Source organism: Scleropages formosus, chromosome 19, assembly GCF_900964775.1.
Source record: "Scleropages formosus chromosome 19, fSclFor1.1, whole genome shotgun sequence".
In the NCBI taxonomy this organism is placed as follows: Eukaryota; Metazoa; Chordata; class Actinopteri; order Osteoglossiformes; family Osteoglossidae; genus Scleropages; species Scleropages formosus.
In genome coordinates, this window is record NC_041824.1 from 8,180,672 (window position 1) to 8,306,695 (window position 126,024).

Genomic DNA, 126,024 nt, shown 5'->3' on the forward strand with positions numbered 1-126,024 from the left:
ATGATGCCCGCTCTTGAGCGCAGGCTGGCCGGACATAAGAGGTCAGTCAAAGTGCTCGGGGCACGTTTCCACGTTCTGCTCGGAACTCGAGCGACGCTTCGCCCGGATCGCGCGGCCGAGTCTTCCGTCTTGCGCCGCTTCCCAAGTGCTGCTTTGTACTTGTCGCAATCTCCACTTCAAAGCCTGTTTTGTAAATGAGAGCAGATAAATATATCTGCGGCGTCGGGATCAAAGCCTGTTTATCCACAAAGAAGGAGTTTTCTTGTGATCTTTGGGGGATTATGGTTGGAGCTCATATCGCAAACCGTGCTAAGAAGAGAATAAAAAAAGAGAATAATGCACTTCCTTCTTGGAGATCTTACCTATTTAGAGGCATCCTGTGTGTTTAAACACATCTTAATTTCATCCAGCTGAAGAGCATCGTGCAGCCCTGTTTTTTCAGTTATGATGCATAATTAGTGTTATCATTTTAATAGGTTCTAATGCATCATTTATGTTATCATTTTAATAGGTTCTAATACATAATTAGTGGGTTTTTAAATTTGTTTTTTTTTTTTTTTTTTTTTAAATATCCGGCACGTTTATCTCTTCTGGGAAAAGGAAATATGCAAATTTTGGCAGAAATTTGGGATATCGGTGCATGTAGTTTGAAAATGAGAGAAGTAGGAGAGAATGTGCTAGGGATGGGAAACGTGGGAGATTTGCTGTCCCTCATTCCAAAGAGCTTGATAAACAAGAAGATTTCAATTTATTTTTTCCCCGCTGGATACTGGAGTCTCTCGCACGGTAATAAAGCACAGATGAGAACAGAAGAGGAACGTCGCAGGAGAAACTTAATCATTGTGTGCAGCTATTTGGTAACCATGGAAACAATGTCAACAGAGAAAGGTAAATTGTACCTCAGGCACAGAGTAACCCGCCTTGCCGAAAGGGGGCTGCGTTAACACACAGTATTGCCATTGGGGGGGGGTCACCATGTTGACCATGCAAAGCTGCGGTGACGTCCTCCGTCAATCATTCTGGCAACTTAGTTTAGGGTTACGGTTAGTGCTAGGTTTAAGTTTAGGGTTACGGGCCGGGTTAGGTTCAAGTTTAGGTTAGGGGTCGGGGTAGGGGTAGGGTTAGGGTTAAATTTAGGGTTAGGGGTCGCGTTAGGATCAGGCCAGAGTCAGGTGCAAGGCAGGGTCATGTGTGGATGGAATGTTAGTGCAGTACAAGGCGCTCACATCTTCTCGCAAACGTCCGTAAAATGGGAGGGCAGTTGGGAGCGTAGTGGTTGGCGGCGGCTTCTTTACCTCCAAAGGCTGCAGGTTCGAATCCCACCTCCTGCTGATGTACCCTGGATAAAGGTACTTGTCCTGAATTGATATGGTAAAGTGACCCATAGTAAGTGGGGCATTAATTGTATGTACCTTGTCGCTGTAAGTGTCCTCGGAGAAAAGTGTCACCCGAACGTGTGTCAACACTTCATGGGGGCTGAGGGCGCTGGTTAGTAAGTGGTGGTGAGATAAGAAGTGCTGCTCGTCAGAACTGAATTCACAAACATTCAGCAAGTATCGTCATTCACGGTGAAAATTACATGTACTGTATGGACTTTTTTTGTATTGTATATTATATGTAAATCTTTTCTCTTAGTATTGTGTATATTGTCGGTGGACTCTGTCCTGTTTACCGCACTGTCTGGTATTTGAACTCGTCTTGTTTGTAACACACACACACACACACACACACACATTTTCAGAACCGCTTGTCCCATACGGGGTCGCGGGGAACCGGAGCCAAACCCAGCAACACAGGGCGTAAGGCCAGAGGGGGAGGGGACACACCCAGGACGGGACACCAGTCCCTCGCAAGGCACCCCAAGCGGGACTCAAACCCCAGACCCACCGGAGAGCAGGACTGTGGTCCAACCCACTGCACCACGGGTCGTTTGTAACACAGTGCCACTATATGTTCAATGTGGCACAGAGGTCCGAAGGGAAACGAAATTTTGCCCCCCCCCCAACATATGTGCAACTCACTTATAGGTGGAACGACAGTGAAGTTGACTTTGACAAATGCAGCACAGGCTGGACGTGTTACGTGCCCGGGTTCGAGTCGGAGGGAAGGACCGATGCTGATTATGTGCCACTGTGACCTCCCGAAAAACCTTAAGTTGCACACAAAGGTGGAAATTACTGTGATCACTGGGATTTCAGAAGTAGATGGGATGTGAACCTCTAACCTTCAGTTCTGAATCGGGGGTGGGATTCGAACCTATGACATTCTGGTTCCGAGGCAGAAGAGTTGACCAGTACACCACCGGCTACTGTTACTGTGTATTTTGGAGGCCGTGTGTGTGCAGAGAGGGTGATGCCAGCGCGTCGTGTCGGGTACAGCCAAGCCACTGGGACTGGACATCCGGAACACACAGCCACGTTCTGACCCAACGGAGCGTAGCCGTACCGACCAATTTTCGGTGCACGTAAGCATTTCCGCCAGCTTCTGCTAATTAGAACACCACAAGTGAGTCAGCGGTGGCCGGAGGAGCTCCGAGCTTTTCCGTCCTTTGCGTGTAAGAGGACGAGAAGCAGCTGGAGGATCCGGTGTGTTCCTCCTCTTAGGAAACCAGAGAAAGCCATTTGTTTCAAAGCTCAAAACTTTCATAATGCTAATATTTAAATTAATAATAGAAGCAGGAAGCACCGAGAATACATGTTTGTTATGATGGGCATGATGTGGGTGCAGGTGAAGGTGAAGTGCCACAGGACAGTCCATGCTCCTTTGGAGGTGCCTGAGGATGGCAAGAAACAGCTCTGCCATCTAGTGGTGAAAACGGGTACAGCATGTGGTCTCAGGGGTGAACGCGCCGCAGCGCACAGTGTACAGACCGTCATTAAGAAATAATCACTGTCTTTCATTAAGTACCGTATAGAAGTCATCACTTATATTCATTAAAAATTCCATAGATATTAGGTGATGGACAGCCGAGAGGATTTAAAAAAAAACACACACTGGGTTTGTTAGAACACACAAATGTTTGATTTATGAATTTATTCTTAAGTGCTCTGCACTTTTTGTCACTTCTTACAACTTGTTTGTTCCAGAGTGAACAACATCTGCGTTGTTGGGTCCCGACATCTGATGGCAGTAAAGTGCACCCAAACACACACACACACACACACACACTCCAAGTGGAGAGAGAAGGCCACCGGGAGACGGTATTTCAAAAAAGCCATTTGTGTTTCATAAGACAGTTATTATTAGGCTGAGCTGTATCACACACACACACTCTCTGAAGCCGCTTGTCCCGAGCGGGGTCGCGGCAAGCCGGAGCCTAACCCGGCAACACAGGCCACAAGGCTGAAGGGGGAGGGGACACACCCAGGATGGGACTCCAGTCCATCACAAGGCGACACCTCAAGCAGGACTCGAACCCCAGACCCACCAGAGAGCAGGCACAGGCCACACCCCCTTTACACCCACACATATTTGATCGATTCAGCTTGCTTCCACGGTGTTTGTAGCAGGTGTCTGGTGTCGCTCAGTGTCTGTGATCAATAAGATGATGAAAATCACACATGTTTATGGGATGGATCAGTCGACCCCGCAGGAGTTTTCAGAGGTGATTCTGTCACTCATCTTTTAATTAATTTTACCAGCTTTATTCTCTTTTCTTCCTTTGGTTGTGACTGATGCCAACACAGTTTATTGGGGAAACAATAGGTCACGTATGCAAATATGGGTAGATCATGGTGAAGTTGATCATCTAACCCCTGTAAGTCACCTTGGATAAAGGTGTCATCTATATTAGTACAATAAAAATGCTGTCACTCATCTGTTTTTTTTGCCAAGGCAGCTTGCAACTATTTACCTGTTTATACCGCACTGCTATTTTTACTGTCAATTCAGGGTAAGTATGCTGCTCAAGGGTACTCATATCAGGAGATGGGACCTGAACCTGGCTCCTTCAAGCCCACAGGGGTTGGCTCCAACCACTGTGCCACCTGCTACCCAGGTTTTCATCTTAATGTAACTCAAATACAGCAAAATGTTAGAATACCTCTTACGGTATATTTTGTATTAATTAAAGCTTCAGTCAAGACTTTCACAGGACCTACTTATTGACTAAATAAAGGCGTGTCTGTTATTAGGCTTTTATTGATTCTCAAGGTAACGAAGCAGCCAGAGGCTGGTGTCACACTGCAGAGATCGGAGCTAGGAAAGCAGAGCAGTGGCCGAGGACAAGATCTCCCTAGAACCCGGGTCATTTGCGGGAGGCCAGAGCTGGGTTCACCGCAGATTGTCTCCATCGGTCCGATCGATGACGAGGACACTCTGCTGTGTCATTTTCTCTTTGTGTGCAAATCATTATGTAGATCCCGTCTGACCTATTCCAGGCGTCGAAAGGAGAAGACGAGTTCAGTTTGATCGAGCTGAACAAATCGGATTTTTAATTTGCCGGGTGCGTCAGGTGGAATGAATATGAAAGCAAGGTTTGCCGAGAAATAAAAATAAGCAGATTTTTTTTCCTAATACTTCAAAACGTAGGATGCTGAACCTTTTTTTGATGAAATGTAACAATATTTTTCTTTCTTTTTCAAAAATAGAGACAGCAAAATGCTCATTGCATGTAAATATAATCCTAGTCCTTAAAGGGAGATGCTTGCTGAATCCATCAGCTCCGAAAAGATTGCGATACATGCGGCTCCATAACATGCGCTCGACAAAAATAGCTTGTTACATTGCAACGTCCACGGCTGCCTTGGTCTTGTGCAGAGAAACGTGTGAGCTGCTGACAGTCGGTGGTCATGTTCTACGTTGTCCTCTGTACTTATTTTTTTTTAGCTATGAACTACCATCCGTTCATATTCTGCTGTACCGTGTGCACGGCTCTTCTTTATAAATAGATATTAAACAGAGCTTATGCCTTCATCCATCCATCTGTTTCTGAAGATTACAATCCCACCTGGGCTGCGCCACCCAGAACCAAGGTGTGTAAGGTGAGGCATGTCCCACACAGGGTGGCAGGCAGGAAAACCTTTAATTATATGTAAAAAAGGCAATTTCGTGTCATTCACTGTAGTATTCATAGAGTATTGTATGGAACAGCTGGTACTATAGTGGTTAGAGTTACTGCCTTTGGATCCGCAGGTTTGATCCCCACATCCATCCGTCGTACTCTTGAGCAAGGTACTTATCCTAACTTACTCCAGTAAAATTACCCAGCTGTATAAATAGGTAAATAATGGTAAGTTGCTGCAGAAAAAAGTATCAGGTAAATTGGATTTCAAACAATTTCGATGAAATGAGCACGAGATTATAGCACAGTTAGAGAGATGTAACTGAGAATAACATGACTTGATCCCTGATGTTTACATCTCCAGTCATTTCACAGCCAGTTAATCTGGGGCCACATTTCCCTTATCTTTTAAAAAAGAAGAAATAAATAAATGACTGATCGACTCAATATTTAGGACATGGTTTCATGTTCTCTCTCTCACGTGGATATAGATGTGTGCAGAGTCACTCTCTGTATGTCTTCAGATTAGCGGAGATCACATTCTGAGGGCTGATTTCCGTCCTGCTGCCGCTTTCCCTGAGAGCAGCTCTGCTCGGCTCAAATCCCATTCTAAGGTGAAATCAATTTCTTATTCTGGCAGCATGTCCTCCCCATCCCTGCCTTTGTGTGTCCTCCATCGTCCTCTCCTCCGTATTGTTCCAGGCCGTAATGCCAGTGCACAGCAGTGGGGTTTACAGCTCTCTTGGAGGGTGGGAGGAACAAGGAGCAGCTACTGTGTCAGTGTGACCAGCGCAGGATCTGAGGCTGTGAGAAACACACAGGTAAGTTACACACACACACATACAGTATATACAGATCATGTTACCATAGACATACCACATACCATAGTTCTTCTCCATTCTTTTCTCTGGGAAGCATACAGTGATTTTTTTTTTCTCCCCACAATGCCGACAAGCCCTTAAATTAAATAATTGGTGTTTCAGTTATAACCTGATATTTTCAATTAGGAATGGTAAAAAAAAATGTTTTAATATATTACACACACACCATCTGAAACCGCTTATCCCAAGCGGGGTTGTGGGGAGCCAGAGCCTAACCTGGCAACACAGGGCGCAAGGCTGGAGGGGACACACCCAGGACAGGACATCAATCCATCGCAAGGCACCCCATGCGAAACTCAAACCACAGACCCACCGGAGAGCAGGACCCCATCAAACCCACGACACCACCACACCCCCCTAATACACACACACACACACACATATTTTCAGAACCACTCATCCCATACGGGGTCGCGGGGAACCGGAGCCAACCCGGTAACACAGGGCGTAAGGCCGGAGGGGGAGGGGACACACCCAGGACGGGACGCCAGTCCGTCGCAAGGCACTCCAAGCGGGACTTGAACCCCAGACCCACCGGAGAGCAGGACTGTGGTCCAACCCACTGCGCCACCGCACCCCCGCACCCCTAATATATTACTATTATTCATACAGTATTATTATTATTATTATCATTATTCCAGCTATCCGTTTTCAGTAACTGCTTGTCCTGGTCAGGGCTGCAAGGGTCTGGAGCCTATCCCGGAATCTCTGTCCCGCAAGGCTGAGGGGGTACATCCTAGACGGGATGCCGATCCATTACAATATTATCATTATTGTTAATTTACTAATAAATGACTATACGGTTTGTAAGGGGTTATTTTTTCTTGTTTGAAAACGAGAAAAGTTTTTTTTTTCTGTATGTCAGCAATTAGGTTTGGAGTACAGCCATTGCCCACTTAACGAGGGTTGGATCCAAAGCTCTGCTGGTAACCACACTTGTCCACTAACCACGTGGGTTAAATGGCACTATCTTAGTTACACAGATAGGAAATGACAATATTTAGTTGTTTTAGTATAAGACTGTAGAAATACCAAATGACATATTTTAATCATAGTATTAAATCACGGTGTTTAATGGACTGATGAAGGACAGGAGTCGTCGCCCTGCGGAGGTTGGACTGGTGCTGATGCAGTTTTCACCGTCGCTTCAGTTTTCTGTTTTCTTGTGTGTTTCTTCCACTATTTTGTGTTTTTAACAGAACACTCTGTAGGTCCAATCCATGCCGCCTCGCACCTGCTCACCTCCGAACCGAGCATGCTCCCCCTGCCATATTTTAAAATAAAGCGTAATAATTTCTTACTTTTCCCCACGATGTAATATGATGAAAAACATACACAACAAAACACTTTAACATTAAAGATTAACAATGTAACGCAGGTATACATCTATTTCACAAATAATTTTACTATATTTTTTATTTCTCCCAATCAAATGTACAGCCAACTGGAATACCTTGCCTTCTTTTATTTAAAGCTTGGAATACAGTATAATGTTTGGTGTAATTATAATTTGTGTTTTAGGTCTTTTTTGACCCAGTCATTAATGAAAATTGATATTTATGTGCCATACACCTGTAAGCAAAGCACACGTGTGACAAAACCTGTGCAGAGGCCGATATTACTGGTAGGTCACACAGGATCCATGAAAGTGATGAGTTTTACTGAAAATGTACTTACGAGCACAGCCCCTAAAGTGAACATTTGTGAACACAGTCCAAAAATGCCGTGGTCATTAGTGTTCCATCCTTAACCGTGTGTGGTGTTAACGGGGCAAGGACTGCATGTGTGTTTCCGTTACGTGTCTGAACAGGAGACAAGCCTTGTTCCTGCTCACTTGTGCACTATTTTTAAGATTTCCTTAAAAAAGCACTATATGTATCTCCCAGAGGGCACGGCGGTGCAGCGGGTTTGGCCGGTCCCGCTCTCCGGTGGGTCTGGGGTTCGAGTCCCGCTTGGGGTGCCCTGCGACGGACTGGTATCCCATCCTGGGTGTGTCCCGTCCCCCTCCAGCCTTACGCCCTGTGTTGCCGGGATAGGCTCCGGCTCCCCGCGACCCCGCTCGGGACAAGCAGTTTCAGACTGCGTATATGTATCTCCTTATATTTTAACATATCGAACACAATCAATTTAATACCTTAAGAAAAGCTCAAATTTGTGTGTAATATTTGCTATTCATTTTAGTCCGGGCTCTTTTTGTGTAGCTCTCAGCTACACTTGCGATAAAGAACCCATTGTTTTGACATTACATCAAGAATTATAGGAAGGGAAACTGCATGGGGTGATTCAGCTACAACCAATACAAATAATAAATGACTGAATAAACAGAAAGCAGAGGCATTGCTGGTTTTAGGATGGGCAGTAACTGGAACTATATAATGGGAGAAAAACCTGCTTGACCAGACAGGGGTATCTGTTTGCCAGCGCTGATCCGGAACAAGGCGAGTGTTATACGGAAGAAACTTCTCTATTTGGAACCTAATTTTCTGAATGAACGAATACTACAAAATGCAGATACTTTTATGGACACTGAAAACAGCATCAAAAAAAAAAAAACCCGAAATAATTCTGATTAATTATGCTGAGCATCCTGTGGTCATGCTGGGAATGTCTGCAGTGCTTTTAATTCCCAAATGACTTTAATCTCATTTGTTTGATTCACTTGCCCTGCTACAACACAAACTAGAGAGAAACCTGAGTGCCTCTACCTCTCTTTACACTTTGGCTGCGCATCCCTCTGGATAATGCACATGTAATATTTTTAATGCACTGGGAAGGTAATATTGCCCATTCTCTGGACAGTGAACCTCTATAGGTTCTGTAATGGCAGAATGGATCAGGCCTAAAGTGGCCACCAGTTGCTGTTACTCGGCATCACAGTAATGCAGAACGAAAAGGAAAATTGGGTGACTGACTAAACAGTCTGTATCCAAAATGTGTTTTACATGTAATAATGCAAAACTACAGCAAAACAGACAAAATAAAATACCCTTATCCTCTGCCACCCTCTTCCTAAGTATTTTAGAGCTTTCTTCCTTACTGGAGTAAAATGTACTCTAATTCTGAGCATAGCTGCCCAATTTATTGATCATCCCAACACATTTCCCCTGAAAAGCACATGTAGATGATTCTTTTATCCAAAGCAACTTACAACGTTAAGGTATTTACACTTATTTACCCATTTAGCTGACACTTTTCTCCAATGCAACTTACATTGTTAAGGTTATAATTAAATTATTTAACCCATTTATAGAGCTGGGTAATTTTACAGGAGCAATTCAGGGTAAGTACTTTGCTCAGGGGTACTACAGCTGGAGGTGGGATTCAAACCTACAACCTTTGGGTCTAAATGCACTGGTGTTAACCGCTACACTAGCAGCTATCTGGTAAAATGGAACACTGGAGACAAACAGCTGAGGTTGTAGTCATGTTTCAAACTGCTCTTGAAACAGAGACACACATTGTGCCAAGTGGGGTCGCAGCAAACCGGAGCCTAACCTGGCAGTACAAGGGACACACCCAGGACTGGACGCCAGTCTGTCGCAAGGCGCCCCAAGCAGGGCTTGAACCCCAGACCCACCCGAGAGCAGGACCCTGAAAAACTGCGGTCCGCCTCATGACATGACTCATATTGGGGATTTGGACTGACTGTCACTGTTTCAGAAGGGGGGCAGTGGTGCAGTAGTGCAGTAGCGCAGTGGGTTGGACTGGTTTCTGCTCTCCAGTGGGTCTGGGGTTTGAGTCCTGCTTGGGGTGCCTTGCGATGGACTGGCATCCTGTCCTGGGTGTGTCCTCTCCCCCCCTCTGGCCTTATGCCTTGTGTTGCTGGGTAGGCTCTGCGACCCCACATGGGACGAGCAGTTCTGAAAATGTGTGTGTTTCAGTAGGGAGGGGGTGTGTTCTGCAATAGCCTGGCATCCTGCCCTGGGTGTGTCCCCTGCACTGCTGGGCTAGGCTCCAGCTTGCTGTGACCCTGCTTGGGGCAAGTGGCTTGTGTGTGTTTCACTGGGATTAACAGTCACCTGTCACTGCATTTGAGATCACATCATTTCCAACATCACCCCTTCCTGTATGGGGGCACTGCTTTATACTTTTCCCAGTAACACGTCCTGAGCTTTTACATCATTTACTCTAAGTTTTATTCTGCATGACATGACTTCCATGGGAGAACACAACTGTATATTTAAGAAGAGTGATGAAGAAGCTGCGATGATGATGCTGAACACGTGGCTCTATGAGTTGTGCTCGTCACTGTTAATTACATATGGTGTTTAAAGGGATATCTGATGGAGCAGAACTGGTTTAACGCTAAAATTGTCGTGGCAAGGTCCATATTTTGAGGGTCTGTCAGTGCAACATTTCTCAGCATCTCATCTGATCTCTTCCCGTTTGCAGCGCAAAAAGGCGCAATTATAAGGCAGTCGGCCTATCACGGCTCACTGCCCGTGACGTGTCCTCGACAGTTTGCTCAAACTTAAGAATTTGAAAATCCACAACGATACATGCCGAATTGTGTCTGTCACTGAAAAAAATGAGCGTCACATAACGAATTTCTCCGGAAAGTTGGCCAGAACCGCCGGACCAGCAGATGACGGGCGGCTCACTGACGCCCTTGTGGCCACTGCGCGGGGCTGCAGGTCGCGCGGCGTCGGCTGCGGCACGAATGACGTCACCTCGCAGCGGAGACGCCGAGTGCGAGAGCCAGCGCGATCGCCTGCGGAGACTGCCCGGTGTCACGGCTGCCGCACCGGGGACAAAAAAAAAAAGGGGATTTTTTTGTTTTGTCTTTTATTCGGGGGGGAAAGGGAGCGTTTATCGAGGAGTAACCCGCGGAGGTGCGGGCGGTCGAGTGCGAAGCGCCGGTGAAGAGCGCGGCCTCCGGTTCGTGGGCGGTTGGTTGAGTCGCTGAGGAGGGAAGATGGCGGACCCGGCGGAGTGCACCATCAAAGTGATGTGCCGCTTCAGGCCGCTGAACGAGGCCGAGGTGATGCGGGGGGACAAGTACATCCCCAAGTTCCAGGGGGAAGACAACGTGATCATTGCGGTGAGTCTGCCGCCGGTTCGCAGCCCTCCCTCGCCTCGGTTTTCTACACGCATCAGCGCCTGAGGCGAAGGCGAAGCCGAAGGCTGCGTCCGGCGGCGCCATACATCCATCCGCCGTCCGCCCTTCCGCGGCTACTAGACTAGTCCGTCCGCTCTGCTCGCGGCAACAACACCGGCGGCCCGAGAACCGCTCCGACCTGTACACGTACAGAAATAAAAGTGTCATTTATTTCATTCATTGTAATATAACTGGCGGGACACGAGGAGTAGTCCGGACTCGCACTTCGCTGGTTCGGTTACCTGGCTTGTCCAGTACGGAAAAGTTGCGGTACTGCTGCTGGTTGTATCACGCTCTGAATGAATAGAATAGGATGTCAGTGTCACTAATGGTGCTCTTTTCACGTGGGCTCTGATTTTATCTGAAAATGGCATTCGGGCGGCACTGTGGGGCACAGCGAATAGCGCTGCTGTCTCACAGCGCCCGGGAGGCGCGAGAGGACGTGGGTTCGATTCCTGCTTTGTCTGTGTGGAGTTCGCCTGTACTCCCCGTATCTGCGTGGGTTTCCTGTGGGTGCTCTGGTTTCCTCCCACACTCCAAAGATATGCTGTTCATGTTCACCCATTGTGTGTGAGTGAGTGAAAGGGAGAAAGTGTGTTTCACTGCTGTATGGATGAGTGACCCAGTGTAAGTAGTGTAACTAGCAGTGTAAGTGACCGCAGTGAATAAGGTGTGTGGGCTGATAACACTACGTAGAGTTCATCGGAGAAAAGCGTCTGCTAAATGAATAAATGTGCTGGGCTTCATCATAGAGCAGCCCATGAAAAAGTAGTCTGCCTCTTTGATCATACAGAGTGAAAATGCCATGGCTTTTTGTGGAAGAAGTGCCCACCATGGCACAGTCGTTTTTTTAATGTCTTACGGCAGCAACAAATTGAAGTAATTTCCTCTGAGTTCATCAGTCTCCTACATCACAGCAGAGGAATTTTGGCACATTGCTCCTTTCAAAACTGCTTCAGCGCATTGACATTTTACAGCATTCATTTATGCACAGATGGTCCTACCCCTCCGTCTGAATGGAGTTGCAGTCTGGACTTTGACTTAACATTTATTAATTTAGCTGATGCTTTTCTTACAATGTTAAGATACCTACAATTATTTACCAGTTGATACAGCTGGGTAGTTTTTACTGGAGCAAATTTAGAGTAAGTACCTTGTTCACAGAGTACTTATTCCATCTTCCTGAATAAGGTGTGTGAGCTGATAATACTACGTAGAGTTCATTGGAAGTCGCTTTGGAGAAAAGTGTCTGCTAAATAAATAAATGTAATGTAAATGTACTATAGCTGGAGGTGGGATCAAACCTCCGCCCTTTGAGTCACACCATTCTAACCACTATGCTACTAGCTGTCTCCTGCTGCCATTCTAGTGACAAGGACCCTTGACCGTTCTTGAGGTCAGATTTGATTCTTTTTCACTTGTTCATTCGTAGATTGACTAGTCTGCTGAGGATCACTGTCCTGCACGATCCACCTGCAGCCAAGGTTTTGGTGTTGGATAGATGGTCTCATTTCTCTCTAGAATATTCTTTGGTGGAAAAAGCTTTTGAGGAGTTCAGGTCCTCTGGCTACAGAAGAGCCCAGATTCATCAACTCCTCCCACCCATCCTTAACAGTTGTTATGGGGTTCTTGTGGTGGTCTACACTGTTTGGGTTTCACAAACATATTGTTGTGCATTATAGCCTGGCCTCCCCCTTTGCACTCATCTGTCCTGAGGACGGTGTTCCGGATGTTTTGCCCTTCAGGTACAATTTTGAGATCCTGAGCCGTGCTGCAGAGTTCTTGTTGGAGAGAATAGTTTTTTCCTTAAACTCCTTGCAAGCCAACATGCCCCATGTTGACAGAAGCCTGAAGTTCTCCGCAGCATTTGGATTCTTTGCCGTTACCCTAAGCATCATACCGTCTGATGAAAGTGGGGATTTTTTATGGGCTTTACTCTTGTGTAGATTGGCAGTTGTCTTGAATCTGCAGTTCATTTGTAAACATTACATCTCATTGTGGAACGATGGACTCAGTACAGTTTGGAAATGGCTTTATAACCTCCATCCAGGTCGATGAGCTGCAGGAACTACTTGTCTGAGATAATCACATTTATCTTTAGTCCTTGGCATGCTGTTTTCATACAGTCCTGAATTCTTCAGCCTTAACTGTCAAAGTTTCTGCCTTTGTATGCAGGTGGTAGCACTAGTCATGTGCATTTAATTAGCAGCATCTGGTTCTATACATCTTAAGTGATATGGAAGGCATAATGGCTCCAAAATCACAATCAGCTTCTGCATTTTTACTAATTTTTGGTTGGATAAATGACAAAATGGGTTGTCACATGATTTCTGTTAGGAATTGGTGGAGGAATAAAAACTAGGTTTAATTGTCTCATGTAAAACTGCAGAGTTGAAAGAGGGTATACTTTTTTCACATCACATTTACATTTTACATTTGTTCATTTAGCAGATGCTTTTGTCCAAAGCAACGTACATCTCAGCAAAAAGTATAATGTGTGTATTACATTGAGAGGAGGAGACATAGCTGCAGACATGAAAGTCTCAAGCAAACCTAGTTTGTTCCCTACCACTTGGTGCACCGAGGTTCATCGTTCGAGTTGGTGCATAAGACACAGGATAGACAAATCCTGATACCGTCCCGCCAATTTTTTATTTTTTTTATTTTTTATAAATATTATAAGATACACAAATGAGCAGTACAATACCACAGTAATGGCTGAATAAAGGTTGTATTTGGGAATGCTTCTGGAGTTACGATGCGAGAACAGTTGCACCATAGATGAGCTGGAGCGATCTTGGGCGAAGTGGATCTGGAAAAGGTGGGTTTTCAGACCCTTCTTGAAAACAGACAGAGTTTATGCAGTTCTGAGTGACAGGGGAAGGTCATTCCACCACAACGGACCCAGAACCGAGAACCTCAGAGCTTTGCCTTTCGTGCGCGGGACCACCAAGCGAGCAGAAGTAGATGAGCCCTGGCTGGGGTGTACCGGTTGATCAAGTCCTGTAAATAGCCAGGAGCAGTTCTGTTGATGCATTTGTACACGGTAACCAGGGTTTTGAATTTGATTCGGGCAGCTATAGGAAGCCAGTGCAGAGAGATGAGTTGAAGGGATACGTGGGAACGCTTTGGCAAATCAAACACAACTCGTGCAGCAGCATTCTGTAGAAGCTGCAGAGGTTTGATGACATTAGCAGGAAGGCCACACAGAAGAGAGTTGCAGTAGCCCAGATGGGAAGTAACCATGGCCTGGACAAGTAGTTGTGCGGAGTCAGTAGTGAGGTAGGAACGGATCCTATGAATATTATGCAGGATGTATCTGCAGGACCGGCTTGTGGTTTCGATATGTTGAGAGAATGACAGACTCACATCAATCATTATTCCCAGACTCTTAGTGAAGGAGCTAGGCGAAATGAGTGAGTTGTCCAATTTGATCGAGAGGTCGTGACAGGAGAACAGGCCAGCTGGGAGGTAAATAATCTCTGTTTTGGAGAGGTTGAGTTGGAGGTGGTGATCACACAGTATGAATAAATCCTTACTGATCATATATAATTTGTATGTCTGCTTCTAGTGATCTTAGAGGCAGTTTTGTATATTGCTTTAGTTTACATTTGAGACTGGAAAGGTTTTCTGGTTAGAAATAGTCAACAGAGGACATACCTTGCAAAGAAAGATTGTTTGGGAGCTGCGAGTATCCTGTTTTGTATATCATGTGTATGATATAATAAACATGACTTTTTTTCCCGCCAGTGATTTTTACACTGTGGCCTTTTTATGGGTAGTGCACAGTGCATATACACACAAATGGAACAAATCCCAAGGTGGTCCCTAGCTCATCTTGCTTTTCTAAAGGCATTTTAACTCCACGCATGGTTATTTCTAAAAGCAAAAAATTTCATTCCGCAGTCTCCAAGTTTGATTAGTGTTGTGAGGAGTTGTTTTCCATCTTGGTGTTTTTACTTTGCTGTATGTTTATTATAGTTCAAATGATGCTTTAAAATTCAGCTTTTGATTCGTCCAAAGGCAGGAAATGGCAATGATGATAATACTGACATGTTACATCCTAGAGGAAAATGAAAATTTCAATGTCATAATCATAATTGGAAAATAAGACAGGACATTTTTGTGTAGCATATAAATTCACATCTCAGTTTGTATGTCCATGTCTATCCTCTGTGCTGTGGTAACTGTAGTTTTGGTTTTGTAAAATTCCTGGCCATAAACTTGAACTTGAAACGTTATACTTAAGAAATGAGAGATGGTCCAGGATTTTAAACTGCAATTAAAATGTCATTAACTCTTAAAAACTCCTCCAAGAAGGAAGAGTTAAGGTGAATCAACATTAATAAAATTTGCATTGTTGCACTGCTGGAAATGGTTTCAAAACTTTTTAAAATAAGGTTTTGAAACATAATTTGTCCCTGATTAATAAGACTTTTTTCTTAATGAACCCAGGATGATATTTAGTGCTGATTGCATTAAGACCCAGTTAAAAATGTTGTTAGCAGATTAAACTCTAACATGCCTTAGTCATATGTCCATTCTTTGTACATTTATTGGACCATATTTACATTATTAAAGCTCGTTATTGAAAACCAGGGAGCTTTACCGCATTTTAAGCCTAGCAAGTCCTTTCTTAAGTCTTGTACCATTTTTTAGTTCTAGAAATGAAATTATTTAAAACATAGCTCATACTGGTCAATGTAGTAATTCTAGAATTGGCTGTAATAATTACAAATAGCCAAAATAAATTTAAATGTGAATTCACATGAAATATTTCTTTTCATATGTAAAGCTGAAGCTTCTGATACTGTTGTTCAGATAAAAGATGCAGTCATAATTTGCAAGTCATTAACTTGAAAGCCATTGATAGAAAGGAAATTTACTAAAGTTAACATACTTTTGACATTAATTCTTTCAGAGGACTTTTTTGGACAGGAAATTTTAGCTTTATTTTAAATGCATATCTTTTTAAAGACATATTGTCCATGTGTTTCAGGAGAGCAGCATTTATTTAAATGTTTGAATTTCAGAACATGGTGACTTGCAAAAATCCGTTCTTATTCTCATCACTCATCGGGCCTTCTGTATCTAACAGAAATATAAGTAGATTACCTAATTGATCCCAAATAAAATTGTACAGTTTGTGATTTATGTTGTAATGGTTAATGTTATAATGATTTCCATCAGACTAAATGCGGTGTGATGTTTTTATTAGCTCTGTGAAGATCTTGTGGCAGCCACAAGGCTGGTAAAATGCATCTTCTCCATAAAAGTATTTGTGCTTTTATTTATAGGACTTTTTAAAGATGCAATGAGTTTCCAGTAAATTGCAATTAAAGGCTCCATCCAGTTTTTCTTATCAGAAGATTTGTTTGGACCGATCATATGCCAGCCAGCAACAAGGAATGGAGTGCCAGAATTTTTTTTTTTTAAAGTGATCATCACTTGTGAAGTGTTTTATTTTTTTAATAGTGCTGATTCTAGAGAATTTTATTGTCTTGATTTTCCAACTAGTTTTTGTACTGAAAAATCAATTGGGCTTGATAATCTGAAGCTTTGATAAAACAGTATTGAAAAAGACTATAATTTGTTCTGTATTCTAGTTTTCTATATTAAAAAAAAAAAAAAATTCTATATGTTTTTTTTGTATTTGTAGCAATTCTTCAGGTAGTGGTTAGAAATGTAATTAATTACATATATCTGAAGACACCCAGTTCAGGCTTCATCCCCTGTTACTGCTGTTATATCCTTGACCAAGGTGCTTACCCTGAATTGCTCCTGTAAAATACCAATCTGTAACTAGCTAACCAACAATTTAATCTTAATAATAATGCAGTTTTTGTCCTGTTTTACTATATTGGTTTCCTATAACAGCCTAAGCTTTACTGCTTTTAATTTCTAATCTGCATGAAGCTCTTTTTGAGGATCCATATTTATTGGTGCCTGATACTGGAATGACCCATTTAACTTAAGCTTTTTTTAAAAAAAAAAATAGAGTAAGAATTTGTCACGTCGTTATATGCTCATAGAAACATATATACTTGTCTTAAAATGGGTTTTTGACATCATGTAAATTCATGTCACTTGTGTAGTATATTCAGATTCTTGGTATTTCTCAGATGTGCTGGGGTTTGTTATTTTTGAGTCGGCTGTAACCTGTTGAACGCATCTTTGTTCAGTCCTGCCTTTTAGCAGATTAGCACCGGGAGTCTTCTCCTCCAGGAGCTCAGGCAGGGTTGCCTAAAGCCTCATTTTCATCATGGACATGATCTCTTTCTTCATGACAACGGAAGTCTTGGTGCACAGGTTGCATCTGTTCTGCAGGCTCTGGTGCTAAATAGTTAAATAACAAGGCCTCCTTTAACCCCCTGGGGCTTCCACTTTTGCTCCATTAACTCAACTGTCTCCTGGCAACAGATTACACACACCAGTGTTCTTATACCAGCTCTGCCAGATGTATAGATGTAATCAGCTCACATGTCAGTTTGATCTCTTACAGGCAACAACATAGTTTTTGAAAGTTGAGTAAAAGGCTAATGATCGATAAATGCTTACTGTTCAGTCAGTGCACTCCCAATCACTTTAAATCATCTCTAGAACTCTTTGCACCACCTCATATACTTCAGTTTTTAACTATGCAGATATTGAAATGTTATTAGTGGCTGTAGTACTGTGGAGGGTAACTTTAGTCCCGTAAGAGTGAGTCTGGGATGTTCTCCAGTGGCATCTCAAAAGTAGCACACTGTGTTGGCACTAAATCTGTTGAGCTCCCTGATGGCTTCCTTCAGAAAGGCCTGAATGGTTGTATAGAGTCCTACGGTTCTTTTGTGCCCCTACAGAGCAATGCGCTGACTTCAACTTCCCTCGTCCTTTGTTCTCCAACAGCTGAAGCCAGGAGAACAAGAATTTCTCCTGTCCTACCTATAAAACACACAGAATTTTGGCCAAATCAGCAACTGTATGATTTGATTTTTTTTTTTTTTTTCCTGCTCTTCACACTTAGAAGAAAGAGGTCTTGTCCTTGTGGTTTTGCTGCAGAAAGTAATAGTGCTATCATTTGGCCGTTAACACTGCATGTAATATTTCAAAAATTTGCTGTTTAATAAAAAACTATGGAAACGGAGCTTCTGCCTGCCACCGACATATCTCACACAAAGAAGGCAAGGTTCTTCTGGCTGTGTGGCTGGTCAGGGTATGCACTTCATCTCTGGTGCATCACTGTGACTAATTGAGGACAGGATAAGAGTGAGAAGAAACAGATCACTGGATGAACAACCATCTGACTAAAATGGTATGGGGAGAGGGAATATGAGTCACTCCCCCCCCCCCCTTCTTTACATCATTGTTTCTGACATGTTTAAATCTACATTTGAACCACTGCCTAAGGGATGGAGTACTGGCTGCAGTCTTGGAAGAAATTAGAGTACTATTTGAGTATGAGATTGAGTTTGCGAAAGGTGTTCGACCATCTGTTACCACAGGGGCCAAAGTTTGGAAACCACCCTGTGAGGCACATTCCAGATTGATGATCCAGGAGCATCAGTGGGCGTTGTTACTGCTGACACAATGCTGAATAAGAATTTGGTGCAGTACAAAGATAGGCTTACATCTCAGTCGTCCTTGCTGGGCGTATTCTGGTAGAGATGCCTTCAAGTCATTGGAGTATAAAGCTCTGAATGAAGGAAAAGTCTGAGGAAAGATTAAAACTAGGGTCCTTTGCTAGCTATTTCATTGACATTAAACTTGCTTTTGACATTTTTCTGAAAAAAAAATTAACTTTTCTCTTGGCAAGTATTTTTTTTTTTTTTTTTTTTTGCTCTGCATCTACACAATGCCAGACTCCGAGTGGTTATGCAGGGAGCGTGCACTCTTTGTGAACAGATGCTCGTTCAGTATGCTGTTGGACGCACCGCTATAGGTGAGAAAGTTGGCACCCACTGGAAGAGCCTCATCACTTCTCGCTGCAGGCAGACTGCGACCACACATCCCCCCACATCATGCCTATTTATGTTTCATCGCAGAAGTTCCAGACGCTCGCGGACACAGTCGGCTAATTACCAGGCTTAAATATGGCTCTTCTGAGCTGCTGCTCCGCAGGAACCAGTTGGGAGCCCTAGGAAATGCATTATTATATTTTTGTTTTCTCATGCGGTCACGTAGGCTTGCCAGACTTCCGATTTTCTAACTTGGGGCTTTCTTGAAATACAAGGGAGAAGTGATGTGTTGCTGGAAGGGAGCACCTGTGTATACAGAAATTATTTTGCTTGAACAATGTTGAAGTATATGAGCTCTTTCAACAAATTCACATATGACATGTCTGATGTTTTAAATTGCTTGTAGGCTTTTAAAGGTTATCGCTATAACCAGGCCTTTTTTTGGTTTGTTATGGATTCAGTTCTCTACCTTTTTATGGAAAGCTTATTTTGAGATGACAGCTTTGAAAGGATTTGAGGGAATTAATGGATTTCACTGACAGCTATTACATAGTTTACAGTGGTTCTCTGTTCGAATAATAAAAGGTTGTGCTTTATCCCTGTTTTTGCATTTAAAGAAAGGCTCCGAATTGCTTGCTGCTTTGAGGAAAGCTTTTCGGGTCTGAATTTATGAAGACTGAGCTGGAGTACCGGCTGGTTTTCTTTGAGGCAAGGGCTTGTCAGGAGAGTACAGTGCAGGGATGGGACAACCCCTCTGTATTTATGCATAATAAGTGCTGTGAAGCCGTAACGCTAGCATGCCTCCCCATGCATTGTTGCATGCTTTGAACTGCTGGTTTTGTGCCTGAGCTCAAAACACATTAAAACTGGTAGCATTAGTGTGGGGTTGCTGTTACCATTATACAACACACAGGTTATCTCAGGTGCAGCAGCTGTGCAGGTGTGTTAAGTTTGAGGTGTATGCCAAAATACACTCTCCTGGCACTCGCCGCTGCACCTTTTGTGAAGTGGAACGAACCTCTGTGGTGATGGCACGAAATTGGTTTTTCAAGCCGTCATTTTGGATTTCATGTCCTTCTTAAGTTCTCGTCGTACATTGTCCTGTGGTGTTTGTTGTTGAGAAAACCATGATGAACAGGTTCCTGATGAGTTCAAGTTTGCCGCTGCTGTTGACGCAGTGTTGATACCGCTGTCAGCTGACTGGCAGTGATGAAGATATGAGACAGCAGAACATCTGCCTTCTCTGGAGCTCTCACTTAAGATTACAGTTCAATGGGCCGCCTCTCCAGTTGTATTATCTTTCGCGCTGCTCCCAGCCACACAGCTGGTTCACCATTGAATTGTCCTTCATCTTTCCTTGCATCTCTTTTGCTGCCTTGTAGATCTGGTAGGATTCTTGCACCGCTCTGACTAAAGTGTGATAAGCAGACATTCATTTGTGTTTCTTTTAATGTAGATCCATACATTTCCATGGTGTTTGAAGTGGATTTATTGCAGAGGTGTAATACAGGTGTCGGTCTTTTCCTGCCAACTAAAGGACACTCATCCTTGCTGTCTTGCGTAACCTTTTGATGGAGGGTGTGTCATGCTTTTCTTATTGTTCGGATGCAGAATTTCAGGTTGCCCAGCTTGGAGAGGGCTTCCTTTTTGCTCTGGTTGGGCAAAATGTTTACTTATTGGGAAGTTCCTGCAGCACAGATTACTTATATCAGGATGTAGGTCCTGTGGCATTTTGTTGGTGCAGTGTTTTAGTCAAAGGAATGGTTAAGGCTTTCTGATGCTGGTTCCACAGTCTCATCTGGCACCTGCTACATTACCTTTGAGAATCAAGCCCCTGCTGTGCCACTGCAAATGCGTTGTTGCAGCTCCTTGCATTGTGCGTTTCAGTACAGAAAATACTAGAATAAGGTACCTGATGCTGTCACAGTGGCGTGTTGATGCTTTCATCAACATATTCATTAATTTCCACAAACCTGGGCAAAATAAAAATGTTTTGCAGAGATTACAGGGTTTGAGACTGGATGCTCGTTGTGTGTGACAACAGCCCAAGGTATTTATGCACACATTCAGGCTCTTGCCAAGTATGTACCCAGGGGAAATTTAGCATTGCAAACAGGCCCTGATTCCTGTATCTGTGGAAGGTGGGATGAAACCAGAGCAAAATGCAGTTATGGGGAAAACACAAGAGATTCATTTGTTCATGTGACCTGCAAGACAACTGCAGTCTACATAGAGCTTGCAAGCTACCCTTTGCTGGCCACCAGTTACTGATTGATCTGCAAAATGAGCCATCGCTAAGGCCTCTTAATGACAAAGTAGGTAAATTCAGAATCTGTTGAACCATAGGGCCAATCATATGATTGGGTTATTGAACACACCTCACTCCCCCCATAAAATAAGACGTAGTACACATCAGTATGGCATAGCTGTATTTTAGAAACCGCAGAAGCATTGTGTAATACTTTTTTTTTCAATTTTTTTTTTTTAAAACCAGTCCTTCAGTCATGTAAATGTTGTTGTTCTTTGAATTGCTTGTGTTGTTAAAATTTCTTTGACAACCTCCTTGCAAAACTGATTATGTAGAGGTTTCAGATGATTTCAAAACTAATTTCCATTTTTGGTTTCCCAGTTATAAAGCTTATATAACTAAAACACAACAAGGACACCTACAAGATAAGCCTTTTGCATGTTTTATTTAGCCCTCATATTTGACTCTTGCAACTGTTCGTCTGATCCAATTACTGTGCTCACAGACACATTATGCCCTTGTTTACCTGTCGCTCCTCATTCTTGTCTCACCTAGGGCAAGCCCTACATGTTTGACCGAGTTTTCCAGTCCAGCACTACACAAGAGCAAGTGTACAATGCATGTGCACAGAAGATTGTCAAAGGTAAACTGTAACAGCCTACATGAATATTTTCATGTTGCTGCCTGTCTTCATGGGTGCAGTAGGAGACCACAATGCAATGTGTCATTGGAGGTGTAACTCAAACGTACTGTTCTGCAGAGGTGTATGGGTAGCAGGATTCAAACCATTACACATGAACTAACTTGTTCATGGGTAGGATTGATTTTCTTTACTAGGCTGTCCACCCTTTCTCAAAAGAAATAAAACAAATGAGGACAGACAAATGCACCATGTGTGATTGGTTCCATCTTTCCCATAGATGTTCTTGAGGGGTATAATGGCACAATATTTGCCTATGGACAAACATCCTCAGGGAAAACGCACACAATGGAGGTGAGGGATGCTGTGATTCTTATGTTACAAATTGCTCATTTTATGTCAATTATATATACAGAAACACAATATAGAAATATATATACAAAATGACACAATCTCAAATTTTCTGTAATTTTTGTACATGAATAAATTACAGATTTTATATATAAAGCTTGCCTTGCGGCCTGTGTTGCCAGGCTAGGCTCCGGCTCGCTGCAACCCCGCTCAGGACAAGCGGTTTCAGACTCTGTGTGTGATATATAAAGCTTGTGAGGCACTGAATTAATTGTGCAATGAAAGTGTAATAGTCAGATGTTTAATAATGTTTGTTAAATAATTTAGGGTAATCTCCACGACCCAGATGGAATGGGGATTATTCCAAGAATAGTGCAAGACATTTTTAACTACATTTACTCCATGGATGAGAACCTGGAGTTCCATATTAAGGTATGTAGTGTGTTATTATATGTCCTTACCTGGAATAACGATGTCTGCTAACACAGAACTTCCAGAAGCACTTTAGCTTGCAGTGTAGTGTCAGTTAAATAACATTCTGTTTACAAGCACAGTGAAGTGTCCTGAAGAATAATTCACACCTCTGTCAAAATGCTTTGCTTTAGGAATGTTGCTGAGATTAATTTGTTTTGCAGGTTTCATATTTTGAAATTTACTTGGACAAGATCAGGGACCTTTTGGATGGTGAGCTGAATCAAATGTACTTTGTGATCTCTGTTTTGCTTGTGTACAGAATTAGGTAGTTTATATTTTCTTGCATTTCTGATAAACTTTCATGATTTATTATCCTTTTTTAAGACCATGTTCTCCAGCAAGATAAGGTGTTTCTGACTGTTTTAATAGTAATGTCTTAGAATGCATAAACAAAAATGAATTAGTATGTGTGTACTCGTAATGAAAGCAAACTTAGTCTCAACAGTTACATGTTTTTTTTTTTTTTTCCCTCCCCTATTTTGATATTTTTCAGTGTCGAAGACTAACCTCTCAGTACATGAAGACAAAAATAGAGTCCCATATGTCAAGGTAAGGTGCCAATTTTTAATTAGAGAGACCCTTATTGCTTTTCTGTGTGAGTGGGAAGCATAGGAGGAATTAGCGGATACTTGAAAGAAGAGTGTTCTCTTATTAAAGTTGGCATCACATATTGTGCAGAAGCCTGCATACTTGTGAATATTTACGGTCATTGATTGTCTGCTCTAAATTTCTTTGCATTGCAAATTAGACAAACATGTTTTCTTATTTTCTGCCAATATCTTCACTGTTCTCAGGGATGCACTGAACGGTTCGTCTGTAGCCCAGAGGAGGTCATGGACACCATTGATGAAGGGAAATCTAATCGGCATGTTGCCGTAACTAGTAAGGAGCCCACGTTTCTTTTTGCCTTTCTCAGCATTGTATGCTTCATAGTGCATTTCTGAATAATGCAAAATAATTACATACTGCATACTGATGTATAGCTCATACACCATAATTCACATTTGAAAATGTACTGATAACAGTACTTCCATGCAGTCCCCCCGTCATGTTCAGCTGTGATGAAGTACTCGTTTTTTTGATGCTGTGGAAGTCCAGAATCAATATACAGTACTCAAAATGAACAGTTTTTAGTTTGTCTCTGGGGTAACAGTTTGTTTTTTGTGGTTACAGACATGAATGAGCACAGCTCCCGAAGCCACAGCATTTTCCTCATCAACGTCAAGCAAGAGAATACTCAGACAGAGCAGAAGCTCAGCGGAAAGCTCTACCTGGTGGATCTAGCAGGCAGTGAGAAGGTGAGCTTTGCCAATTTATATGCACTGCAGCAGTGCTGTGGCACTCGCTATACACAATGAATGTTCCGTTCAAAATATAATGCAATTTCAGTTTTCATTTTGTGTAGATACATGTATCTGTAATTATTCCCTTTATTTTCTAAATTGAAGATTTGTATTTCACATGAGTGTGCATGGTCATCACATTGCACTAGTACATTTATTGGCACATTTAATACATTCCTCTCTGTTAATCTGTGAGAGATTATGCTATTGTCACTGGAAGAGAGTCCAAGAATTTTGATGTTTTCACAAACTAAAATATTAACATTCTTACATTAACTAAAAAATAAACTTAGATTGATGGTCTTAATGCTCTCCTAGGTAGTATTTTAAAAATCCATTGCTTTGCAACACTTGTGTATACATAGGTCAGTAAAACCGGAGCAGAAGGGGCAGTGTTGGATGAGGCCAAAAACATCAACAAGTCACTATCTTCACTTGGAAATGTCATCTCAGCTCTGGCTGAAGGCTCAGTAAGTACCTCCTAACTAATTTTTCAGTCAGTGTTACTCCGCATTTCCTGAGACATACTCCTTTAGGGCATGTGTTACTGTTTGGCTTCTGGGATAGTCAGTGATTAGACATGGACATTGCTTGGATGTGGCTACATCTTCATTGCTTAACTGACGCATTTTTCAAAATTAATGCCCATGTTCACATGGTCAAGCAGTGCTTGAATAACTCTTTTGAAAAAATAAAATCTTTACAATGCAAGATACACTATTATAAACTGCCTACAATCATTCACCCATCTATACAGCAAACCAATTTAAACCTCTTGCTTTCACACACTATGGTCAGATTAGAACCACAGTTTACCTGAAATGCATGTCTGCACTGTGGGGTGGGGAGGACCAGAGCACCTGGAAGAAACCCATGCAGTCACGTTGAAAACATGCAGACTCCACACAATTCACAGATTCAAGGCATTCATTGGCCAATAAAACTCATTCTCATACAGTAAAATTTTGTTTGGCAGTGTTGTAGGAGGACAGATGTGTAAATGAAAGTCTGTCTGCTCATAAAAAAATAGGAGGGTCATCTTTTCATTCCATTTTTCATGGGGGTCACACAGCAGATAGTGCCGATTTCTCACAGCACCTGGGTGGTGTGAATACTTGCGAGTTCAGTCCCTGCTCGGTGTGGAGTCTACATGGTGTAATGTGTCTATGTGTGTGTTACATTGCTGTGCTATTTTGTAAATATCTTAGCATTGTAAGTCACTTTGGAAAAAAGTGTCATCTAAATGGAAAAAGTAAAATGTAAATTTAAAGTACATGGGGTAGTCATTGTCAGGAGTTTAGTGCGGCCAAAGGACAGTTATGTGTCCCATATACTGTACATCAAGTGGCACAGTAGTGCGGTAGGCAATGCTGATGTCTTTCAGTCCCTGAGCTGTGCATTGAAGTGTCTGTTTCATTCCAGGTCAGGTCTGTGGAGTTTCTTCTACTTTCTTTTTTTAAAAAAATATCAGATTTTCTTTAGGTGTTTTTTTTTCTGCTCTTCCTACAGACATACATTCCGTACAGAGATAGTAAAATGACCAGAATCCTGCAGGACTCATTGGGTGGGAACTGTAGGACCACTATTGTCATCTGCTGCTCCCCGTCGTCTTTCAATGAGGCAGAGACCAAGTCTACACTCATGTTTGGCCAAAGGTATGACCATAGATGCAGAACAGAGTCTGGTTTTTGTTACAGCTTAATGCTGGTTAGTGATTACATGAAGATGCTGTTGAGTAACATTGTGCCAAGGAATGGAATTGCACACCTTTGTTTAGGTAGACAAACACCCATATCCATCCAGTGCTGAAAATTCTTACTCTAAGACCAAAAAGAATTGAAACCTTGTTAGCATAATCTTTTTTTTACTACAGTTCAAATTGGTGCGAGGAGAAGCTGTTGCTAAATTACTGGTTAACCAACTTGTGGAATAAAACTCAGATATGCTTGACTGAACCCGAACACTGCTGGAGAAAACCATGAGCTTTGTACAATGTAATTATATTCTGTAGTTTTAACTGAACTAAATATGCCACTGAATTACGCTTTTTAGATCAGGTTTAATGTCACTAAATTGAGAATTTGGCCTTTTTATTGTTGTAACTTTAAAACACAATGTCTGAATAACTTTTTGTTGTGCGAGCCATATTAACCTATGTGCTCAACAAGAGATGTTCACATCAGTCAAAATATAGTGCCTGAAGGGAAAGCAGAATTTGAATAAATTAAAGTGCATCTTCTTCGCTTTCAGAGCAAAGACCATTAAGAACACTGTATGTGTGAATGTGGAGCTGACAGCAGAGCAGTGGAAAAAGAAGTACGAGCGAGAGAAGGACAGGAACAAGACACTGCGGAACACCATCACTTGGTTGGAGAATGAGCTCAATCGCTGGAGAAATGGTATGGAATTTGTTTTAAGGTGGTGAAATAAGTAATGAGCACATCTTTGGTGTTTCCAACATTTTAAATAACAGTTAAAAGATTCTAAGATCATATGAGCATATTTTGGTTTCTGAACCCACCATAAATCAAAAAAGTTGTACTATCCAATGCACAGATTGATAGTTTTTGGAAGTGTTGCAGCTAAAGTCTGCATTTTTACAAATCAGGTAAACTTGAGGAAGGTTTCTTGCTCATAATCCAGTTTCAGATTGTATTCTCATGAACTGTTAAACCTTCTAAATCTGTCACTCAGTTTACCACTGTTAGTGATGTGTTGCCTCCACAATACAGGTGAAACGGTGCCAGTGGAGGAGCAGTTTGACAAAGAGAAGGCAAATGCTGAGGTGCTGGCGTTGGACAATCTCAGCAACAGTGAAAAAGTCGCCCCCTCACCTGGTGTACCAGGGGTCAAGTTCACTGATGCAGAGAAGGAGAAGTGTGAAGAGGAACTTGCCAAGCTGTACAAACAGCTGGATGACAAGGTAGGACATGAGATTTTGGAAGGGAGAAGGTTCATAATTCTCTTTTCTGAGATGCTCCACCCCTTGTGCTTTTATTTTGTGGAGGGGCCCTGGGCACAGAGGTGCTCTGTTCTTGTTTTCGTGACTGGCTGTGCTCATACTGTGTTTCCTGCTTTTGGCAGGATGATGAGATCAACCAGCAGAGCCAGCTTGTGGAGAAGCTGAAACAACAGATGCTGGATCAGGAGGAGGTGAGCTCTGCCTAAATACCACTTTTCATGTGAACATAAGGAGCCAGATGAAGGGGAGGTGTGACATGGGTTTAGGTATCTATAAATATGATGGTGTACCTGTCACCACCATTTATTTAGGCTACTTGTGGTTGAAGGGAGAGAGGACTAAAATGTACTGCTAAGAGTAATCACAGGAATTCTGTGATCATCATAGGCATGATGACTTTTCCGTTCTTAATTCAGGTCATATGGAGCTGATTGAAATTGTTGCACACCAAGAGTTCCATGCATTCTGTTTGTATCGCTGTTGCTCTATGCTACATATTCTCCATTCAGCTCCTGGCCTCATCCCGGCGTGACCATGACAACCTGCAGGCAGAGTTGAACCGGCTGCAGGCAGAAAATGAGGCCTCCAAGGATGAAGTGAAGGAGGTGCTACAGGCTCTGGAGGAGCTTGCTGTCAACTATGATCAAAAGAGCCAGGAAGTGGAGGACAAAACCAAAGAGTTTGAGAGCCTTAGTGAGGAACTCAACCAGAAAACGGTGAGGTTCATTTATGTCACCTTCTCTATTCTGTCTGCTCCTACACTAGGTGGTACAGGGAAGGCTGCTTATCTTTCTGCATTTCACGTTTCACATCATTATACCTGTTAACACACCTGTTATCAAGAACTGGCAGTTCACTGGGCTGGGATTCACAGAGGTCTCCTCTCAGCTCTTACTGCCTAGCCTGATGTGACTACCTGTTACACAACTGGTTCTCACTATCAGTGATGTGGATAAGAGGTCCAGGTGTGCTAAAAACAGAGGGGGAGAGAAGGAAAAGGGAAACTAGACGGATGAGATGCCTGGGCAGATGTTAAAAATCCCTGTTGCATTCTTTTGGCGTGATGGTCCAAGAATCCACGTAGCATCATACCACTCTGGCCTCTTTCCAGCAAACCCCCACACCCCTTCATGCTGTCTGAACTCCTTGGAATGGTCACAGACTGGTGTGCTTTGTTCCTTAGTCTCATACAGTCACGGGTGGCAAATTGATGTGATATGAATGCTAAAGTTTTCTAAGCTTAATACGATAGGCCTGATGGCTTTCACCTTGAGATTTCTAATGAATCTTGTGTTCTTTCAATTCCCAGGGCATATTGTATTATATCATAATTCCATCTCTTTTTTTTTTTTTTTCCTTCTTGGAATAGTTTTTGATTATGTCTATATGAAAACAGGCTTTCATTTTGAAAATGACTTTTTTTGAACTCAGAATATCCTGGCATCCATTGACTCTGAGCTTCAAAAGTTAAAGGAGATGACAAACCACCAAAAGAAGAGAGTCACAGAGATGATGTCCTCACTTTTAAAAGACCTGGCTGAAATAGGTATTGCAGTGGGCAGCAATGACATCAAGGTAAGTTTCTTGTCTAGTGGAAAGCAACACCCATTGTTGATCTGTGCGGTGGAAGGATACTTTTCCATCTTTTTCCTTTTCGGTTTTTTCCCCCCCCCCCAGATGCCAAAGTCTAAAAATCAGTTGATAGTTGGTTATTGTAGAACACATGGACTTTCAGATATCCTTTTATTTGCTGGTATTGAAAATAATGCATGTGCAGATGTTGGCTCACTGGAGGTTAGTCATTTACAGTGTTATGGCTGCAGTGGCATGGTGCCCAGCTCTGACTCCCTCATTTTCCTTTGTCAGCAACACGAAGGGAGTGGGTTGATCGATGAGGAGTTCACCGTGGCCCGCCTCTACATCAGCAAGTTGAAGTCGGAAGTGAAGACTATGGTGAAGCGCAGCAAGCAACTGGAAGGCACCCAAACAGAAAACAACAAAAAGATGGATGAGAATGAAAAGGAACTGGCAGCATGCCAGCTGCGCATTTCTCAGGTACCTCTCCTGCACCTTCCCTAAGACAGATAGGGCTTCACTTCACTGAGCTAAATATGGGAGGTCTCAGCAGACAAGCTATGGTTGCTGCCTGTGACACTGACGCTACATCAGTTTGTCAGGTGTCTGCAGGTTAATGCCAGTGATTGTTGTGCTGGCCCTGTAGCCAACAAGTAGCTGTCCTGTAGGGTGCCTTGTGGTTTGTAGTTGGAAAAGTTATTTCGATATGTAAATCAAGTAAGAACATTTCACTTTCTGTCATCTTCTTAGTGATGGACAAAAAAACTTCAATTTGGGGAATTAAAATTTTCTGTTAGGCTCCGGTTCCCCGCAACCCCGTATGGGACAAGCAGTTCAGAAAGTGTGTGTGTGTGTGTGTGTGTGTGTGTGTGTGTGTGTTCGCTCATCTGACTTTTCCTTCTCACCTCCAACAGCATGAGGCCAAGATCAAGTCCCTGACTGAGTACCTGCAAAATGTGGAACAGAAGAAGAGACAACTGGAGGAGTCTGTGGACTCTCTGAACGAGGAACTAGTGAAGATCAGCGCTCAGGGTGCGTTTTACCCTCTCTTCAGCTGCCTATGTACAGTTCAGTTCCTCATTTGCATTTACATTTATTCATTTAGCAGACACTTTCTCCAAAGCAGTGTACACCTCAGAGAACAATACAAAGAGTGTATTACATCAACAGATGGAGAGATCTGGATGCAGATACATGATTCCTGAGTACAGTCAATTTGTCACATAACAGCATATGAACCAGCATACATAATGGAAGTGGCTCCATATAGGCTTTTCCACTATTAAACACACACACACACATTTTCAGAACCGCTTGTCCCATACGGGGTCACGGGGAACCGGAGCCTAACCCGGCAACTCAGGGCGTAAGGCCGGAGGGGGAGGGGACACACCCAGGACGGGACGCCAGTCCGTCGCAAGGCACCCCAAGCGGGACTCGAACCCCAGACCTACTGGAGAGCAGGACTGTGGTCCAACCCACTGCGCCACTGCGCCACCCACTATTAAACATATTGTTCAAAATTATTAAACATAACAAGAATTTTCACTGAGCACTTGCAAAATCAAGGGAGAATTGGGTCTGAAAGAGGTGAGTTTTGAGAACCTTCTTAATTGTAGAGGTATATAGCAGTCCTGAGTGGGAGGAGAAGGTCCTTCCACCACATCAGAGCCAGAACCGAAAACCTTTGTGCTTTTGATTTTGGACCTTTTGTGCGTGGAACCACGAAGTAGCCAGAGGTAGAGGAGTGTAGAAGTCTGGTTGAGGTGTAACGAGTGATCAGGTCTTGTAGATATTGGGGAACAGATCCATTGATGGTTTTGTAGGCTGTAACCAGAGTCTTGAATGTGATCTGGGCTGCTATAGGAAACATGTTGATTTTATGTGTTATTTTAGATATTAGTGTCTTTTTTTTATGATCTATGTTGAAAATGGGTGATCAGCAACCAGATGGCTGTAGTCAAGTCACAATCCCCTTTCCACCCTAAGAATAGAAATGGGGACACATTGTATGTAGTCGCCAAGAGTTGACAGCCCTAAACAGTAACAGGTTACTATAGGTTAACTACTGAGACAAGGAAGTATTAATGATTAAGAAATGAATTATACATTTTTATGTTCTGAAGTCTCTTAGTGTGGAAAGTATGAATAACTACAAGATTTTTTGTCCTCACAGAGAAAGTCCATGCCATGGAGAAGGAAAATGAGATCCAGACTGCCAATGAAGTAAAGGTGCTGCCAGATTCCCTTCATTATGTATATAATATATACACACATATGCACATACATCATGCAAAACAGATGGATTTTCTCTAGTGGTCTCAGACTTTTGGACCCACTGTATCTATATCCATCCAATTTCAGTAATTTCTTGTCCTGAGCAGGGTTGTGCTGAACCGGCGCTACCCGGAAGCATTGAGCATAATAGTAGAGGGGGTTATATCCTGGACAGGATGCCAATCCATTACAGGGTAGCCCCTCATGCACACAGTCACTCTCCCATTCATTCACTGCGGCCAATTTACCGTCACCAGTTCATCTGAACTGCACGCTTTTAGACTGGAAGGAAACCAGAGCACCAAGAAGAAACATGCAGACACAGGGATAACATGCAAACTCCATACAGACTTAGCAGGGATGGAACCGACATTCTCTTACACCACCCAGACCGTGTGAGGTGGCAGCACTAATTGCTGCGCCACCATGCCGCTATATGAGTATGTTGATAATGTTTGTTTTGTATCCCCCACCGCTGACCAGGAGGCAGTGGAGCGACAGATTCAGAGCCACCGTGAGGCTCACCAGAAGCAGATCTGTAACCTGCGTGATGAGCTGGACAAGAAGGAGAAACTCATTACAGAGCTGCAAGAGTGAGACAACTTTATCTCCATATACAAATGCAAACACACACCTATACACCCATATGCATATGACTGACACGCTGTTCCTTTGGTCTCTAATCGCCTACATATCTTATTCATACGAGAGTAACTGAGAATAGTGGTTTATTGTGGCACTGAAGGAAACACGGGTTCTTTTGTCCAAATCCCAGCTACATAGTGTGTAGTTTTTCAAATGTATAGTATTTTTTATTTCAAAGTGATTGCTAATCAAATTAATAATCTTTATTAGGAAAAGAATTTTTAATTTCAGAGTTCTTCTTCTCCACTGAAAATACGTAATACTCTGTTACTTTAATGGTTTCCTCTGTGTGTGTGTGTGTGTGTGTGTGTGTGTGTGTGTGTGTCTTCATTGTGGTGGTCATCCTCAGTCTGAATCAGAAGATTATGCTGGAGCAGGAGCGTCTGAGGGTGGAACATGAGAAGCTCAAGTCCACGGACCAGGAGAAGAGCCGCAAGCTGCACGAGCTCACGTATGGGCAGGGGTGTAGGGTGGCAAATTGGGCTCTTAACCACCTGGCTCACTTTCTCTGAAACACATTAAAAATAGTGACAAAGTGCTCCAGCCCTGACTGCCACTCGTCTTACATTTTCTTTGTGTAGGGTGATGCAGGACAGGAGAGAGCAGGCAAGACAGGACCTGAAGGGACTGGAGGAGACAGTGGTAAGTGGTTGTTTTTGAGGGAATATGTTTGGCTTCATACTGTGCACATGCCTAGCTGTGTATTTGCATCTAAAGCCCCCCCCCCCCCTTCTCCCACTGTGCTCCATCCCCTGTCATCTTCAGGCCAAAGAGCTGCAGACTCTCCATAATCTTAGGAAGCTGTTTGTTCAGGACCTGGCAACCAGAGTTAAGAAGGTAATAACATCAGGAGTGTGGTCAGATTGGCTTTCATATTTGCCATTCAAAATGGGTTAATGTTCTGTTGAGTGCTTGATGATTCTGTTTTAATGTCCTAATCATTATTGCTTGCATATTCACAATGACAAATTAATTTTATTTAAAAAGTGTTGTTCAGTTCAAACAGCATTGTTTATGTGCATTGGTTTTTAGGCATTTTAAGTCTGTATGAACATAATTGTTATTTTGTGAGTAAATTAATTTTGTTTTCAAACAATAATTTGGTGTGAAATACTCTCAAACAATTATGCTGGCTCTTCCAATTATGAGTGCAGTTGTGACCAGAAGGTTGTTTGCACCTTTTGTTTGAAACTACAAGATCAAGTTTACTCAAGTCGCATTCAATACCTGCTTAATAATACAGAAGTCTGTCTGAATTAATTTGTGGGTTCGGTTCTGACGAAATCTCATATACAGCCGTCATGAATAAAACATCTCTCTAAGATGTTTTTTTGTTGCCTTTATTAACATTTAGATGTATTCAAATTAGATCTACAATTACTGAAGTCACTGCAGTAGAATTACACCATCCTGTGCTTCTTCAGAGTGCTGAGATGGACTCTGATGACACTGGTGGCAGTGCTGCTCAGAAGCAGAAGATCTCCTTTCTGGAGAACAACCTGGAGCAGCTCACCAAAGTCCATAAACAGGTAAGGAAAAAATTTTGATCTCCTCGAAGAACCAGCAGTATGAACTGTATGAAAATACAAATGTGATATATTGATAAGCATATGTGATCTTCACATATGATCTGTTTTGCAGAAAGTTGAAGTTACTTGGGGTTCTTTGAAAAGTAAATGGTCATGAGCTTACTTATGCCTAAATGGAATATCTCCCTCTTCAGCTGGTACGGGACAACGCAGACCTCCGCTGTGAGCTTCCAAAGCTGGAGAAACGCCTTCGGGCCACGGCCGAGCGGGTTAAGGCCCTGGAGTCAGCCTTGAAAGAGGCCAAGGAGAACGCAGCACGTGACCGCAAGCGATACCAACTGGAGGTGGACCGCATCAAGGAAGCTGTCCGGGCTAAAAACATGGCTCGCCGTGGCCACTCTGCACAGATCGGTGGGTGCCGCTTTGGACAGGAGTGCAGTGAGCAAAAAAAGAGCTCTGATGCTGACCTTATGGGTGTCGTCATCCCTGTTTGGGTCCTCAATATGGGAAATTAATTTCTTTTTTAAAGTACAGTATATATACCAGTCATAAGCAAGTATTTAGTTTTAGCCAGTATTATGAACAGCTATAAAATGTTTTAAGCAGTGCAAAATAAAACACCAGGAAGCTGAATCTGTTAGAGCAAGGAAGCTGTGACAGTGCAATTCAGAACTGTCTTGTTTCTGGTATTGCGAAATTGAGCAAGTTCTCCCTCAGGGACTTGGCTTCTCTTGTCGTTGACTGCCGCTGTCTCTTCGGATTGATCATGCTGTACACAGATGCTTGGTTTCGACTTGATCGAACCATTACCACACGGCTAAGCAGAAGGGGATCAGGATTGTTTTGAAGAGCTACTCTTTGGAATACAAAAGTTGACTTTGGGCCTGTCTCACAGAAAATGTTTTCTTTTATGTACCTTTGTATGTTCCTGTCTGCAGCCAAACCCATTCGCCCCGGTCAGCCCCCTATGGCATCCCCAACCCACCCCAATTTGAACCGCGGGGGTGGACCTTTCTACCCAAACAACCAGACCACGGCCATCCGAGGAGGGGGTGGCCAGAAGCAGGAAAAGAAGTGAGTAATGCAGCAATTACTTTTTCTCAATAAGCTGTACCTCCTATGTGCTGGTGTAAGACTTTGGCTACAGACACTGCCTGTCTCTGCTCTTAATGGTTTTTAATTATTTTGGATTGTGAGTTATGTAAGAAGGGTTTAGAAATGGGCAGGACTCCAGTCCTTGGTTTTACTTGGTCTACAACTCTCTCTCCCTCCTCTCCAGCTGCTGAAGGTCCAAGGGACATTGCTGAACAGGAGGCAGATGTCACAATGAAAAACCCTGTCATTCCATTGTGAACTTTTAAAAGGCAGAATTTTCAATATATATGTATAAGTATATATATATATATATATAGATACCTGGCCTGTACAGTTTCTTTTTTGCTGATACAAAAATGACCATACAACAGAAAAACAGAGGAAGACTGAACAGGAGTGCAATCTATGCATCTTGCAGATCCAGCTACATGTGACTGTGTGGCTCCAGTTTTATTGCAGTTTGTTGTCACTCATGTATAGCGATTACTTGCTCTGTGCCAAGCTGAATGTATGTATGAAATTTTCAAGAAATGGGAAAGATGGAAAAAAATAACGGATGTCCTAGCACACATCCAGTTGTTGTAGGGGTTTAAAACCAGCTTCTTTAAGTAGTTTTTTGTAACCTTGTTTAAAGGTTTGAGTTGATTAGCCACAGGGAACCCTACTAGCTCACCTATACAGTTAAAAATAGCGCTGACCATGTTTTCTTACAACAGTTATTTGGTCTTCTTTGAAGTGGTGTTCGAACTTGGCAATGGGAGAACTTTGGAATAGTGCACTTGGTGATGGGTCTATCATGGAGCCTTGTTTGGGGAAGGAATGCATAAGGTCAAGTGATACCAGAACTAATGTACTGTATAATAACAAAATTAATTGCATTGATACTGAATGCTGTATGTATCCCAGCAAATGTATATGCCTTTGGTAAGCGATAGTGGAGCATTTGCTTTTCCTGTCCATGTTTGTTATTGATCAGTTTGTGTTTTTATCAAAAAGGAACAGTTTATGGTCTCATGATAACCAATGGTCTGTAGAAACTTAGGACCACAGTGTACTAGGATTTTTATTTCAGCTTTTGTTGAGCACTTGAAAACCATGTTTTCTCTAATGAAGTTTAGTAAATATGAATATAATTTTTTCTGCTGCCCATTTTAAAATGTTTTCGTAAAACACTTTGAAAACAATTTAGGAGAACTGACTTATATAGTATAGTAAGATTGTTGTGTTGTACATTTGGTGGAAAGGGAGGGGTATTTTATCGAAACTTTTAGCTTTTAGGAGAATCCTTTCGGCTTTAAAACGAGTCTTGGCCATGTCATCACATTTTAATACACTTTATCATGGTACATAGTTGTTTGTCATTGTGGGCATACCTTAATTACTTTTATTCAGTAGTGTTTTAGAAATGACGGTGAGATCAGTGAGGCTTTGTGTCATCTGGATAGAGTCCATTTGATTTCTGGGTCAGATGAGAAAGGTCTTAGAAATAGTCATTTATTTTGCTTAACATCATCTCTCAGTTTGTGATTAACTTATTTATTAAAGCTGACTAGTCAGGAGGCATGGCTTCTGTTTGTTTTTTGTTTTTCATAATGGATAAAAAGATCCAAAACCTGCATCTTTGTTTTAAATTCTGAAACACCTGTAAAGCTGTAACTACATTGTTTGTAGCCATATGCAAACACAACCCAGCAGTGGGAGTGCAATACTGATGGGCTGTTGTAAAGATTAAATAGAAAAATAAACAGAGGGTGTGAAATTTGCATTGAATGAGTAAAACAAACCACTAACTGTTGTTTGTCTTTTATTTGACTTTAAGGTTTTTGATTTAACCGCCATTTCTTTGTCACAATATTGTGTTTGACACATTTTAAAATCCTAATTACATCTTATCAAAGGGAGTATTTGAGTTCTGATTGTTGGTTTTTTTTTTTTTTTTTTTTTAAATAAAGGCCAGAGTTTGTGCTGGACGTCCTACCTTTTCTGTCCCTGGTGTGTATAGAGGAAAGGGTTATAATACACTGTGTTGTATTAGCATTTTGAAGTTTCTGCAAAAACACAATGTGTACCAAGAATATGTATCAAAAACAGAAAAGTCAAGTGTGGCAGAAGTAGTAGCAATCAAAGAATTTTTTTTCCTGTTGTGTTTAGGGCATTAGAAATAAACTACAGTATATATTATGTAACACCTTTAAAAAGTTTCTCAAAGCACTGTACAGTAAAAATTATATTGAAGTTGACATTAACACAAGATTTACAATAATAACTGATTAAATTTTAAAAAATTCAAAAGCGTGAAATACAAGTAATTACAGAACAAAACAGAACAAGAGGGTCAAGAAAAGAAGCTCCTAAATGTGACTGTGGACCGTGGATCCTCCTTAATACCCACTGAGAGGTAAGGAACTTGGGCAGCAAAGTTGCAGACAGGGTGGTCAGGTTCAGTAAAACCAGAAAGTAAAGTGATCAAGAGGTGAAGGTTAGTAGTAAACTGGTGAACCAATGAAAACCATCAGTCAAGGCCACATAATGTCTATGAATTTCCTCTTCCCACTTTCACTTTGTGTTTTACCTTGATTTAACAAAATGTTTTCATGAAAAATGCCCAAGCTGGGGAGGCAAAGCTGCTGCTGGACAGGTGAAGGGTCACTGTGTTGACAGCCACCCTGTCAGTCTACAGTATCTGATATCACGGTGGAACACGTGAGCTCCATCTCCAGGTTCAGTCTCCAGGTAAGAGTGCTTTTCATGGCTCCAAGATACACTTCAGAGCTGTTCCAGTGCAGTAACCTGTGGGGTCTGGGGACACAGGGTATGAGGAAAGGTACCATGATGACATCCACCCCATAACTTGCTGTCTATCAGGTAGGCAAATAGCATCCTCCCAGGCCTAGAAGATGAAGGTTTGAGTTTTAATGGGCTTGAGGAATGCCAAAGAGCAGAGATTAGTACTGTTGACATCATCGGGTTGTCTAATCCGGCCTACTTACCTGACTAGGTTAGAAATGTGTTAGTGGCTCCTCCTAGCTGTGCCTTGTGGTGGACAGAAACCACAGGTAGGCTGGGATTGTGCATCCAAGCCCTGGAAGAAGGGTGGAAGGAGGGAGCCAGCGTGGGGACAAAGCCCACCTTTCTGTGGGCCAGCAGCTGGCGAGTGAGAATGGAGTTGTCTGTGGTCATGCTAAGCTCTGGAGAACCACAGGGTGGTTAAGGTTCTCAGCCCATGGGGGGCCTCACTGCTGTCTTCCAGAGAGTAATCCATTCAAAATGAGGTGCAAAGACACCCAGGTAAGCGTAACCCTCAGTATCCAAGGTCACAGGTCTGCAAGTGGAGCAGCCATGGAAGCTTCTAGGAAATGGGCTTGGAGAGCTAAACAGCGGGCAGTGCATCAAGTGTCCTGCAACCAGAACAATTGTCATAACTGCTCTCAGTCTGCATCAAGGAGTGTTTTCCACATTTTTACAATCAATTCATCAATTCATGCAACTAAAAGTATTTTCTACATTTTGTTCCATACTGCATGAAACTATTTGGGCTGCAAAGTTACTGACATGTAAGTCTTGTTCACACTTTTTTGTCTGACTTGACTGTTGCAATAACTTTGTTTACATTCTTGATGACACAGTAATGGATGCTGCTGTGATGGTCAGACTTTAAGCTGATTATGAATGATGATTTCTGCCATTGTGGCTGTCAAAATGGTAAAGGTGGCAAGACATCTTACGCCACAGAAAATAGAACCTACAACCTCCAAAGTCAGTTTTGTGCTCTGTGAAACCAAGCATCCAGCTGCATAAAGTTGGCCATTTAGATGAATAAACTTTAATATTTTTTCTATGTTTTAGTATAATTATACCCTTCTTCCATGTTTCCAATTTCAAAGACACAGCAAGCTAGAAAATGATGCCCTCACCAGTGTCTGGAGAAAATTACCAAAACACATGGAGCGTTGCAAGACGGTCTTAGAGAAAAAGTGTATCGCAAAGACAAAAGGTAAATCTGCAGAAACCAACCCATCTCCAGAGGTCCTTCCTGGAGAAGGCGCTCCTGCTGTGGACTCCACTATCTTGTGTCCAACTTTGTAAATCAAGATACTAAATTGGGAAACAATGTGTCAGGTGCGTAATAGGGCCAAACGCATAACACGGTGTACATAGACACTATTATGAAAGCATCAGTTGCATAAAAGTGGAAGTTGTGGTTTGGTTGTGCTAATATTGTATCACAGTCTGACTTCACTAAGGAGACCTTTAATATACTGTCCAAAAAAAAGCCACAAGCACTGCCAATGAGAAAAACACAGGTTATAAAGAGTTTCTTTGCAACAAATATAATAGGAAGACTGTAACCTCTTGGTGTTCTCCTCCTCCGTTGAGAGAGGTCTAGAAGTATGAAGAGCAGCCCGGAAACAGGAGGCCTTACCATCGTGGCTCTGCAACGCATTTTTAAATACAATTTATGATATACAGCAAAAGCTTGGAGTCGATAGAACTGGTTTTGTAAGAGAACCCAATTTCAGTTCCGTTGTACAGTATCGTACACACAGACACGGATCCAAGACTCTGCTGGGGAGCATGCAAAGAGCCCTCACCCTGAGCAACAGCTGTCGGACCTCCTCCTCCAGCTCTCTGACCTTGGCCTCTCTCTCGGCGACCATGAGCCTGAGCTGCTCCACCATGGCACCGTGTCGCTGTGCCTCGCTGCTTAGTCGCTGGTCCAGGTTCTGCTGCGCCTCCTTGGAAAGCAGCTGCTGCTGACTCAGCTTCTTGAGTGCCTCCTGCAGCTGGGCCTGCTGCTTCTGTAGGTGTGCCAGAGAGAAGTATGACATGAGATCTAAGAACCTCCCTAGGTCTGGAGTGCATCTGAAGCCTAACTTTAAACCCAGCAGCTTAATCCAGCCATAACCCTTGTAAGTTACTACACTTAACAGTCATTTAGAAAAGTCCTTCCATGTGGTTTCCCCATTACACTATTATATACCCTTCATTATATCATCATTATTTACTTTTAATTATATTTTACATATTATTCACTATATGGTAATCTTTTATTTTTACTCCATTGTATTTTACTTCTATGCCTTCATTTTCTTTGCTGTGGAAATTTCTGGAATACCAAGCTCCTTTGTGGATGGTCTTTTTTATGCCTCATACAGATAAGGGAGAAGCAGGGAGCAGTTGGGAAACTGCCAACCAACTGTGAGGGGTAAAATCTGGTGAGATCCTACCCTTGCGTCGAGCCGGATGTTTAAGCTTATTTGTGCTGCAACATCGAAAGCTCCAAACAACCTGGAACCGTCCGAGAAGATCAGTTCCAACCTTTATTCATCTGTAAGTATTTCCGTCCATGGATTCAAGTTGTGGGCATCTTACTGTAGATGCTTTGGATGCAAGTCTGACAAGATGCACTTCACTGTTACAGTATCCTCCCAGCTCATACAAGCTGAATCTGTAGAGACCATGGATCCATGGAGATCACTAACCACCTCCGAGGAAAATGAACACTGTGAGATGCGATGAAATTATCCTCTATCTGGTACAAAGTATGTGAACTCTAGGAGGCCCCGGTGCCCTTGATCCCATCTGCAACTCACCAACAAGGTGTCTACCAGCTCATCGTCATGCTTTCCCTTGTCCAGGAGGGTCGTGATCTGGCTCTTCAGCAGCTTCACCTCTGAGCACAGGACCTTGTTCCTGGCCTTTGACGCATCAAGCTTCTTCTTCAGCTCCTCATGGTCCCTCAGCAGAGACTCATAATCCTCTGTGATCTTCTGCCAAGTCAAAGAGAGGCTGTTAGTAAAACACCTTCCTCATAAAATCCCTGTCACTTTTTGAGTGTCTCTACGGTAACAAAAAAAAACCTTGTTCTGTTTTTTAAAACTGATTTGATTTACAACAGCAGCACAGAAATCATGAACACACTGTGAACTCTTTCATTGATTTCAAAGGTTAATTACTCTGGTGTAAACTGTAAATAAGTAGCTGCCTTTGGACTCAGAAGTTGCAGGTTCGAATCCCACCTCCTACTGTAGTACCCTTGATGAAGGTGCTTAACCTAAATTGCTCCAGTAAAAATTACCCAGCTGCATAAACTGGTAACTAATGGTAGGTGGCTTAACATTGTAAGTCGCTATGGAGAAAAGCGTTGGGTAAAATTAAAACAAGCATTAAATTGTCCCAATAAAATCTTTTTTGAAATTAATTTCAAAGCTTCCATCATTCAGTTTAACCACAATGAGGAATGACAGAGCATCCAGCACAACTGCAGGCCAAGCAGCCATGGTATCGCTACCTCCAGGGCCTCTCGCTTCTCTCGCTCCATGTTTCGGAGGTGAATGTTCCTGTCCCGTGGCAGTGGGATCCTCTGTAACCTCTCCAGGCCCGTACTGTCCTTCTGTTGCCCAGAGAGGGCCCGCTGCCTGGTCTGGGTGGCCTGTTCCAGCTGCTGCTCCAGCTCCTGCACCTGAGTAACAGGCTCACATTGACACCATAACCCAACGCAGGTAAGGGCTCACAGGTGAGACTTCATCACTGTTGTACCCCTCACTTTATCTGTAACATACTCACTTTGTCCTCTATGAATATATATATATCAGACCCATATATATATAGGGGGGGTAGTGGGTGACAGGGTGGCTAGAGCTCCTGCCTTTGCATCTGAAGGTCACAGGTTTGAATCGTGCCTATATAGTACCCTTGGTCAAGGTACCTATTCTGAATTGCTCCAATAAAAATGACAGAGCTGTATAAATGGGTAAGTAGATGTAAGATGCTTAATGTCGGAGAAAAGCATCAGCTACATGAATCCAAGTAAAGGTTTATATTATCCAGGGTGCTGACCAAAGTGGGAGCGGTTGAAAACATGTATTGTCACCCATTATGAAAATAATGGTTATCTTCTGCTTATCCTGTACAAAGCAAGTATGGATGCTGAAACAAAGTCTAAAAAAAAATTAACAGAAGTATGTAAGTCCGTGATATGGTGTTATTTACGACAATTCCCTCATGATGCAATCAAACCCTAACATATCGGATGTCACCGCATCACAGGACCCGGAGGAGGCAAGCAGGTCCAATAAACAGCCCAGATTCATCAGTACATTTGTTTCCGTGTCTCCTGACACTGCTGTCCGGGGGGTGACTTATGAGTACAGCTGAGCGCAGGGACGGATCGGTCACCCGGTTCTGCAGGGCCAGGATCTGTTGGGAACGTCCCCTCCAGCCACCCGGAGAGCTCAGCAGCTGCTGGATGTTGACATCCTCACCCAACTCGCTGCTCAGGACCTGCAGCACAACAAAGTGTCCTCCTGTGAACATCTCCGGCACCCAAATAAAGGTGTCATTATTAGTGCTCAGAAACAAACGCGAGATGTAAACCGCGACCTTCTATTCCCTTCACAGTGTTTCAAACGTTTACCTTTTTTTTTGTTTTTAAACTTTTCTTGTGAACCCTGGACCCTTTGTTCTGCTAAATTTTGACATATTTAACATTTGACAGCATGAAAACATCAAATGCACCCTGACTCCAAAATCAGTGCAGCTGAAAATATTTTGTGCAAAGAATTTGCTGGTATTTCAATGTCATTGTTTTTTTTTAAAAAAAAATTGTGTATATATGCATAAGTAGTTTTTCTTCCATCTATTTCTTGTTTTGTCCTGAGTTTAAAGTCTGAGCTGAGAAAAAAAAAAAAATATGATGACAGATAAGTTATATGACTATGGGAATGACTTTCTGCTGTTTCTGGAATGTGACAATTGAAGATGGAGTCAAAGTACAAACCTTCTGTGCAATTTTCATCTCCTGTTTCACTGCTTGGATCTGATTTCGATATTCCGTCATTTTAAAATTGGCGGCAGAGAGCTTCTCTTGTAGGATTTTCACTTCGGGAATGTCAGCCTTCAGAGACCAAAGGGGAAATGTAGCCACATTCTCAGTTTAGTTTCTTATTTTCCATCATTTGCAAGGTCAGATATCTGTCCTATGCACCTATAATTTAATCTTACCATGTATTATATACTATTCTTTTTCTGCTAGTCATTTATTTATACTTTTCTCCAAAGTGACTTGGTGTTAAATACCTGCACCGATTGAGCTGGGTTATTTTTTACCACATCATTTCAGGGTAGATATCTTGAGAAAAGGTACTATAGCAGAAGGGATTTGATCCTTTTCAGTACAAGGTGGTGGTTCTAACCAGCGAACCACCCACTGCTCATAATACTCCCATTATCTGGTTCTACTCAATCTCAGCAGCTCTGAGAAAGTCACTTAGAGACCATGCTATGTCGTTCCACATATCCCCAGGTATTACCAAAATCTGTGTTGGCCGTGGCTCTTGCAGCATGGATGCCATCTTTTCTTTACCGAGAGCAGAGCTGAGTGACAGCAAATCCTGCAGCTGTTGAAAAAAAGTACGTCCTCTTAACCCTATTTGTTATACAAGTTCAACGAATAGTAAATTACACTACTCTGCTTCCAAAGCTGCGATCAGGCTGCGAATAAATTTTCCACGTGCAGGGAGCCGCACGGTCACAAGAGCACCGACCTCCTTCTCCAGGTCTTTGATCCTGTTGGTGGCCTGTTTGACCTTCATCCTCTCCTGCTCAACGGCACCAGTCAGCTCTCGGTTCCTTTTGGCCAACTCGACTATCTTGGTAGCTGCTGCGTCTCCGGCCACAGCAAAGCTATCTGTACCAGGAGAGCATAGGATCAATCGCTCCATGTGGTCAGTGTCACCTCAGATGTTATTAACTCTCTTGTCTTTGAGAACAAGTTGTTTTGCACTTGACTCACTGTTCCACATTTTTTAAAAAATCAGAAACGACTGAAGAAGGCAATGCATCAAGTGCTGTGGGAAAAGTATTTTCTTGATTTTTGCTGCTTTCGGGGATCACATTTGATCAGCTCTTTTTCTAAATTCCATTAGCACATGAATGGAGCCTGAGGGAGAAAAAGGTGACACCAGTATTGCTTTACGTCGTATGCTTGACATGGAAGATAATGAAACGTGCAATCAAATTTGTGGAAAAAAGTAACCGCCACTTCAAAATAACTGACCGTGCCACCTTTAGCTGTAATGACTGCAACTAAATGCTTCCAGTAGCTGTTACCCGGGGGGTCTTACATCAGGCTGGAGGATTTTTTCCTGCTGCTTTTTCACAGCACTGTATGTTTTTGGCAAAGACATGTGTGCCTCAAAAAAAGGTCATTTTCACATCAGATTTTACACCCTTAAAAATGTTTTGCTAATTCGCGTGAATAAACACAGTAAAATATGCATGCAACATCCATTGGAGACTTGCAGACGTCACAGACCCGATAAAGCCAGTTGGTCCTCTTCCCTCTTCTTCTTTATATGCTTCATCTCGAAGTTCTTTTCATTCACCAGCTTGCGCAGCCTGCTGTTCTCATCCTGGAGCTGCCTCAGCCGGTCCTGCAGCTCTTCGTTCGGCTCCGGGAACAACCTGGAGCGTCAGCAGACCGGTGAGTACGGACTGTAGGCAACGAGGCCAGCGTCTCATAAGAAACTGGAGCTCAGACAACAAAGCGCTTTCACAGGCTGGTGGGGGTAAAACCCACAGAAAAGCCATCTTGTCATCACTGTATGTTCCATTAGTTTAAAAAGATGGTATTTCATGTTTGGTTTTCGAATCCTCTTCTTTAATTGGGCCACCTTGAATATCTATTTTCTAAAGGTGGCAGGAAGAGCCAACAGGAGCCCACAGCCCCTATTTACATGTGGAACCCACAGTAAGGGAATGGAAACCAGTGCATTTCAAGCCATGGTCTACTAGACTGGGCTTTCTAAACCTGAGGTCCATGGATGGGCTATGGGGGATGGGGGATGGGGCAAAAATGTAGGCTTGCTTTGAAAATAGCACTGACTACATAAATCATTTAAAGAAGAAGTTGATAAATTGTAATATGCTGTTACAATGTATGGCATAATTCTTTTCAAAAATGAATTTTCAGTGCAGTAACTTGAGTGTAATGTTCCCAGAATGTATTTATAGACATTTGTCCTCAGTTTTCAATGGATTCGTAAAGGGTTCCATGGCCTAGCAAAGGTAGAGAACCCCTGCACAAGATGTTAAATGTGTTTGCTGAAAAAACTTAACGCCCCCAACCCATGAATTCCATCAACTGAGACTTACATTTAGACTATTATTACAGCAAGGTGTTGCACTATGAATGAGCTGTGCAATTTTTGAGTTTTTACTAGAGTCAATCACTGCCCGCATGTTTGGCTTTACAGAGAACAGTCCTACAAGACAACAAACAACACAGTGGACACACATCTTTGATATAAGCTGAAAGGCAGCTTTGCAGCTTTCAAATGTTCTGATCCACCTTTTGCTTTGCTTGCTGGCTGAGTCCAAGTGTGAGACCGGCAGCTGCAGGCCATCCTGGCCGCTGATGGGTCTCCCCATAGGGATGCCCTTCTCCTCCCGTTTTTCCTCTTGCTTCTCCCACCGTTTCCCCTCCTTCCTCTTCTCCAGACATTTCGGCACACTCTTCCCTCGCTGCACTTGTAGAGCCTGGAACTGCGCCTTCATGTTCTCCATGATCCTCTCGTCCTCGCCGTCCATCGGTGCCGTGCTGGCCACCAGAGAGCACTCTGAAGAAAGGATGTCCATAGGACCAGCTGGAGTGAAACTAAAGAAAAGTTGTTCTCAAGGCCATCTGCCTAATAATTCAGTTAAAACACAAAGCTCAAGAGTAAGGCACACCCTGACATTTCACACAGATAATACTTAATGGAAAAATGTTGCACCTTTAAAACACTACAAGATAGGATATTTCCTGCCAGGAAAGTGCAACAGATATTAATCTGCACGGCTTTCATGGCTTTTCACAGGGTGACAATGAAACAGCGGACCAGATACGGGTCCAAAGCAGGTTCTCAGATATAAAAGACTAAAGATCCTTACTCAAAACCTGACTGGTTGGTTGTACCCAGCATGCTATTATTTATATACTGTAGGTTATTATAAGAAGTTGACTGGCCTTGTCTACAGTTGCTCCAGATTTGCATGCTGGATACTCTCAAGTCAGTCAGGTTTCGAATCTCCTGTGACAAGGTTATTTTTAATTTTTCTGAAGGCCAGTGATCCAATCTTGGGAATGGCCAAAGACCTCCCCATAAGCTGTATTGTGGAAGCACAGATGCAGAAGTAGCTGAAAAAATTGCAAATGATGAAAGCTGAGTGACAAATGGGGTCACGGAACGTAGGGAAGGGCTGGAAATTCACACAGGGCTTTAATGTGTTAAACGGGTTCTCCACTGTATACCTCAGTGGTGTGTGTCGGTGCTGTGCTGAAAAAACTCAGTTGAGAGTGTTAGACCGAGAATCTAAAATTCCCTTTTTCGATTCCGCATTTTGGCACGTGCTGGCATTGTTCTCGGAGATGTACGTCGCTTTGGAGAAAAGCGTCTGCTGAATGAATAAATGTAATGCGTCGTGAATATCACTCATTTCACTGTCCACTGCCAGCAATAATTACTTGATAGCGATGATGCTGTGATGGTAATAATCAATGATGACGATCCAAAATGATCTGAAACCAAACGCAGAATTTAATATATTACCAAAAATCACTGGGCCTCCCAAGATGACTTTCATGTCTCCTTAGCAACCATTCAGTTCTCACACATTTGTCACCAAAACAGAACAGCTCAAGTTCACTGTGCTTGAGCGAGCAGAAGTGTCTGCAAGCATATTTATGTTACATCTCAACTGTACCGGTTGCACTTACAGCACAAATGATAAACCAGGGCTCCTGGCAAAAAAAATCAGGTTAAGAAGTTGAGTAGAAAACCAGACTGGTGTGTTAAAATAATAAAGTGTCACCTAGGTTTCCAACATTATCAGGTAGTTTTACTCTCAGATACAACCAAAGCAGATTTAAATATGACAAACTATTTTATTCTCAACATTAGTAAATTAATTGAAAGTAATAAACAGACTATTTGAACTGAACTTGAAGAAAATAAATAGTTTTATTGCCGGAGTGGATTGCTAATTTATTTGTTTGTGTTTGTATTTTTTTTAATACTGCATAATGACATAAATCAACTTAACTGAAGGAATAAGCAGGTAAATTGTATTGTACAGGATGACAGTATGTTTATTACCAAGTAGATGAGATAAGGGAATTTTCAGGATCGTTTAAAACTTGAAAAGAAATCTTACCACAGTTCGGGAAGGTCGAATGAAAATACTGAATTGAGATCTAAAAAATGGCTGCATAAAAGGAAATGTAATGAAACCAAAACATGATGTTATTCTTAAGTTATTTCTTCTCGCTTCGATCTGTTTCTCGAACGTCAAACATAAGAGAAGCGACACTCGGGTATCATAGCAACTACGACGTAATTCGTATAATACAGGCGCATAAGGACCGTACATCCTGTAATATTGGCGCATTTAAATAGGAAATTGTGTAGTTGTACGTACCTTGTTTTACTTGTAGCCTTTTCAGTTATAGAACAAAATATTTGATTTTTTGTCTTCCGCTGTAATAGTTATTTTTTGTTAATTACTGTTTACTAATACATTAAACTTGGTGTGACAGGTTTGGCTGGTGCCCACTGTGTGGTGGGTCTGGGGTTCGAGCCCTGCTTGGGGTGCCTTGCAATGAGCTGGTGTCCCATCCTGGGTGTGTCCCCTCTCATTTCGGCCTTGCGCCCTGTGTTGCCGAGTAGGCTCCGGCTTGCCGCGACCCTGCTCCGGACGAGTGGTTGTTGACATTGTTTGGTTGGTTGAGAGGTAATGCATTAAACTAGTGTAGTGGTCAGACCTGCTCTCTTTGGACCCAGAGGTTGCAGGTTTGAATCCCACTTTCTGCTATAGTACCCTTGAGTGAGGTACTTACCCTGAATTGCTCCCATAAAGAATACTGGCTGTGTAAATGAGTAAATCATCACTATGGAAAAAAGTGTCAGCTCATTGAATAAATGTGCATGTTGAGGCCAGAAAACAATCTAACTGAAAAATTGTGATAACTTGAGTAATTGGAAAATCGTGCTTAAAGTTGCCTTTGCTGCATATTTACAAAGGCAAATATGAAAACGTGTCACAGGAAAAGATATGTGACAACTCACTCATCCAGTATTGTTCACAGCATGTCTAAGTCAGGGTTGCAGTCATCCGGAGCCTATCCTAGAAGCACAGGGCACAGAGGTCGTGTTGTTGCACCCTGGACCAGGGTGCCAGTCCATCAGAGGGTGTGCGACAACTGTGAAATTTGAGAGACATGTTTGAACTTTTAGCTCATTTGGTTTTCTCATTTACATAAAGTGCCACTCAGTTAAAAGTGTAGGTTAAAAAGCAGAAGCTGATTCACATAAGAGAGCAGCGTGACATCGGTCAAAGGAACAAAGGTTCCCACGGAGGTGCTGCTCCCAGGCCCTCGTCTGTGGCACACAAACAAATCGACACCGTCCAGGAACAAATGGTCGCAAACAAATAAAGAAGTGTAACAAATCCATGTGAAGTGCGGTTCCTTCCTACTGAGGTTATAGTAAAAAAAATTTTTTTTAGAAAGTTTTGAGCTTTCTCAGTCTAGATTCCTAACATGGTTCACCCATAGTGTGTGAGTGACAGAGTGAGATTGTGTGTTCCGGTGATGTATGGATGAGTGACCCCTTGTAAGTAGTGTATCTAGCAGTGTAAGTCACCGTGGTGAATAAGGTGTGTGGGCTCATAACGCTATACAGAGTTCATTGGGAGTCACTTTGGAGAAAAGCATCTGCTAAATAAATAAATGTAACATATCTGTGTTTTAAATGGTTTTATATTGAACTTTGGTTTGTGTTTTAGAGAAACTTCAATGTGAATAGATGCCCTGATGCCCTCACTCCACTCCTTTGGAATATTGAATGACTTCAACAGAATATTTCAATGAGCAGTCACGTGACTCCAATGTCATTGTGGTTCTTTGGACTTGAATTAGATTAATGTTAACATAATGCCAAGTGATGCGTAAAGATAGCAGTCTGTAGTGGAGAATGGTCTTGCTGTCCTGCAGCTTGTTTTATTGAATGTTTTCCTTTCTTATGAGGAGTTTTGGCAAGGGAGTCATTTTGTGTTGAATTTAATATTAATAGCTTTATTAACGGGGAAAAAATAAAGACTTCTCATTTGAAATGAAAATAGGCACACCAAAATAAAGTAAAATATATATGGAAGTTATCAGAAGCCTTTTTCCATTTTGTGGTGCAGTCTGTGCTTCTCAAAAATCCAAAGCGGACTGTTTTTTTTTTAAAAAAAAATCTGCATATATATTACATGTATATTTCCCAACTTGCTGCATGTGATGGCGCGAGAAGTAATCAAGGTACAAGGGGCACCTCTCTTACCCTAATTTCACGCTCTCGTGCTTCAGTCCTGTGGTGTCGCATCTCAGCCACAGAGAACAGACACCGCAGGGGTCATTACATTACACTACAACCCCCACATTCAAATTTCGGCGCAAAAGGAAAATGATTTGCGTTACAACCACGGACAAATGTAAATATTAAACATAATTAATAATGCTCATCCATAAAAGCATTTGCTTGTGACTTGGCTTCAATAAACAGCAATACCTGTACTTTAATTTGCATGGAATGTGGTCTATTCCATTTCCACCTATTCCTGCTACACTTGTTAGTCTTCTCAAAATTGACCTCATACAGCCTCTTGTGAGACGTCTTAACGACAAAAACAACAACAATAATAATAATAATAATAATAATAATAGAGTAGTAGAAGTATTGACACATACGCGACAGATTGAGAGCTCAGATGAGGCCTGGGCCATTTGGCATTGCGAGGTCCACTGGTTGTTTGGGAAAAGGGATTAAAGTATTTCCATGTAAATATTGGAAAGTAGAAATATTTGTAGACTACGTAATTGTATAATTTTATTTAGTTCTAGGCACTTTGGCTCGACTGCTTTGTAATGTCTATAATTTACATGCACTCTTATATGAGGTGAGCCCTCCCCTCGTCCCCGGACCAAATGACTCCACTGGCACCGCACTTTACAGTTTTACTGTCTGTATTTTTTTTTTAATGCTTATAATAGTTTTTATCAGCAGCGAATTTCAAAAGTTTGTGAAGCTGGAGTTGCCGCGCACCGTTTGGGTGTGTTTTTAGAAGTTACCACAAGGTGTCGCCAGTGTGCCGCCCTCGTCGTGACGACGGGAGCGGGTGGCGGACGACGAGTCGGGCTCGTTCTGCGCTCACCGGTGTTTTTAAGGGCGACCACAAGGGGTCGCCAGTGTTGCCGTGAGCGCCGTGTCCTGTGGCGCGGTGGGGGTACAATGAGCGGCGCTGCTCCAGTCCTCAGCGGCAGAGCGGCGGTTCGGAGTGGAAGCGGAACGGACGCGCTGCACACGATCGGAGCGCATAACGGAGAGAAACTTTATTTCCAACTCCGCATCGACGGCTTGTGTCTTTATTAAGGAGGAACGTCGACGTCGAAACTCGAGGTTGGTAAAAAAGCCGTTGCGTTGGAGACCGACAGTGTTACATTGTATCGGTGTAGGAAACAGTGGAGCGGCGCTCCTATTGTAACAACTCGAAATCCCGGGTTCCTGATTCCATTCAAACATGAACCTGTTCTGGGTGAACAGTCGCTGTCGCGCGCTCAAGTACTCGTATTATATTTCATACACTATTTTGCCCGCTTGATGGCGAGTCCTCTTTTGTGGTTGATGGATGGCAACTTGGGTTCGTGCTCATTCACGTGACCTCGCGCGTGCGGTCTCCGAATTCAGTTCCACATGGGTGATCCGGATCAATTCCGATCGGTCGGTCTCTTCCCCCCCCACCCCCTATTTTTGAGCGAAGCCACCTAAAAACGCCTGTTTGTTCACGCGGCGACGAACACGGGTTCTACTGCCGCTTTCCACGCGCTGCAGTGCGGAGAGCCGGTCGGTGCCCGGTGCGTTGTGGGAGAGAGAGGGATCGTCTCCGGGATGTCGGTTAGAGTGTTTCGCGTTGGTGGTGTTTGCCAGAGTGTTCATTCAAACACGGTGGCTCAGCTCAGCCCCCCCCGGGTGGAGACCACCAGGTAAGACCGCATGTTAGAGGAGGACGAGTTCAAAAACGAACCACCATGTCCGTTTCTGCATTAAAAGTAACGCCTCGGAGGAATTGCGGTCTCGCGCTCTTAATCCGCGCCACGTATCGTTTGCCAGGCGGGTGTAATGCAACACACACACACACACACACCTCTGTCGAGCGAATCCATTGATGCGGGCAAAGCAAGGCATGTTATGTTGGCGCTGCCGATCACTCGCGCTGCCAGGCCGATGTCCACATCTGTGGAGCTCATTTCGATTTCCGAAAGACCCCGCAGCCCCCCTGTCATCCTGTAAAAATAGCTGAACCGCCACGTGCCTTCAGTGGTGAAATCACGTCATCTGCCGGTACAGTGAGTGAGTAAAGCGGGAACTTCATCATACGGGGCAAAACCGAGACTGTTTGCAGTGACAAATGCATGTTTTCTGAATCATGATATTTCTGTGCCTGTGTGGGGCCGTGCCTGGCTTGTCTGTTTGCCGTGAAAACAAACTTAAACTCTTCCTCTGGGACTTTCACTTGGGCTGTAATTATTTCGCTATGGTGCTGACCTTTAATTGACGTAGCCACGCCCCCTAACGCGTGTCTCCGCCCAGTTAGTGGAAAATGCCCGCATTAAACTGTCCAGTGTTTGTTGTGCAAATGTTGCGAGAGGAATACGGTATTTTAAGAAGCTGGGCATAACTGCTGAGTCTACTTTCCCAAGTCGAGGTGAGGTAAGCAGCTGCCTATTGATTCTGTTGTTTATTGCCAGTGAAAAGACCTCGCAGGCAGTTTTGAGCCCGTTATTTTAATGTGGCAGTGAGGCAAATAAATCTCTCCCTCCCTCCCTGCTCTCAGTACAGCAGCACTGCTGTCTCACACAGCGCCTGGGTGGTGCGAGAGGACAAGGGTTTGATCCCCGCTCAATCTGTGTGGAGTTTGCATGTTGTGTTTGGGGTTTTGTATGGGTGCTCTGGTTTCCTCCCACACTCCAAAGACATGCTGTTGAGGTTCACCCATAGTGTGTGAGTGACAGAGAGAGAGAGTGTGTAACACTGATGTATGGATGAGTGAGCCATTGTAAGTAGTGTATCTAGCAGTGTAAGTCACCGCGGTGAATAAGGTGTGTGGGCTGATAACACCACATAGAGTTCACTGGACGTCGCTTTGGAGGAAAGCGTCTGATAAATGAATAAATGTATACGCCCTGTAACATGGAGATTACCATCTACGAGTTGTTTCTCACGATGTAATAAAACATTTTTTTTACTTTTTTTTGACATCTTCTAAAGTACAGAATTTCATGTCATCACTCACAACTGGGGAAAGGTGCCCTGTTTCCTGATAATACCTTCAAGTTACCAGGGTAACGGTTTCTAAATTGAGTGCGTTAATGACACGTGCTGGGTCAGGATGTTAATTTCTCGGCTAACTCGGTTACCTATCAGTCCTTGTCTGAAGAACTGGATGTTCTGTGGCCCGGAATATCACCCCCTCACCCCGCCCCCATGTATTTTGGTGGCGCATCAGAAGTGTGCGGTGGCAGATCGCGTCCTGTTCTCCAACTTGCTCTCTGACCTTTTGCCTTCCTGAAATAGCCTCCAAGTGTTTTGAAGCCAGTGGCGGAGGGCGGCGTGTGCAAAAGGGTACGTGTGACTTACACAAGGCATGCCCGTGGTATTCTATGTATAGAGCAGGCCAGAGGTTTAAGAGTAATCCCCGCAATCCAATTAAGGGTTTGCTGGGCTCGTCTGCGAACGCAGATGCTCTTGTGGACCTGTATGAGGGCACTTTGTATCCAAAGCAGGCATTTGCAGGTAAGAGATGTTAGCGGTGTGTCGGTGACGGTGGGCTTGGATTCCATAAGGATCATTATGATAAAACGTTAGTTTCTCATCTCGGAGCCTAAGAGGCCTGGTTGAAGTAATGAGAACTCGTCGCGGTCGCTGTCGGTCGCGTTCACGGCCCTATCTTGTCATGTTTCGAGGTGAACGCGTCTCATCCTTAAAATAACTCGCACCGGATGGAGAGCCAAAGGGGCCCCACGCACTTTATCGGTAGCATTTCTGTTGTGATTCCGGGGCCCGGAGTTAGTCCTCCAGATGAAGGTGGTTTTTGTTCGGCTCCTTAAGGAAGCGGAGCGGAGAGGGCCGAGCGTGCGGCGGGTAAACGGAAACGCCTTGGCTCGCTCCCACGGCGCCTGCTGCCCTTGACAGCCATGTGCCATTGTTTGTTTTCGTGTCTTTGTGCCCATGTAATTATGGGTGATACCCGGGGTGTCGTAAAGTAGTACGAGGTTCTTATAATATGATGTAATCTCTTATAATGTGAAGTTACCAATACAGCAATTAATATGTAAATGAATCACAGTATGATTGGCCGAGACTCATCTATAACCCCAAGTTTCTGCATTCTTGTGCATTAATTATTTGCAAAGCAGCACTGACCTGTAATGGCACAGGATGTAAACCTGGGGGAAGAGGAAAAAAAAAAGATTGGACGCCGGACTGGACTCGTCCAGTTTGCTGAGCTCATGTGAACCGATGAGGCAACTTCTGAAGTCTAAGTACTGCAAAGTGTCTTCGGACACGCCGGTAACGTGTGTGATTGCACACCGCGGTATTAAAATTTTTACAAGTGGAAAGTGTGCCGCTGTCAGCGGCGCTCCGCTCCAGACCCATCCGACAGCAGACGTAGGTGTGGGGCCTCTCGTCCTCAATGTTGCGGGTCTTTCGCCGACTTGGTGCTGCGAATGTGGCGCTTCCGCCTTTGAGTGCGTCGTCGTTGAAAAGCTGCCGGCCAATCGGTGCTGTATTGTCAGTCCGTTAACTTTTTATGCGTTGTAATGCAGTGGCTGGGGGGCGCTGTGGCGCAGTGGGTTTGACCGGGTCCTGCTCTCCGGTGGGTCTGGGGTTCAAGTCCCGCTTGGGGTGCTTTGTGATGGACTGGCGTCCCGTCCTGGGTGTGCCCCTCCCCCTCCAGCCTCGTGCCCTGTGTTGCCGGGTTAGGCTCCGGCTCCCCGTGACCCCGACTGGGACAAGCGGTTCAGAAAGTGTGTGTGTGTGTGTGTGTGTGTGTGTGTGTGTGTGTGTGTGATGCAGTGGCTTGAAGGAAAATAAACAAGTCAAAGTCGGCTTTATTGTCACTTCCAATGTTTGGAACCTACGTTGGAGTGAAGTAGCGTTTCTCCAGGACCGCAGTGTGACATAGAGGACAAGGTTTATAACGCACACTTTTTCTACTACAGTACAATTCATGATACCAAGTACTAAACTAAACGCAATAAATAGAAATGTAAACAGATCGAAAAGCCGTAATGCAGCAAACAAAAGCACGGTTCACTACCGCCAGGTATTCGTACGAACCGGCCTTTGTGTTAAGAGAGAGACACGACTGAGCAGATGTGTGTTGTGAGGGTGCTTTCAGTACAGTCCTTTTTTTATTTTAAACACGTGGCACAAAGTGTTACAAACAGACTTTCAGACATTGTTGGTTAGCATTCGCATCACCCGGACCGGCGACGGCGGCGACACACACGCACCTCTGAGAGATCCGTCGTTCTTCTCAGTGGACCAGGGCCAGGTGTTCAAGGAGGCACCATGACGTACAATTTGGCAGCGTCAGCATGTCGCTGGAGTGCATAACGCTGATGTCCCACCCTTTTATCTCTACAGCGTTAAGCTACTTGCACTCAGTTATTTATTTATTTAGCAGACACTCTTCTCCAATGCAATTTCCAATAAACTCTATGCAGTGTTATCAGCCCACACCTTATTCAGCACGGTGACTTACACTACTTACACTGGGTCACTCATCCATACATCAGTGGAACACACACTCTCTCTCTGTCACTCACACACTATGGGGGAACCTGAACAGCATATCTTTGGAGTGTGGGAGGAAACCAGAGCACCCAGACAAAGCCCACACAGATACGGAGGGAACGTGCAAACTCCACACAGACTGAGTGGGGATCGAACCCATGTCCTCTCGCACAACCCAGGTGCTGTGAGACAGCAGCACTACTTGCTGTGCCACCGTACCGCCGGTATATTATACAGGTTGATTTTATAAAAAAAAAAAAAAAAAAAATACTATATCCTCAGGATAAGTATCTTGTTCAAGGGTACTAGGGCAGGAGGTGGGAAAGAAACCTACCCCCAAGTTCAAAGGCTGCAGCTCTCAATATGCTGTTTGATACACACACACACACGTCATACAGTATATGTCATAACTGTTTTTACATTAAGTAAATGCCCTAGCTTTGGCGAGACACATGGTTGGCTTCTACTGCTGATCATCTTGCCTTCCGATACATCGGATGAACGTGCGTCACCAGAATTAGCCGATAACGGGCACTTTCGGCGGGACCCGCCAGCCCTGCGGGGCAGTTTGACAGAATAGTAAATCTTCGTGACCCTGTTTTGTGGACAACGTGCGCATTGTTCTGAGTGGCGCATGCGTTCACGAGAGCGGGAGGGTGCCTTACAGAGTAGGTGTTTTCCGCACGGTTGTAAATGTGGCTCTTTAATGTTCGGGATGCGACGTGTGCTCTTTGCCTGCGCTCCGATGAGGGATGAGATACAAGTGTCTCTCGGTCTTTCTGGCGAACTGTCCGGCCGCCTTGGAATTAACGGAACGTCCCGAGAGAGCAGGACGAGTGATGGGGGTGGGCGTTCCTGCAACTGGAAACCGGTGTCCAAAAATTTTTTTTTTCCTCTGGATTGTATATAATTTTTCCCGAGAGCCTTAGTCAGGGAAGCGAGCGCGTAGCATTCGGAGGAGCTTCGCACCGGTGCCCGAATGGGCAAAAAGGTGTCCAACTGCAGCATCGGCTTGAAAATTGCGGTGGGAGAGGGAGCGAAATGGAACTAAATCACAAATGTTAATGTTTCCGTGTGTGTCTGTGGTCAGTTTCTACCTCGTGCTGTGTGTAAGGAGAGAGCGTACCGTGCCAGGCTCCTGTGGGTCACACGGCCTTCAGCGGAACAGCTCCTCGCCTGGGGTCTCCAGCTGGGCTGGGCGTCCAGGGGCTTCGCTAGGAGTACAGAAACGCGGGGCGAACGGATGCGAGGTTCCCGAAGGGCTGCGTATCGTAGACCCCCAAACTGGGATAAAAGGTGTCACGTAAAAACCTCTTTCCTCATGGCGTAGCACAGCAGAGAATAAAGAATTGCTATATTAAAATGATTAATATTTTACCTATCACATTTACATTTATTTCTCTGCTTTTCTCCAAAGCGACTTAAGCCACTGACAGCTGTTGACCCATTTGCACTGCTGGGTAATTTTTACCGTATTAGTTCAGGGTACTGCAGCAGGAGGTGGGATTTGAACCCGCGTCCTTCAGATGGAGCAGTGGTGAGGGTAACCACTACAGCACCTGCTCTAATGGAGATGAATGGGTTTGAGTTACTGTGGAGAACTTTTCGTGGTGTTCGGAGCCCATATTTTTCATAAAGTCTGATCTGATTTCCGCTATATTTAAATTTATGTAAATATTTGCATATTTTCTTTCATCTGTTTTTTTTTTCGCCCCAGAGTCACTTACAATGTTGCGCTACTAACTCGTTTAAATTGCTCAGTAAGATACATAGTACGTCGTCTGCGTAAAACTTGTTCAGGGCACTTCGTTCTTGTGAAGATGTAACGGGTGAGTACCTTTGGGGTTGGATGCTTTCTATTCTGGTGGTGCATCACTTCCTTGGGATTTTTATGCGTCACCTTTTGGCTCAAGTGTGACGCTTGCGCCATGGTATGGAGTACCCATACTAGGGCATCATCTTTGGAGAGCCTTTCCCCTCGGACCTGCTCCGAGTTGCGGCTGCCCTGTATGACTCTTCGCCGAAGTAATAAATCGGCCTCTTGCGGTGCGGTGTCATTTAATGGACGCGTTTTCATGGACAAAACCCAACGGCGAAAGGCTTGAGTTGAGCCCGTGTAGACAAATAGGGGAAGTATAGTTGGTGGTACTTCTCTAACAAAATATCAATCTTTAATATTTAACCTCAATTTTCGCTTCCTCTTGGGATCCAGAGTAAGGAGATAAGCCGTTTCGTGTGCGGCGTTCGAGCTGAAACGGGGCACCGAGAATAGCTGATGGGGGCGGACCGTACGGTCTTCTGGAACCGGTCCTCCCCTGGTGCGAGGGTACCGGCGTGTGCCGCAACCCTTTCGGTGGAAACGCCCGAGGGTCCGTAAAGCAAACCAGGAGAGAGAACTGTCTGCTACGGTAATGAATCCTCAGCATTTTCCCCCACGATGGTGATGATTTCGGGAACATTTTGCCAAGAAACAATATAGGGACAGCTGGTAGCGTAGTGGTTAGAGCTGCTGCCTTTGTATCTGAAGGTTGCAGGTTTGATCCCCACCTCTGGCTATAGTACCTTGAGCAAAGTACTTACTGTAAATTGCTCCACTAAAATTATCCAGCTGTATAAATGGGCAAACAATTGATTTAAACCCAGATGCAAGTATATTTTTATTGAAAAATGCGACATTTTAAATATTCGTCTCTAAAATATGAAGGGTCGTTAGATGGCGCGGTGTCATGTTTGACAGGCGTAGTTACGCGTGTGATTCCTCTGCCCGTGTGGTTGGGAGATGCTTGTAGGAGGAAGCAGAAATGGGCATTTTGATGTGTTCCAAGGAGGAGGGGTGGGTGTGACGTCGCATAGGTACAGGATCCCGCTAGATTTTTGGGTGGTGATACTCGATGAGCAACTGGGAAAAACTCCGCCCCGTCAGCTCGAGGTGTGACGCATAAGTCATCTGACGGCGATGACACACTTGTGTAGTATTTACAACTTATACGTGTGTGTGTGTGTGAAGCTGCTTTCTGGCATAAAGTTTGACGTCACGCTGATAAGTGACCAACTCGCCAGTGTCGTCAGGTGTGGGAACGCACACGGAGTGTAGCTAAGGGGATGGGGATGTATAACGTGGATTAGGATGGACAAAGTGCGGTCATCGTCCACTTAACGCCATACGTGGTAAACTGCGGTGCGCTTTCCCAACTGTGCCGGTTTTGGACCATGTTTGCTAGTGTGTGAGTATATTTTCAATAATGCCCACGTCTGCAACTGCAGCTGCGCCACTCGCCGGTCGTGTTGGGCGCCGGAGGCGGCGCCGGTCCCGCGCGTAATTGGGTGCAATAAATATCGATATTCGTTAATTGTTTAAAGACCTCAGCTGTACCTTATCTTTTAATGTTTTGCAGCTCATTTTTAATGTGTGCTTTGTTTCCACGTGTTTTATACTGCAGTATCTATAAACTGCCCTTTCCCTGCTGTTTACAAGGCACGGGAACAGTCCCAGGACCCCACGGGACAGGCATGTCCCTCAGTTGCGTGGTTGACGGGCGCGGTTACCGCAGGGTGTTGTTGCTGTCGGTTCCTAACCGGCGTCTTGACTTCAGGAGATCGGATCGGGCCGTTGTGTGGCCGTGCTGCTGCGTTTGTGTTGTTCTCGCATCAGAGTCTTCTCTCTTGTTCGTTCGTTCCCCCGTCCCACGCAGGTCTTCGCATCGAGCCATGCGCGCCCCCCTGGCACCCTGACGCCGAGGAGCACGGGATGGCCGACAGGGATGGGAAGGGCGAGCCGGCCCTGGCGCCCGGCCGGGTCTACATCGAGGTGGAGTACGACTACGAGTACAAGGCTAAGGATCGCCTGGTGACCATTCGACAGGGCGAGTGCTACATGCTGGTGAGGAAGACCAACGAGGACTGGTGGCAGGTGCGGCGCGACGAGGGCACCAAGGCCTTCTACGTGCCCGCCCAGTACGTGCGAGAGCTGCGCAAGGCCCTCGTGCCGCCCCAGAAGCCGCAGGGCTCCGGCCGACTTAGGCCCGGCGTGCTGGAAATCCACAGGTCAAATGAAAACCTCAACAAGCCGCACGAAATGACCAGCTTCGGGCGGCCGGCGTCCGGCCCCAGGGACGCCAACCAGAACCTGAGCAGCCCTGGGCACTTTCTCAACAACAACAACCATCATCACGGTGGCGGCACCCCTGACTCGCCCACCCACAGGGCCTTTGATCATGGGAGGCACCCGTTGGACCCGGACAGGGACAGGACGACTCCTCCCTGCGATTCGGTCGGCGAGGGTTCGGAGAAGTTCCGGCACGACTCCGAGTCCGGTGACGACCTCAGCAGCAGCTCCACGGAGCAGGTACAGGTATGTACGGTGGGGAGGTCCCACCCGCGGTGGCCCCGATTCGCCCGTTTGGCTTGATCGGCAGCTCTTTGTGGCTGCCCTCCTGTTGCAGTCCTTAGTGCGTTCAAATCAATTTTTCACGGCTCATTGCGGAAAAATTTCACGTTTTGAACCCTCTTTTTTTAAATAAATTCTGGCTTCATGAATATTCTCATTCGAGCCACTCTCATTAGCTGGAATTTCTTTAGTAGTAGCAGGACAGAGGATTTATTGAAGTTCTGCAACCGGGGCTTCGAGGTAACGCGGGAATTGTGAAGACAGCGTTGGGTGTTGAATCTTTAAAAGGCAAATGATTTTTTTTTATTTTTTTTTTCCTTCCCCTTTTGCTTCGATTTTGATGTAACCGAGCTCTTGCTGGTGATTCGGAAAGCTGCTTGGGCTTGACTGAATGTTTCAGGAGCAGCCGGTCTTCCCACGTGAAAGTGTTCCGCTGTTGTGGTGGCAGGTGGGATAGCGATTGCAGCTGCTGCCTTGTGCTCGAAGGTCCCAGGTTCCCACGATCCAGGAACTTACCCTGAACTGATAGTTAAAATTACTGTGCTGTACGAACAGGTAAATCAGTGTAAGCAGCCTAACGTTGTAAGTTCCTTTGAAGAAATGCGCCACCCGAGTAAATGACGGTAAATGCTGGAGAGATGAACCCCAGCGCCGAGTCCTGTGTCGGAACTGGGTTGTTTCTGGAGCTCACCGTGAAGCTTTAAATCTTGAGTCCTTCAGTTCTCCCTGATCATCCCCAAGAGCTTAAAGGTACCACCCTTGGTTTTGTTTTTCCACATTACATGGGTGAGGTTGGGGGAGTGTCTGGGGTGGAATGGGGGCAGGAAGGGCCTGCAGTAAAGTGGTCCTCCAGTTGTGGAAAGACAGAGCTGGGGGGGGGGATGGGGCTGCCTTGTGGAGTCTGAGATGTTCTCCTCCTTTTGTTCCCGAGCTCTTTGTTCGCCTTTCGTTGCGAATGGAAAGTAGGTCATGTGCGTGCAGGTCCGGGCCGCAGTCCGGACCCGCGTCTATGCCGAGGACCGTGGAGCACTCTTGGTGGGGTAAGGGGCCAGGCCGAGGCTGCGACACCGGGTTCCTAAATCCCTGTTAACTGGAGGCCGGCAGCGTGGCTATGAGCCGCTCCTAAGGAACCAGTTCTGGGCTGCAGGATGGCCCCATGTGGCATCGCTCTTCGTGTGCTTGCAGAAACCCATCATCCCATGGAGTTTGTTACTCCAGGCCAGTGCTCTTTTTTTTTTTTTTTTCTATTTATTTTTTTCCCTCCCTCCCATTGGACGGTGCACTTCTTACTTTGGGATTCTACTTGGTCTCTTAAGTAGTTTGCTGTGACACCCCTTCGCGCACCAGCCCTAAGGACCACGGTAAACGTGAAGGCGGAGGATGTTCAAGATGTTCGGGATGAGCCGATCATTGGTCGCGTTGATCCATGAAGCGACACGTTGCGTCCAGCTGATACTGGTCAAACCCGTTTGCTTCATAGCAGGGCTTCCTCGTGCCACGGCCGTCCGTGGTGACTGACACCCTTCAGCTTCTGTTCGGTAAAGACTGTTTAGCAATTAACTTAGCCCAGCAATGATCCCGTGTACCTGTAAGAAAATGATATAATTGATCACTTTGCCTTTAAAATTATTTCCATGTTGTGGCTTCATTGAGCTCTCTCTGTATAAGGCAATACATTTATTTTTACATTTATGTATTTAGCAGATGCTTTTCTCCAAAGCGACTTCCAATGAACTCTATGTAGTGTTACCAGCCCACACACCTCATTCACCAAGGGGACTTACACTGCTTACACTGGGTCACTCATTACAATCAATACATCTAGACTTCCTGTTCTCAAAGCGAGGAATTCGTTTACGTGTGTGTCTTTCTAGGTAGTCCTGTTTAAGAGTATAAAGTTCAGCCGGCATAAATACTTCTGCGCATGATTGTGAAACTCTCTTGGTTTCACTTTGCTGTGGGTCATTTTGAGGCTTTTTTTTTTTTTTGGGTTCTTCCTCCTCTTCTTACCAGTGTGGTGACGAGCGTCTACTTCTCGTTTTCAACCTCTTCCGCACGGTTCTGAATAGAAGGGTAGGGGGAGGCTCTGCGATGCCCCAACCGGGTCCTCCCGTAGCCCTTCGTCCCACCGCGAGACGAGCGGCCGCCCCGGTGGGAGAGGAGGTCGGCTCTCCGAGGAGTCGCGCTCCATAAGCTCGGAGTTCAATGCCACTGGGACGCGCGCCCTGACTGGATGAAGGAGTAAGTCAGCAAGCGTAACCTGCGTTCTCGATGACGCCCTTATCTTTTTTGGCATTGGACACAGCAATCGGAGACCTCCTCCTGTGGTGCTTCTTACACCTCGTTGATCTGTTTTTGGTGTTTTTACATTTCCCAAACCAGTGCTTTTCTAAGCCCTTCGTCCCTGTCGAAGGGACAGTTCGCACCAGTCCTGGTGCAGATGTTGGCCATTTATTCTACGCGTTTGTCTCATGGTTTGTTTTTTAGTAAAACCTCAAAGTCCACCTCATCCCACCTCGTTCCTGGTAACTCCCCAAACCCAGCAAACCCCTTATGTGCGATGCTGTATTTCCACCTTGTGTCTTTTGCCGCACCTCAGCAGCTGACCTGTTAAGGGTGAGAAACCTCTTGCGGATCTGCTGTCCTGCCTGCTCCCCCACCTCTCTGCTTATCCGTCTTCGCTGTGTTGTTGCGAATGTGCTCTTACGCGATGGCGTGAGAACATCCTCGTCGATGAGCCCGAGGCCCCGTTTCTCATCTGTGCTGACGAGTGCGGTGAAGGCCATGTGGTTTTTGAGATTTTGGGTTCTGGTGGTTGCCAGTGACTGCTTGGTTCTTCTTCTATTCCGCTTTAAACACCACCCCCATGTGCTTCAACTGCTGCTCGGGGTTTGGTTGTATCTCCTGTTTATTATGTCTTCTTGTAGTGTTATCACCGCTGAGAAGGTCCTGTATGTGCTTATTTTGTACCGTGATTCAGCCTGCAGAGGGTCATTGTGAGCGGACGTTGCCGGGACGCACGATGACTGACACGCAAGCTGATTTCCTGGTGTCAATCCGGCTGCTTGGAACCGCCGTGTTGCCTGCCAGCTGTTGACAGCGTGCGTGTTTTGGACGGCTTCTGGGTCGAGCGTGAAATTCCATTAAGGAACATCGAGTGTCGCAGTAGGACTTCCTCGCTCTAATGCAACAGTACGTGGCCGGGCTTCATGGATGCAGTTCTCTGAACTTGGGCCTTTCGTGTGGATCCACTCGAGATCAATTTGATCATCGGCTCCTCTTGGCTGTCTAAGCAAAGGTAATTGGATATTCCCGTGTCCTGAGGTTGTATCTCGGCATCCAGAAACACTTCTTGTGACACTCTGGCAATAGGGGTCAAGGGTCAGTAATGCACCGTGGAGCGTTGGTTAAGCCACGGTGCATTACTGACCCTTGACCAGCAGACCAGTGTCAGACCTCATTACCCCATCTGGCCAGTTGAGATTAGATCTATTTGTCATGTCAGACATAAGCATGCTCCAGCAAGCAGTGGGTAATAATGTTTTATTCCATGAGGGTCCACCGTTAAGTTCCCTGGGTGTCGCTATTGAAGACTGATGGCGTGCAGAGTGCTGTTAGTTCATGTTATTCAGCGCGATGCAGCTGCCCCGTTTTTTTCCTCTCGTGTGTGGAAAGTGTGCTTCGGCCGCTGCCGCCGTACACGGCCCGTGGTTCCGGTGCCCATTCCGTGGCTCGCCCCGCATTTGGTGTCCGTTTAATTAATCACGTTGCTTTTCGTCTTAAGTTTCAATCTTGGGCGCCAAGTTCTACAAAACCTCAGTTGGAGAGCACCGTCCTTTCCGATGTGACTACAGTTGGGAGGAGGGGTGTCGCTGGTTGACCTGCGTGCATCTGACCTTTGTAACCCGTCCAAGGGGCTTCCGTCAATAATTGACCTCCTATCACTAATGCGTCCCGTCTTTAGCGTTAACGGCCCGTTTCGGTGAGCCAGTTCGATGCTTTTACAGATGGCTGCCAGGGCTCAATGTTAATGGCTGTACAAATGGTAGAGGTAAATTGCTTAAATAGTCACACTGGGATGGGTAGAGTCATTCTGATATCCGTCCAGTTAATAAAAGTAAAATATTCAGGAAATTTAAAGCAAAATGATGACCGACATCATAATACAGAAATTTCATAATATTTCTAATGGCATCATCTTTATTTTTTTTAGAAATTTTCTTGCCGGAGAGCACCCAAATTCTTTTAAGCGAATTAACTCTAATTTTTGCCGTTTCGTTATGTTTCAGTGTTTTTGTTGGTACGCTTCTCTTCACCTGATACCCCAACTCTGGCTGCAGTTGTTAACTTGCGAATTGTAAATATCTGCGTGGAGTTCCTGCACTTTAAAGGACCTTTTCCAAGTATTTGCTGAGTTTCCTCTGTCTGATATGTTCCGAAATGAGACAAGTGCAATGTCTGACAGCACCGGTAACGTGTAAATATTCCTGTAACATGTGCAGCCGAACACAAAAATTAATTTCATGCCCTGACTGCGTGTTTTTGGCTCTTGAGGGATGTGAGCCCACACAAAACTGCAATAACGGCAGCGGCAAGAATGGGATTTGGGAAGACGGGTGGGATTTAAGCAGACGGCGGGCAGCCTCCCTTTGTCCCTGTTTATCTCGCACGTATTTTCCATTTCTGGTGCTCTGTGGAAATATGACGGGATTAATTCCCGCTGTGGAGATGCCCCGTGCCACCACCCTAACCTCCACCCCCGTGGTTAAATCTGATATTTTATACATTTCGCCTTGTCCTTGAGAGGGGGCTGGGATGGGTCGCAAAGACTGTCTGCTTTGTGGTGGGATTTACCTAATCTCTTCTGGAATATGCTGTCGGAGCTCCTAGAGTCAGGGGCGGGGGTGCCGAGCCACGGCTGCCGTTCGCACATCGTGGGGTCGGTGGTGTATGTGTGTGTGTGCGGGTGTGTTTGTGCGCAAGCTGACATAAGCAGCCCTCGCTGCCCCCCCTTCCCACCCGCAGTGGCTCGGGGCCAAAGCAACACGCGGTTCTGCTCAGCTTGGGCCCTCGGTACTGCACCGCTGTGACACACACACCTCATAGTCACTGTGCATTGGACAGGCAACGCAGTTTTGGCAGCGACTCATGTACCCGGAGGAGAAGGTGAGTTTCAGCCGCCTGCCCCCCGGGCCTCTTTCTGTTTTGCCGTACCCCCGTGGAGCGATTGCGGAGGGTGTGTTTCTGGGTTCCCATCTGACCTCTGTGAGACGTCCTGCGTAGCGCGGATCGTTCCCCGCCGCCGCGCTACGCAAGTTACGTTAATCGAGCGAGACGCTCGGAAAGTGACCCCCTCTCTATCCGGTGGGCTGCGGTGGGTAAGTGTGTGAGCTCAGCGCTTGCTGTTCACTCGAACTTATGTAATATATCGCCGAGCGCCATCTGTGTAAATCCGTCAATGCGGCGCAGGGAAGCCCGATACAGTGGCTGCGGTGCGGGTTTTGCGTTGTTCCAAAACTCGGCAGCTCCCAAGAGTCGCAATAAACGTGTATATGAGTGATTTACCATGATTTACACATTTATTCGGGTGGGTGGTTTTTACATTTACTCAGCTGATGCTGTTTGCCAGAGGGACTTGTCACGTTGAGCTGCTTACAATAATTCGCCCATTTATACAGCTGGGCATCAGTTCAAGGCAGGTACCTTTTTCCAAGGGCACGACAGCAGGTTGTGGGATTCAGACCCGGGCGTTTTGAGTGCAAGGTGGCAGCTCTTACTACCGCACCACTTGTTGAAAAATCTCAAATGGATTAGAGGTTCTCAGGTTTCGGGCTGTGCCTGGGTTACTTCCTGGAACTTCATCTAATCATCTATATCTATGAACATTAAAGCAGAAAACATTTACGCATTTAGCTGATCCTGTTGCCCACGGCGACTTGGTGTTAAGCTACTTACAATAATTTACCCCTTTGTTCAGTTGGGTGATTTTACTAGAGCAATTTAGGGTGCCTTGTTCAAGGGAACTACAGCTGAAGGTGAGATTCGACCCTGCAGAGTTTGGGTCCAAAGGCAGCAGCTTTGCCCTAGATGTTTGTAAGTTCGAGTTTTCCTTGTCTGCTGTTCACATACCATTGTTTCCGTGTCAAAGTCCATTTACTGTGCTGTTCTGGTCCTCTGACCCCACGACCGACCGCAGCATTTCCTGAATAGACCTTCCAGAGAGGTCCGCGTTGTCCGGAGTATCGATGTCCACGCTATCAAAGCGTGAGCTCGGAGCTTACGGGAGCCCGGTGAACAAAGTGCTGGAAGGGCCCTGTGGATTGAGCCAGATCCTCACAGTGGGGAGAGTATTTCAAAATATGATGGTGTAAACAAGTGGATGGGTGGTTGGGTAAACATGTTGGCCTCGCTATTACCGTGGAAAGCGAGCAAAGTCACAAATATAACGCAGACAGGAAACTCCCCCGGCCGAAGCTGCGCTGGATGTTTACGTGCGAGGAACCGCCACGAATAACTGTGGGGTCACCGCCCACCAAATAACAGGGCTGCCTCCCATAAAGTTTCCTTTTCTGTATTTGTGCGCTGCTGAGCGATGAACCCCGGCCGCAAAGTATTCATTTTCGTAAAAACGGGGGGGAAAATAAACCAAAAAAAAAAAAAAAAGAACTTTTCGGGAGCTGCTTGTTTTTCGGGATGAGGAGGAGTGGTCCTCTTGGCCCCGCCTTCTTTCTCTGCTGACTCCTCCCTCTTGTTTTGCTGGTGCAGCTGGCTGCTTTTCTCCAAGGTGGGGTCCTCCGTAGAAGCGGAAATGGCATCGGCTTCATTGAGATGCTCTAAAAAGACCTGTTCCGTCCTGACGCCGGTGCACGTGTGTCCAGTCCCACCCATTGAGCCCGGTGTTACTGAGCCAATAGGGCTTGTAGCGGTTAAGGAACTGAACCCGACACCAGGAGGCGAGCTATCTGACTGGATATCCGGGCCCACTTTTGCGAACGTGAATTGCTTTAGGGAGAGTGGCTGTTCAAGAGGATTATACGCATATCGCTGTGTAAGTTGCTTTGGCTGGAGGTGTCGTCTAAGTGATGTAATGACGTGTAACACAGCCGTGTAATTTTGACTTATTTTTTTAAGGCGAGTGTCAGCTGGGGCCACCTCCTTCTCGTAATAACTCTAGATATGTTGAAACCCTGGGGATAGCAGGAGGAATAGTGGTTGGAGGCATCATCTTGCTCTCTAAAGACCCAGGTTTGAATCCCACCTTCTGCAGTAGTACCCTTGAGCAATGTACTTACACAGAACTGATGCAATAAAAAAAAAAAATTATCCAGCTGTACAACTGGGTCAGTCATTTTGAGAAAAGGGTCAGCTAAATGATTAAATAACTAGTGTCTAATAAGTCACCTTCCTCCCTTAGTTGGGTGCTGGTGATGTAGATGAGCCCGGTGACTGAAGGATGGTTGTGGACACAGTAATGCTCATCCCCTTATAGTGCGAACACCAAAATGTGCCCAGAACTGTACCAGAATGACACACCTGCCCTTAGTTTAGGGTGTGGCCCGTTGCTCCGTGCAGGTCTTCACCTGATATTCCGTGCATCCGGACAAATGGCTCCCTTGAGATCAGCCTACGTGGTTATCCAAGCCCGGCGCTCATCGCGAAGGCAGTCTTACGTTTACAGCGGAACCTCGGAACTCGAACCGAATTCGTTCCAGAAGGGCGTTCGCGTTCTGAATCCATTTTTCCATAAGAAATAGTGTGAAATTTTGGATTAATCCGTTCCAGACCCCCAAATGATTGCCTATTTAAACCTATATACATACATACCTGATGCACTGGAAGCCTCCCCACTCCTCACCACACTATGAATGCCGCCACTCTTCTTGAATTTCTCGAATCGCCCCCTACTAGCCTTGAAAGGCTCACTATCGTCACTGGTTCGAGGGGCGTCTTTAACGAGGTCAGCAAGCATACCTGTGGTCTTTGCTTTGTAATAGACGTCACTCCTTTAGCAACATCAGCTGCTTTGATGGTCTCTCTATTTTCCAGTACAGTGCATATCGTAGATTTAGGCATTCTATACTGTGCAGCCAGATCAACCACAGGAACACCTCTGTCGTGTTTTTCAGTTATTTCCTTTTTAACCTCTATCGTGGCTCTCGCTATTTTCCTTTTTGGCCGATTGCTTTCACTAGTAACCTTCTTAGGGCCCATGATGGCTTATTTAATATGATATTTAAAAAAAAAAAAAAAAAAACCACAAAAACACGTGAAAATTCACAGCACAATTCAGCGAGGTGTTCACTCCGAGTTTTCAGGCAGGACCGACTCGTATCGAGTCGCACGCGTCATACGCACCCTTTGCTTTAGGGGAAAAAAGACGCATCGCGTGTCCGACAGGTTGTAGACTGAAAGGTTCATTGGTTCAAGTCCCGAAATTTTGTTGGAGTTCTGAGACTTTTTTTTTTTCCTCCTCTCTCGAACAACTCGTTCAAGTTCAGAAGCATTAGAGTTGCGAGGTTCCACTATACGTTTATTCATTTAGCTGAAGTTTTTCTCCAAAGTAACTTATTATTTACCCATTTATACAGCTGGGTAATTTTACTGGAGCAATTTTAGGGAAAGTACCTTGCTCAAGGGTACTACAGCTGGAGGTGGGATTCGAACCTGCGACCTTTGGGTCCAAATGCAGTAGCCCTAACTACTCCGCTACCAGCTGTCCCCGGTCTTGGAACCGGCACTCGGGGCTCGAGCGTCATTGGGAATTTTGAGGCCTTGGTTTTGAGAAGGTCTTGTTCTCCAGCAACCCTTCTGCCTAAATGTCAATGAGGAGAAGAAATAGACCAATTCAGTCCAGCTGTTGGCCTCTATGAAGTCTGCTGGCCACCTTAACACTTTGTTCCAGTTCTTGTCCCTCTCGAGCAATGGATGCTTTCAGTCCTCTGGTACGTCTAAAAATGGAATGATCAGATAATCCCGCAGTGTCTTATCTTCCATAACAGTACATTGCGTTTGGAGGCCAGAATGTGTTTTGAGAAGATGAAAGTGTTTGGGGACCGCATTACTGAGCCGTTACTCATCGGCCCACGCTCACCGTGACCGCGTTTGTGCCGAATCACGTTTGGCGCATTTTTGCCACCCGACGCTTACTGCGCTTTACCGCGAAAGAGCTAAATTACATCCTCCACCCACCCTCCTTGCTGTGCCTTCGGGGCTGCTGTTCTGCCACCCTGGATGTTTGACCGCACGTGTCAGGGACTGCAAGTGGCTGTTTTAAAGCGGACGGAGCTGTCTGTTTGTTGCTCGTCCGGGGAATTCGCTGGCCGTTTTAGTTGTATGTCGGAGAGAACTGATGATTGTACTGTTCTTGCATCATATGATGATGGTGAATTTCAGGGGTAAGGAGGTGTTTGGGAGGCGTTTGGATGGTCTTTCATGACGCAGGGATTTGGTGGTCGTCTGGAGAACTGTTCAATTTCCCCCGTTTTACGTCTTGCCTATCCTATTCTGGAACACAGTGGAAAGGGTTAAAAAAAAAAGTATATTATCTATACTTGTAATATTTATAACAGTCATGATATTTGTCATTCACTTTTTTCTTATACATGTTAATGTACCCTTATATATTTGGACTAAATCAGGGTATCATGAAATGAAATTCTTTCAAAAAAAATTCCCAGAATAGCAAGATACCAGGGCAGTTTTGCTTTTCACTTCTCATAGCTGTGGATGCTTTCTAGCGATTAAAAAAAATTTCAAAATGAAGATGCCGATGACACATTTAGTGATGGTTTCATTATTCCGATGCGATTTTGGGTTTGATTTCTTAATATTTTTCTTTATCGCCCACCTACCCATCAGACGGGTCTCGGGGCGGTTAGACCTGTCCGACTATGAATATTGAAGCTAATTACCTGTCCGGGACAGTCGAAGAGCTGGTGATGTCGAGCCCAGTTTCAGTTTTCCTCAAACCCGTGGGCGAGAGGAGGGCGCTGTCAGCTTGACGGGTTTTTCCTCTTCTCTTCGGGACTCTTGCCGCGTCCCACAAGTTGTGCTTGTACCCTCTTTGTCCAGCGTCTTCCTCACGCTTGAGCCGTCTTTATCTCCTGTGTACACAGCGTGTGGCTTTCCTCCAGGAGTCCAGGCAGGTTTGAACACGAGGCTGGCTAGCCGCTAATGGTGTGTGTGTGTGTGTGTGTGTGTGTGTGTGTGTGTGTGTGTGTGTGTGTGTTTGGGGGGGGGGCTCAGTTTGCAAACGACACACGCAAGGCCTCTCATTTGGCCGATAAGTTCCCCCCCCCCCCAGACGCATGTTCCCCAATGATACGAGAAGCGAAAGAGGAAAGACTTCTCCGGCGTCCCGGCCTTTGTTTCCCCTCTCGCTTTCCCTCAGGGCTCGGGAGGGCTGCGCGTTCTTTCACCGTGCTTCCTTCGCCCTTTCTGCTAGCGTCGGTCGGATCGCGTACGGAACCGCTCGAGCGCCGCTGGAACGGAAGCGGCGACGTGTCGTGCGCGAAGAGGTCGAAGGTCGCGTGAACGCGAGATCCGGACCCATTTGCTCGTAGACGGACCGTCCGTCCGTCCGTCTGCGGAGCGGTCCTCTCTCCCCGAATCTCGTGTGTTTTCCCTCAACGTTTTCTGCTGAGGAAGCTCGACGGGTCAATTTACCGGGTCGCGAACCGTCGCCCGTGTCCTTTATTAACGGGGATTAACGTCTTATCTCGCGACCGCAGCCCGGCTTTGCTCATAATGTGCCGTGTTGTCGGTCTCTTCCCCTCGGCTTCAGTTTTAATTACCGCTACTAGGATGTGAAACCGAAATGGCCCCTGGGCTTGCTGCGTTTCGGCTCGGTTTTGGTCGACCGTCCGGTTCCCCTCGACGCAAACCTGCGTCAGCAGCCTGGCTAAACAATAATAAAAGCGTGTTGAGAAGGTGCCGCTGCCGACCTTGGTGACGGCATCACTGTTAGGCTACGAGACTGGGGACGACACCTCTATTTAACGGTAGAATTAGTCCCCTGTGGCCTAATCGCATCTTATTTTTACCTTGTTTTTGTCTCATTGCTTTACTCTCTTGGTTTTATTGCATTGTTTTATTTGAGCCCTTTGCAGACTTGCGCTACTCTCACTCCTAGAAATTGCAGAAATTAATTTGGCTGCGTAATGGCAACGAAGTGGGCTGGATCGAAAGGCGTTTGTGGGTGGACCTCCTACGCGGGTTGCTTGATTATGCCTGCAGGGCCGCCGTGACGCCTTTGTTCTGCGCCGTCCGCCCACGTGCACGTTGCGGCGTCCCGGCGGACCTGCCGCCTGTAACGCCGGGCATCGTTGGGTACTAGTGCCCTCGAATCCAGCGCCGTGCCCGCAGGAAGCTGCTCGACGTCTCCTCTGATAAACTTCCTCGGGCTACTTGGCCGCTTTACGATGGGTGCGCTGGAAGTTCTCGCCGAGTTACGACCCCGCCGCCCTTGGTAAGGCTGTGGAGGCTCCGGCGAAAGTTCTTTCCCTCCCTAATCTCATGCCGTTTTAAGACGGGTGCGTGTCGATTGCTGGGACGTCCCTTTTCTTCGGCCCTGGTCGACCGAGGAAGGTTCGGTTGGTGCTACGGTCAGCCGTCCGGTGGGCTCCGAGCCGAGATGGTCGGTCGTTCCTCGACACGCGCGTTTTTGGGTGACGGATTTTGACTTTATAAGGAAATTCTTTTAATAACCCTTCAGCTTCCAGCGCACTTCTTGCGGTTACGAGAACTGAATCTGCGTTTCGTGAACCTCCCGACAGCGGAGTGGTGCAAAACCAGAGTTGCCATGAGCTGCTCTTCTCGGTCACGGTCTGTCTTGCTCTGCCATCAGTCCTCACCCTCCATCAGCCCTTCTTCGCTAGTTCTACTTATAATATCGGTGACCGCGGTCCTGTTTGGGCTGTCCGAACCATGTCCCCGTGTCCGCTCAGTATCGCTTCGTTTATATTGTTTTCATTGATGTCTTTTTTTTTTTTTTTTTTTTTTTTTTTTCCATCCACTGTTTGCAGTGGGGAGAAAAAAAAAAAAAAAAGACATCAATTTTTGTGGCTCAGGATCGCTAATTTTTACCATTGAACCAAATGGGAAGTAGGACTTTCATTAATGAGAATGCAGTTTATTATAAAGGTGTTTTTCAGGAACTGGTAACTTTTTTTTTTAGACTGGGAGAGACTTAGATTTATTCATTTAGCAGATTCTTTTCTCCAAAGCGACGTACATCTCGTAGAAAATACAATATGTGTGCATTATATTAGCAGGAAGAAAGACTTGGAGACACGTGATTCTCACATACAGTCACTTTCCACCATATGAAGCAACGTTCATCACACGAGTAGCTGCGTGAAACTTTTTCCCAATATCCTCGATTCCCGATCGCCTTCCTAGTAAGCTTTTTTTTTTTTATTTTATTTTTTTATATGAGACGTCTATAAAGAACCGTACTTGCCGTTTGCAGCCGCGCGCCCCGAAGGCCCGTTCCGCTGCGGTCGCGGGCTGCCGTCTGAGTGTCAGTGTCCAGGAAAAGGTTCAAACGGCTGTTTTGTCTGTTGTGCGCAGACAATGCTGTGTTTGTTTTTGTGTGCATTCCAAACTTGTGGAGAAAGAAAGCCAGCTGTCACTGTCAGGAGTTCAGTGAGCTCCCAGACTTGAAGCTGCACTGCCTCAGAGAGGTTAGATGTAACCCTGGCAATTTAAAATACTCAAAAATGCTGAAGTACTGATTTATATGCTCGGTGTAATATAATGCTGATGTGGGAAGGGGGTTGAAAAAAAAAATCAGAATCGACATGTGTGAAGTGATTTATAATTACCGAATGGTTTTATTAAGTGATTCTGCAGTGTAATTAAATATTAGGCTGTAGAACTGATGTTAGTTGTTGCTGGTTTCGGTTCGTGGCCAAAAGTAGTTTTGCTACATTCGCATGTGGCCTAGAACTGTAACTTGTCCCATACTGTGTTTATAGTCAGAAGTTGAATTTTCATCCCAAGAAGCTGCATTTTTTTTTTTTTTTTTTTTTTTTGAAGGCATTATTTACAGTTAGTGGAGTGCAGTACTTTGTGTCTCAGGTATATATCTGCTCACTCGATAGCTAATCTTTCTTTGTCGATGGGATGGCATTGTGCTTTAAAAATGAGAAATTTCGAATTTGCCAATACGTTTCCGCCACAAACGATGACCCGCTTACCTCATATCGTTTTTTTGAAGCGTTTCAGCTTCAGCACGCTGGTTGGACATCAGATGAATCGGAACATTGTATGACCGAAGGTCTCATAATCCAGCCTATACCGTTATTAATAGTAGTAAGAAATGAAATGGCAGTAACTGCAAAATAAATTGGTTTTCTTGGCTTATTTGCAATGTTTGGACGCGTGCGTGCATTTGGGAGCACAACATTGAAGGTCTCGCTAGTTGCTTTCTTTCTTTATTCTAGTAACTAGGTTTCGTTATTACTACCGTCTCGCGTTCCGGCCGTGCGTCTCGAGTGCTTTTCGAAGACCGGGCGCCGCGTGATGCCGGATGTTCGTCGGCCTTCCTGGCGGGAGGCTTTCGGCGGCACTGTGACGCTCGCGGTGGTGAAGGTAATATTACTAATGGTGCAAATATTACAGCGTGGATGTGGCGGTAACGGCGACAGAGTAGATAGGACAAGGGCTTCCTGGCCAGCTCCTGAATGAATCGGCACCACTGCGCAAAGGCTCGCAAAGATTTTTTATTTTTTTTCCCAATTTGTCGTACTCCACTTTGTCTTCGCTGTTGGAGTTAGGATGTCTGAAGGAGCACCATGGCAACAAAGCGCGAAGCGGAGCCCTCGCCGTAGGGGTTCCGATCGCCTCGGAGCCGGATCATCCCAACCGGAGAAGCGCGTGCGGCGTTCCTGCCCCGCGCCCGTGACCACCTCCCCCGAACCCAACGCCGAACCCAACGAACGTACAAAAGAGCCATTGTGTCCGCGCGCCAGATGCACCCAATGGAAATTGGATTCGTTTTATAGAAGGCTCTCTGTGTGGATCAATTACCCTGCTGTCGTAGGGGATGTGGAGGCCGTGAGAGCAATGAGGCTGGAGAACGCGGCGAGCACAAACTGGTGGACGGCGGAGGTGCGGTTTTTTTGTGCACCTTTTTTTTTTTTTTTTTTTTTGGAAAGTGTGAGCACCTGTTTCTTTCTTTCTTCCTTGTGTGTTTTATCCCTTTAACTTTAGGAAACGCTCATCTACCTTTCCCTGTTTTTATGACGGCGGCCGTAGAGATTTGTCAAGGGTGGCGTTTCGCTCGCGGGGACACGCGCACGACAATCTGCCTTCCCCGGCCTGCTTTACGACCCTGTTTTACCAGTAATGTTAGTGTGAACCCGCCCTTCTGCTACTTCTCTTCATCAGTTTCATTCAGTTCATTTATTTATTTTTTACAGCTTTTAAGAGCTTGTTATTGCTACATCTGAGACTTTTACAGGAAATACTCAAAGTATTTATAGGTACATGTCTGTTATGCTTTTTTTTAAATGGCAAACTAAGTGCTCGGAGGCTGGCGAACTCGTCCATGTGAGGAATCGGTCACTTCTTCATGGCCGCTTGTGTCATCCTCAGTCGCAGATGATGCACACAGTCGGGGTTTAAGGTCAAACGCTTCGGAACATGTTCACCCCGCACCGTCCTCCATGAAATGCAGCGGCCGTCTTGTAGATGGGAGGAACACGGCACTTCCGCGTATAAAGCCAACGCAGCGCTCTGAATCGGAGGTTATGTTGCTTTTCGTCATTTTAAAGTTGGCTTCAAAGTTGACATTACGAGTACAGAGGAACATGGGGACACCGCATTGTATGACCGGTTCATGGAAATGGAACAATTAAATGTTTGTGACTAAATGGCAGATTATTCTTTTTTTTTTCTTTTCAATTCTTAAATACAGATTCTAACCCATAAATAAATTGAGGGATGTCATTACTAAGCGTTCGGCTTAAAAGCAGTTTGGCTTGCAAACAGATATCGGGTCGCGAAATATTTTTTTTTTATGTTGAGGTACAAGCGTAAATGTAAATGTTGCGGTAGGAAGCCGGAAGAGTGACGCCGATGAGCGCGGAGTGTGTGGGGTGACATCACCAAGCTGTGGGTGAGAGGCTTTCTTACTCGGTCGGTGCATATTTCTTGTATGGGGGGGGGTGCATGTATTTCTGTGAGTCAGCATTGTGCGCCAGCTCTCCGTTTCGCATGAATTTTTGGGGCACAGAGACCCCTCTGTCTCAGCGGAATGACTCTCCCTCATCATGTGGGTCTTCCTTAGGGTCGTGCGCCTTTCAGTTGTGCGGCCGCTGTGCGGATAGTAGCCGGAGCTCCCCTCCCCCATCCGGTTTATTCCAGCCGACTTTCCACAAATGAGGCGTCGAGGGCGGTGTTTGCCGGAACTTTGCGGCGAGGGGAGATTTGGGCGCTCTGCCACGGTGGCGGGTTGTCCCCTGAATGCCGAGCAGGCCATTGTAATTCAGCGGCACCCCACCCTGCGCCCCGTACGCTTGCCGCGGTCTCGCCGGCACAAAGCCCCCCTCTCATCCTGCCGGCGGCCCCGTTGCTCGCTCTCCCACGCCCCCGCTCCGATGCTATCCGTGCACGCGCACGTGTGCCGAAAGGAAGGGATGGATGGCGCTGTATGGGTTTTTCTATTTTTTTTTTTTTTTTTTTTTTTTTTTTTTTTTTTTTTAAATTAAATTTTGTGGGTTGCAGCAACAAACGGGACGCACGGAAATTGCAAGTTGGTCCGCTTCCAGTCTTGCTCCGCCTTACACCCAAAAAGCCCTTTTAAAGATGAATTATCGTAAATCAAAGATGTTAATTGCTATTAGTTTCTATGGTACATTTTGTGTTCTCGAGCCCCAAAATTGTCACATCTTATGCTAAAATATCGCCATCTCCCATTAAAATCGAAACATGGGCAGAACTGCTAAAATGGTTTTTTTTTTTTTTTTTCCCCCCCCTCCCCTCCTTCTTTAGTCATTTGTTTTGAAGGGAAACTACCTTGTAATATCATGAGTTACTCTTGACCTGCGATGGACCGGCGGCATCCTGTCTTGGGTGTGTTTCCGGGATAAAGCGTGAAGCGTGGCCCACTGCGACGGTGCGTTAAAAGGAAAGCGAAAGTGTGGAAACACTTACTGTAATCTTAATGCTGATATGTTACCGGTGTACGAGGAGAACCAAGGCCGCCAGCCCTGCCGCTCTTCCGCTTCCTGCGCCGGTGGCGCTTCACAATAGCTCCTTCCTCTCGTAAAGGTCACCGACGCAGCGGCTCTCGGCTTCCGCCCCGGCGGCCCGAGGTTTGGCGCGTTTCCGTCAATACCCCGCTTGCGATCGGCCCGGTGAAAGTGGCTCTTAGGGCAGGGGGACTGATAGGTTGACGCGCGGAAAATTACCGCGCTTAACCCCGATTTCGAGCGTGCGGCATTGGGCTTCGCCCCAGTTAAAGAACGAAGGCCCCCGACCCACCCGGCTCCTGAAACGAAAGTGATTATTTCTAGACCCCGTCTTTGTCGCGGATCCTTTCTCGCCATTCGTTGCCTCCTTTTGCTCCAAGTCCGTTGTATTTATTTAGCTTTTGCACTTTAGCCCACACTCTTAAGCTGCATGCAGTTACCAGCTTACACGGTTGGGTCATTTTTACACGGTCAATTTAGGGTATGACGAGGGTCTTTATTTAGGGTCTTCATTAGAAATCTATCGCTGCTTCTGGCCTTGCGGTGTTGCGATATGTCCTCGCAAAGTGAGTGCCCAGGATCATCCTGCCCTCTCCCATCTTGCCCTCTGCCCTGCTCCCCACCAACGCTCTCCAGAAAGCATGGCCCAGGGTTCCTTTTTCCCGAAAGAGGAGGGGGCGGAAGGCCGACGTACGCCGTCGCGTTCGAGACCCTGACCCTTTTGAGGGGCCGCGCTCGCGGAAGCGGAGCGACGTGCTTTCCCGTCCTCGTCCCGGCGGTTTGGACCAAGGACGGGAACCCCTTCTCCTATTACGGACCGCTTCGCGCTGCGGTTTCGCTAATGCCGTTTGCCTTCTGCCGGAAGCAGTTCAGGGTCGTTGATACGAAAGCGTTCGGATGCCGTACTGAAGCGCAAGGTGAAACTGGTAATAAGAGGCTTCGGGACGCCTTTGTTCCACTTGTTGGGTCGGCTTCCTTTCTTTGTCACGGCCCCCACTTCCAGATTATCTTCTTCCCCGTGGCACTTCTGCGCAAAACCCGCGTCCTCGTCCCGCCTCCGTCGTAGCAGATGCCGAGCCGAACGGTCCTGTTTTGCGCCGCGAGAAAAGCGGAGGTGGCATTACGAACGCGCCATCCGGTCGGGTTGAGGTGGATGTCCCTCGGACCGCGGGGTGACCGCACCCCCATCGGACGCGCCCCCCGCTGTGCGCTCGCGCGCTGCCGCGGCGCTTCCCGTCTCGCTCGGTTCCGTCCGCGGTCGAGGCAACCCGGTGGTTTCCGTCTGCTCGGGGTCGGAACAGCGGAGTCGCTCGTCTGCAGCGTTTATATTTATTAGGTTTTGTTTATTTAGCGGATGATTTCATCCAAAGCAACTTAGTGTTAAGCTTCTCATTCTTTACTTATTTATACAGACGGGTAATTTTTACCGGCTAATTCGCAGTAAGTACCTCGACCTAGGGGAGGCGAGATTACGACCCCCGACCGCTGAATCCAAAGGCGGCATACAGGTTGTCCCCGATTTACGATGGTTCATGGTTCGACTTACGATTTTTTTGACTTTACGATGGTGAACTGGCGATAGACATTCCGTACAAACCGTACTTTGAATTTTCATTTTTTTTTTTTCCTCTCCCCCTCCTTTCCCAGGCGAGTGATATGCGGTGCGATGCTGGGCAGCGACGGCGATCCGCGTCTCCCAGCCGCACCTACCCAATAACGTAAACTAGCAAGAACAAAAAACTAAATATGAACATAAATTTAAAAAGTAAAGAAATAAATGAGACAAACATATGAATGAGGGGGGGATGCGAATTCCAGGTTGTAGTAAGAAAACATGTAAATATCTCCAGGGTTAGATAAAGAAGTGTTTTCAATATATGAGGACAGATTCTGAGAAGAAAGATTTAAAAAGGATATTAATTTAGCTTTTCTTCAGATGGACTTGAAATGATTTACTCATTTATCCAGCTGTACACTTTTTGCTCTTATTTCGGCAATAAGGTCAAATGGCCTGTTTATTTCTTCTGTCAAATACAGTAATTAAAAACACCACTAAGCTACAATTATTCAGAATATAATAACTTGACACGTTAAAACATATGAGCCCCCATCAAAATTAATCTCTCAGTATTTCAATCGTACTCCCCAGCTTTTACAACAGTTCTTTCACGTGATCCATCTGCAAAGCAAATGTCAGGAAAACAAATTCACAAACGTTAATGTAAACGATGATCTTCAAACCTGTAATGCAAAAAAATGTACTGCACATCTAAAGCCCAAACCATTAATAACCATTAATCGTCTCGCGGTGAACAGGCTGGAATTGTAAACAGTCTCTGTACACAAATAGATTAAACACAACTCTCAAACAGAAGCACAAAACATCCAAAAAAACAAAAAAATTCATGAAGGCCACAAATTGTATTTTTTTTTTTTAAAAAAAAAAAAAGGGGAAAATTTTAAATTTTGGACAGTGCGTCAAAACATATTATGCAACTAAAATCACAAGAAAAAAAAAAAAAACCACACGCTTCAAAATACAAACGCATCACAACAGTCCAAAAACAAATTTACATTTATTCGTTTATCTGATGCTTTTCTCCGAAGCCACTTAACAACGTCAGTCCACCTACAGTTTATTTACCCATTTCTACAGCCTGGTAACTTTAGTAGAGTAATCTAGAGTAAGTACCTTGCTCAGGGGTACTACAGCCGGAGGTGAGATTCAAACCCGCGACCTTTTGGGTTCGAAGGCAGCGGCTCTAACCGGTCCTCTACCAGCTGTCCCTCGTCGTTCGTAAAGAGAAATGACCGAATAAAGGAGGTTTGTTCGATGAGTGCGATTGTGGCCGTAACTCAAGCACATTGGCAGTATTACAGGTCACTTTTATGGCTGTGTGTTTATCAGTGAAGTACTGTGCATAAAAGCGCGTAGTCAGGTGTGTGTGTGTGTGTGTGTGTGTGTGTGTGAGCCGTATGACGTCGGGGTTCATTCGCAGCCCTCTGCCTGCGGTTTGAGGCTGGTTCTATTCCTAGGTGCGGCTAATCCGTGACCTATTTATTGGAGGGCGCGATGGGAACGAGGGCCTGTGAAATACCCCCGAAGGGGCAGGTTCTTATGAGCCTGCGTGACCTCCGTCCTCCTCTCTTCACCCCCCCCCCCCCCCCGGCCGTCGGCTTGTCGGGCGTCTCGAGACCCTGAGCCTTCAGCCAGGCTTTTGGCAGCGTCGCTATTTCCTCGTGATTGTTCTGATGTGCTCTTATACATTGTACCGCCTCTTTGCGTATATTTACCTGGCGCTTTTCTCCTGCGCTTATAAGTTACGCTTTCTTTACCCGTTTGTGCAGCTGTGTCATCCTGTTATCGGTTACGGGTAGGTGCCTCGCTGAAGGGGGCCGTGGCGGGAAGTGGGATTTGAACCCGGCTCCTTCCTCGAAACCAGGAGGCGTAACCTCCGTGCTGCCTGCTGCTGCACTGCTGAGTGCTTGGGCCCGCAGTGCAGCGGAGGAAGTTACTGTATGTGCACAGGCCTAAAATTGGGTTTGGAACTAATTTTTTTTTTTTTTTTTTTTTTTTTTTAAAGTTTTTTCATTGTTAAAAGATTGGAAAATGTGGCGGCTGGCAGCGATGTTAAAGCGCACGCTGAAGGGTCCTAGTTTCAGCCGCTGATTTCACTTCTCTTCTGGTATAGCGTTGCGATCACGAGACTAGATGGAGAAGGTCCTTGATCTCTGACCTCTGGCATATGTTGTCCGGCTCCTCCTTTGTCGTCCCGGAGGTCTTCGAGCGCACGAACGGGAACCGAGATTGCGACTGCCTCAATCGCTAAAATGAGAACGGTGACTAAAATCGAACTAAAAGTGAGCAAACGCGCCATTTGTCGTCTCTTCCCTTTTGTACGAAGGTAATATTGTCTTGCGGTTGACCCGAACGGCTAAAGTTCAGCAAACGCCGACTAAAACGGCAGACTCGCTCCCTCGGTTCTGTTTCACTGCGCTGTGCTTTGTTGGCACGACAAATTTCAATACGCTTGTACTGCCAAAGCAACGGGGGGAAAAACAATTTTATGTATCATTATTGCTGTACCTTTACGTTTAGACATTGTAGATTATACATTATACTCGAACAACGAACCTCGGTGCAGCGAGTGGTAGGTAACAAACTAGGTTTACTTGAGTCACATGTCTGCAGCTATATCTCTTTCTCTTAATGTAATGTATAAATTGTACTTTTGCTGAGATGTACGTCGCTTCGGACAAAAGCGTCTGCTAAATGAATAAATGTAAATGTCATGCTTGACTGAAATTATGCAAACGACTAAAATTCAACAATGTTTTACATGGAGCTCCACCCTGCCCCCCCCCCGTTACGCGACCCTTCACTAAAGTCATGTAGTTAATAGCATCTCTATTTGCATACAGTACAGCAATACTGTAACTCTAAATATAATCTGAGATGCGCCGAGCGGCGAATCCTGTTTGTGGCGTGGTCCAGGGCGCCGCGGCGCACCTCGGCGATGGGCCGTACGCTCGTACGTGAAACTGCGGCGTTGAGCTCTGGCTCTCACAGCTGCCTGCTCTGTGGCCCCCCCCCCCCACCCCCCATGTGTTTTCAATAATGCCCGTTACTTCTGCGATTGTCATCAGTTTGTATGACTCGATGAGGGGTCCCGTGGACGTCGCAAGAGGTCGGGAAACTGCACGGTGCGCGCGAGAGGAACTCGAGCGATGCGGCGCACGTGGGTCGAGGTCGTCTTTTCGAACGGCTGGTGCTAGGCCGCGGAGATGGGCTGGGCAGTTGGTGCCGTTCCCGCGTTCCCCAAGAAGGTCTGCGCCGTGTTTCCATCGTTAGATTGCTTCGATTCATTCATAACGTGGTTTGCGAAGGTGCGCTACGGCTGGCTGCGATGCAGGCAATCTTGTCAAGTAGTCTTATCCTGAGGACGGCCCCGTCCGGCTTCACAAGGACCGCATTTGGACTTCGTTTGCCTCCCGGTAGCTGAGTGATGCGAGACCGGAGCGACCGTACATTTATAGTTTGTCTCGTGCTTCGTTTAATTTTCGCCTTTCGTCAACCCTCGTTTACTAGTTTCGCCGGTTATAACGTCAGTGATCATGTCCTTGTTCGGACTGTCCGAACCACGTCCCCTCGTCCGCTGAGCGTCGCTTCCTTTTACTCTTCGGTTTTTGCTTTTGCACCAAAGGCAGCGGGTAGAGCTGTTGCCTTTGGAATCGAAGGCCGTCACTTCGAATCTCAGCCATTGCTGTAGTACCGTAGCCACACACCCAAGGACTGTAGCAAGGTACTTACCCTGAAATTGCTCCAGTAACATTAACCAGCTATAGAAATGGGTAAAATAATTGTTAGTAGCTTAACGCTGTATGTTACTTTGGCAAAAAACATCAGCTAAATTCATAAATGTAATACATAAGCGTTGAGTATTGTACGTACTGTATGTATGATTTGTGAGCGTGTTAAGTGTACGGTAGAGGAGCCGAACGGGCACAGGTCAACAGTGGTACTGTATTATAGACTAATAAAACGAAAGTGACGTAATGAGTTATGAAATCTAATGTTAACTATTGAAGTAAGTGTGTCCGTTTCAATGGGATTTGGTGATATTTTGTCATAAACGAGGGCCGATTTTGTGGCTCGGGAAGGTGTGAGAAGTTCTAGTGTTGAAATTACGTCCTTGAGTTAAATAACCTTCGAAAGGCCAGAGAAGACTGATCTCATCTGTGAGGTTGTGATCTCGAACCTTGGACCATTTTGGCTGTGCCCCCCCCCCCCCCCCCCCCCACCTATTAAAGGGAAGCATCGTATGCATGTCCACGTTGGGTCGTGAGCAGCATCCGGCACGCGCTGCTGACTGAGGAAATCGAGATGCTTGCGATGTGCTGATAGCGCTTTTCCGTGGCCCGGGTGGATGGTTCATTCGGAGGAGCGCAAGTGAAGCCCCCTCGGAATTACGCGGGATTACCGTCGCTCCGCATACTTGCTTTGCTCCGCTTGGGGCCGGCTGGACGTACCTGCCGGGCGCCACCGTTCCTTATGAATTTCCGTGTATGAACGTGATCTGCTGGGCACCTTCTGAGCAGTTTTTGTAGCGTGCGGATGCTCCTGCTGTTCCGGGTAAATGCTTATTAAGTCAAGAACCAGTTGGGGGTACTTTATACTGTGTGCTTAGGGTTTCCTTTTTTTTTTTTAAAAGCAGTTTTTAACGATGGATAAAAGTGCCGTCTATTGGAGCCTTGGCAAGCAGAACTGCAACTGTCCGTTTACTTTCCCTCAACCTAGGAACAGGGACTAGAATTATTATTAGCTTCCAGCTGCATTGAAATTAAAACTTGTTTAACGGAAATAAAACTCTTAACTGTGAACTGTGTCTCGTTCAATGCTGCTGCCCTCATGTAAGGATGTTCAGCATTCCTCAGCAGTGGACCCCTTTCAGTTTTATTTATTATGTGCACAATAAGTAACACGTTAACAAATATTAATAACAAAGCAGATGTTTGCCGATTTAATTACTAGTATGGTTCTGTGGAAATCTGATATAGCTATCGTAAATTAAAAACGACTTAATTTTAACGTTTTTATTCGCTTGGAGCCACATTACAATTGAAACAAATTTAAAACCGATATACATTTTCTTCACAAACCCCCTTTTCGGCAAAGGTGGTTGACCAGTTCATTTAATAAACGTGCAATTTCCCATCTTGTTATTGATCACTGACAATTCGGAACAACGGACAGGAGCTGTAAATGCCTCGAACGCGTGGAATGAAGGCAGAGCTGCACTCCCATCGTTTCGATTCTGCCTGTACGTTTTGCTGCCAACTAATGGCGACTCGTGGAAATGCGAGTAATTTTTTTTTGCTCCAACTGCCCGTCATTTTGGAAACGCAACAGTGGGGAATATTCGGTTAAAAATATCTTTTATAAAAGCTGGGAAATCTTTCTTGTGTGTCATAACTCGAATGTTCGTAACATGAAGAATCAGTCTGTGGAAGTTTAACGGAGGAAAAAATAGAACAAAAAGGGAAAATATTAATAGCCCAGGACAGGGAGAGAAGACACCAATAAATAGAGCATGCTAAATGCAGCCACCACGGCCCCTGTTAACTGGAGCTCCACAGACTACTGGGAGATGTGACACATGTATTCAGGTTTTCTGCCAGCGGTGCAGCCGTGCCTTCCAATCCCAACATCGGTCTTGTGATTAAAAAGCTTTCAGAGTCTTTCGCTGTTAAAATTAAAAATTTTTTTTTTTCCCTCTACGCTCTCCCCCAACCCCTATGCTCGCGCCCCTGAAAGCACCATTCTGCCGAGTTCCTTTTAAATCTCTGCACGATGTAATTAATTTTACAGCGCAGAGATTCTCGGCCGATTTCCCCAGTCGTCGTGTCCCCCCCAAATGACGTGAAGCATGAAGACAACAGATTTTCCCCAGCTGCTGTTCCCTCACCTGTGTGTCCTCCTCAGCAGCGTTGTTCGGTGAGCTGTTGCCGCACCTGGGAAAATGAATGGCGGCTCATCTCTGTTTAAAGGATGGTGAGATCATCTTTGATGCTTGTGGCTTCGTTCCGGAAAGCCTGGACCGAAGCACCTGGACGTGGCTACGTATCTTTCTCTACCCCCTCCCCCGTTTACCTCCATTCGCTTCCGGTAGCTGCGCGTGTTCATCTCACCGCTGCGGCCATGGCTTGTAAGGCAGTCAAGGGATCTGCTCTTCCGTACTTTCGGGATCCTGTCGCTCCCTTTACCCCATCGAGAGCGCTGTGCTCCTCGATATCTGGCTGCTTGCTGGTCTCACTCCCAAGGGGTCTGAAATCTAATGTCTAAGTTCTCAGCTTTGGCCTCAGTATGGTGGAGTGAGCCTTTGCCATCCCTCAGAGCTGCTGAATCCCTTCCTAAATAGACTAAATAGTTTAGGCTTTAAATGGGGTCGATCTCTTTAAGAGCCACTTCTCTCTTGACATCCTGACAACTGGATAAATTTGCATTGGACCAACTGTTACGATCACCTTTGTGCTTTTGCTAAAGGACACTACTGCACCACCCACATTTCTCCATATGGACTTCAGATTTTGGACCTGTTGTGCATGGGACCATCAAGTGGGGTGAGATGTGTGTGGGTTCGCTAACATGTGGCTATACTTCCCTCTGCAGCTTGGTGATTTGCATAAACTGGGTGGGGGCGGATTGGCATAGACCCCTGACCGCCGGTGTGCCGCCGTGCTCCCCCGGCCGGCCCGAGCCGACCTTCGGATGGACAGCAGCAGCTGGTTCCTCTACCAGAGCGCCGGCATCTGCCTCTCCACCCCCATACCCCCCCGCGCCGCCATTCCAGCTGCGCGGCTAAGGGATCGCAGATGTTGTCTGGCCTGTGCTGAGCTGCGTAAGGCTGTCCCCCGTCACCACATTACCCATATCATCATTTGGGAGGCGAAGCCCGTTCCAAAGATGGGGTTCCTCAGCGCTGCAGTGGTCTCTTGCAGCCGGGCGGCTGCTACATCTGTAGAACAGATGGCCACGGCGTGGTATGGATGGCGGGAGTTTCCCTGGCAACAGGGCCCAGAGCCTCAGCTCCCGTTCCTCCTCTCGTGATCCTTAAGGGACGGAGTGATGGGGGGGGGGGAGCATTAAGGAAGGGAACCGGGTAGTATGTTTGTGGGAGGGAAATGGGGGACAGCTGGTAGCGTAGTAGTTGGAGCTGCTTCTTTTGGACCCAAAGGTCACGGGTTCAATCCCCGCCTTTGGCTGTAGTACCCTTGAGTAATGTACTGACCCTAAATTGCTCCGGTAACATTACCCAGCTGTATAAAGGGGTCAATAATTGTAAATTCGTAATAATTGAGACCTTAAGATTGTAAGTCGCTTTGGAGAAAACCATCAGCTAAATGAAGAAATGTAAATGGTGGAGCATTTAGGGAGGGAAGGGGCTCCTCCCCACACTCATCCTGCCTACCACCTTCCAGATCAGTGTTAAGATACCGTCCTCTTTCCACGTGACAGAAACAGAGGTCAAGTCGGGCCAGCGGGTGGTGTAGCGGTTAGAGCTGCTGCCTTTGGGCTCGAAGGACTCGGGTTTTTAAACCCCATCTACTGCCGTAATACTCTTGATCGAGGTACTTACAATGAGCTGATGGAGTAAAAAATTACCCTGGTGTATAAAAGGGTAAATTGTGGGTTGCTTAATGGCAAACCCTGCAGGATCTCGTGGGATGAGTGACGCCGTGCAGTCATCCTTGTGCGGAATCAGAGCGTGCCACTCCCACAAGCCCTCTGAGATGAGCATGCTTTGTTCCTGGTCTGTGCCAGGAGTTGCCTCCAACGCCGGTCGCCCTGCCCTTTCGGACCCTTACGAATGCAAACGCGGGGGTTTTTCCTGCCCCCCCCCCCCCCCCCCCCTTCCCCCTGTGGTGCTTAGCCTTCTGGTAAATAAGACGGCTGTTCTGGGTCCTGCTCCCCCACCCTCTTTGTTGCTTTCGCATGTCTCGCGGTCAGCTCGTGGTATTGGGTGACCGCTGTGCGCTGGACCGTGCTGAAGTGCGCCTGGTGTTCTGGTGAGCTCGCAAAAGAGAAGCCCCACCGACTGCGCCTGCCGCTCTTGGCACTGTATCGGTAGCCATCGGCTCGCTCTCTCGCCGTTGCCGTGGGGGACGACGCCGGGGAAGGTCATTGATGGAGCGCTGAGCGAAAGCAGGCCCGGTCTAAGTTCCAGATCCCCCGTAAAACCGAGGTTAAAGGTCAACGCCGGCGACCCGCCCGCTTTTTGCAATCTCCTACAGACCCACCATGTGCCACAATTTAGCCCCGCCTACTTCACCACCTATTATACGGACCTCGGCCCCTCCTCTCGCGGATTCACTGACTCCAGCAGGCCTCTGTGTAATTCGCTCGTGTCAGACCTGTTATGTAACCACTTTGAGCTCGGTGTGGATCCGCCCTCAGACGTTCAGGCTGCATCAGCTCCGTTTCCCACCTCCGACGGGTCTGGGTTCGAGTCCCGTTAATGGGTGCGTACAGGGTGTCCGCGTCCCGGTTTTATGGTCTCCCAAACCTGGGTGATGACATTCCCGGTGCGGAACAGGAGGAAGAGGAATGCAGCAGAACCGTTTGCCCTGAGCTGCACAGCCTGCGAGGGACACCTAGTGGTGGGTGAGTGAACTGCGCAGTGTGTGGGTTTTTTACACCCCCCCACCCCCGCCAGGGCTGGAACTGCGTACAGTAACACACCGTCCTCTTATAGCTGTGCCAGCAGTTTCCTTGCCCCGGGCTGCAGAGGCTGTGCAGCAGTGCAGATGTTTTACGGTGTATTTATTATAGACCACACAGCAGCGTTCATTTGAATCGCCCTTTTAACGCTGAACTCGGGTACAAAGTTACTGATTAACACTTGCAATTTTAAACATGCATTGACTTTTTTTTTTTTTTTTTTTTTTTTTTTTTTTTAAGCCAACGCTTTTCTCCACTGTGACTTGCAGTGCTAGTAATTTACTCATTGATGCAGTGGGGTAGCGTTTACTGTACTAGTTCAGGGTAAGAGCCTCGGTCGAGGGAGCTACAGCAAGAGGTGGGATTCGAACCTGAGGCCTTCAAATAGAAGGCAGTTCTAATCACTGCGCAACCTGCTGCTAAAGGTGGTACATTTCCATGTTTTATATATTGCCTTTACGATTCACTGTCTATAATAAGTATGCTTCTCTAAAGCATAAAATCTTAATTTAGTCTAACGTCATTACTTGAAGCACTGATGAGCAGCAGCAGGAATCCTCCTTTTTATCGATGAATTTACACTATAAATACAACAAATTGGGACAGCTGGTAGAGTAGTGGTTAGAACTCCTGCCTTTGGATGCAAAGGTTGCAAGTTTGAGCCCCCTCCTAGCTGCAGTACCTTGAGCAAGGTACTTACCCTGAAATGCTGTGGTTTTGAAAAAAAAGAATTTACACTATAAATAGTGACACATAAAATTTGCTTTTAGTTTTTCACGGCTAACGCCCTACCCGACTCCAGGGGAACGTGCGTTTCAATTCGTGCTAAGGGTTCGGGGTGGGGAGGCCAGCCTCATTAGCATCTCATTATGCGGGACCGGCTCCGAAAACGACGCGTTCGGCTCGCCGCTCAAATTCCAGCCGGCGAGTTAATGCCAGAATGAATAAAACATCCGCCGAACTTCAGATGGGTGACGCTGCTTAATGAACCCCTCCCCACCACCACCCGACACTTTCGAACCGATCGCCCTGCGTGTCCCTGGAGCGAACGGGTAATTTACCCAGGCGCCAGAGGCCTCACGCTCGCTCCGCTCTGCATTCAGCGGTCGAGCTCCTCCTGCTCTCGTGGCTCTTATTTCTGCCACGGATCCAGTCCTGGACTCGTGTGTAAATACGACATGTTTCACACGTGCTATAGGTGTGTGTCGGGGTCTGAGGATGGTAACGTTTTTCTGGTGGTTTTAAACAGGCGGCACAGCGGGTACTATCGATGCCTCTCGGTGCCTGAGCCACACAATGGGTCGTAGGTTCGAATCCCGCTCGAGGCGTGCGTAGTTGGCGCGTTCCTCAATCCGAAAACGTGTGCGGAAGAACACAGTGGCGAAGCGCTTCCTTACCACGGGCTCCATGAGCGAAATTCACTTTAAACCTGTGCTTTAAAAATTCCTGTGTCTGAATATGGTTTTATGAATATGTCGATATGGTACGTTAACGAACCTCTGCATTATGTCAGTGTAACGTGTTAACGTGTTGGAGTAAAGTGGCCCGCGGTATTTGGAGCTGCTCTCATCGCCCCATGACGTGGCTGTGCTCCATATCAGGTTGTGATTGTAAAGACAGTTTGCAGGTTTAACCTGTATTACTACTATCAAAAAGATGGGGGCGCAGTGGGTTGGACCGGGTCCTGCTCTCCGGTGGGTCTGGGGTTCGAGTCCCGCTTGGGGTGCCTTGCGATGGACTGGTGTCCCGTCCTGGGTGTGTCCCCTCCCCCTCCGGCCTTACGCCCTGAGTTGCCGGGTTAGGCTCCGGTTCCCTGCGACCCTGTATGGGACAAGCGGATCTGAATGTGTGTGTGTGTTTTTTTTTTTTTTTTTTTTTGGGGTAACTTTGTGTACTTTTTTTTGTGTGGGGGGGAACCCTGTCCAGCTGTTGCCGTATTATTATAACACTCTTCAGAAGTGTGATTAGTTAGGCGATGGCTCTTAGTCCCGGGGTGTGTGTGTGTGTGTTCTGGCTGCTTGCATTATTAATGTCCCGCCCAGATGGGTTCTCAGGTTACGCTGTGTCCCTGTCCTACGGCAGCTGTCTGTCCACACGCTCTAACCCATTACGTCCCAGCATCAGAGTCGCAGTGGTTCTCCGGGGTTGCAAACTCCACACAGACCGAGCGGAGATCGAACCCACATCCTCTCGCGCCACCCAGGCGCCGTGAAACGGCAGCGTTGCTCGCTCTGCCACCGTTCCACCTCATACGATACGGAATGTACGGTAAAAAACGTACTACAAATACCCCAACACAGCCCCCCCCCCCCCCAATACGTCGAAACAGGATGAGGATCCCTACTGCTACTATTCACATGACTAAAATGTTTCCAGTACCGATGGTCACGAACGTCTGTCCGCGCAATTGCGAGGACGGGATAGTCGCTAAACTCGGCGTTGGTGAACGTGTCCCAAAATGCGAACGTGTTGCCGAAGCGCGCCATCAGCGGTCACTTGCATTACGTGTACATTTCTTCTTTTAGCTCATACTTTTCTTCAAAGCGACTTAGTTATTTACCCATTTATACAGCCGGGTAATTTTACCGGAGCAATTTAGGGTAAATGGCTTGCTCAAGGGTACCGCATCTGGAGGTGGGATTTGACCCCACAACCTTTGGGTCCAAAGGCACCAGCTCCAACCAGTTACCAGTTAGCGCTCCCAGCTGCCAGTAAGTAGGTGTGTTTTTCCAGGATTTCCTGGCAGCACCGCTCTGGTGACCACTTGTTATAACTGCACCGCCAGTTGATCCCAGCTCTGTTGGTGACACACCACGGCGTCGCCGTGTGCAGCTGAGGGAAGTCCTCCGTCCTGGGCCGCTTCCTGTTTTGTCTCTGCGTGTGTGTCGGTGTGTGAGAGGGAGAGGGAGAGGGAGAGAGAGAGAGGCCCTGTTCCAGTAGCGTGGCCCCGTCAGCAGCTCTGGTTTCCTTGCTCGGTAACGGGCGGGAAGGTGCAGCTGAGGGTGGGGTGGAGTGGGGGGGGCACGAGCGGCCGGGAACAGCGACTGGCAGGCGATGGTGGGCGATGATCCCCTTCAGTACGTTCAAAGGCTACAGCAAGACGGCCGAGCGCGATGACCACGTGTCCGCCTGCAGCATCGAGACCAAGGTGAACCCCCCCTCCCCCCGATGCAGCTCTTTGGCCCCGTGTAGCCGGTCTCGATTAGTGTGCACGTCCGCTTTTACAGCGCATTTACACCGGTAAGGGACACACCGCCGCCGTTGGTGTTTGTGTCCGTCTGTTTATTGATTTGTCTCTTTATTAGTTAAAATCGCTTAGCAGAACCATCAACACAGAAAGGGGAACAGGGAGGTTATGGTACATCCACATGTGTAAATGGAGGGCAAAAATACTGCAAAATTTCCAAGTACTGCTGTCCAGCAAGGAGCCCAGAATTTGTTTTTTTTATAATAAGTCAGATTTTTTTCTTTTTTTTTTTTCTCCCCCCCAGCAGGCAAAATTGATCACTTGGATGAAATCGATCTGTACGCTGTTTTTACATGTATTGACCGCGACAGCAGAGCATCACTGCTCAATTATTAATGAAGGTGGAAGAAAGTAAACACAGATTTAGACTAATATTCATATTGTTTGTTTATTTTCACTGGTTGTGAGAGCAATGCTGGTCCACAAGCGCAGAGACAGGAACGGTGCGGTAAACGGTAAATGCACGTACGTGGGTAAAAGAAGGGTAAGTGTTCACAATATTTCACGGGTATGATCCAGTAGCGCGGAGGGGATCCGAAGAGGTGTATAAATGGTCACTCGTCAGGATTGTCTCGAGGATCAAACGTTAAGTTTTAAAGCTGAAAAAAAATTGAACGCTTCGGTCGTCGGTCCCGAACCGGTCTTGCCGGCACGGTCGGTGTCCCGGGTCTCGTCCCCGGCTCACCGTGCGGCCGCCTTACTTCGGGCAGCGCTTGCTGTGTCTGAAGGCAGGACCTTCCTCACCCTCGGCCGCGTCTGCGGATACCGGAATATTCCCCGGGGCAGCGGAATAGGCGCGATGGCCGAGAAATTAAACGCTGTCCCCTCGGTCCTCGTTACGCTTTAGCCGATGCTTTCGTCCACCCTTAGCGTTGAGCTACTTGCTCCGATTTAGTTTTCGTTGCATTAGCCGATCGAGCGCATAGAGCAGGAGGTGCGATTCGGAGGTGCGATTCGAACCCGCGTCCTTCAACTGTGAGGAGGCGGCTCTAACCGCTGCGCCCCCTGCTGCCTCGTTGCGGTAACGAAGGCGCTTCGAGCAGCAGCTCCAGTTTTGCGAACACGTTTAGTTCTTGTGAATATTGTTAACGTTTATTCTTTTCTGCAGGAAGGGTTTTTGCCGCCAGCACTCTGCCATTTGGGGCGAAAGTTTTGAGTTTGGGACTAAATTTTTGACTTCTATTAACGCCAAAGTTTTGTGTGTTGTAAAAAAATTACGTTTTTGAGGCTGATGTCATTCGGTGTAACTCGCGCTGGGTTCTTTTCTCCCTGCTGACGCTCTAAGCTGTGCTCGTGCCGGAGGGTGAATCGGCATCTCTCTCTCTCTCTCTCTCTCTCTCTCACTCACACACAGACGCACTAGGCAGGTGCCTCTCTTCACGTGCGGGGGATTTGCAGAACATCGCGTCTCGTTCTGAGAGCTCATTTTCCACGCTTTTCTCCTTCGATCCAGGTTGATGTGTAAAAGCGCTCGATGCCCCGTTGCCGGAACCCGTAGTCAGATCTGTGTGTGGGGTGGGAGCGGGGGTGGGGATGCACCCCAGTCTATTCCCAGGGGCGCAACCGTCCAGACGGCAGATGCTGGGCCCCTTCCGGGGGATAAAAAAAATGTTTTCTTTTTTGTCTTCAAATAGCGTCTGAAACGCAGAGAAGCGCGCAGGCGGAGATGCTCCGTAATCCCGAAATCGGGCCGGGCCCCCAGAGCGCCCGGTCCGCTGCGTCGGCGCCGTAAGCGACGCCAGGCGTTCCCAGGGGCCACGGTGGAGGTGCGGCGCGAGCGCTGTTGCGGCCCGTCTCTTCCTGCAGGCGGACCTTCGCGGTCGTTTACAAATCCGTGTCGGTCGAACCCGTGTCTCTCCTTGAAGATGCGTGGAGAATTTGGACTTTATTTTCCATGCGAATATTTGGGAGACCTCATTTGAGTTGGAACGCTTTTCATTATGGTTTGGTTTACTGGAAAGGGGAACATTTTTTTTTTTTTTTTTGGCTGGGTGGTGTAATTAGCATGCAAATGAGCTCTCGTGGGGGTGCTCTGTTTGTGTGTGTGTGTGTGTGTGTGTGTGTGTGTGTGTGTGTGTGTGTGTGTGTGTGTGTGTGTGTTTGCTTTGAGCCTGCAGAACCGGAGCGGCTCTCCCTGCAGACATGCTGTAAATAACTTGGTGGAGGGGTTGGGGGTGCCGGATGGACAGGACAGGTAGGGGCGGTCCCGCGTGGCTCGGAACATTTCCCACACACCCCCCCACCCACGGAACGTTTCCAACGGGTGGGACGGTTGTAGCGTCGCCGACCCGGAAAGGAAAACTCGGTTGCGTGCGCGTCGTCGTCTCTGCTGTGTAAACGCACACCCTGCCGGTTCCTATCACGAAGGGCCCAATGAATGGAACGGGCCTGTTGCTGTAGCGCCGCCGGCATCGGCCACCCCCCCACCCCACCCCGCCGCCCAATAGGGCATATTAAATATTCCTTTTGAGCTCGTTTCCCATTATTGAACCCCAGCAGGAAGTCCCATCTGTTTCCAGCGCTTCGTGCAGTACGCCATCAACAGGAAGCCGCCGCCCCTTTTTGTCCCCTCCGGGGGGCGATGGGGGAGCGTTTCCCCAGTCGACCCGGTCGGAGCCGCCTGCCTTGTTTGTGAAGGACGCGCGCAGCTGTCTTTGGGTGTGACCCTGCCCTCACGGTCTCATGTTCTGGTGCAGGTAGCAGAGATGCCGATGCTTGGTTCGCGTCCCTGAACGTAACATGTCATGGATTTGCGGTGTTGCCAAGAGCCACTTCCAGTCGCCCCGGCGGCTGTTCTGTTGAAACCCGCTTTCCCCGGATCCATCTACGGCAGCGTCCGCTTCCCGCTTGCCCTTGCGCCAGGTGTCCGCTTCCTGTTTGGAGCAGCACCCGAACCAAGAGGGCTCGCTCTCCGTCTCTCTCGCTCGCTCGCTCGCTCTTGCACCTCGGTCCGTTGTGTTTGCGTGCTCCGGTGCCCGATCCCAGCTTTTCGTCTGGACCCCAAACCCCCAATAAACGTCTCTCGGCTTTTCTTCCCGCCGTTTCGACGAACCTGAAAACTGGGTCCGGCGTGACTCATTTTGGAGTCTTTCGTTTCCGTCCGTAACTCGAGGCTTGCGTCCGGACCCCCTCCGTGGAACTGGGCCGCTCCGCTCGCACGCACCCGCCTATTAATAACCAACCAAAACGGCTCGAGGAGGAAAGAAATATTCGCAGCGCTGCAGCCGCATTTTGGTAATGTTACATTCATGGCTGCCGCCCGCCCATGTGCGGCAGCTGGTGGCTCGCGGTCAAGAAAGGGAACCCATCGCCAGATGGTTGTCGGTTCGAGTCCCAAGCTGCGTTTTGCTTCGAATACGTTTCCGCAAGGCGTGCCGAAGAATGACCGGCAGTCGGGGGAGTCTTTTGCTGATTCAAATGTCTCAATTTTAATCGGTTTCCATCTCTCGCTCAACCCCCCCACCCCCGAACCCTCCACCCGGCGTAGGCTGCCTCTCCCCTGGGGCCGGGCAGGGCCGAGTCTCCGGTCTACACCAACCTCGAGGAGCTGAAGATATACCAGGCCAGCCTGCCGCCGCAGCCCACCAACTTGCCCCTCCACGCCGTCGGCGAATGGGAGACGCACCAAGACGCCAGCGGTCGCCACTTCTACTACAACCGCGCGACACAGGAGCGCACGTGGAAGCCGCCGCGCAGCGGTCGGGGCGATGCGGGGGGCGCCGCGGATGCGGAGGTAACCGATTTCGTTGCTTCGCGGCAGCCGCATCGGGTGATGCTGGGTGCCGTTCCCCCGCGGGGGTTGAGATCCAAACCCTTATTTCCCTGCTGACGTCGGCGAGAGCGTGCGAACGCCTGCTGTGAAGGGCGGCGCTCCGTTTCCGGCCACGTGACTAAATGACCTCGTCCGACCCACCGTGCCTGATAGGTGGCGGCCGGGTGAACGGCCAAGGCGCCCGCGGTAAAAACCAGGTCGAATTTACCTAGACTTACTGTATTTCGGGTTAATTTGCACCTTTCCGTGCCACAGACGGAAGAACGGCGGTTCACCGCCTCCTAGTGGCGACACTCGAGTACTGTTTGTTTACATGTGTAGCGTTCGTCCGCGTCCAGACAAAATACCCCACTCGCTCACGTGCGCCGACGTGTCCTCGAGTTGGGCGCGTCGCGCGCGTTCCGGAACGTCCGCAAAAGCCGAAGCGGATCTTCGTCCAGACGAGGAAGAGCCCTTATTTTAGCGCCGCTATTTCGGGAAGGCCCCGCTTCTCCTTTCCGTTCGCTCGGCTGCTGCGTAAAAGAAGCGCCGTTCGATTTACACTTTTACTATGACCGTTTTTAGAACCCTGTGCTGTAAAACCTTATCTGCGGTGGACAGATTCTGCTGCTGTTGCAGCATTAAGAGAGAAACAATTTTCCACATTCGGAAACAAGGCAATTTTTTTTTTTCTTGGATCAAATTGCTTTACTTTTTTATTAGTAACAGACTCGAGTCACAACAAAACTGATATAAATACACAATGTATAAAAATGTATACAGGTACATGCCGCAACTCGAAGGCTGAGGGTTACAGCAGGTAGCGGGGGGTCACACAGCCCTTTAGATGAAGGTTTAAAAAAAAAAGCATTGACTTTTTCAATTTTTATTTCATTAAAATTATCCTGCACATCTAATATAGACTTTGGACACAAGTCAACCCCACATTCATCAGAATGGCCTATAGAACAGACAGATCCACACTATGCTTTTAGCTTCTGATATGAACCCTCCGTCGAGTCGCGCGGTTTGCGCGTCGAATGTCGACGCCCCGGCAAGAGAGACTGGTCACCGGCGTTCGGCGTGGCGGTTGCTCTTCCTCCAGTAACGTCTGTAAAGATTCGTGGTCAAAGTCAGGAAGAGGGAAGGAGCAAAAGCGCGTCCGCGGCGATGCGTCTCGCCACGTGTGTGTGTGTTCCCGCAGCCTCTGTCGTCCGAGGAGACCTGTCACAGCACGCGCTCGAGCCAGTCCGACAGCCAGTACGGGTCGCCCCCCCGGGGCTGGTCCGAGGAGCTGGACGAGCACGGACACACCCTGTACGTCTGCGAATACACGAACGAGAAGGTACCGGGAGCCCGTCTTCCCTCCGCATCCTTCGGTGCGGTCAAGGGTCACGCACTTAGGGCATGGGAACATTCACATGGGCTTAGAATTAATTATCTACTCCTGTCCGCCCCCCGTTTTGCATGTTAACCCCCTCTATTTACTCCACAATGGGGGGGGGGAGGGTTGCTATTCAATGTGTCTTTTGAAGATTCAGGGTATGAAATTCCTTTCTTCACTCTCATCAGGACAAACAGGCTGTTATTCTTTATTTAGCTGACGTCTTCGTCCAAGGCGACTTACAGGGTTAAGTTAACTACTTCTTCTGGAACATTTCGTGCACCTTGCTAATGTGTCCTGCATCAAATGAGGGTCAGTACCTTTCTCAAGGGTACTGTAGCTGGAGCTGGGATTAGAACCTGTGTCCTTTGACTCCAAAAGTTGCAGATTTAACCTCTGCACCACCTGTTGGCCCAACATCGTGACCTTATTTGTTGTTCCTGTGTACAGTTAACAGATGTGCAGCTCTGGTCCCATTAAAGTGTGTGTGTGTGTGTGTGTGTGTGTGTGTGTGTGTGTGTGTCCACCATTTCTCAGTGGATCAAGCACGTGGACGAACAGGGGCGGCCGTACTACTACAGCGCAGATGGCTCCCGGTCTGAGTGGGAGCTGCCCAAAGTGAGTGAACGTGTGGGCCAACCCGCTATCTAAGTGTGTGTGTGTGTGTGTGTGTGCGTGCGCAAACTGTGTCGTTTACTGCATACTAGTGTAGAAAAGCCTGTTTGTGGTGTGTGTGGTGTTTACTGTCATCAGTGCACTGTCACCAATAAATCGCTTCCTCCTTTTACGTGAGCTGTTCACTTTACCTTGAGCTGACACACTTGATCGGCCATTGAGGCCCATTGCAGTACAGTTTTTACCATTGAAACTAATTGTGATTATCTCTTTGATTTGCGAGGATTCGCCGTACGAAGAGTTTTTCGGGAACGAGTCACGTTTGTAAGGCAGGGAACGCTACATTGCTCTAAAGGGTGTCCATTAAAACATTATTCTACCAACAGTATTCAGATTAGTCTGGTAGAAGGGTCTCGAGAGGTTTTGGGAAGTCTGCGGAGCACTTCTTCTCCTGCACACCTAAGACACCTCACACTTCCCAAAACCTCTCTAGAAAGCCAGCGTCGGTTCGGGAGATGAAGCTCGGCTCAACCCGAGTCCCTTCCACCCGTTCCCCCCCCGGAAGCACCGTGTGGTTTGCCGGCACCTTAAGACTCCTGTAATCCACTAATCCTAGTTGGGCCACCAGAGATCAGGGCAGGGGATATTTCGGCCGCTGCCATTGACCATGTCAGGAGCGGAACGGACCACATGAATGGCTTTCAGAGGGTGTTCTGGGCTGTGAAGAGAGAGGTACCGTTCGATCGGGTCTATCGTCTCGTTCGCATCCCGTTTGGACCGAGCGACGCTCCGTCGTCATGCTGATGCGCTGTCCCCGACTTCCCTACAGTACTGCGTCTCCCCGCCGCAGCCCGGGGACACGGCCAAGAGCCGGAGCCTGGAGAGGAAGCAGCCCGACCCCATCGTGCTCACCAAGTGGAGGCACAGCACCTGTGTGTTGGACCTCAACGACAAGGTAATCGGCGCGGATCTCTTCGCGCTCATCTTCCTCGCACGCCGTGTCCTTCGAGGGGCGTTCAGCTTCCTGCAACTCTTCTCGTCAAGGAACAGGGCTTTCAGTTTCGTTGGCGGAGGAGCGAACGAAACGTGTCGGCAGATTTTAATTTCTGGGAGGAGTGCATTATGGGAAATGGGGCGGGGAGCTGAAAATATACTAATAATTTCATAATAAAGTGGTTTTCAAGACTGGCACTGGCTTGGCGTAGTGGGTAGCACTGGTTCCTCACGGTGCCTGGGCTGCAGCTTCGAATTCGGCTCGGTCTCTGTGGAGCTCACACGTTCTCCCCGTGTTCGCCTGGCTTCCTCCGGGCGCTCTGGTTTCCTCCCACAGTCCAGGTACGTGTTTCAGGTGAACTGAAGGCTAATTTGCTCTTAGTGTGTTCATGTCTGTGAGTATGTATTACAATAATATAAATTACAAAAAAAATGTTTCGATGTGTGTGTGTGAGAGAATGCCCTGCCTTGGGTTAGTCCCATTCAAGGGTGAACCCTACCTTAACCCCCATGTTTTCAGGATAGGCTCAGGACCACTGTGACCCTACTCTGGACATGCTTTTATTGATAAAAGATGGATTAATTTCTTGCTTATAGTTTAAGGCTAAACTTTAACCAAAATATTTTTCTGCTCAATCTTCCTCTGTAGCTCTTATGTACTTCATTTTCTTCAAGACAATAATTATGTCACCAAGTCGATGACGTGAATTTTTAAGAAAGACACTTTGCCGGGGGCGGAGGCTCTCCCTCGCGGACCCTTCGCGAACGCTGTCACGAGTGCGGTTTCCACGCTCGAGCCGAAGCCCGTCTTTGGCGGTTTCCTCCCGCGGTCGAACCAGCGGTCGGGTTTTCAGTCGGCCCTTGGACCCTCCCGTCCGACTCATTAGCGGCGTGATGATCTTCCTTAACCTGCATGTTCTCTGTTCCCCGGGATGAACTTTGAGTGTTGTTGCGGTGCAGCGTCTCTCTCTGCTGTCACCCAGGACGTGTGAGAAACCTGCAGGGATCCTTAGAGCCTTGGTGGGGGGTGGGGGGTCCAGCAGCAGGGCTTGGTGCGGTACGGGTGCGGATTATACTGGGATGTTTCAGTCGATGCCCTCATCCAATCGCGGTGCTTGACCTGGAGCGGCATTTATGTAAGTCTTCCTGAGAGCTGCAGCGATTAAGAGTTTCATGCCTCTTAATCCACCTCTTGGGTCAGAGGTTATTTTCACACCATTAACGTGCGGAGCAACCTGTCCAGGCAGTGATAATCACCTTATTTCTACAGCGCTGCTTCTATAGCTGCCCGAATAACATATTTTTTGGGCATCATTCCATGCTGTGTGAAATAGTCCCCAAACCGTTTCACTCGTTTCCCATTTAACTTTCTGTGCGGCGAATGAATTTAGTTACTTATTCGTTTAGCTGAAACTTTTTTTTCCAAAGTGACTTAGTGTTAATCTGCTTACAGTGATTTATCCTTCTATAAAGTAGTGTGATTTTTTTACTGGAGCAATTCAGGGTAAGTACCTTTCTCAAGCATGGTACAGCAGGAGGTTAGATTTGAACCTTGGACCTTTAAGTACAAGGCAGCAGCTCTAAATACAGCATGTGCCACCCTGCCTGTGTTGCGTGATGTTCGGCAAAAAAAAAATAAAAAAAGAAACTAGATATACAAGCGGAAGATTATCCGCGTTCGTTTGCTTTAACTGTAATAGTTTTAAAATTGCGGATACTTTTTGAGCCGTGTTCGGCGTGCGTGATGTTGTTAAATCAAAAAAAGCAACACCAGAGTGAAGCTCCGCAGCAAAATGCGTATTACATGTGAAGTAAAATCCTGGTGTCGAATGCTGACCTATTGAGCCCCCCAAGGTCGGGATCTCGCCACCACGTGGGCACGGCTGCCACGGAAGTTGCTGGGCAGCGATAATGTGCCGATTTCCTGAAGTCCTGCTATGATGCGTGTGCCGTGTGTCACAGGGAGGTGCCTTTGTGTCCTAAGAAATATTAAGACGTGTTTTTCATTCTAATAAATGTTTACAGTGCGTGTTTCTCGCTACTCCTTCGATCGCATGGCAGCTACCTGGTAATGTGCTTAGATTCCCTTTCGGAGAACCGCGGCGATTCGCTTTGCCGCGAGGCTCGGTTCACATTCCGGCTGTTTAATTTGCCGGATTTGTTTGTGGGGCGGGGAGGCACGGCAGGTTTACCGAAAGGTGTAATCCGCGTGAGACGGGCGCCCTGCCGAGATTACAGCTCGCGGATCGACCCAAGCGACCGACTGTTGGGAAGCTCTGTGTGTGTCTGTGTGTGTGTGTAACTGTGCTCGCATCCAGAGTGGCCTACAAGAAGCTCTAATTTCTATAAATAATAAAAAATATATATAAATAAAATCTTGTACTATGGAGGGGGCGTGTTGATGCGGGGCAGGGTGAATGTTGGGATGGGAAAGACGGCAGCTCCGCTCCTCCAGCTGCTCTGGTCCCGTTCCGGCAGTCTTTGGAACACAGGCAAGCCTGTTATGTTGGTCGTGCTGGAGATGCACCGCCCATCTAGTTGCTGCCATGCGCACATCAATATGTTTCTTTTGCAAATTCATACTGAAATGTATAAATATTTCCAAGTCGCCACTGATTGGCTTAAATGGTACCAATTATAGGACCTCGTTGGACGGGGATTATGAGGCACTCATGCGATCGGTTAGTGTATGAGTGTGGGTGTTCATCCTTAACCCTGACCTTAACTGGGCGATTACTGTATACCTAAACATAATCATGGTTTGTTCCTGCCGGAAACACTGGATAGCGCTGTGTTCATCAGTGGTCAGTTATGTGGGCGTTATAACCCACGTATAACGCACCGCACACGACCCGATATAACCCACCCATAACTCACAGTTATGTGGGTGTTATCGGGCAGCACGGTGACACGGCAAGTAGCGCTGCTGTCTCACAGTGCTTGAGTGGTGCGAGAGGATGTGGGTTTGATCCCCATTCAGTCTATGTGGAGTTTGCGTGTTCTCCCTGTGTCTGTATGGGTTTCCTCCGGGTGCTCTGGTTTCCTCCCGCAGTCTGAAGACATGCTGTTCAGGTTGACCCATAGTGTGCGAGTGACGGAGAGAGTGTGTGTGTTCCACTGATGTATGGATGAGTGACCCAGTGTAGGTAGTGTATCTAGCAGTGTAAGTCACCACGGTGAATAAGGTGTGTGGGCTGATGACACTACATAGAGTTCATTGGAATTCGCTTTGGAGAAAAGCGTCTGATAAATGAATAAATTTATAAATGTCAATGTGCCACATGTTCATGTGACTCTAGTGCAGCTGGTCTTGTGTCCGTTATTGAACCTCCAGGTTGGTGCATCGAACATTTGGAGTTCTGCTTACTTTAAATGACCTGATTTGTTTAAGGGGGGGGGAAAGTGTGTGCATGAGCGTCTCTCTTTTCTCTTCCCTTTTGAATTACTTTTGTCACTATATTCCGCCTTTATGTGTGGTCTCGGACTGATGATGTCATTTCTGTCCGTAGGAGTTGGCGACGGGCCCCAAGCAAGGTTCCCCCGATTCAGACTCGTGTCCCTCGTCCCCCAAGTATCCCTCAGCAGTCAATGCCCCCTCCCCACTGCACTCCTCTTCTCCCACCTCCCCTCATCCCCAGGATCCTCTGACAGGACAGGCAAGCAGATCGGGGCGCCTCCTGCTGTCTGGTCCTTCCCTGGCCTCCTCCGTTCCTGTGCTGTGCTGTGCTGACACCCTCGGGTGTTGTGGCTTCAGGCTCTGCCAGCCACTGCTGTGTCTTGTCACTTACCTGGGATTTCTGACGTTGTACCTGTTGGGGGCGCTGATGAGCGCATCCCTGTGGTGGCCTTGTGCTGTGCCCTGTTGTCCCATCTGTGCCCCTTGTTCTTCCTGGAGCGTTCCGTGTGTGTGTGTGTGTGTGTGTGTGTGTGTGTGTGTGTGTGTGTGTGAGAGAGAGACAGAGTGACCGCTCTGCTGGTGCTTTTTTTCCCACAAGCGCATCGGTTAATGTTGCTTTTGTTTATTTCGCAGCCCTCAGAGAAGTGTGGTGTTCTGAATGTCACCAAAATCACGGAAAACGGGAAGAAAGTTAGGTAAGCGTCTCATTTTTTACTGCGCAAGGAAGTCGGCCTGACTATTGCAAACGACTGTAAACTAATAACTTGCATAATTTACATAAACTCCCGAGTCTGAGTATCCTCAATACCCGGGGGTGGTCGGTGCCCCAGTATACCCTGGTATCGGGCATCCGAACCTAATCCCCAGCGATAAGGATGCGGCACGGTGACGTCCTCATCCCTTTGGAATCATTTCTGTCACTATAGTCTACCTTTACCTGTGATCTGATGTCGTGTTTGTCCCTAGGAGTCGGGCGAAAATCGTGTTTTCTTTTCAAGTCGCGACGTCTAAAGGCCAACTCTTCCACGTGCTGTACGATAACGCTGGCCGGGCGTCCTGCCACGAGGCGTCTTAGTTCCGTCACAGATACTGGTTCATTTGCAAACAAAGTTTGTTTTATTCGCAGAACGTCTTGTGATCTCATTCAGGTTGTTTTTTATTCACAGTCTCCTGCGAGTGGAAACGTGAGCGTGGAAAAGAAAAAGCGAAAGGAAAAACGGATTTAAAAATCAAAGTGAAGGCAGTAATGCAGCATGAAAACATCTTCATAAAACTGCACTATTATTATTGTTGTTACTACTATTATTATTATTATTATTATTATTATTATTATTATAATTAGTATTATTGCAATTCTAGATAGAAGAATAGAATATACTTTACTGTCCCATTTCTGGGAAATTTGTCTTGGACAACCATGACACGGCCAGTGCGCAACATCTGGACTCACATAAAACAATACATACAATAAATGAGAAATAAAGCAACAATCAAATGTATTAAAAACCTGCTGTGTACCGGTTCTAAAATCTCAATTCTATGTTGGTATGATTTTATAACATCAGTAATGTGCGAAATTAGAGGAGAAAAACAACTGTATTACGCAATGTCACATTTATTCGTGTGAGTTGTTCGTGCTTCCTTACGGTTCCCGTAATACGGTACAGGGAGGGTTCGTGACTCTCGTGTCGGAACGAAACCCTGCTGCGAGTCGCGGACCATCCCCGTAAAGAACGAACGGTTAAACATCAGTAACTGGTGGAACGAGAGATGGGTGCATTTACACGAACAGTATTTTACTAATAAAATGAAAACTCCATCGTGTTGGGAGGCATGAACTCTTATTAATAAGGGTTATTAATGTCCTGTGGTTCTGCTTCAAAAATTGCTCCTCTGTGATTGAGATGCTCGCGGTGCGGCTTTGACGGAAAAGCCGCTCACGGTTCCGACACCCCTTGTGCTGGCTTTCAGGAAGAACTGGACCTCATCGTGGACGGTGCTGCAGGGCTCCTCGCTGCTGTTTGCCAAGGGCCAAGGGGGAGGGACCAGCTGGGTATGTATTGGTGCGCCGGGGTGGGGGTGGGGGTGGGGGGGCGCTCTCGAGCTACGATCTCAAGGACTGCGAAAGGGTGACGTGACCCGCTCTACTTATGGAAACGCGCAGCTCTCTGGATCCCTCCTGTGATGCAGAAACAAAGCGTCTTTGAAGCTTTGAGTTTTAGGCCCAACCCTTCGTCCCCCGATCCACAACGTAAAAATTGTGGTGTAGCAGCTAGAGCCGCCGCCTTTGGATTCAAAGGACCTGGGTTCGAATCCCACCTCCTGCTGTAGTACTCTTGAGCAAGGTACTTACCTTGAATTGATACAGTAAAAATTGCCCATCTTTTAATGGCTAAATCAGTGTCAGTTGCTTTGGAGAAAAGCATCGCTCAGTGAATAGATGTAAAAGTTTGGTCCGTAGTAAGCGGAGAGGTAGAAAGACGGAGCGCCGTGGAGCACGGTTTGCATCCGGTTCCTGTCCTCGGAACCAGCAATTTTTGGGGCACCACGAAAGATCACGATGTTCAGTGAGCCGTGGTTATCGGCTCTGCACGAATTTTAATGAGGGAGGGTGAAGTGACGGTTTTTCACGGCCGTGTAGCACTTGTCGTCTCCGGGGCTCTGCTCCATTCCCCCGTCTCTCTCTCCCTTTCTCTCCCTTTCTCTCTCTTTCTCTCTCTCTCTCCCTCTCTCGTCTTCCTGTGCTCTTCTCACACGGCCGCTCCTCTTTCCCCTCTTCTCCATCAAGTCATACCACCTCAGTGGCTCCATCCCCGAGCTGCTCCTCTCGCTGCTAAGCAACTGGAAGCGCTCAGCCAAGCCCCACCGCGCCGTCTCCTACGGGCAGCCCGGGCCCGTCCCGGCCGCCGCTGTATGTGTCCTTTCTCTGCATGCCGCCCCCCGTCTGTCACGCCTGCCCCTCGCTCACCTCTGCTTGCCATTCCTTAACCGCTGCCTGCTGGGAAAGGGGTGCGGGGTGGCGGTGGGTGCGGGTGCGGTCAAGAGTGAGAGGGGCTTCCGCTCCCCTTTGAATGACTGTTGTCGAATAGACGGGTTATGACTCTATGACTGAAGGTCTCGTAAACCTTTGAGACACTGCAGTGGTCTCCAATAGGCACGCTCATGTTTCCGCCCATTATTTTCAGTTCTGCGTATTCCCCTAAATTTGTCATCTTTGCGTTTTTGATATTGATATTTCTATTATATTTTGTGCCGTCTTCACAGACCGGTACTCGGTGGCAACTCGGCAGATAGAGCTGCTGCCTTTGGGTTACAAGTTCGTGAGTTTGAATCCCATCTAAAAGAAATTATCCTGCTTTAAATGGGTAAAGGAGTAAAACCGTGTAGGTAGCTTCACATTCTAAATTGCTTTGCAGAAAAGCGTGAGGTAAATGAATAAATGGTGTCATTCGATAGCGTAAAAGCAAAGTGATGGGATCCGTCTGTATAGCTGTAGTACAAGTGCAGGACCTACAGGTGAAGGTGTGCTGACCCTCACTTGCAAGGTAGGTCTATTCCTCCAGGAGGCACACTATTTCCAAACCCCTTTAAGGCTCAATATAATTTTTTTATCACAACTGTTATGCAATTGTCAGGAAACTGGCATTGCATCTCTCTCACTCACTCACTCACTCACTGCTACTAGTAGTGTTGCGCTCAGAGCAAAGGAAAACCTATCTTTAGTGACGCCTCTTTGTCGAGCTCTGGGTTCAGCGACTCACCGCGTTCCTCACGCTCGCACGTCCCGCAGGAGATTTATTACTGACGTTTGCGTGTGTCACGACACCTTGTGCGTGTTCTTCACTCTGTGATCCAGGTGAGGGCGGGAAACGTCGCGGACTCACGCGAAGGCATCGGGAACAGTAGTGTCTGTTGCACCGTTGCATCAAAGCGCTGTCTTTTCTCCATACTTTGTCTGAAATCAGGGGTGTCCCGCATGCGGCCGAAGGGTGCACGAGGCCAGCAAAAGCATTTGTAAAATTAATGTATACCATACCTCCCATAAATACCGTTAAATCCCATAAAGTGGTTATAATTAAACACACACACTTGAGCACACAATGCACCTAAATAAAATACAATAAAATGAATTCTTCGGTTTAGACATTTAACATTTGGTATGTCACTTGCTACGATTGACGCTCGCAGCACCGATTGGCCAAAAAAGTCTGGACACCCCTGCTTTAAATACCGGTTGCGTGAATGGAGTATAAGATCCGTGCATGCGGTCGCCAGTGCCCACTGTGAATGCTAGCATGTTTGAACCGGAGCGAGAAGGAGAATGTGGATGGGGCGAAAGGGGGGCCCCAAGCGGAGTGGGAGGAGCTTGAGTGCGAGGGGGGGGAGCCTGATTGGGCAGCTCTGAGCCTGCATGCTTGACTGGGATTATGGTGAAGCTCAGCAATCGTTTTGGGATTTCTGCATTCGGTAGAGCTGGCAGAGGACAGTGCGGTCATTAAAAGTGTTACGGTTTAACTCTAGCTGGGTTTCTGGTTCGGATTCCCCGAGCTGTCCGTCATACCGCACAAACTCGTTCTAACGTCCGTGGTCTTTTCTCCCCTCCTTTTTCTCAGAAGTTCGGAGGGAGTCAGTCCAAGCCGGAGTTCACAGTGGATCTCAGGGGTGGCTCGGTGGAATGGGCCTCAAAGGACAAATCCAGCAAGAAGCATGTCATAGAGGTGAACCTCTTCGCTCTGCTGGTGGGAAACCCTGGCTGACCTTTGACTTATGAGAACCAAGCAAATCAAGTTGTTTCTGTCTCCCCCTAGTGGCGCAGTGCTGTAGTTTGAGGAAAAAACAGGCAACAAACACAGTGCACGTACTTTATGGCACAGTCCTTACTCATCACTTACTGATGGTTAGTAAAAAGTCAAAGCGCCTGAAATTCTTTAAGCGTCCGGCTTCGTTGACCGATGCGGATACCCTTGGAACCTCGTTGCAGTCCAGATACCAGCTCTCTCAGCCTACGTCTCCTTCCCGGAAACCGTTGCGTGTGCCGCTTTGCCCGACTTTTCCGTTTCCTCTCTAGCTGAAAACCCGCAAGGGGACGGAGCTGCTCATCCAGTCGGAGATCGACAGCGTCATCAATGACTGGTACAAGACGCTGGTAGAAACCGTCAACACCCACGTGAGTGCTGCCGCTCGGGCACGTCTTCTTCCCCTTCCAGCATCTCCTGTGATTTTGGCGATGTAAAGCGATAGAACTCCCTTTTCGTGTATGAGAAGGGTTGCGATGAGAGCCGTAGAACTTTCTTGTTCAACTATGACCTTTGTTGTGATGTATGATGGACGTGAGCTGCCGTTAGCGAAGGCGGTCCGCCGTTAGCATAATTTGATATTGTGTGAGTAATAAGATCCGTGGTGGAGGCTGCAGACCTTAGAAATGCAATGTGTGACACTTCGCAGGCCTGGGAGTCTGATGAGGCCATCGAGGAGGACATGCCGGAGTCCCCGGGGACCGAGAAGCATGATAAGGACAAGGAGAAGGATCAGCGGGACTCGAAGAAGAACAGAAGTCAGTGTCTTGTCCTCTTTCATCATGGCTTCGTGTCTGAATGTCAACTTGTACTTCTGAAAAATACCTGAGTACGGTATACAGACAGACGTTCATCGGGACGTACTCTGGATTCCCTCCAAGTTCGTATTTCTGCTTCCTTTAATGATTTGCAGCCATGAAGATCACCAACAGCATGGACGCTGACCAGAAGAAGACCAGGGTGAAGCTCAAGAAGTTTCTCACACGGCGACCGACCCTTCAGGCTGTTAGAGACAAGGGCTACATCAAAGGTACAAGTTGGTTTCCAGAACCATCTCTTTCCAGCACAGGAAAAGAGCTCTTGGTCAACTTCTGAAATTGTATGTACAGTGTGTCATGCATATTTTTTTATTTTAATGTTCCCACACGCCACACTCCAGCTAAATTCCAAAAGTTCTGACAACATGGACCCGTTTTCAAGTGATGCAACGACGCACTGGGAACGCAGTCTCATGTGTAACAGCGTTATTCAGAAATTAGAAGTAAACCCAGGTAGCTGGTGACTGTTTATCACAGTTACAAAAATAATTTGCGTTTCACCATGTGAAGCCAGCTGTCACATTAACTGTACGTGACTCAGCTTTGCTGTTCAGTCACGAGTGTGAAGGAAGTGCAAAACGGCCCCAGTGTTTCCTTCGGTCCAAATGCTTTGATCCCTTGAGCAGTTTCTTCTGAAAATCGAGACGCGTTTGTTGGATTCAAAGTTTGCTTCTTCTTTTTTCCCCACCTTTAAGTTTTTGTTGTCTTCCAGAATAATCTTGGGCTTTTAATAGGTTCAGTTAAAGTTGGGGAGTACACATCCCACAATATCTGGTCCAAATTCATTCCTGAAAATGGACCGAATATCAAAAGACTGGGTAATGAAATTACTTATTGTATTATTTTCAATTATATTCTATTTAACTAACTCATTCTGTGGAGAAAATCCCAATTCATTTTGTGCCCACCCCAAAATAATCCTAGATAATGCTTGATATTATAAGTAGAATATTAAAATACAATGATTAACAATATTACATTTACATGTATTCATTTGGGGGGGATGCGGTGGCGCAGTGGGTTGGACCGGGTCCTGCTCTCCGGTGGGTCTGGGGTTCGAGTCCCGCTTGGGGTGCCTTGTGACGGACTGGCGTCCCGTCCTGGGTGTGTCCCCTCCCCCTCCGGCCTTACGCCCCGTGTTACCGGGTAGGCTCCGGTTCCCCGCGACCCCGTATGGGACAAGCGGTTCAGAAAATGTGTGTGTGTGTGTATTCATTTAGCAGACGCTTTTCTCCAAAGCGACATACATCTCGTAGAAAATAAAATTTGTGCATTACATGAGGAGAAAAAGACATAGTTGCAGACGTGTGATTAAGTGCAGTTAATTTTTTAAAACAAATTTTAAAAAAGATGATTTCATGAAAACTAAACTTACCGTGATGGTCTGTGTGGACTGGCTTGAGGAAGGAGAAGGCTGTATGTCACCATGTATAACATTTAAATAAAAGAGAAAATTGGAAAACTAAAGCGCAGTCGTTACAAATGCAAGTGAGACTGTATAGGGCCAGAGAGCGTGGGTACACTCTTCCCACAATGCAGTGCGTCTCAGTCATTCTCTCACAGCAGCTTGACGTAGTTTAATTATGGTGTCAATTTCTCGCCCCGGACCAAATTTTGTAGAGCAGACAAGTGAAAATCTGCACTGATTTCCTTTTGATTTTAGTCACTATAGTTCATTATCAATGGTATTAATAATCAGGGACCAAATAGTATGAAACCTGATGTCGGGAGTCTGAATAAGAGATGACCGTGTATCATTAAGGACGTTTACTGTGAAAGACAGCTGAGGTTTTGGGTGATTGATGTACCGCTTTTCTTTCTGTCTCTCAGACCAAGTTTTCGGCTGCAGTCTGACCAGTCTGTGTCAGAGGGAGAGCACCACTGTGCCCAACTTTGTCAGGATGTGCATTGACCACGTGGAAAAGACGGGTCAGTGCTTGCCGCTTACCGCCTCCATCGCCTCGGCGCCCAGCGCAGGAGTCCCGGGAATGTGCGTCTGGACTGCGAAAATGAGCTGAACCCGTGTCCCTCTGCCCCACCCGCAGGACTCGGTGTGGACGGCCTGTACAGAGTGAGCGGGAACTTGGCGGTGGTACAGAAGCTGCGCTTTGCGGTGAATCACGGTAGGCTGCGAGCTTCCTCTCTAGTCCTTTTCACCTGATCTAATCTCTTCCGCCCGAAGACACAAACTTGAGCGTGTTGGTTTCCCTGCCTTTCTTTCGTATTCACGCACGTGGCCTATCAACCTGAACCTGCGTCTACGTCGTTTGGATTGTGCCTCCTAACTGCCTGTCTCCGTCTCAGATGAGAAGGTGAACCTGGAGGACAGCAAGTGGGAGGACATTCACGTCACCACCGGAGCTCTAAAGATGTTCTTCAGGGAGCTGCCAGAGCCGCTCTTCACCTACAGTCACTTTGGCGACTTCGTCAACGCCATCAGTAAGAGCTCGTTTGCGGTCACGTGGTCTTGAGCTCTTTGAGGACGCAAAATACACGGCCCAGATGGAAGTTAAATGAATCATCAGGAATGATTAGAAATGCAGCATCTGAGATTTCACTCAGTACAGTTTTGTATTTTAAAAAAACTACGGTAAAGTTAGCGAGTAGAAATGTAACGTGTACGTTGCAGCTTTTGTCCACTGGGTGGCGCTGTATCTCACTTTATCGCAGTCAGCTCTTTCAGTCCAATCATGGCCTTGAAACCATAAGTGTGCTTGTGAAATGGCACGTGTAAAATGCAGCCTGTGTGTGTGTGTGTGTGTGTGTGTGTGTGTGTGTGTGTGTGTGTCCCTTCCAGAATGTCCGGACTACAAGCAGCGTGTCCATTTGATTAGAGATTTGTTGAAGCAGCTGCCGAGACCCAACCAGGACACGATGCAGGCCCTCTTCATGCACCTCCGCAAGTGAGCTTTGCGATGCGCCCGCCTCCTGTTCCTCTTGCCACAGGAAGCCACGACACACCGCACCCCTCCGACACTCGCGGGCCGAGCCCTCCTGCCCGAGCCGCGAGCTCTATTAGGATATCCCGCTCCGTGCATTACCCAGGCAGCCCCGGACACGAGCCGGCGCCATCATTAGCTCGGAGACGGGAGAGAAAGCCGTTCGATAGCCTGCCGGCCCTCCAGGTGCATTGTGGGTAAACTGATTGAGCGGTTCTTTGCGGGGGATGTTGCAGAGCGAGATAGGGTGGGGCTTTTTTTTTTTTTTTTTTTTTTTTTTTTTTTTTTTTTAAACTCTGAAAGCCCAGGTGTAGAAGCAGTGTGTGTTCGCGGCGTGATATTCACACCAGCAAATTTTGGGCCAGCAAGGGAAATGGTGCTCTTAGATGGTGTTTATTTGTTGGCCAACCCCCCCCCACCCCACCCCACCCCGGCTGGACCCCCGACGCGTGTGTGTCTGTGTGTGATGAGAACAAGGTGGCCGTGTAATTAATTTCCCGTTCACAGCTGGCACGTCAGGTGTTAAGTGCTGTGCTAACTAGTGCGCGGGGCCCGGCTATGCGTGACATTGTTGGCAGGGTCCCCAGGCGAGCGAGCGCGCGCGCGCGCACACACACACACACACACACACACACACACACACACACACACACACACACACACGTGTTCCCTCTATCAACTCCCATCTCTTCCATTTGGGTGGTGAGCTGCTCTCACAAGGTCACCACATTAGAGACCTGTCTATCAGCAGTGACAGGTGAGGAACAATTTGTCCCAGATGTGTCCCCCACAAATGCAGGTGATCGCACTTGTCCGCTGACCACTCCATTTGGGGGGTTGGGGGGTGTCCTATCCCTTCCCTTCCCTTCCCTTCCCATGAGGTCTTATGACTGATACTGTTTGTGTTAATCAGTTGGGTGGTGGCAATATATGCTGATTTTTAGAATAAATACGTTGAAATAACACATTACACATTAAAAAGAAGTGCCAGGGTTGTAAAATAAATAAATGAGAAATATTTTAAAGTGCACTTTTCTTATATTTGACCATGATATCACATGATGTAAGACATACAGTAAAGACCTTTATTATTTATTATTAATTTATTCATCATACGCACGTAAGCAACGCACACGCATGAGCTGTGCCCCGTGTGCAGAGGCCAATATTATGGGTAGGTTGTGCAGGTTTGGCGTGAGATACATCTTTGAGGAAGACGTACTTGTGTGCCGTCCCCAAAGGGAGCATTAGTGAGCGTGGTCCAGAACTGGAGCTCTTTCACTGACCGCTCTATAACTGCGCGGTGACCCTAAGTACGAAAGGGTACAGTAGGCAGCGGAAGGTTTCTCTCACACTCCTCGTAATCCTGATGAACTGTTATTCTTCCTGCATCAGCTTCACAGCCACCTTCACGTCACAGCTTAGTTTTCTACGTTGAAATCTTGGGTGCGGAGTAATTAAAGTACGGTCAAGTGCGGAGTTTGCCGTGACCCCGGTGACGGTTCCTCGGTGTCGATGCTCCGCCTCCTCATCCGAAGTGCGGTTCGTCTCTTCTCCGCAAACACGTTTTTGCTCGAACCCCGTGTTTTCTTCCAGAGTGGTTGAGAACGGCGAGCTGAACCGCATGACCACCCAGAGCGTAGCCATCGTGTTCGGTCCCACCCTGCTGAGGCCCGAGACGGAGACAGCCAACATCGCCGTGCACATGGTCTACCAGAACCAGATCGTGGAGCTCATCCTGCTCGAGTACGACGCCGTCTTCGGCAGGTAGAGCCCCCCTCCCCCCCCCCCCCCCCCCCCCCCCGGAGAGGCCCGGTCTCGAGCACCGTGACCCCCGAGCTTGTGCTTGTGACTTCTGCAGTGGACCAACCAGTTTAAATGCGTATTAATCTAATAAATGATGAGATCCACGATTATAATATTAATAACCAGACTTCTTGACTTTGCACTTAACGTTTGGAGCTGTGTACAGTTACAGTACTTTCGGTTGCCATTTTTTGCGTGCGGAAGTGCCATTTCTTCTGGAACGTGAGACTCGGACTTCGTTTCGGGGGGTTCTCTTTGGGGGGCGTGCGACCGTCACCCTGCCCGCCTCGTCTCATCCTGCGACGGATGGAATATTCCGGATAACTTTCCACACACTGGATTCTGCGGCCAGTATCGAGGACGGACCCCTGCGTGCGTTTGGTTTAAGAGGACCGCGGGGGAGCGTGAGCTCGACCCGACCTTCGCTTTGGGAGCGAATCGAACCCGAGACCCCGTGGGACGTGCTGCTGTTTTCGGGAATAGTCCCTGCGTGGTGTAGGGTAACCAGGCACCCGGTGGCAGCGCTTCTCTTTCGGGATAAGCTGACCTGGACGTCTTCACCTGCTAAGGAAGTGTCTGCTGACCAGGGAGGACAAAGCGAAGGAGCGTCCATCAGGGCCAGGCGTGTCCCTGCACCGGAGTTCCTCCCTGTGGAGGTTTAGGTTTTTGCAGTGTTAGAGAAGTGTGGTGAGCCTCTGGGGGGCGCTGCTGCGGGAGAACGACTTCGCTTTTCCTCTTCCTGCTGCGTTCAACTCCGTCAGACATCGGAGTTTCGGGCGGCGATGCGGGGTTAGTAGGAGGGGCAACGCGTCCTTCCGGGACCGGCGGCTGTAGACGAGCACTCGGTCGCCATGGCGATCATCATCATCACACTCAAAGGATCCTGCCGTCCTTGGAGCTCATCGCCGTGGCCGCGGTCCCCGCTTCTCCTCGGGTCTCAGCAGGGCAGCTGGCAAGTGGGGAAAAACTTGATCGTCTGGAACTTAGAACCCGTGTTAAGGAGTAAGGTCAGGGATTTTCTGTGTTTTTCTGTAAATAGGCAGAGGACTCAATCTCCTCCCAGTGTTTGTGCAGGACTGGGCCGTATAGCTTTGGGGTTCGAGGCGCTACGCCGACAGGGCGACGGGAACGCGATATTTCCGACCCTTGTTTTTTTTTTTTTTTCTCTCTTACCTTCTGCCCCACTTTCTCTCGCTCTTCTTTTGTTTTAATTTCTGTAAATGGAGGCAAAGAAGCCCAGAAATGGAAATGTAATATTACCTTTTTAAACCGTGGTGAAATGCGTGTCCTTTGTCTGACTCTTTAAATGTTGTTGTCCCCCCCCGCCCTTTCTTATTTTTCCAAAATTTTCCAGACAGCTATGAACTGTTCAGCAGGAGCGGTACTGGATATAGTGTTACTCTGGTGTGCTGTAAGCGGTACAGTTGCCAGCTGCCCTCTGCAGAAGAACACAATGTAAACCGAATCGTACAGATTCCTAATAAGCGGAGTTGCGCTCGTTCACGTATGAGCGGATGGAGAGGGAGGTCGCCGCGCTTTGATCGCTGCCGAGCGTACAAATGACGCCGGTCTCTTTTGGGAAGCTTGGTCAACTGCACACTTTTTGAATGTAATATTTTTTGTTTTCGAACTAACTGCTGTTTGCAAATTGCAATGTCTAAACTGAATAAAGACGACAGATGAGACTGTTTTTAGTTGCATGTTTTTTTTTTCCTTTAATTAAAACCCTTGACCTCTGGAAATTTCATTTTTCCATATTTTCGTAAATGCTGAGTAGCACAACTTTGTGTGTGTCTCTCTCTCACACACACACACACACACACACACACACACACACACACACACACACACACACACACACACAGAGTGCAGTATTGAGGCCTTTTCAAAGTGTTCCGTATCAACAAAGTTCTTGACTACTACAAGCAGTTATTATTCAGCGGGTATCGGAGTCAAAGCTGAAATTTCCTTTTTGCACGAGCGTTCGGACCCCGCGCATCAGCTGCAGACGCTTCCGGTGTCTTACGCCGTGCACCGCGATTTTAACATCAGGGCGCAGATGTGCGCAGGACACACCGTCTCCTAACTCTTCATTTTTGCTTAATAGGAACTAATTTTGCTCTTTAAACGGTTCTGTTTCCCAACTCGGTAAAAAATACTGGTGGAAAAACGGAACGTAGATGAAATTTGTAACCCGGCAAGTTTGTTCAGCAACAGTACGAAGAAATTGCAAATATTTCCGCACGTGTAAATCTTGTCCGACGGGTTACGACATTTTACAGGTATGATCACGTAGCGCTGTCTCTTCCGGAAGGCTGTCCCCGCATTCCAGGATTCCTTCGAGTGCTCCTGCAAGTTAAATGTTAATGTTTTTAATAGGAAAAAAAGTTAAATTGGTAAATTTTCTTTCTCAAGGTCTGAACACTTTTGCAGAACGCTACCTGGACAATGAGCTCCCTCCTCCTACGTTTATTCTTCTAGCTGACACTGTTCTCCATAGCTCCTTACGTTTGATTCGCCGGTAATTTTTACTCAGTTCAGGGTAAGTGCCTCGCTCAGAGGTGGTAGAGCAGGAGGCGGGATTCAAACCCGGAACATCACAGTCTAGAGGCAGCAGCTCTAACCGCTCCGCCACCTGCTGCCATCTTTCTTGTTATCGAGGGACTGTTGGTGGCCACCTGGGACCGGGTCACTGGACCGCGTCCGTGACCGTGCCCTGCGATCGCCTTGCTGCGCGTGAGGGGTTCTGCTGTTGCGCGCTGCTTTGGTTTGGACTGCTCTAACGTGACGAGGGCGACTCGCCTGATCCTAATTGCGAACGACGTCCCGAGCCGACGGGTGCGGGAGGAAAACCGCCGACGTCTCGGCCCGCCTCCGGCTCCAAGCTGACCGGTGCCGTTACCGAGATGCCAGGAGGCTCTAGCAACCCCCCACCCCTTAACTCGTGAACATTTTCATCACAAGTTGGCTTTGCGGATGCAACAGATAGGACCTGGTATTAGGGAAGCCTGCAGATTACTCGGCTACAATAAGCTCCATGTGGGGCTTAACCCGACAGCCGTTCGGTGACAAGCTGTCAGTCCTGTTCATAAGAAGAATTTTGCTTCTTGATGAACTTTCATGAAGATGAACTTTCCTACTGATTGACAGCTCCGCGTCCATCTGATCCCCGTTCACACTCGACGGTCTTTCCCCGACACTCATCCCTGGCCCCGTTTGCCCTGGCGTTGACCGCTGTGTTTCCAGCCGGTCGGGGCAGAGCCCGTTAAAGGACCAGCGGTCGAGCAGAGCGGCGCCAGCTGTTGGCCGTAACGCAGAGCCTTATTACTCGATGGTTCGCCGTCCGGTCGAGCGGTAGGGCAACGCAGCCCGAACGCCCGCCGGTGCGCCCTCCCTCCTCAAGCTACTCTCCCTGATCAGGTGAGCGATGGTCGATACGGTGCTCCTTCGTTTCTTCCCTGCGTGACGTCACGGCCTCGTCCCGCCGCCTCTTCGGGTTCTTGACCGGCTAATAAAATCATTACAGCCATAAATCACGAAATGAGTTTTATCGATTGCTGAGATCGAAGCTGCGTGGAGCGGGTTGCGCTTTTACGCACGCAGCCTCGATACTCGCGGCACCATAAACGCACTTCATCGCCAGAGATTAGATTTACGATGCCGGTCGCCATCAAGACGGAGGGTTTTAGTGCCGAGCGCTGTGGCCCGTGAGGTGGTACAGGCCCCGGGCTGATTGCTCGAGGCTAGAGGGTAATTAGCATGCAGTAGGTTAATTGCACCGTCTCCTGCGTGGCGCTCCAGGGTGAGGCGCTGCGCAAGCTGTCCGCTGCAACCCCTCCGTTTGCCCATCCCGCGCAAGGAAGTACTGGAAATGGTGAAAAACGAGGTCCTCGCGCTCCTTACGGCGAAGCCTCTTCGCACGTTCGGTTCGGGCCACTTTGTGTGGTTGCCGCTGTGATGAGCAGATGATCGCCGCAGCAGCTCTGGCACCAGGTGCAGCCACCCGCGAGCCGCCGTTTCCCCCGTACAGTATCCCGCTAATCCTCTTATTACTGAATTTACGCTCATATCTTTGTTTACACACCCTTTTTGTACGGTCCTGCAAATCCACGGCGTTTGACTTCAGCGAACTCGCGGGGCAGGTCGTGTCATTGCAGGGCAGGTGTCACGTTTCCTTTACTGCCTTTAATTTCTTGTTCTGCTCTCGGGTTTCAAAGGAGGGATTCTGCAGGCGCTCCTCGCAGCGCTCCGTCTTGCCCTCGCGCATCGTGCTTAGACGCCTAATTTCTGACTTTGACGTCCCTTGCGATGCACTTTGATGCCGCTGGTTGCCAGAAGCCGGAGAACATGTAGGAGTCGCTTTAAAACCCTGAGCTGTAGGCGGAAAGGGCCAAGAACAAAGCTGGAGTTTCCCGGTGAAACTGGGAATGGGCTGAATAATTCATGGTTTGGAGGGTAACTGTACCACCGCCCGAGAGAGCTGCAGCCTCAACCGTATTGCATTTGCGGATGCTGATTTTTTTCGAAAAATTTTTTTTCTTCCGTTCACGGTTGCGGAGCCAGGACACCCCCCCCCCAGCCCCCCGTTTCCCATGGAGACCTCAGTGTGAGCAGGTCTTTGGAATGAGCCATTATGGTCTATGAAACATTAATGGACATTACGTTTATCCTTCCTGTCACGGCCTGTTGGGAACGGGGTTTGGGTTGGACTAAGGGGCACCCGGTACCGTAGTGGCTCCAGCTGCTGCCTTCCACTCGAAGGACCTAGGTTCCAATCCCACCTCCTGCTGTCGTGCCCACGATTGAGATGCTTTGAACTGATACAGTAAAAATTACATAGCTCTCTAAATGGGTAAACGGGGCTTAAACTTGTATGTTGCTTTGGAGGGAATTGTTAGGTAGTCAATGTATGTAGTTATTTTCCTGAAGCCACGCCTCTGTTTTTTTAGGTTCTTCGGGTGACGATGCTGTCTCTCTTCACCGGCACTGCTCTCTGCACTGCTCCCACATCCTAATATGTATCCTAGCTGTAATATGGTGCCTGGATGTCAGGATATAAATCACTTGTAGAGGTGAAATGTTCTGCTTTAACTGATCCGGAGGTGTTTTTACAGCACGTTCTCCATCTCCTTTCTCAGGTGGCTTTTCATTTGTCAACTGACAGGTTGCATCAGCTCGGTCCACCAATCAGGGGCCAGCGTCTGTTAGAGGGGTGGAGCTGAAGCCTGGATGGTGTCACAATACAGCGCATTCATTGGCTTAATACCTTGGACCAGGAGCGCTTCATTTGACTATCCCCTCCCATCTTTCAGAAATGGCCACCATGTTTGGCAGGAAAACCTGCTGATCAGCGGCGAAGCACTAATTAGGCCTTGTCACCAAAGTGCTGAGCTGGTCTGCAAATTTCCTGTACGTGGGGACATCTGAATCCCCCGTCAGAGCTCTTTGTGTACTTCCGATACTGGCAGAGTGGTCACACTGCAGTCTGTTGCTCTGTTACTGCGGTACACCTGTGTGCAGGGACCCACCACCCTGACCGTAGCGCGTGCTCATGGGCTGCTGCGGCCCATACCGTCTTTTTCCATCTTAAAGCGCTGTGCTCTGCTTCCCGTGCCCCCTGTTCTCTTAGATTTCCATCCCCGTTGTTGCAATTTCCCCTCATTCACATAAAAGTGTAGGAATGCTGAAGAGACCTTGCAATAATGGAACTTTTGTGAATAATTATGTATGAGGCTCTGGAGACATTTTCAGGAAAATTTTTTTTTTTTATTCTGGGATGTTTCACCAAAGCTGAAAGTGCACAGATGCTTGGTTTTGGCTCTGATGTGGTGGAATGAGCTCCCTCTGCATTTACATTTACATTTATCCATTTGTCATTCACTCCTTCTGTCCTTCGGAGCTGCTGAATCCCTTTCAGCATCGAAGAAGAGTCTCAAAACACATCTCTTTTGGACTTGCATCTCTTCCGATCTTGCGACAGCTCCATAAATTTGCATCGCACCAAATGTGATGTGGCCACATATTATGATGCAATGAAGATTCCCAAATTGGCTTTTAATGTTTGAATTGGCTTCCTAATGCAATTACATCAGGCAGGAAACTGCTCTTCCAGCCCTGGGGCTGGACCAATATGGATGGCAGAGCACTCCAGGGGTCCTGCTCCCCTTATCCCCCGAGCTGACCTCTTCCAAAAAGTGGTGACGCCCCTTTGGGATAGTCCCTAAGAATCATTTCAGAAGGAGATTTTTATTTGGTTCCAAAAATACCTTTTCATCCCATATGCCTAGAGGCTGGATAATGTGTGTTTCAACAACCAACATACTTATTAGGATTTCAAGCTGATGATTGTGTTTAAAACCAGTCCTGTGCAGCATTTAATTACAGCCCCGTAAAAAAGTGGTAGCTGCTGGACGTGAATAATTGGGAGTTTTTGCCGTTAAATCAGAGCCGGCTCCCGAGAGGCTCAGCGCCATCTCCTCATGTCCGAGCCGACTCCCGTAATGATTTATCACCTGTAACGCCAGCGGGCACGCTAACGGCGCAGAGCCGGCTCTCGTGGTTGAAGCGCAGCCAACTGCTCGCGTGCACTACTTTTAATTGCTCTTTGATAAAGATTATGGATTGCGATCGGCCGGAGGAGGGGGATGCATCCCCGCTTTCAGAGATCCGGTTCATTTAATGTTCCTTTAAGACCCCTGTAGTAACTCAATCCAGTGAGTAGTGGGAGTGGTTGCAACGTCAATGTTTTTTCATAGAGGTGTGTGGTGGTAGGGGCTGGGGGGGGTGAGCCAGCACTTAATGGAATTGATTTCATTATTGTGCTCTCTCCTTTTCCTGCCTGGGAGGGGACGATAATCAGTCACGGACCCCCGCCTCCCCCCCAGACACAACCCCACCCCGTCGACCTCAGCATTGCCCATCACTCTCATTACATTGTTCCTTTCATTCATTGAAATTCTCCGCATGTATCTCTCAGGGTCCAGGGGTTGGGATGTAAATATAGCAAATGAATCTAATAAAAAAGAAAAAAAATCCAGCTGCCGAACCAGCAGTGCAGGTAACACTGATTTCTTTAAAGGCGCAGTGTACCAAAGTCCTCCGAACATGAGCGGTTTAAGGGTTCCGTCGAACACGGTCCCCGGTTGCCTCGTATGGAGATTCGGGGTGGGCGCATAAATGACATGCTTTCATGCTTTGCGCTCTAACCACACACGGAACAGCGATGGCTTAAGTTCCCAGGAGGCCGTGGGGCATGGGGAGAGATGTCATTTGCAACGTTCTGTGACGTTCTAGACCTGGAATCACGTGCAGACGCCCCTCTATTTGTGACGGCCTCTGCTAATTGAAGGTATTAGAGGGTGTTATTAAAACCGCCAAACCCTGGGAAACCACTTGGCACCTGCAGCCACGGTAGGACCTGGCGGAAAGAAGACAAAGTGAGAGTGTGAAGTGCTGAGGACCGAGGGAGCGCCTCTTTGGATTAATTTCAGGGAGACGGGACCGCGTTTCACCACCTGCGCTTAACTTTGGAAAGCGGCGAGGGGGCGCGGCGCTAACACCCCCCCCCCCAGCTGAGCGCAGTCCATCACACTGTGGTTTATTTTGAGGCTCATGATTCTGGCTTGGTGGCAGACATGAGACTGGGAATCGTGGGAAATCGTGTGCAGAATCGCTGCGATGGCTTGATGTCCTTCGAAAAATGTGTCAACAGTTAAGGTGCCCCATCCCTCCCTGTTAAGAACAGATCTTTCACACCCTAATGAATCCGCTCTGATTCTCAGCACCAGCTGCAAGTCTTAATAATCGCCATCAACTGGCTGCGCCGCACCTGGTGCCAACATCCTAAAGGCCCAACAGTTTCATACAGATCACCTCAACTCCTCTGTTTAAGAAATGGGAAAAGTGCTGACCGCACACGGTCGTGTTCGGTCCAGCGAGAGCCGCCCAGAGAAAGTGAACCTCAGCAAATGCAGACGTGTGTTTGTTGTTTCCTGCCCCGCCTGCGTTGTTCATCTGCTGCCGTAGATTAGATATTCCCTCGCTCAACGTCTTCTTTAATCAGCGGTTGCCGTGTAAAGGGACGCGTGTAGGTGAGAGAGAGAGAGAGAGAGAGGGTGGATGGGGTGGCGGTGTCCCGCGGGCCGCCACCTTCCCGTGAGTCACGGCTGGGCCCCGCAGACTCCGTCACGCGGAGGAGAAGGTCCCTGGGACGACTGTGACTGCGCCTGGTAATTGGCAGCAGCTGCTTTTCCAACTCGATTAACAAATACGGGTCCCTGTTCTCATTGTCTGTGTCCTCCTCCCCTCTCTTGCTCTCCTTTTTTTTTCCTCTCTCTCTCTCTCTCTCTCCTTTCTCTCTTTTTCTCTCTCTCTATTTCTGTCTCTCTTTTTTTCTCCATTTCTCTCTCTGTTTTCTCCCTCCCCCCCGCCCCATCCTCTCCAGACAAGTGAAGCACACTTATAATGACTGTAATAATGATGGCATTGAGGGCGAACCCATAATGAACACGTAGTGCCCCCCCCCACACCCTCCCACCAGCCGTGTCTGACATGAAAGCCAGCGAACGGAGCAAAAAGACTGCGTCAAAACGGGTTCGGATCTTGCGCCGGAAACTTCGGAGCCTCGCTCGGCTCGGGTCCGAGTCCCGTCTCCGTCTTCGATTCGCCTTGCAGCGCCGAGGCTTCCCGCGGCTTTGGAAATGCTGTCTGGTAAATATTAGTACAGGAAGGCTGTCATCACGCGGTCCTCGCGGCGCAGAGCGACGCTGTCGGTGTGTGTCCGGAGTCCAGCAGAGGGCGCAGCGCGACGCAGTTTCACGTCGCAGAGGGATGGGGGCGAATTAAACGTTTTTGGGGCTGGACTGTAGAGTGTTTCCGGTCACAGGCGAACGCCATCGACTCCTCTGCCAAGACCCCGTCCCCAGTGCTACCCCCACGCAAAACACGCTCCATTTTGGGTGTTTGCTGCAGCTCGTGCACGTTAGCAATGCGTCGAATGCGATCCGCGCGAAGGCCCGAAGCGCCGGGACCGGTTGCAGGCCGGCGGAGGCAGGGCAGAGGTCGGTGCAGGAAGGCCTGGAGGAATTCCGTCCGGCCGTCTCTCTGCGGGTTCCGGGCTCCCCGAGCTCACGGGTGCCTTATGGAGGAGCCGTGTGCCTCGTTGAACCGAGCAGAAAACCGAACGGGTTGCTCCCATCCATCGGGCGAGGGAGAAAGGCGTGCCGAAGCGTGTTCGCGCATACGCACCGGACGCCACCTTTTTGGCCGCGTACAAACGAGGGAGGGGCATAAAGACACACCTGAATCACCAGTAACAATTCTGTCATCCCTCTTGGTGTTTCAGTAGAACAGGAACATGATCTTTCTAGAACTCAGCAAGGTGTGTGTGTGTGTGTGTGTGTGGGAGACAGAGTGTTTCACATCCTCCTTCTAAGGAACTAGGCACTGGTCCCGGAGAATAAAAGCAGGGTTCGGGTGAGCAGGGGCACCAGCGGGGGAGAGAGGAACGTGGCGATAGAGATGCAAATGGACAGGAGGCTAGATAGCTCGTACTCGGGCGGGTTTGTGGGCGAGGTGACCGTCGCGCAGGCTTCGTGGCCTGCAGTCAGTCAATGGGGGGGGGGTGCGAGAGGTGGGACCGTTACGCTGCTGACACATCCCTGGAGTCCTGGAGAAACGGGCTCAACTGCAGTGGGACACAGAGCCCAGCGCAGAGGATCTCGAACCCGGGATCGGAGCCCGAGTGAAGGTCGAGAGAGTGTTCCTGAGGGTCGTGGGATGTTCTCAGAAAAGAAATGTTGGTATCGTAACGGGGTGAATTCTCTGGCACAATATGAAGGATTATCGAAACAGTAAACAGTAGTGATACCGCAGCATCCATATACTGTTGTTGTTCTTGTTGATGCCATTTATTCCAACCTGACCCATAGCGACCACCCGCGTCGTTTTCATGGCAAGGGAGAAACAGGAGGAGATCCATATGCTGTACGTTTAATATAATAAAGTTGCGGTGTGTCCACATCCAAAACTGGTGTGTCAAGTGGACCCGTGAGGAGCCTGTTGTTCAGCAGCACTCTTGTGCGAGTGTCGTATTATAGATGGAGCTGTCATTCTGGCAAACGGAGAGGATCTCAACCGCAAAATGAAACAGTAGCATGGTAAACATTGAGAAAAATTTTCCTTTAATAAAATCTCATCTTCATGTTGTTTTTTTATTTATTTTTTTTTTCCCCATTTCGTCCAGTTAAAAACTCTTTGAAAATCAATCAGCGTGTTGGCAATTCATTTAGCTGACACTTTTCTTCACAGCCACTTATAACACTAAGCTACCTGTAATTATTTGCCCATTTATACCGGTAGGTAATTCTAGGGCGAGTACCTTGCTCAAGGGCACTACAGCAGTAGGTGGGATTCAAACTTGCAACCTTCCGAGCCAAAGGCGCTGCCATCCGCGCCCGTTTAAGAGAACCGCGTGAATGCAACATGTGGTGACCATGACCGGTCCTTCTCACACGCTGCGTTTAGTGTTTAGGGTCACCAGGCCAGAAGAAGACAGGGTCGCAACCAATAGAGTTTGGCCGTCGCTGGGTTCTGCGGTTCCGCCCCCCACCCCACCGCGGGGGTCACAATTAACACAGTGGGGTGAGAATGAGGGACAGGAGGTGCTTTTGACAGGGAGGAGGGCCTCCAAGCTTCCGCGGTGTGAAACGGTGCCACGAGGTCTGCGCCTCCCCTCCGAACGGTGGCCAGGACAGCTGGAAACCCAAGACTCGCTCATCCGCAACCCCCTCTCAGGGCTTTTAACTCTCCCCTGATAACTGCCGCGCTGAAACCATAAACCTTTCTGCTGGTTCCCGGGGACAGAGGTGCGGAGAGAACCGAAGAGGCGCTCTTCTGCAGTGGCCTCATCGCTGATTCCTCAAAGGGATGTAAACAGAGGAAAGTAAATAGTAAATGATGCCAAATGACTTCTTGGAAGAAGTTGGAGGAACAGAAAGGCCTGTCGACCGAGACGCCCACAGGAAGGTGGACGGGTGTCTCGTTGCGGCGCTCAGGATACGGGCGACTACCGCAGGCATTTTGAACCCGGCTTGGCTGGCGGACGGTACAAAGGAGCGTCTAGGTTTCCTTGGGGTCCGGGAGCGCTTGATGAAGTTTGTCTTCTCCGACCCTAGATCTCTTGGCTTCCGGCGACGAGCCGCGAAGGCATTCGCGGCAGCGGGTTCGAAGCCTATTGAAAATGACCGACCAACAGTAAAAATGCAGTAACTGATGCTGCATCCGAATGCGAAGCGAGATGAGAAGTGAACTCGCCTCGTGACTCGAGCGGAAAGCGACCGTTCCGGCGACCGTAGCGCTTGTGAATTGACAGGAGCTGTACAGTGAGCCAAACAACGTTTCATTTTTATCTATCCTCTCCAAGCCCTTATCGCTCGCAGGCCGTCCTGGTTTTTCGGAAACGCGGACGACCTTTCGGGCCCTTAATCCTCAGCTGTGGGTAGGTGGGGGGTGGGGAGGTGCATGGATAAGGACGCCCCAGAGGGTCCGTGTTGAACGGGCTCTGTGCAGAGCTCTGGCGAGTAGGCATAAAGCCAAAGGTCAGAAGTCATGGCTTTAAAAACCACTTCCTTGTGGGAATCCAGGCGAGCAGCGTAGGCTGTGTCCCCTATGTCCAAAGTTTTCGAGGGTGGGGGTGTTACTGCTGGCGCAAATACGTACGCTGGGTACTTCTGCTGGACCCGGTGATCAAAGGCCACTTCTTGCCCCCCACGTCTCACTGTTTGGTTCCCTACTGGTCTTCTGCATCCGGAGGACAGAAACTCTTGCCCGTGACGTGTCAACGCCGAGCACCTCTTTGCTTTGTTAGCACTTAGCTGCTAGCCAGCTTGCCATCCTGCTTCGGTTGCTGCCAGTTGTGCTGGTGTTGGACTCTACTTCCACCGTGGTGTGCTAAAGCGTGCAGGAAGGAAAAGGTATGATAGAAACTAGTCAGGATGTGTGGTGTATCACAACTTCCTGGTTCTGCGCCTTCAGAAGAGAGCCCCCAGTGGGAAGGACTGACCAGTGAGCTCGTGGGGGTCCCTGTGGGGTCAACAATGCAGTCAGGTTCTTTTATGGGATCCCTGCTGACCTGCGTTGTGGTGATGACCTCTCCCAGGGGCACCAGAGGAGCTTATGTATCCTTGAGGGCTTGATGGGATTATGCTGGAGGTTAAACGGCAGAAAGGACGGAGGGGTCGGGTTGGGGGGGATACTGTTACCTCTGTGTTTCACCAGGCTTTGAAGGGGGCAGATGTTTAATTCAATTGGTTATGCACAGCCTTCTGTTTCAGCCTTGACTGGGGGCCCCTGCCCTGGGAGGCTGCACCCGGAGACGCCGAAACAGAAAGCCACGCGAGCCAGCAAGGAGCTTCGGCCCTCATCTTCTCACTTTTCTATGAGCCTGTGGCTACTGGGCCTTCAGTTTCCGGGGGCCCGAATCCCTGCAAAAGCTGTGCCGTGAGGTCACCAGATCTGAGCCCAAGGACCTCGTACCAACCAGAGGTAAGTGAGATTCAGTTCTGGGAACAAGAGGCAGCTCAGGTCTACGCAGCATGGCACAAACGGAGCAACGGTGAAGGAGCTCGTGCTTAACACAGTCGTCTTTAACCAGAGGAAGGAAGCTTCTGGGAAAAGGATAACCCTACCCTGCTTTCCCTGTCACGGATCCCTTTCATGAGCCACAAGCTCACATACCGGGGTGCAGTGAGACAAAAGCATTAGCCCGCTTGGGTTTCAACGCACCACCCTTCTCACCTGTTAGCCGTAATGCCGTAACAGCTGAATTTTGCGGGGCTGTGGCTTTTAACACCGAAATGCGTCACGTAGGTGGATGGAAGGGTCTGTGCTTTAGAGGCCAGGTGGGTGCTGGGAGAAATCAATAAGAGAGCAGATCGGATCACCGGAGACAGCCTGCGTAGGCGGGGTGGGGAGGGAGCCGTATCGGTCTGCCTAATGGCCTCACTCTATCTGCTCTATCAGAGACCCTCGCCTTCCTCTCCCTGGCCACAGATCCCTTTCGCGAGCCTCTGCTTTTCCTTCAAATGATACTTTGTTGCAGCGCCGCCGCCGCCGCCGCTGCTCTATAGACACGTAGAGCCATAAACACCACGTGTGCATTCGCGTTCTTCTGAGCGTACGCATTCCTTCCGTCCGCACTTGAGAAAGTGCAGATGTCGCGAGGCCCCCGGATCAGAGTAGCAACACAAGCACCTGAGAAGAACTCATCGTGATAGACGTGCACTTTTCAGTCAAATGGTTGCTTTTAGCTTCAGCTGTTGTGTGTGAAAGTGTGGGAATGAGCGCAAGCGGTAAAAACTGCATACTGATGGTGCACGTAAGGGTTAAAGAATTAGCTTTGGGTTGGTGCTTAACACACATCCTCTTTAAACAGAGGAAGGAAGCTTCCGGAAAAAGGATAGCACACGGGCCCTGCCGCTCCTTTCTGGGTCGAAGGGTCAAAGGGCAAACTGCGGCTGGCTTAGCGCAATTTTTCAGGCCGTATGCGCGCGCTTCCGTGTTCTGCGGTCCTCTCCGCTCTCGCTGTAGCGCAACAATTTGCCCATCTTTCCATTTTAAGAGATCACAAGTTTATTGCAACCCGAAGCCGCTACCGTATCGTTCCGTCGTGCCTGTAACCAAAGCTGCGTGTCTCCAGCTGTGTATAACCGTAAATGTTGTCCGTTTTTTTCTCCCCCCCTTGTTTCTGTTCCCGTAAGCATTGACTTCGTGATACCCGATACCTGACAGCCTGTCAATGGACTGTTCAGAGTTCTGGAAAGTGTGTAAAAGGTGTGTAGACGGGTTCGACGCTGGCTGAGCTTTATGTGCGAGTGCGGCCGGGCCCAGGTCTCTTTGTTTTCAGGAACAAAACACTGAAAATACAGTTAAGGAGGAATTGTCACTGGAGTGTCCTTCCTGGGGAGGGCGCGGTAGCGCAGTGGGTTGGATCTCATCCTGCTCTCCGGTGGGTCTGGGGTTCGAGTCCCGCTTGGGGTGCCTTGCGATGGACTGGCGTCCCGTCTTGGGTGTGTCCCCTCCCCCTCCGGCCCCACGCCCTGTGTTGCCAGGTTAGGCTCCAGCTCCCCGCGACCCCCATCTGGGACAAGCGGTTCAGACGGTGTGTCCGTCCGTGTGCGTGTGTGTGTCCTTTCTGCCCATGGTGATGAAAAGGAAAGGGCAGTCAGGTGTTGTTCTTACAGTTTCCAGCACTGGCTGCTAACTGTCTAAAGACATTATATGAATGATAGGCACCGCTGCGGCTTATCTGTGTGGAACACGACAGGCGTCGGCCAGCAGCCGAGCCGCCGAGCTCGAAGAACGAACCTCCTTACGGAAAACCCAGGAAGAGTCTGAGGAGGGCGGCAGCGATTCGCAAAGCCCTGTTACTTCGACGGGGGCACTGGCGTGTCCGTTGGCGACAGTGGCAAAAGATCCCAGTCCCAAGTTCTGGCCTGTCGAGTCCCACCAAGTCGATCATATGGCACTGTCTGAGGGTCCTGCTGGGTACTGCCTAGTACTTCTGGGATCCCCCACCCGTAACCTTGTCCCTTTGGCATCATGCTAGGTGCGCTCAGCCAGCAACCGCTGTGGCGCACTTCTCTACCCATTTGCCAGTGTTTTTCTTGGCTGCCGAGGGCGGAATCTGGATGAAGTGGCGCCGTGCATTAGCGCTTTAATGCTAATCGAGAGCTAGCCCCTTTCCGGAGCTCTCGACACGCCTTCGAAGGCTCTTTTTGTCCGAGGACTGGTTCCAGCGAAAGAGAAGCATCTCCCTTCCCAGTTTTGAGGTTTTCACTGGTATCAACAGATCGGAAAACTCGGACTGCCCATACATTCATGTGTCCCGGGATCCATCTATAACCAACTTAGCAAGTAGCTATTTTAACTAGATGCTGTTACGGTTCCATTCGGATTTTCCAATTTAGTTGCAAGCAAGGTTTTGCATTTTGAAACCAAAGTCTGAATGATTCTGCACCAGCCTTGACTAATAAATTCAGTGGATTAGCTCATGGTCCATCAGCCTCCCAGAGGAAACGTCTTCTAAAGAGACCAGCGGAAGCTCACCTAAATATAACAGCGTTGGCTGAAGAGCTGACCTTGCTTGATAAGGCTCGTGTCAGGAGTGATCTGAGGAAAACCTCAACCTTAGTGTCACTCTGGAATGCCTCAAGTGATAAGGCCCCATAGCCATGCAGAACAAACAGTGATGAGTGGTACACCAAGCTTTGGGCGTACACTGCGATACAGCGGAACCGCGGTGAACAGAGAAAGAGCCGCGGTACAAAGAAACCGTAGGAGAGCTTGATGGAGGCCAAAGTCCATGCCGTCTCCCATCTGCCTCCTGTCGTATCCCTGACAACCTGGTGCTCCTGGGCACCTACGAAGCTTGTTCAGACCCCCCGTATGCGACTCCAATCCAGTTAATGACAACAGGCAGCCAACTTGAAGAGGATAATCTTCTGCAAAGTGGGTCGAGCGCTCAACCCGTTGCAGCACGCCTAAAAACACGCTCCGTGCTGCCAGCAAAAAGAGCTTGGAAATCAGCTGTGAAACAAATCACCATTCGCAGAACTCGATATTACCCGCCTCGGACAAACCGTTTCCTTCTTGTACGTTGCGTTGAAATCAGGAGTTCTCCTTCCACCCTTCCCCGAATGCTCGACATGCCATCCTGATCAGACCAAGACAGAGTTTGCACTCTTCATGCTGTGGATTTAGGAGAACGTGGCATTGGTCTATTAGGAGTTAAAATCTCTCGCAAACATTCGGTTGGACTTGACCGATACTCAACTGCAACGGACCTAAAAATATTACTGCTACATTTTGCACATATATTCTATGCCTGTTACATTAGTCAGTTCTACATGAATCAGCAGACCTGTATTTCAGGATTTGTGTTGGATTTTACATGATGCTTTACATTCTGTATACCCTTAAACAAGGCACTTAAGCCTCAGTACAGGGCATGTATTATGATCTACAGAACATATTACGTGATTGATAAAAAAAAAAACAAACCCGTAGCGAATGTAATAAACATCAGGTTGAAAACTCTTATTTCCTTTAGCGGCAACAGCAGTTACAATGAAGCAGGTTCCTCCCCTACACAGTTCACAGTTCAACAGCTGTATATAGGGTTACAGACGTGTCGGTCTAACTGCATTTGCCCCAAAGTGGTGTTTCTTCACGTGCTGGAAAAGAGACACTCGATACCTTACGGAGTCATTCAGTCCTGCTTATTTTACACACTGGCGTTTGGCGGTCAGCTTATTGAACACCGTGTTTAAGTGACTGCAATTTCCTGCACCATCATTTTGTACTGAAAAAGAGTTTTCTCCAAATTTCCTCGGGGACCTCCGTTCCACGGCCTGGCAGGTTATCCGAAATTAAATCTCCTTTCACGGTTTATCAGGGTTTTCTAACATTATCTGCCATAAAGCCGGTACATTCAATTTGCATTTTCAATTAAAGACGATGAATCATAAAGGTGGCATATATACTGTTTATAACCCCCGAGACTCACCCTCATGTTATACAGTATAGTACTGTGTGTGTGTGTGTGTGTGTGTATACACGTATACACATATATATGATGTGCTGTGGGTGCACTGTAGTCAAACAAAATGGTCTCTTTGGCTTTAGGGGTAAATCTCAGTTCTGCTCTGCTGCTCTTCCCACAGGTTTCCTTTTGTTGTTAAAGCACATTTCCTAGGAATAGCCCAATATTTTTTTTTTTTTTTTTTCCCCCCCACACTGTCACATTTGGACTGTTTTGTGACTGAATTTGAGGATCCAACCACCAAGGCAGGACAGACGTTTAAATTTCATACTGGCGCTGAGCTGCCGCCTCACCGAGGGGGTGGGGTGGGGGTGCCTTGCTTAGCTCTCCCACCTGGTCTCAGCTGCACATGAAGCTGCAGAGATTTAAAACCCGCATTTGCTCAATCTTCCCCCCAGGGGGTGGGCGGGGGTTTACTGCTAAACGGTTAAAGACAAGAGTAAGGATTTTGTCCCAGATCGTACCTGCAATGGCTTAAAGCGATTACCATGCTGTGCCCTGGTGTGGTGCCATGGGCCTGTGGGCACAAAGTGAGGGCTCAAAATACCCCCTGCTGGGGTAATCGGCATTTCCCCCAATAGGGCTGCAGTCCGGAGACCAGACCGCATTGCCTGCTTTGCCACCCTTCAAGGGGAGCCACAATGGACTGACTCTCCATCGGCTAATCCGGCCAGACCGGGTGGGGGTGGGGGTGGGGATGGGGGTGGGGGCGGGGGGTACAGTTATATGGATAACACACACACACACACACACCATCTGAAACTGCTTGTTCCATACGGCGTCACGGGGAACCGGAGCCTAACCCGGCAACACAGGGCGAGAGGCTGGAGGGGGAGGGGACGCACCCAGGACGAGACGCCGGTCCGTCGCAAGGCACCCCAAGCAGGACTCGAACCCCAGACCCATCGGAGAGCAGGACCTGGTCCAACTCCATTATAG

General features: G+C 47.4%; 4 protein-coding genes across 12 annotated transcripts; 2 read left to right on the forward strand and 2 right to left on the reverse strand.

Moving 5' to 3' along the window:
* Positions 1–10,562: 10,562 nt before the first annotated feature.
* On the forward strand, positions 10,563–35,843 carry LOC108927736 (kinesin-1 heavy chain). Its single transcript, XM_018741221.2, has 26 exons — positions 10,563–10,924; positions 21,722–21,809; positions 22,087–22,160; positions 22,485–22,589; positions 22,793–22,841; positions 23,125–23,180; positions 23,426–23,513; positions 23,805–23,929; positions 24,340–24,444; positions 25,484–25,629; positions 26,225–26,373; positions 26,707–26,897; positions 27,059–27,127; positions 27,446–27,652; positions 28,368–28,511; positions 28,803–28,991; positions 29,426–29,543; positions 30,688–30,743; positions 31,272–31,381; positions 31,783–31,884; positions 32,015–32,075; positions 32,199–32,270; positions 32,858–32,962; positions 33,157–33,373; positions 33,901–34,036; positions 34,242–35,843. Exons 1-26 carry the CDS (start codon positions 10,799–10,801, stop codon positions 34,246–34,248), a joined length of 2,895 nt encoding a protein of 964 aa, XP_018596737.1. The 5' UTR covers positions 10,563–10,798; the 3' UTR covers positions 34,249–35,843.
* LOC108927737 (coiled-coil domain-containing protein 13-like) lies at positions 35,593–42,881 on the reverse strand. Of its 4 annotated transcripts, none has more exons than XM_018741226.2 (10): positions 42,604–42,881; positions 42,370–42,456; positions 41,838–41,954; positions 41,237–41,341; positions 40,350–40,520; positions 39,652–39,828; positions 38,650–38,856; positions 38,408–38,490; positions 37,048–37,455; positions 35,593–36,856 (listed from the first exon to the last, which is right to left on the reverse strand). In XM_018741226.2, the coding sequence occupies exons 1-9, from the start codon at positions 42,778–42,780 to the stop codon at positions 37,428–37,430; spliced, it is 1,152 nt and encodes a 383-aa protein (XP_018596742.2). In that variant the 5' UTR covers positions 42,781–42,881; the 3' UTR covers positions 35,593–36,856; positions 37,048–37,427. The 4 variants fall into 4 exon arrangements, with proteins under 4 accessions (XP_018596742.2, XP_018596741.2, XP_018596739.2 ...); XM_018741225.2 differs by having other exon boundaries at positions 35,593–36,947; XM_018741223.2 differs by lacking the exon at positions 35,593–36,856 and having other exon boundaries at positions 37,419–37,455; positions 38,072–38,490.
* On the reverse strand, positions 42,873–46,397 carry LOC108927738 (coiled-coil domain-containing protein 13-like). Of its 3 annotated transcripts, none has more exons than XM_018741228.2 (3): positions 46,253–46,397; positions 44,409–44,676; positions 42,873–43,522 (listed from the first exon to the last, which is right to left on the reverse strand). In XM_018741228.2, the coding sequence occupies exons 2-3, from the start codon at positions 44,645–44,647 to the stop codon at positions 43,366–43,368; spliced, it is 396 nt and encodes a 131-aa protein (XP_018596744.1). In that variant the 5' UTR covers positions 44,648–44,676; positions 46,253–46,397; the 3' UTR covers positions 42,873–43,365. The 3 variants fall into 3 exon arrangements, with proteins under 3 accessions (XP_018596744.1, XP_018596743.1, XP_018596745.1); XM_018741227.2 differs by having other exon boundaries at positions 44,409–44,714; XM_018741229.2 differs by lacking the exon at positions 46,253–46,397 and adding an exon at positions 45,564–45,596.
* A 2,975-nt stretch (positions 46,398–49,372) lies between these two features.
* Positions 49,373–110,175, forward strand: LOC108927631 (rho GTPase-activating protein 12-like). Of its 4 annotated transcripts, XM_029246210.1 has the most exons (19): positions 49,373–49,536; positions 57,630–58,288; positions 91,474–91,719; positions 92,942–93,082; positions 93,659–93,739; positions 94,566–94,691; positions 98,239–98,385; positions 98,760–98,821; positions 100,098–100,179; positions 100,915–101,037; positions 102,740–102,844; positions 103,195–103,293; positions 103,572–103,680; positions 103,836–103,952; positions 105,571–105,669; positions 105,786–105,863; positions 106,045–106,179; positions 106,538–106,643; positions 108,276–110,175. In XM_029246210.1, exons 2-19 carry the CDS (start codon positions 57,686–57,688, stop codon positions 108,448–108,450), a joined length of 2,634 nt encoding a protein of 877 aa, XP_029102043.1. In that variant the 5' UTR covers positions 49,373–49,536; positions 57,630–57,685; the 3' UTR covers positions 108,451–110,175. The 4 variants fall into 4 exon arrangements, with proteins under 4 accessions (XP_029102043.1, XP_029102044.1, XP_029102045.1 ...); XM_029246211.1 differs by lacking the exon at positions 100,915–101,037; XM_029246212.1 differs by lacking the exon at positions 100,915–101,037 and having other exon boundaries at positions 102,743–102,844.
* The last annotated feature ends 15,849 nt before the right edge of the window (positions 110,176–126,024 follow it).

Bases quoted from the DNA above. Each gene is read 5' to 3' on its own strand.
- LOC108927736 (XM_018741221.2), top strand. From the start codon at position 10,799: ATGGCGGACCCGGCGGAGTGCACCATCAAAGTGATGTGCCGCTTCAGG. The intron at 26,374-26,706 runs GTATGGAATTTG...TCCACAATACAG, and splicing joins GCTCAATCGCTGGAGAAATG to GTGAAACGGTGCCAGTGGAG. The intron at 29,544-30,687 runs GTGCGTTTTACC...TTGTCCTCACAG, and splicing joins AGTGAAGATCAGCGCTCAGG to AGAAAGTCCATGCCATGGAG.
- LOC108927737 (XM_018741223.2), bottom strand. From the start codon at position 42,780: ATGGAGCGATTGATCCTATGCTCTCCTGGTACAGATAGCTTTGCTGTG. The intron at 41,342-41,837 runs GTTTGTACTTTG...GTTGTGCTGCAG, and splicing joins AGATGAAAATTGCACAGAAG to GTCCTGAGCAGCGAGTTGGG. The intron at 39,829-40,349 runs GTAGCGATACCA...TTGACTTGGCAG, and splicing joins AGAAGCGAGAGGCCCTGGAG to AAGATCACAGAGGATTATGA.
- LOC108927738 (XM_018741227.2), bottom strand. From the start codon at position 44,695: ATGGACATCCTTTCTTCAGAGTGCTCTCTGGTGGCCAGCACGGCACCG. The intron at 43,523-44,408 runs GTGGATCAGAAC...CTGACGCTCCAG, and splicing joins GCCAGCAAGCAAAGCAAAAG to GTTGTTCCCGGAGCCGAACG.
- LOC108927631 (XM_029246210.1), top strand. From the start codon at position 57,686: ATGGCCGACAGGGATGGGAAGGGCGAGCCGGCCCTGGCGCCCGGCCGG. The intron at 101,038-102,739 runs GTATGTGTCCTT...CCTTTTTCTCAG, and splicing joins GGCCCGTCCCGGCCGCCGCT to AAGTTCGGAGGGAGTCAGTC. The intron at 106,644-108,275 runs GTGAGCTTTGCG...GTTTTCTTCCAG, and splicing joins CTCTTCATGCACCTCCGCAA to AGTGGTTGAGAACGGCGAGC.